The 133,568-nt window shown below is 45.7% G+C and overlaps 2 protein-coding genes, 2 long non-coding RNA genes and 2 other non-coding genes across 9 annotated transcripts; 4 read left to right on the top strand and 2 right to left on the bottom strand.

The window, feature by feature from the left end:
• Positions 1–5,644: 5,644 nt before the first annotated feature.
• On the bottom strand, positions 5,645–9,113 carry LOC140698845 (uncharacterized). Its single transcript, XR_012076839.1, has 3 exons — positions 8,674–9,113; positions 5,921–6,097; positions 5,645–5,754 (listed from the first exon to the last, which is right to left on the bottom strand). It is a non-coding gene; the product is annotated as an uncharacterized lncRNA (long non-coding RNA).
• A 15,535-nt stretch (positions 9,114–24,648) lies between these two features.
• Positions 24,649–33,838, top strand: C10H11orf24 (chromosome 10 C11orf24 homolog). The gene is made up of 4 exons (XM_006210767.4): positions 24,649–24,807; positions 27,822–28,019; positions 31,552–31,725; positions 32,448–33,838. The coding sequence occupies exons 3-4, from the start codon at positions 31,650–31,652 to the stop codon at positions 33,566–33,568; spliced, it is 1,197 nt and encodes a 398-aa protein (XP_006210829.2). The 5' UTR covers positions 24,649–24,807; positions 27,822–28,019; positions 31,552–31,649; the 3' UTR covers positions 33,569–33,838.
• Positions 33,826–41,607, bottom strand: LOC140698843 (uncharacterized). Its single transcript, XR_012076837.1, has 3 exons — positions 41,462–41,607; positions 36,408–36,524; positions 33,826–34,707 (listed from the first exon to the last, which is right to left on the bottom strand). It is a non-coding gene; the product is annotated as an uncharacterized lncRNA (long non-coding RNA).
• A 3,108-nt stretch (positions 41,608–44,715) lies between these two features.
• Positions 44,716–44,819, top strand: LOC116285543 (U6 spliceosomal RNA). The gene has a single exon (XR_004195253.2). It is a non-coding gene; the product is annotated as a U6 spliceosomal RNA (small nuclear RNA).
• A 22,453-nt stretch (positions 44,820–67,272) lies between these two features.
• Positions 67,273–117,350, top strand: KMT5B (lysine methyltransferase 5B). 4 transcript variants are annotated; one of them, XM_072970459.1, is made up of 11 exons: positions 67,274–67,684; positions 85,081–85,316; positions 91,381–91,528; positions 95,169–95,237; positions 99,709–99,874; positions 100,265–100,374; positions 101,740–101,906; positions 102,181–102,200; positions 102,282–102,418; positions 107,889–108,085; positions 114,905–117,350. In XM_072970459.1, the coding sequence occupies exons 2-11, from the start codon at positions 85,157–85,159 to the stop codon at positions 116,380–116,382; spliced, it is 2,652 nt and encodes an 883-aa protein (XP_072826560.1). In that variant the 5' UTR covers positions 67,274–67,684; positions 85,081–85,156; the 3' UTR covers positions 116,383–117,350. The 4 variants fall into 4 exon arrangements, with proteins under 4 accessions (XP_072826561.1, XP_072826560.1, XP_072826559.1 ...); XM_072970458.1 differs by lacking the exon at positions 67,274–67,684 and adding an exon at positions 67,761–67,962; XM_072970460.1 differs by lacking the exon at positions 85,081–85,316 and having other exon boundaries at positions 67,273–67,684.
• LOC116285538 (small nucleolar RNA SNORA76) lies at positions 71,967–72,099 on the top strand. The gene has a single exon (XR_004195251.2). It is a non-coding gene; the product is annotated as a small nucleolar RNA SNORA76 (small nucleolar RNA).
• Positions 117,351–133,568: the final 16,218 nt, after the last annotated feature.

The raw sequence follows: 133,568 nt of genomic DNA, 5'->3' as shown, positions 1-133,568 counted from the left end.
AATGTGGATTAGTATATCCACATCCAAATCTTGGGAACCTATGAATATTACCTGATTTGGGAAAAGAGTCTTGGCAGGTATAATCAAGGATCTTGAGCTGACGAGTTCATCCTGGACTATCCAGGTGGTCCCTACATCCAATGACAAGTGTCCTGATGATAGGAGAGGAGGAGAAAGAAGTGGAGATGGAAGCAAAGATCAGAGAGATGCGGCCACAAGCCAAGGAACACCTGGAGTGCCCAGAAGCTGGAAGCAATGAGGAAGGCTTCTCCCCGAGAGCGTTTGGAGGGAACGAGGCTCTGCTGACACCTCGATTTCAGACTTCTGGCCTCCAGACTGTAGGAGCATACGTTTCTGCTGTTTTAAGCCATCCAGTTCATGATGATTTGTCACGGCAGCCACAGTAATCTAATATAGTCCTTAATCTTCACAAACCCATTTTACAGGGAAGGAAACTGAGGTCAGAGAAGTGACGATCTGTCCAGGGTATCATCTCCAACTTACTTTATACCCCAGTGGCAAAGGTGAAGAGGCCCAACAGAGGCCATGTGGCCTGCAGAGCCTTAAAGATTTACCTCCTGGCCCTTTGCAGAAGTGTTTGCCCACCTGCTATAGGGGGCCTGATGGTGACACCTGTTCCAGAACAAATAAAGCAGGGCAAGAGGGTCAAGAGGGGAGGCAGGCCTCACTAGAAAGGTGATGCTTGTGCAGGGACCTGGAAGAAGGGAAGGCCAGTGCAAAGACCCTGAGGTACAGTGAGGGGGCCGGAGGAGCTGATACAGAGACAGCCAAGGTCAGAGGGGAGCAGAGACCTGGAGACCACCTCCTCTGAGTGAGATGGGGGATCATCAGAAGGCCAGGAGCAAGGGAGCATGGGCTTTGATTTCCATTTTATAGACTCCGCCTGCTCCTGTGTGGGAAAGAGGCTGAGGGGGCAGACTTGCCCACTGGACCTCGCAGGCAGCCAGTCGTCTGTGACCTTGAGGAGCTGTTTGGATTCACGTGGTGGCTTGCATGCACCTGGCTTTGGCTGAGGGCCGGGGGCACCACACACACTTAGTTGAACAGCAGGACTCCACAGACCGAGTCAGGGAGCATCCTTCCCTGCACCCAGCTGGAAACCTCAGGTGGCCGCCACACCTCCCTGTGGTCACTCTCAGGTGCAATGAAGCCCTTGGGTCACTTCTAGTCCCAGGAATAGCGTCAGCTCAGGAAATGCCATTCCAGTTCTGGTTTCATGATCAAAATGAAGGTTTATTCAAAGTCACAGTTTCTCCCCTCCTCCAGCTCAGCTGCAGTGGGGAGGGCCAGCCCCATCTCTGGTCTCCTCCGTGAGCCTGGAGCTGGCCATGGAGGAAGGATCGGGACCCTGTAGCTTTGGGGGATTCCCAATGTTGATCCTTCTCTTTTGGGCTCTTTGTGAAACCTTAGATATTTCTCAGATGGTGCCTGACCTCCGCGACACATGCCTTTGCCCAGTCATCCAGGAAGCACAGCCTCCATGCAGTTCCTCAGTGGCCGGGCAGCTACGGTGATGGCCTTGGCCTTAAATGTATCAGGCTCAGAGCGCATAGCAGAGCCACGTGTTGTCCTCCAGCCAGACAACGGCTTCAGGCGACACACGTCCACTTGGTTCCTTGAAGCCCCTCTTGCTAGTCTCAGGATGAAGGGGACTCTTCCATACTCTCAAGGTGGACGGTGGACTAATTAGGGTGACCAACCATCTCAGTTTGCCTAGAACTGAGGGGTTTGCAGGACACAGGACGTTCAGGGCTAAAACTGGAAGTTCCAGGCAAACGGGGGTGAGCGGTCGCCCTCCAGCTGGTGGAATCAGGCTCCCGTCTGCAGGACCCTCACCCCAAGCACGTGGGGGCTGGGACAGAAGTCTAGGCCTGCCCCTTAAAATTATCAATCACTCTCAACATATCAATGCTATTTTTAAAAAAAGGTAGAGGGATTTTTCTGAATGAAAAGAGACAAAAGAAATAGCCTGACTGATTAAATCCTGTTTAAAAAATAACTGATGATATTAAAAATATTTGTTTGTATTTTTTTGTTTTTTGGGGGTTCTTTTTTTTTTTTTGGTTAAGGGAGGTACTGGGGATTGGACCCAGGACATCGTACATGCTAAGCATGCACTCTACCACTGAGCTATACTCCCCACCCCCGTGAGGTTTTTTTTTTAAGATGTTAGAAAACTATTTTGTTAATGTCGGAGAATGTTCTTAGAAGATCTCTCCCAAACTATTTAATGGAGACACATCATACTGTCTGTGACATACTTTAAATATTTCACCTTTTGGAAAATGTGGCAAAACCCTTAACCAATTTTGAACCTCAGTCATAAAATTATGGGTGGTGGCTGTAAAAAACAAAAAAAGTGATAAATCAGACCATAGACCATGGAGCAAAAAGAATGTTCTTCCTCACTGGCTGGACAAATACACAGTCGTAACACCAGGAAGTTAGCGCTATGTAGAACTTTTCGGACTCCTCTGTGTTGGAGCGAGGTGACCAGAGACCTAGCCCAGGACCTCCCTGGACTTTCGCCCCAGGGGAGGTCTGTGGTGGGACTACAGGTCTGGGGGGGGGCACCCACACAGCCTGGACTTGGGTTCTGTGCTGTTTGGGCAGGGACTTGGGGGTCCCAGTGCCTGGGGCGAGGTGAGGGGTGGTGGGCACCAGGGAGCTTGTCTCCTGTGAGTGATGGGTAGGCTGGAGGGGCAGAGCGGGGGCCCCCTAAAGCTTGGAACCCCCAGCAAAATGACACTTATTATTTTGTTTTAGGCCTTCAGTCTCAGATGAAGTGGAGCCAGAAAGTCCCATCTCTATCTACCCTAAAAGAGAGATAGACCAGGCTCAGAACAGGCGTGGCACCTGCCCAAGGTCAGGCAGGTGGAAAGTGGCCAGGCTGGAATTTGAACTCAGTCTCCTAGCTCCTCCATGGCCCTCCTCCGCGGGGCTAATCCCCTCCCTTGCACTGACCGCCTCTCCTTTCCCAGGTCCTGGCCCCCCTGCAGGGCCCCTCCTGCCTGGCCAGTGGCCAGCTAATGCCCCCTCTTTGGGCTCCACCCGCTCAGCTTGTATACAAGAGCAAGATTCTCTTTTCTTAACGTACAACAAAAACTCACCCTTCCCCTTCATGCTCCCCTCTCTGTCCCCTCAGCCGCCAAGCCCCTACAACCCACCGTCTGCACTCACTGCCTCCTGGCCTCACCACCTGCTCATCCAGTCCTGCCCCTGTGATGACCTCCCCACTACCGGCTCCAAAGGCCATTCCTGGTGCATCTCACGTCTAGATTCTGCTCCTCCTCCACCCACGCCTCCCTCCCCGTCGGTCCCAGCCTTTGTCCCTCCTGCTCACACACTCTCCCCTGCTTCAGGCATGGCCCTCCTAGGGGCTACTTTTCTCCATCTCCACAGCTAGCTTCAGGCCCCCTCAGCCCTCCCCACTGTGGTCTGTCCCTCCGCACAGCCAGCATGATGGTCCTAAAATGCCCATCTGACAGTGGCCCTACCTTCACACAAATCCTCTATGGGTCCCCAGTGCCCCATGGCCCCTACTCCTGCCAGGTTCCAGGATCAGAGCCTCCTCTTCCGCTGGCATCTCCTCCCTCGCCTAGGCTGGGCACAGTTCCTCTGGGCCCCTGGGTCTCTGGGTCTAGCTGTCAAGCCTCTGCTGCAGTTATTAGGGTCACCTTTCACCCAGTGAGGTGGGGGCGGAGGAGAGAGAGGAGCTGCTGCAGAAACTCACGGGGAGGGGGTCCCTTCTAGCCAATGTGGGGGGCTGAGTAGGTGAACTGGGCCTTCACAGAGGGTCCTACTGTACAGCACAGGGAACTATATTCAATATCTTGCAATAGCCTCTAATGGAAAAGAATAGGAAAAGGAATATATGTATGTGTGTATAACTGAATCACTATGCTGTACACCAGAAACTAACACAAAGTCGTAAATTGAATATACTTCAATTTTTTTTAATTTAAAAATTAAAAAATTGGAAAAACACAGCATCAGCTTGAATAGGCAGCCACAGAGGTGCTGGGCACTCCCCATGGGAGGCAGGCGTGTGTGTGGAACAGTGACTCCCAAGACCGGGGCCACGAGCAGCTAGATTGTGGGGTGTGGGAAGGGAAGGGGACCAGTAGGTGGACAGGCTGTAGGGGCAAGACGGTGGGTGCCCCAAATGAGGGCTCCACCCTGGTGGAACTTCGTGCAGTTTCCTCTTAGGGATATGCCTGGAACTGAGTCTGGGGGGATCTGACCATCCCCAGTAGCTGTGATTCTAAATTCTAGGTTCTAGAAAGAAGTCATCGGAGGCCCCCAGGACAGGAGGCTTTGCCTGAAGGTGACAAAGGAGGGTGCAGGTCTCAGGGCTGTGGCTGAGGTTACCTGGCAGTCTTGGCTCCCTGCTAGTCCCACAAAGGGCCCTTCTCCCTGCTGGGATCTTAGAAGCAGCAGCTGCCCTCAGGCCCTGTTGGGAGTGAGGGGGCTTCTCCGGCCTCGTAGGTCCAGCAGGACAGCTGGGGCTGGCGTTGAGTCTGAGGATGCTCACGCTGGGGCATCGGGCAGCAAGGACATGAACCTTCACAAAGCAGGGAGCAGAGCCTGGGCCTCTCAGGGCTTCGTCCATCCGCCCCCGCCAGGTTCAGCAGGCAAGGCTGAGAGCTGGTGCTGGGGGTACCTGGCAGTGGGGGACGTGCCTCCTGCCAGGGCCCCTCCCAGACCAGGATCACATGTCCTTCCCTGCTTGTCAGTAATTCTCTGACCAAAGGTCACAGCGGGCCGGGCATGCGGCGCCTTTGATGTGCAGCCCCCACCTCCCAGCCAACAGAGCTCTGCAGACTTTGTACCAAGACTGTGTCCTCCCTGCAAGGAATGGGCATGCCCTGGGTTTCCCGCTGCTCTCGCTGGGCTGGAGGCTGCAGGAAGAGTCCTCCAGGCCCTGTTTCTATTTCCCCAGGAGCATCACTGGGCCCCTGCTCACTCACAGGATCGGGATCCTCCTAAGAGCTCTTCGGGGAAGATCTCACTTATGCTCATTCTACAGAGGGGAAAACTGAGGCCAGGGCAGGTTGGGTGACTTGACTGAATACCCTCAGGGACTTCAGGAATGGAGCTGCAGACCTTGTTATTTCTCGTCCCCACCGCGCCCTGGGAGCCGGAGGAGGTGGGGGAGCCGGAAAGAGGAATGAGGCCCTGGGCAGCCAGGGTGTCTCAGGCACTTTCTGGGCCCGGTGTTCCTGGCTCGGGCCTGCAGTGATTCATATGGCCACGAGGGGGCAGCAGCACCCCGCCCTGTCCGGCTCTTCCTGGCGCTCCAGGAATCAGCAAAGAAACCTCGTCAGAAGGGAGGGTACAGCTCAAGTGACAGAGTGCGTGCTTAGCGAGCACGACGTCCTGGGTTCAATCCCCAGTCCTTCCTCCAAATATAAATGAATAAAGGTAATTACCTCCCCCTCATAAAACAAACAAGGGAAGGGCACCGGCAACAACAGGGAGGGACCTAGAGATTCTCACACTAAGTGAAGTCAAGTCAGACAAAGACAAATAGCATACGATGTCACTTACATGTGGGATCACAAAATAATACAAATGAACTTCTTTACACAGACATAGAAAGCAAATTTATGGTTACTATAGGGGAAAGGGCAGGAGGAATAAGCTGGGAGTTTGGAATTAGCAGATACAAACTACACAAAACAGATGAAGAACAAGGTCCCACCGTAGAGCACAGGGAACATATTCCATAACCTATAATGAAAAAGAATATATGCGTACAACAGGATCACCACACTGTGCACCAGAAACTAACACAACACTGTGAATCACCTACACTTCTATACAACTAATTTTTCAAAACGCACAAAACCCGAAAACAAAAGCAGAAAGGGAGGAGTGCCAGGAAACAGGACCTCACCTGAGACACAGCTGCACACACCTGATACTGTCAAGATGAAAGGAGAGAATTCGGCTCCCAGAAGAGGGGGCAGGGTCAAGGCCCCGCTGCAGGAGTCTGGGCAAGTTGTGGGATCCCCGGGGACCTCTGTTTCCTAGTCTGCGCCAGTGGAGAAAGCCGTTGTCTGGTTGGGCTGTCCTGGGGATTAAGAACACCAGGCAGCCATCATGAAATGCTGCTACAGGGCACAGAGGCTTCCCGGCATGTGCCTGGGGGAGGGGGCCTAGGCACTGAAGCTCAAACCTCGTAACATCTGGGCAGGCCCCCCTCAAGGGAGCTGCCCTGAGCCTCCCTGGTCTGCCCACGACTTTCACACCCAGGCCTTTCAGGTCTACAGACCCGGGACTGGCACTCGTGATGCCCCAGCGGGGAGGCTCTAGTATCATCCCCATTTTGTGGCAAGGAAACTGAGGCTCAGAGAGCCTGAGAACCTGGCCTAAGGCCACGACCTGGGCCAGTCTCAGAGCTGTGATTTGCACCCAGGGCTCTGCCCTCTCCATCCCACCCAAACCTGCACAAACTACTGCCTGAGTCATTTGTGCAGGGTCAGAGGTGTTGACTTCTTCCTAGATGCCCTTCATCAAGGTGGGGGCTGCTGTGAACATTTTGACAGCTGTCTCCCCCACCTCTTCCCCTGCCATGTTTGCCAGATCACATGGGAAGAAAAGCTCTAGGCAGATTTCCACTGCCAGCCTGTCCTGACCCTCCCCAGAGGCTCAGGACCCTCAGCGGTGGGCAAGCCGATCGGCAGGCAGAGGGGATGAAGTCAGGATTCTCGCCTACTCGCCCCTTGCCAACCCCAATAGTCTGGTGAAGAGTCCAGGGAATGTGCAAGTGGCCTGGGGCAGCCCTATGCTAGAGGAAGTTTGATGTCAGTGAGGCTGAAAGTTGGAGAAGGGCTGGGATTAGGTGGCAGTGCTTATGGCTTTCATTAGATTCCCTGGCTTTATTTCATATTTGATATTCTTATTATAAAATTAATTTATGGTCATTGCAGAAAAGTTGGAAAATATAGGAAAGGGTAAAGAAGGGAACAAAAATCAAATCTCATTTCATGGTTGAGATCTGACTACTGTACGCATTTTTATGTATTCCCTCGCAGTCTTTTTTTTTCTAGGCACATACTCAAAAGCCAAGTCATGGTGAGGAGCTTGTTTCTGGCAAAATAACCGACTAGATACCCAGAGGATGCCACCTGGTACAAAACACATAAAAATACCACAAGCAATCTTATTTAAAACATTTTTTAATGTGTGGTAGAGTTGGCGGGAAAGTAGGGGGCATCATTAAGACCAAAAATAGTAAGAAAATAAGAAAAATAAGGAAGCGATCTCATATTTGTGAGGCAATTGAGGATTTGAACACTGATTACAGCAGAAAACTGAACACTGATGATATTAGGAAATTATTATTTAAAATCTTAGGTGTGAGTACAGATATTGTGGCTATGTTTTTAAGACAGTTCTCATCTCTGGGAAACGCACACTGAAGTATTTTCAGATAAAATAGTATGATGTCTGGAATTTGCTTCAGAAGTGTAATTCTGGGTGGTGGGCTTTGAGATTGGCCATGGGCTGATGGTTTTTAACAATGTGTGATGAGTCTGTTGGTGTCCTTGTACTATTCTTGGCACGTTTATAGATATTTGAAATTTGAAATTCTCCTTTTATAAACAAAAATATAAAATTTATAAATATAAAACATAAAATTTATATTTATTTGTATTTATATATTATGTTTATATATAAATATAAATTTATACTCATTTTTATTTATATCTGTGTATAAAATATATTTATTTATATATTATACATTTATATATATAATATCTTTATATTTATATATCAGTCAGGGCAGACTGCAGCTGGCCTTCCTCTGGGGGTGCATCTCTGCTCCCAGGAACCTCAGAGCTGGGTTTAACAGCACATTGGAGGCAGGAACAGAGGTCAGGTCCTGAGCAAGGTGGAAGGTCAGATCAGAAACCGCCCAAAATCTGAGAATCTTCTGAAAAAGGACATTTCCAGTGAGTGAACAACAAGAAAAACCTGCCCCACGGGGTGTCTTGGGGATGGGAGGGAGGAAGAAGATGTCCCTGTGTTGGCCTTCGTTCTGAGCAGAACAGAAAAAGTGAAAAGGAGGGAAAAAAATCTCCGTGAGTGTCTCAGCATAGTGCTGTTGTCCCAGGGCTTCAGAGCCAGAAGCCACCTCAAGACCCACCCTGAGGATGGGAGCTAAAGTGGTCCCTCTTGGTAGAGTGCCCTGGAGCCTGGCAAAGCAGAGGCAACTCTGGAGCAAATGCACTTCAGATCCAGTCCTCAAAGAGTTCCCACTAATAAAGCTACAAAACTCACTGAGCCCAGCAGGAAAGAACCACCATGAGCAAAAGTCAGCAGGAAAAGCAAACTGTAGCCTCAAAGCCATAAAAACTGCAGACTCTTGAACTGTCGGTTTGAAATCTTCTTCAAACATTTAAAGAGAGAAAAGGGGAAACTCGAAGTATGACAAAGAGGCAAGGAATCACCAGATTTGCAGGCATGTTGGAGAAAAGGGCTAAAGACCAATTCCAAAAATAAAAATTATAATTGAAACTAGGCTCGGCACGACAAGGTTAGACACCTGGCGAGACGTGAGAGTGCGCTGGAGAGGGGCGGCCGCACCGCGCCGCACCGAGGGAAGCACGGAGAGAGGAACAAATCTAAAGGAAGCGGACTTACCCGTTCCTGGGGAACGTGAAATGGTGCAGCCGCTCTGGAAACAGCCTGGAAGCTCCTTGGAAGAGTTCAGCACAGAGTTCCCTTGTGACTCAGCAGTTCCACTCCAAGGAGGCCACTCAAGAGAAACAGGCATAAACTCACACAAAAACTTGAATGCTGATAGCAGCGTTACTCGTAGTAACCAAAAGGTGGAAATAATCCAACGGTCCATCAACAGATGAACAAAATGTGATATGCCCATACAATGGACTATTATTCATCCAAAAAAGGAATGAAGTTCCAATAATACATGACGAATCTTGAAAACATCATGCTAAGTGAAAGAAGCCAGGCATTTTAATTATTATGATTCCATTTCCTTGAAATGTCCAGAACAGGCAAATCCGTAGAGACAGACAGTAGGTGAGTGGTTGCCAGAGGCAGAGGGCTGGGGAGGGGAGGCTGGGAAGTGACTGCTAATGGGTGTGGGTTTTTTTTTTTTTTTCTGGTGGGGGAGTGATGAAAATGTCCTAACATTGTGGTGATGGTTGCACAACTCGGTGAATATACTAAAAACTATTGTGTTGTTCACTTTAAGTTGTGCAGCATGCTCAATGAAGTTTTCTTTAGGGAGATGAGGACCTCTGGAAGATGGAGAGAGAAGATCTAACAGACAAAATCAATGCTCTAGAGGGAAAAATCAAAGAGGGGGATAGAGGCAACATTCAACGTTATAGTGGCTGAAAGTTTTACAGAAGTGATAGTTACCAAGACTTCAGACTCGGAAAGCCCGGTGAATTCCAAGCAGGAGTTTAAAACGAAAAAGAAGAAAGAAATCCACACCTGGACACGTCGTATGTGTATCATTCAGGGTCTGATCAGGAGACAGGAACCACACAGTCGCTGGACAGGGAAAGTTTATTCTAAAGCGTTATTAACTATGGCAGGGGATGGAGTAATGGGGGGTTGGGTAGCAAGAGACAAAGACAAGTGTGAAGGATGCAGGAATAGTGGGTGTAAGAAGCACCCAGCCCCAAGGCTGAGACAGAGACCCGTGGGAGGAGGTCCCGGGCAGAGACCGGACCTCACTGAAGGTGGCAGGAGGGGGTTAGGAAGTCAACAGGTGTTGTGCCTGCAGCACCCACTGGAAACCCAGCCCCAGGGGGACCACGGAGCCCTTTCACAGTGACGCCACTCGCTGGTGACCCTCTGCTAGGAAGCAGCCAGTGCCCGAGGGGAGGAGCACATGGAAACAGGGTGACAGCCCCTCCACCTCTGCTGTCCCCCCAGCATCTTTCAGCCCCGTGAGAGGTGGGCTTGGGGCTGAGAGGCAGTAAATTAATAGCAAGTGCAGCAGGAAGGCAGCAGAACACCAAAGAGGAAGTTCTTAAAATCAGCCAGAGAAAATGGCCGAGTGCCGAGGAAGAAATGCCAGTTAGACCAACAGTGCCCAGCAGGGAATGAGAAGTCTCAACCTGGCGTCCTAAACCCAGAAAAAGTGCCTCAGAGAATGAGGGGCAAGTAAAGACTTTTTTCCAGGCAAACAAAACTAAGAGAGTTTACAGACAAACCCTCAGTGGAGAAGCAGCTTGAGAATGTCCTTCAGTGGGAAACCAGGTCTGAGTTACACCAGGGAAGGATGAGTAAAGAAAATTATAATTGGGCTAAACGGAAATGAATTGCTGTACAAAATAATAGAAACATCCGATTGGTGGGAGGGAGGGAACGACGTGGGCCCAAGAATCTAAGTAACAGCTTCCTCCCCATTGATTCACTTTTCCAGTTACTTACACGAACATGGACTCACGGGTGCTGGTTTTACTCTCTGGGTTATAACTGCACACGATTGTCATTTATTTTGTTATTTCAGTTGCGCATTTTATATGTAATTTTTATCTTGCCTTTTTTCACCTAATGCTACGTCCTGAGCATTTCCCAATATTATTAATGATTCTTTAAAAGCACTATTTTAATAGCTGTTTTAAAATTCCTCTCACGGGCATACTGCACTCTATTTAAGCATGCCAAATAGTTTTTAGCCAGCGTCCAGCCGTTTAGTGTCAGACCTCATGCTGTAATGAACACCCCTGCCCGCACACCTTTGGGTCCCTCCGGTTACAGCCTCGTATGTATGGGAGTCACCCTGGGTCAGACTTTATTCAGACTCCAGTTTCCGCAGCTGTGGCATCGAGCTGGAAGTTGAAAAAGGTTCAGGGATGAGGGCTCCAATCAGTTCCAAGGCAAAGGGTGGGACGTAACATTGCAGCTCCTGTGTGCTCTGTGGGCGCAGATTTGGATGAATGTTTCTCCTTTTATATCAACCTGACATTTATTCATCATTTATTCACTCCACCAATATTTATTGAACACCTACTATGGTCTGGGCCAGTGCCTTGGATACCAAACAAAGACCCCTGCTGTCTTGGGGCTTACACTTCAGAGGCAGGGGAGGCAGAATAACTAACAAGTGTAATTGTGCAATATGTTAGAAGTACTATAAAAACTAAAATGTGGAACAGGGGTGGGGGATCGGGAGAACACAGGATGGTCAGGAAAGAGCTCATGGAGAAGCCAGACCAAGAAGCAAAGACGAGAAGGAAGGGAGGATGGGTCAAGAGGACATCTGGAAGAAGAACATTCCAGATGGAGGGTACAGCCAATGCCAAGTTCTCGGGCTGAGAATGTGCCTGCTGTTTTGTTTTTTTTTTTTTTCCCCAAGAGCCTTTAATTACAAGAACATTTTTCCATCTCATTAAATGTTACAAAACTGTTTTCTGATCTCCATGAAGAACAAGTAAGCCTCACGTTCTCCCTGCCGGCCCAGATAATGAGGGAGTAACTCTCTCTCGCCCACAACACTCTCTGTGTGCCCTGGGCGGTGTGGCAGGTCCTGTGAGGGCTACGAGGTGTCCGTGCCAATCCCGGCACTGGTGGCCAGATGCCAAATAAACAAAAGTCAATTCTTGGCTTTTGAGTTTCAAAACAGACCCTTGAAACTCACAGCAGAGGCAATAGATGTGGGGAAGTCAGGGGCGAGGGTGAGCTTGACCACAGAGGAGGGTCAGACCCTGAGGAACAGGAGCGTTTACAGGAGCGCTGGGTCCCACACGTCGTGGTCTCAGGACCCCTTTACACTCATGGTTTTTTGAGGGTCCTGAAGAGCTCTATAAGGGTTCGATCTGCTCTTTACCACAAGAGAAATTAAAACTGAGAAATCTGTAAATTATCTGTTCATTTAAAACAACAAGCACCCTTGCATGCTGACACAAATACCTCTTTTTAATGAAAAATGGTTATATTTACCAAATCAGAAACTAGTGAGAAGACGGCATCGTTTAAACTTTTGCAGATCTCTTTCCTGTCTGGCTCCTCGTATCAGTTTCCACATTCGGTTTATTGCAAAATGTTACTCGGGTTCAAGCATATGAAGAAAATGTGACCTCATGCAGTTATGTGGTCGGAAAGGACAGCGCCTCCCGGTACTTGCCACACAATTGTGGACAGTGTCCTTGTCGCCTCGCCAGAGCCTACCTAGTGTCAGGGTGGACTAAACTTTTGGAACTCTGCAACATTAAAGTCCAATTGGATTAAGGTACTGTCCTAATATCAAAATCAGGATTAGAAGTGGGGTACTGCAGTTTGGTGCAGCCATTATGGAAATTCCCCAAAAGACTAAAACTAGATTTACCCTATGATCCAGCAATCCCACTCCTGGACATACACAGGGAGGAAACTCTAATTCAGAAAGACACCTGCCCCAATGTTCACAGCAGCACTACTGACAACAGCCAAGACATGGAAGCCACCTAAAGGTCCACTGATAGATGACTGGACAAAGAGGTTGTGACGTATGCATACACGACGGAATGCTCCTTAGCCATACCAAAAAGAATAAAATAATGCCATTTGCAGCAACATGGGTGGACCTGGAGATTGTCATTCTAAGTGAACTAAGCCAGAAAGAAAAAGAAAAATACCATATGATGTCACATATATGTGGAATCTAAAAAAAGACAGAAATGAACTTTTTTACAAAAAAAAAGACTTTCAGACAGAAAACAAAATTATAGTTACCAGGGAGGAAAGCGGGCATGGGGAAGGATAAATTGAGAGTTCAGGATCTGCAGATACACACTACTACATATAAAACAGATAAACAACAAGGTCCTGCTGTAGAGCACAGGGAACTACACTCAGTATCTTGTAATAAGCTGTAATGAAAAGAATATGAAAAGGATATATATATGTATGTATGTATAACCGAATCACTATGCTGTACACCAGAAAATACACAACATTGTAAATCGACTATACTTCAATTAAGAAAAAAAGAAGTGGGGTGCTACTGTTGCAAAAATAAAACGGAAGCAAACATTAAAATGTGTGGCAATGTGGAAGGTACTATCAGACAGACTTCTGTGATGCAGAGGCAAAACATCAGGTTCAATGTCTCCTGTGATGACCGGGGAGCTCACCCACCTTCCTCCGGTGCTTGCAGACTTTGGGGAAGACGGCAGACGGGAAACTAACACCAGTTACATTTGGCCAAGTGTTAGGAGAAATAGACAGGCTCCAGCAAACTGGACCCATTTTCAAGCAAAGTGAAAAGGAACATAAGAGTACAGAAATTTGAGACCTTATGGATTAAGAAAATCCAAGTGCTCGTAGACACCAGGTAACAGGAAGCCAGACCATCCAACGTGGTGACCGGCAAAGACCCTTCAACTCTCAGCTGGGTAACGCGGGGAGGGGAGGGCGGTGGTGGTGAGAAGGCAAAGAAATCAAAGCAAGGTCGAGACCTGTGCTTAGGAAAGGATGGGGGTGTGGTACTCGCACATGCAGACAGGCTGGAAACCTCTGAAGTCTGATCATTCCTTGAGGGAACTGCATGGCCAGAGAAGTCAGGAAGCCAGACTTTTAAATGCTATGCTGTTCGGGCGTTGAAACCAAAGCAACCTGCAGGCCCCCGAGCTTGCACAGCCTGGAAGCAGGCTCCTGACGCTGGACGTCCCCCAAGGAGAACATGATGGCCGACACACACCTCAGACGTGGCGCAGGGGACAGCGGGCAGGGAAGGACCTCCTGGAGGTGGGAACAGCGCTTTGCTGTTTCTTCAGTTACTCCCCCTGCTGCTCTCCCCTTCTTCTTCTGGAAGATCCATCGTTCAAGTCTCGAGTCCTCTGGGTCTGACTCCCAGATCTCTTACCTCGCGTCTTGGTTTCCATTTTCATGGTCATTTTGCGCCATGTTGTCAGTTTTGCCATCTGATCTTTCAGAAGGTTCTCAGCAGGGACCACCATTTTTCTCACTTCCTCTTTTGAACTTTTAATTTTGCAAGTGATGTCTTTTTCTTTTCAGAAGGCTGCCTGTCGCCTGTCTGTATCTCCTTTGGGTTCCCGTTATTCTCTCTCAGAGGCTCCTGTGTGAGTCCTGGTCTCACCCATCGAGGCTGTCACTGTTTTCTCTGCTGATGCAGAAGTGCGGTAACTTCCTTTGGCTTCTGAGTAGGTTGCACTTTGGGGTTTTCTGTGGTGGACACCGATGGGTTGGTCAGACCCCACACCCCTCCTCTGGGACTGAAGCACAGGGACAGTGAAAGCTGCCTCTTCAAGATCGTGGCCCTAGGAGGAGGGAGGGTGTAGCTAGCGGTAGAGTGCGTGCCTAGCATGCACATCCTGGCATGCACAAGGTCCTAGGTTCAATCCTCAGCACCTCCACTAAAAAATAAATAAATAAAACCCTAAATACCTCCCCCACAAAAAAAAAATTTGTTTTTAATGATCATGGCCCCTTCTTGGAGCAGCCGCATTCAATACCTGGTCCACGTGGGTGGATAAAGGCCCAGGTCCCTCGTCCCAGCTCCAGAGTTCCCTGTAAGATACGCGGAGGCCTTGCTGTGACCACGTCTCATCTCAACGCCTTCCTTCATCCAGTTTTGCTTCCTCCACTTCTCCGCAGGTGCTGACCCCTGGAACCCCTCCCTGGGCGACCACCTGCACGTGAACCCCAGCGTCTCAGAGGCTGACACCAGAGAGCCCGACCTGCAGACATGTCCCTTGGCCAGTGGAGAACCCGCAGGCGGCGGAAGACAAGGAGTCTTCGTTCTCAGGCCTGTGAGGAGGCGCCCGGCAAGCTGGGGCAGCCGCACAGGCGTGCGGGCGGGGCCGTCTTCTCTCGGGCGCCAGCAGAGACAAGCATGCAGTGGACAGGAAGGCTCTGCAGCCCCCAAAGGGGGTCGCTTCTGTTGTAGGCAAAGAGGTGATGGAAAGTGAGGAAATAAACCAAGATCATCCAAATGAGAACAAGCAAAGGTTACCGACTCAGAGCTGGCTGTGGCAAGGGGGTCGGCCACCGTCACGTGCATCTGGCAGAGACTCAAGAGCAGGTAGAGGAGAGAAAACACTTCATGGGGTGGGGGAACCCTCCGGTGTGCCCTGATTGGAGGCTATTGGCCTGGGGAGCTGGAAGTGGGCTGACTAGAAGTGGGGTGTCCTGTGTGATTGGTTAGGGGGGCATATTTGGCTTTCTCTTGTTGGTCCTAAATCAGAAACAGGGACAAAAGGGAAGCTGGCCATTCATAAACAAATCCTGGCCACACTGGACTGACTGTTACCGAAGTTATCACTTCTCTTCCTGCATTGTTACTAGAGATGTCAACGTGGTTTCCTGCAAGTCGGAGAGCAGGCTGGCCTCCTGGGCTGTTCATCATGGATGAGGGGGTTGGTTTCCTGGGCAGATTGTGGGTTAGAGTTCTGTTTTCATATATGGTCTGGCCATTGTCCATTTGTACGTTCAGTCTCTCAGAAAAGATCCCGGACAAGGGGCTCCTCCTTTGGAGGAAATGAAGTTCTCACCAATGGCAAAGGGAGCTCACACTGCCTGCCCAGCAGGCTTTCATCACTGCGATGGACCACCAACTCCTGCGTATCTTTCATCATTCCCTTTTGGAACAGAACTCTTCATTGCAATGTACTTTTCCTGCTACACCGTTGTGAATTAGAGGAAGCAGGCCAGGGAGGAGCAGAAAAAAGAAAAAGAAGTTCACTCTGAGATACAGCATAGTACAAAGACAATGAGAACATTCCTAAAAGCTGCAAGAAGTAGCAGCATCTGAAGTCAGATGGAGAAAGACAAATGTCGTATGGTATCACTTATATGTGGAATCTAAGAAAGTGATACAAATGAACTTACTTACAAAACAGAAAGAGACTCGCAGACATAGAAAACAAACGTATGGTTACCAAAGGGGAAAGGGAGGGGGAAGAATAAACTGGGAGTTTTGGATTAGCAGATACTAACTATTGTATACAGAACAGATAAACAACGAAGTCCTACTGTACAGCACAGGGAACTATATCCAATAACTTGTAATAATCTACAATGAAAAAGAATATACATGCATAATGAATCACTATGCTGTACACCAGAAACTAACACAACATTGTAAATCAACTATACTTCAATTTAAAAAAAATAGTGCAGGAGAAATCTAGACATTTTCAGGCAAAAAACCCGAAAGAATTCACAAACAGCAGCTCCTTACTAAGTAAAGTTGTTTAGGCAGAAAGAGAGTGACCTTGGATGGGAAACTGGGGAAACGGGAAGGAATTAAAAGAAAAGAAAGCAGTAAACATGTGGGTAAATGGAAATAAACACTGTCTGACAGAATATTTTTAAAACATCAAATTAAAATATATGACAATGATAATATAAATCAGGAGTGGAATAAATGGAGTTATAAGTTCTGAGAGTCTCAGATCGACTGGGATTAGGAGTAAAGGTACTAAGTGTAAATATTGATATGAAGGTTACTAATGTTTTAATTTAGGTTAATCACTGACAGAATAGCAACAGTGCATAACTTATAAATTAGCAGAGGGGAGAAGTAGAATAATTTTTTTAAACTATTAAATTAAAATTTTTTAAATTTTTTAAATTAATGTCTGACAAGGTAGACTCTGAGCTAATCCTTAATCAATCCAAAAGAAATCATGAAAGGAGACAAAAAAACACACAAGTGGGACACATAGAAAGTACAAAATAAAGTAGTACATATAAATCCATAGTTGCTTTAAACATAACATAATTACATTACATGCAAATCCATAATTATATTAAATGTTTGAATATTCCAGTTAAAAGACAAATATTGTCAGACTGAATTTTTTAAAAATCTAATTGCATTTTTTTTTAAAAGAGACATATCTAGAACATGGTAGTGAAATTTTGAAAGTAAATAGGTAGGAAAAGATATATACAGATATAGATATACACAAAAACATTAAACAAATGAAAGATGGTTTATATATTAATGTCTGACAAGGTAGACCCTGAGCTAATCCTTAAAAATAAAGATTACCTCATAAAGAAAAATATTAAGTTCCAGAGAAAAAAATACTAGTTCAAAACTGATATGCACCTAATAACATGACCTCAAAACAAGTAAAGCAAAAATTGATAGAACATCAAGGAGAAAGAGACAATCTACATTCAACAGAAAGTTTTAACACTTCTCTCTCAATAACTGATGGAACAAGTAGACAAAAACTCAGTAAGGATATAGAAGATTTGGACAATGTAATAAACAAAAGACTTGATTTACACATATACGACACTGCAGAACACACATTCTTTTCAAACGCATTCCAAACATTTACACAAAGTGACTCTACACTGATTGATTAAGCAATTTCAACAAACTTCAGAGTACTAAAATAGTACAGAACATATTTTCCAAAGACAGTGCAATTAATCTAGAAATTGAGAACAAACAAAAAACTGGAAAATTCCTATTTATTTGGAAATTAAGAAACATACATTTAAATAACAAACAGATCAAGGAATAATTCAGATGAGACTTCAGAAATATTTTGAACTGACAAATAATGAGAGTACTATATCCTTAAACCATGGGGTACAGCTAAAGCAGTACAGAGAAGAAATTTATAGTCTTATATGCATATCTTAGGAAAAAAGAAAAAGTTGAAAGTTAATGGGATAAACTTTCATCTCAAGAAGTTAGAAAAGTGCCTGAGAGTGTTTCACTGTTGAAGGGATGATGCCAGCGGAAGCGGGGTGGGAGCACACACAGGAGGGGAGCACTCAACCAGTGGGACGAGGGTCTTAGTGAGACAGTGGGGGACTGAATCCCCCCACCCAGGTGAGGAGATAATCCTTTATGAGACAGAAAAAGATGGATGCAGATTCAGGTCCGACGCAGCCAGAGACCTGGGAGTTGAGAGGGTTCCCATCACTATCTCTTTGAAGAAAGAGGCAAGACCTTCTGCTGAAAGTGAGAGGGGGTGTGGTGGAAGGGGTGGCAGTGAGCCCTAACCAGGAAGTCACTGGGTTTCTGGCAGTACACAGGGCCTGCTTAAGGCAGGAGACCATGCAACTTCCTCAGTGCCCAGAGGCAGGTGTGAAAAAGGTGGACAGCTGATTCATGCAGGGAAGTGTCACCAAGTGGGTGCACTGGGAGGACAAGGGAGAAGAGGATACTCCACTGGCAAGAGAGAGAAACTTACTTATTGGATGACAGAATCCAAGCTGGAGGAGGAAGGAAGGAACAGCAGGGCAAAGCGCGAAAAGCAGAGTGGGGAGGAGGCTGAAGGAATTATCTCTGAGATGGAGCCTCTCCGCCTCAACAAGGCGGGGTCCTGAGTGTGGCTTGGGGGTGGGAGGCTGAAGTAGAGAAGGCATGAAGATCACTGGGACCAGGACAAAGAGTGTCAGAGCACACAAAGGACGGAGTCCCCTTGGAGGATATCAGACTGGGGGTGGGGAGACACAGGTCTGGTGCCATCGGAGGTGGGATGTAGGCGTTGGCAGAAGGCAGCGCCCAGGAGCGGTGGAGGGTGGCCTGGGCTCCCTGAATTCGAGAAACAGAAGCACCTCTGTGTGTATTTTTCAAGGCATGGAAAGGTTTCCCCAGCACTATCTCCCGGGCTGCCTTTCTGGAAACATGAGGTGGAAATTCTAAAGCGGCTTTTAGGACAGTCAGACGTCTCCAAAATGTGTGAAATCCACAGAAGACAAAATCTTGAGGATAGGAATATCTGTGTGTGTGCGTGCGTGCGGGATCGGTGAAACCGTAAGCGCCACAGGGAAACTAGAAATTTAAAGGAGAGGAAGTGTGGTATTTCCCCCGGGGGTCCTGGTTAGGGTTCACTGGGGTGCCCCTTTGGACTTGGGTTATAACTGGAAACAGTGAGCGAGGTTTAGTGTTCCGAAACCATCAAATGCACCTGGGCCTTCCGACCCCTTTGGCCGGAAATAGACGAATGACTGCACAGAACACAGATGACACGCTAGAGCTTATGGCAGTGAAAATCTCAAGGACAGAAAGCAGCCTTTCTTCATCTCCCAAGTGCACTATCAAACCAGTGACACTTACTGCTTGTTTGCTCAGTCACACAGACAGCTGATCAACATCATTCCTGGAAAAATCGTTCAGGTTCTGCAAGACTGTAACTGGGTGGTTTCTTTGTTGTTTTTTTCCTCTAAGCAAAACAGCATCAGATCATGTCACGTCACATCAAATCTTCTTCTCAAAGAATTCTTTTTCCATTCCTTTGTCAGTCTTTTTAAGTGGAGTGACTTGAACTCTAACCATAATCTAATAAGGGCTGGAGAGACCCAGAGACTCGAGAGAGCTCTGTGTCTCCGCGGTTACACGCTGTACTGTTCTTAAATGTGTATTGGGCTTAACTGTCTTTTGTTGTTGCTACAGAACATTTTCCCTTAAAAAATGTTTTTATAATGGAAAGCTTTTTTTTAACTATGAAAATAATACACATTTTATAGGAATTTTGAGAAATACAGACAGGCAAGATAGTTTCTTTGTTATTTTTATCATTAACTCTTAAAGATGAATGTTAATTATTTTCTCAAGCTCCAAAAGAATACAAAATGAGTTTTTGATTAGAATTGTATTAAATCCATAAATTAATTTGAGGAAATTTACAGGATTTTATTTTCTCATCCAGAAGCACGCTATACCTCTTCATGTATTCAAGTTTATTTTTAAGTCCTCCAGACAAAGAGCATTCTAAAACTTGACTAAGTCCTGAATGTTTCTCAATAATATATCCCTAGGTATTTTATATTTTTGTTATCAGAGTAACTGACATTTTTAAAGCTGTTTTTTATTGTTGGATACAAGAAATCTACTGACATGTACTCATTTTGCATGGACAGATTACTAACTTATAAATATTAGTTGATTTTAAGGCAATTCTCTGAGACATTCTAGGTAATTGATCATATCTTATATAAATAATGAAAAGTTGTCTTTAAAATATGTACTCTATTTGTTGTTCATCTCTCATTCCTTTGACTAGAACAAAGTTCATCAGGATCTTGTTTCTGATCTTTCTAGGGATGCCTCTAATTTTTTTTTAATCACTAAGTATGAAGTAGGATAATAGTTTGAAATAATTATTATTTATCATATTGAGTATATATTCCTCTATTCCTAGTTTACCGTGAGCTTTAATCCAGCTACATTGGCCCTTTCCCACTAAATTTGCATTAGAGATTCCTATCACTTCTTTTCCACCCATGTCGTATACAGTGAATAGCAGGGACCATACAGAACTCCTGACCAAGATTTTTTTAATGATAACCTCTTCAAAACTTTGGTAATCATGATATACAAGACATGTCATTTGCATAAGGAGGAAATAAACATTTACAACCAATTTTTTTAAACAACAATTTCTGACAAGAGTCCCTGCTTGGCCTCAAAGTCCCTCCACCAATTTTCCATTTCTGGGACCCTGAGCCATGTTCCTTGGACTCCTGGAATACAAACACCTCCAGCAGCACCACTACCCTTGTCCACGAAGGCAGCAGCGGTTTCTGCAGCTGATGCTGAAAGAGACGCCACGTGACAGCCCCTCAGATTCGTTCAGAGCTGTATTTGCTGCCAGGGCCCCCAGGTTTGCCATCAGACATTTCTCTGCTTAGCCACTCTCCACAGAACCCTGGACAAGGGGGCTCAGTGGGGTCAACCCAAGGGCTGAAGGGGAGCCAAGTCACACAGGTTGTAGTGTTATCTTCAAATTTGATATGCATATTCTTAATCCTTTTCCCCAGGACATCCAATGAAGCTATTGACTATTCAGTTATTAGCTGGAATGATCTATGTATGTCCACGAGGCCAGGGTTTGTTAGTTATGTCATTCAAGGCTTTAATAATATTACTGTTTTTTTTTTTCGGTTGATTTATTCTATACATCACTAAAAGCAGCATATTAAAATCTCTGCCTATGTTGGGGGTTTTTTTCCATTTCTTCTCTGCCAATTTTGCTTCACATATTTTAAGGTCTTATTATTTATTGGGTGTATTCCAATTCAGAATATTTAGAATTTTTCATCTTCTTGGTGTGTTGAATTTTGTATCATTGTATCATTTCATTGTATCATGAAATGAATCTCTTTATTCCTAGTAAAACTTTTCAAAAAAATCAATTTTATTGGGGTATATTTTATATACAAAATGCATTCATTTTAAGTGGCTCTACACACACACACACACACACACACACACACACACTTATGTAACTACCATCACGGGCCTTTCTTTACAGCACTGTTTGTTTTTTAGTTAAATGTACTGAAGTATAATTTACATTCAGTAAAATTCACTTTCCATGAGTTGTGATAAATGTATACAGTTGTATAACCATCACCACAAGCAAGATAGAGAATACCTCCAGCAAAATGTTCCCTCATGCCCCTTTGCTGGGGTGGCCAGATTTAGCTGAGCAACCTGTATTTTATCTGGCAACCCTAAGACAATTCCTCTTCCCACAACCCATTCCCTGGTGGCCTCTGATTTGTCTCTACACTATTGTCTTTTCATGAGCATCATATAAATGAAATTATACTGTACAAAGCCTGTCTGCTTTCTTTCTCTTAGCATAGCGCTTTTGTGACTCATCAGTGTTGGTGAATGTACCAGTAACTCATGCTTTTCTACGGCCGAGTAGCAGTCCGTCGTATAGATACACCACAATTTGTATTCCATCCACTCACCGATTCATTTGTGTGTTTCCAGCCTTTGGCAACTATGAACAAAGTTGCTATAGACATTTTCACACGGGCCTTTGTGTGGACTGGTGTTCAATTCCCTGGGGCAAATACCTAGCAGCGGGATTGCTGGGTGGTACAGCTGGCGTGTGTATGTTTAATTTTATAAGAGACGGCCAAACTGCCAAAGCAGCTGTACCATTTTGCATTCCCATCAGCAATGTGTAAGAGTTCAGGCTTCTCTGGTTCTTTGCAGATACTTGGTATTTCTGTTCGGGGCCTGGAAGGAGGACACGGGGGTCCCCAGGGTGCTGGTATGCCCTTGCTTGTCTGAGTGCTGATTACACAGGGGGGTTCTGTTGCTGAAAATTCATCAAGCTACAAACTTATATGTACACTTCTCTTTATGTATACTAATTCCTCAATAAAAAGGGTTTTAAACCATACCAAAAAACCTTTGAATAATTCCACTAAATTAACTAAAAATGTGTTGAAATGAAGAACATACTTTTTAAAAAACTGAAAAACCTCTGTGTAAATCCATAGCAGCCTGCTTTCATAATCTCTTAAGAATTTTTTCCCAACTATTCATAGCAAATATCTGAAAGGCAAATTAATATTTCTGAGCGTTACAAGTGACAGGTCAGGAGGATCAACCCAATAATGCATATATAATTATATGCCTGTCCTCATCAATTATCCATTTTTATTCTAAAGATTCTCTAATTTTAATGTCCTTAGTTTTGTGTTCAGAGTGGAAAGATGAATCTTCGATTAATAAAGACCAGAAAAGGTAGAGCGCGAGGGAAGTACTGGTCTCGTTTTCTTCCCTGGGTTCAGTACTCACTACGTCGGCGTTCACAGAGACTTTGTTAAACAAAACTACCTACCAGGAGTCTTGGGAATCGACTGTAGGATGAACTGAGGAACAGAGTTCATCCTTTGTGTCTAAGCCTCTTGCCTGCTGTCACTCAGCTCAAAAGTGAAGGAGCCAGGATTTGAAGCCTGGCAGTGTTCCTCCTGAGCTCTAACTTCCACGCGTGGCACCTAGCATGGCCTTACATTCAAATAACATTGTAACTCGACAACTAAGAGGCCCAAGCTGAGTTTGTTATTTAGTTCCTTCTGCATAGGAAGCATGAGAGGATCTGTGCCCTGAGACATAGCTTGAGGATTTAAGCGGATCCTCCTCTGTCTTCAGTTCATCCACTGCCATCAGAGCAGCTCACCTGGCCTGCTTTACTCTTCACAACATTCTGCAGAGAAGCAGCTACGTAGTTCCCAGAGCTGTGCTCAATGGACGTCAGGTGTCACATGACCCCCATCCACCACAGGTTGCTAGATTCCCCTAGGAGAGAATGAGTTTCCCTGTATTCTGGATCATCTCAGCAAGATATCTCCACTGTTGTCCAAAACCCATTTTCCAGCAACACCCTAGACTGGGGGTTTGCAAGCATTTTCTGTAAAGGACCAGGCAGTAAATATTTTAAGTTTTGTGAGCCATACAGTCTCTGCTCCAACTATTCGACTCTGCCCTCGCAATGCAAAAGTAGCCAGATAATATCTAACAAAGAGGCGTAACTGCATTCCAATAAAACTTCATTACAAAAGCAGATAGAGGGACAGCAGACACCTCCTATGAGCTCCTTGAGAAGGAGAGCTATGTCTTATCTTTGTAATTTCAGCCCAAGCAGCAAAAACTGTCCTGATTTTACCAAAGAGGAAATAAAAACACAGGATCACATAAAGTGATTTTGGGGAGGGCAAGCACAGAATTAAAACTGGCCGTTTGAGGGGAGGCTATAGCTCAGTGATAGAACGCGTGCTTAGCATGTGCGAGGTCCTGGGTTCAATTCCCAGTACCTCCATTAAAAAAAAAAAACTAAACCTAATTATGTCCCCCCAAAACAAAACAAGTTTAAAAAATTGGCTTTTGGGGTGTATTTTCACTTGCGAATTGAACACAGATACTGCACTTCTCATGCTAGACCTGAGCTAGTTGGGGAAGTTAAAGCAAACACAAAAGGATCTTGTCTTCACAAACCCTTCCAATCTGCCTGTCTCAGCAAATCTGTCTTTGCACGGTAAGTTTTACACAACGTGAAACCACGAGATTGAACTGGATGGTGACATTCAGGTGCTCCCAGAGCTCAGAGCTAGCGAGCTGATCCTGTCTTTGCCCACCCTCAGTTTTCTGTGTCTGGTTTAGTTTCCTAGCCCAGGGCCCCAAGTCAGGTTATAAAACTGAAACTAAAGCCTTCTGGCTTATTCCCATGGAGATCGTCTTTCACATACAGGCTTTGGTTTGGACTTGGGGGGACTTCAGGGCTTACACAGATTAGGATACAGTCACAAAACCAGTAACTTACAAAGTCTATTTCTAACGAAGGTCAAGTCCCACACGCTTTCCTCTGCACTCCGTTTTGCCCCACTGTATAATTACAAAACGTTTTATGAATCTCAGTTTCAGTGTCTGTAAGACGGGGGCGAAGCGCCTCGCAGTACTACTGCAGTGAAACTACAGGTAAATCACTGAACCAAGCACAGGGCTTGGCCCGTAGTAAGCGCTCAAAACACGCTGGCTGCCACCCTGACTATTGCTTCCTCCCAGGATCCCCCAGGTCCGGCCCCCAGGGGCTCGGTAAAGTCTGAGGGAGAAGGGCGAGTAGGTGGCAGAGTCGGGGTAGGTCTCAGCTCACCCTGCCCCAGCCGCGGAACCTGGGTCGCTACAGGCGGTGCACACAGCCCGACAGTCGAACCACAGGAACCACCACTTCCGCCAGACACAAGTCCGAAATAGCCGCTTCCGGCCGCGCGCGAGACACAGCCGGAGCCCCCCGCGGTGGGCGGGCCCCGGCTGTAGCCACGCCCCCACTTCCGGCTCTCTCCCCACAGCGCCCGGCGTTGCCGGGCCGCTCCCAGCTCCGGCCGAGGCTGCCCCGCCCTCCGGGGCCCCGCCCCGTGACGTCATCTCCGGGGCGGCCCGGGCGGGGCCCGAGCTGGGGCGGCTGCCCTGAGCAGTCCCGGCTGGCATCCGCGCGCCTCCACTGCCCGCCACGTCCCCACGCCGGACCGCGGGCGCGCCCGAGGGCCACTGGCCCGCCGCCGGCCTGCCGCGCCCGGGTAAGGGGCCCGAACTACGGTCCGGGGAGCTGTTGTCACGGCTGCCTGAACTGGCTTGGGGCTGAGAGAGGGAAGTGGGGGACAGGAGGAGGGGTGCATGGGGGCGCGAGAGGCAGAGGAAGGTCCATGGGGGCACGAGGGGTGGAGGAGGGTTCATGGGGGCGCGAGAGGCAGAGGAAGGGGCAAGAGGAAAGATGAATGGGGACACAAGTGCAAGATGATGAGAATTGGAGGTGAGAGATAGGAGAGGAAGGAGTCAACTGGGGACCGAGACTTGGAAGGAGCATGATTGGGAGCCCAAGAGGCAGAAGGCAGGAGGAGGGCTTAAGAGGATCCTAAACCAGAGAAGAAGAGGCCCAGGTTGGTCCAGTTTGGGAGCGGAGGAGGGGAAAGTTGGGACACTCCCGTCTGGCTGGGGAGCTAAAAGGTCTTGCCGGGCCAAGGCTGGGCCCCAGGAAGTGTTACCCTCAAAGAAAGAGTTAGCCCTTTAGGCGGCCCAGGCCTCCCCCAGGCCCTCTCTCCCTGGGAGGGGGTTGTGCATTTCCACCTACCTGCCTACCTCCCCCATGTGAGTCTAGGTGGCTACTTAGTGTGTGCCATGAGGTGTTAGGCTAATATGAGGAGTCAGCACCCACACAGTGCCACGACATAAATATCTACTTAGAAATCTGCTTTTAATCACTTTTTTTTCTCCCTGAAAGAAGCGTCTCTAAAATCTCAACACAGATTTCCTGCTTATACGGCAGACTTGCTAATGGACAGAGGTATCACATTTACCCACATTGCCAGTAAGACCTAGCCTTTTAACCTGGTACAAAAACTTCCAGAAACCTGAAAGCAAGCAATTTAATTAAGATGCTATCTAGTGCTCCAGGTTCCCACCTGCCACAAAGACACATCCTTTGGACCACAGGACAATGTCTATATACACGGAACCACAAGCATGTGTTCCTTGGGTTCTGATATCAAAGTTCAGCCAGGTGACGTGTCAGAACAAGTATCTGTGGTTTGCCCTGTATTTGTTTCCGCAGTCCCTACTCCTTGGTATGTATAGTTCCTCCAGCTTGGGGTAAGGACTTACTGAGCACGTTGCTGCTGATCAATAAATGTTGCTAGTGTGATGAAATGTTGGGGCTAACCCTTGTGTTGGACCCAGGAACCTGTGTAATCCAGGAAAAAATAAGCAATTTGGAGTCTGATTTCATGTAACTTGCATACAGCACCCTGCATGTAACAATCAGTTTCATAAAAGAGTTAACAATCAAGCCAATGTTGGGGACACAAGAAATTGGAGACAGGGGTTGTTAAAAGGCATCACAAAGTCAAGGACCAGAAAAGGACCATGAAATTGGTGCCCAGAGTTACAATATGAGGGTGCCTTTCTAATAGAGTGTTGCCTGACTCATGGGGGTGCTGCCCCTTCCCTGGAGAACTTTTGGGGAGCTGACCCCTGACAAAGGGGAACTCCCAGCAGCAGTCTAACCTCCTGTTTTTCCATCTTCCCTCCCACTTGCTACTAACTTAATCCTTCTTGCTTATACCCTTTTGCCCCAAGGGTCCCTTTACTTTTCACCGACTATAGTCTGAGACTTTGATTTGCCCAGTCTCCCTGCACCAGATGAGAATAACTGGCCAGACCCTCATTTTAGGCTCATGAAAGTGTTTGCAAGGGAAACTATTACTCTAAGCCTTGTTAATGGTCTGTCCATTGTGAGCCAACTTAGAAAGATTAGCACAGGTCTCCACATGGATTCTTGACATATAGAAAATGCTGTTGGAAAGTGGAGGCAGGACCATACCAGAGTGATGATGTCACAGCGCAAGGGCCTGTTCTTGACTCTACACAGTGGCCAATTCCTGGTTCTATAGGAGTGATCACCGGCCGCACTGGCTGAGTGAATAAGTAATCATGGAATCCAGCAGACATCTCCTGAGATAGCTCTAGAGAGATGTTCCATGTGCACACTCATCTCATGTATGTAACTATGTGATTGTACACATACATGGCAGAGTGCATGCATGTGCAGCTGTGTGCATGCGTGTGTGCCTGTGCATGTATGTGTGTGTGGCTGTGTGTGCATGTGGGTGTCTGTGATAGGGAGTAGGCTGGTGGTGGTCCTCAGGCATCACCACCTGCTAATATCTGCCACTCTAGGAGGTGATGGGTTTCTTTAATCTTCTCCTGGGTTTACATTAGATATTCATCAATGAGAGAGTCATCTGTGCTGGTTAATATCTTTATATTACAACTGTATTCCTGAACTCCTCCAAAGTTTGCTTGGCTCCTAGAAAAATACATCTCCTGATATGTCAATCATGCAGCTTCTCTAAATTATTCATCCCTACGTGTAAAACTATCAAGTGAGATGCCTCTGTGCCTTTCTTCCTGCTAGTTCACAGTACTTAAACATCAGACATTGTTTTCTTTCATTGGAACCTTTGAGAAGCGTTTTCCAAAAGTGATACATGCTTGTTAAAAAAAAAAATGATACGAGGTAGAAAATGGAAATCATCAGTCAGTTCCTTCTCCTGGGATTACCATTATTCACGTTCTGATGTAAATCTTTCCAAACCTGTCGACGAATGTTTATAAATAAAACTAGGATCGTGGTGTGGATGCTGTTCTATGACCTAGTTTTTTCACTTAATGATGCATGCTGCACCTCTTCCCATGTCAATATGTGAACGTTGGTATATTTTTCAACAGCTGCCATAGCATTTTACATATGGATGAGACCATATTTTATGTAACCATTCCAACTTTCTACTGTTATGATGGTGATGAACCATTGTAGGTCTGCATCTTTGGGCATCCATCCAATTGGTTCCTTAGAAGAAATCCCAGCAGTAGAAAATGGGACATCAGAAGTCTTGACATTGAAAATCTTGATACACATTGTCATTTTCCCAGTATTATGATCTGGTGAATGCTGTCATTTCGTGCCTCCTCCTCACTGGATTTCCACCCCTCCACTGCTTTTCCTCAAGAGTGTTTACTCTTTTTCAAACCCTAGATGCATCTGTTAGCAGAGTGGAGCATCTGCCTGCGTCCCGTATGTGCCACAAAGCGTGCCATGGCCAGGGAGTGCCCCTCAAAGCTGCCCTCGCCTCCTGCAAAGCCATACCTCGCCCGGCAAGCACACGGTGCCAAGCCCACAGCTCTCCAAGGAAGATGGCCCAGCCTGGGGGTGCACCCTGAGCACCTGCCTCTGGTGAGTGTCCAAGGCCCTGCGGGCAAAGCCTCCTGCCCAGTGACAGGACAGTGAGCCTGGAGAGGGCCCAGAGGGGGCTTTGCATGGTCAGGGTGACAAAGGAAAGACAGTGGACATCAAAGGGCTGAGCCTTCCAGGGACCAGGAGAGCCTGGTCTGTGGCATTTCACTGTCAGAGGTTCTGCCTTCTCTGGTGGACTGGTGGCGGGGGGGAACCGTGTGGTCCTCCAGGCCCTCTTCTGTTTCTGTGAGGTTCTCTCTGGGCCTCTTGTCGTGACACTGTGAGAGCCCTTGCTGCACAGGCTGGGGTGCTGCATCTCACGGATGCAGGGGGTGGAGGGGGTGCCTCATAGCAGAAGGCGCCCCAGGGGGAGACTGACGAGAAGGTGTCCCAGGACTGGGAATGAGACGGTCTGTGTCTGCCCCAGGGAGAGGAAGAAGGAAACCCATTTGGTGCCTTGAATCAGTTCCTCCTGCCTTAGCTGGAGCATCAGCTCCGAGGTTCGCTAAAGCCCAGAGGAGGGGCTGACAGACTACGGCCTGTGGACCAAGTCCCGCCTGCTGCCCATCTCTGTAAATAAAGTTTTATCGGGACAGCCACACCCATCATGTGCCTGTGGTCCGGAGCTGTTTGTGCAGACTTGAGTAGCTGGGGCAGAGACCATCTGGCTCACAAACTCTAAAATATCTGCTATCTAGCTCTTTACAGAACAAAGTTTGCTGACCCTGCCCTAGGGGTTTTAGTGAGGGGGCAGCGGAAGGCCCTAAGGCCTGGGGTGCATTCAGGAAGCCCCATCCCATCCCCGACCCACTGCAGACCCCGGAACCAGAGCTCAAACTCAGGGAGCACGCTGGGCTCAGTGGTGGTGGCATTTTAAATGCGTTCAGTCAACGTGACTGGCCCGAGAGAGAACATGTAAATCCATGTATTGACTGAGCGCCCAGCTGCATGAGCCTCAGCTGATGTGGGGAGCGCTCGCTCTTGGTGCCAGAACCTCCTGTTTCAGTCCTTCCCTCTCATGAGATTGGTCTGTTTCTTCTCTGCCCACCCCACCCCCACTTGCTTCTGTCAGGACAAAGAATGCCTTTTGCACTCGAGAAAACAGACGCAAATCTGTGGTCTGTAGGGCTAAGGAACCTCTGTAAGCCTGAAAGACACCATGGGCCTTATGGGCAGCGTGGGAGGAAAGGGGAGCTGAGGCTGAACTAGAGTTAGTGACTCTCGGAGAAGGATCAGAGCACTGGGGAGGCTGCCAGCCTCCAGCAGAGCTTGTGCCCAAAGGGGTTTTCCAATCTTGGGGCCACTTTACAGCAGTCCCTGCTGCTCACAGGAGGCCAACAGCCACCCCTAGATGTCCCTTTAGGCTGTGCAGGGGCTTTGGGGTTGCTCCCAGCATGCCTGGAGGTGCTCCTGGTGGGGTGGGGGTGCTGAGGCTGAGCCGGGTGCCAGGCTGGGAGCTACTGGGATTTCACAGGTCCAGCGGAAAGGGGCTGGGAGCATCGGGGAGAGGCCAGTGGGGTCGGATTGTGAAAGCCGCCTCGGCCACGTTAAGGAGCTTTGGAGTCACCCTGGGACAGTGAGGGGTTTAAGCAGTGGAAGCAGGCTCAGCTTTGCAGGTTACAGAGACCTTTCTGGCAGCCGTGGGGTGGCAGATGGAGCAGGACCAGGATGGGAGTGCTTGAAGGTGACCCTCAGGGCTGGGAAGCCAGCAAGCCGGCCCTGGTCAGCGGGAGCCGGCCTGGTGGCAGGGCCGTGGAGGGCAGCGGTTAGTGTCCGTGCCGGGGAAGGAGCCGGTCAGGGCGGTTCATTCAGAGCCACTTGAAGGCTCCCTTCCAAGACGTCCAATGGAACTCAAGAGCTTCTCAACGAGGGCAGGTGGAAACACCGAGGGCCTCGGTGTCTTCAGGAAGGACTGATTCTGGAGGCACCTCGGAAGCCCCATCTTGTCGCCTGCCCTCAAGCTGCCAGTGTGCCTGGGGAGCTTGGTCACGGATCACGAGTGTTTAGGCTGGGTCGTTGTTCAGGGAGGGCCTGGGCCCCACAGGTGGGGCTGAGGACAGGATCAGGGCACACCCAGGACCAGCAGGGCATGAAGTGATGGGACACTTGAGGCCACCTGGCCCCACGGCTCCCCTGTGGCGAGGGCCCCCAGCCTGCCGGCATGTGGGAGACACCCAGGGTCAGTGTGGGGAGACCCCTGTGCACTTGGGAGGCCAGTTTTGGCTGGACCCAGGCCTCATCCTGGTGAGGCTCCGCTGTGGTGGCATCTCTGGAAGTTTCTGCAGTCACACTGTCACTCTCAGAGACAGCAGGGCTTCTGTGATCAGGTCCTCTCAGCTCGCCCTCTGTCTCACTGTGTGACCCCCTTTCTAAGTCTCTCAGCCTCCTGGGGCCTTGTCCCCTCCTGCCTGTGTCACCCCCCAGCTGCCTCCTCACTGGGCCCCTCATGCCGGCCCCCTCGCTGGAACACCTTCATGCACTTGTCACAGTTCTGCCTCGGGCCTGGAGGGGCTCCCATCCCCACCACCAAAATCCAGCTGCCCCTTGGCAGCCCGCCTCTCTCTGATTTAATCCCAGTTCTCTCTGCACTGGCTCCTGGCCCTGCTGCTGTCGTCTGCTGCTCTCTCCTGGCCTCCCCACCCCCTTCCCCACCAGGTAGACCCCATCCATCTGTCAGAATGCAGCCCAGGAACCATCCCTGGAACCCCACCTCCAACCGCCTGTCAGCTGAATTCAGTGCCTCCTCTGGGCCCCTGCAGCACCCTGTCATCTCCCACCCACCTTTGGGGCCTCCTCACAGAGGACCAGCCTCCAGCTTACCCTCAAGGCCTGCCCAGATGCCATCTCCCCCGGCTTCCCAGCACTGAGTCATGCCTCGGCTCAGCGCTTGCACTGGCTGCAGTGACCTCTTTTCTGCGTCTCCCGCTGGATGCAGGCTCCCTGGGGGAGGGAGCTGTGTAGCTTTCATCTTCTCGTCCTAAGCGCACTGCGTGGCACATGAGCAGGCACTCGGGGAGCACTGGATGAGTGGGTGGTGGCTGGGTGCTGGGTGCTGGGTGGATGGGGGTGGATCAGGGATGACGAGGCTGGTGGGCTTAGCGGCACCTCTCCACGTGGTGGCGGGCTCAGTGGCACCTCTCCACGTGGTCAGCCGTCACAGGGTGCAGAGAAGTGCACTGGGCCTGGTTGGGTCCTTCAGGCCCCGGGAGAAGTTAAGGAGGAAGACTTGGCAGATCTCAGTGATTGGAAGGCCGTGACCTCGTGAATGCGGCCAAGTCTTGGCCCTCCCTCTGCTTCTCTTTCAAACTCTGAATTCTGGGGTGGTATAGTGAGACGCGTGGTAAAATTGGGTCAGGCACTGGGCGGATCACAGGACACGTAGCTGAGATGTGTTGGGCTGTTCTTGAGCGCTGGGTCCCGGTGGAAACACTTGGCTTGGTTTGCACCCTGGGCCCTGCGAGAGCTCTCCACATCCGGTACAGTGCTCCAGGCGAGGCCGTGTGTTACTGACCAAACGCCTTCTTGATCACAGATCCCTCGGCCAAGTAGCAGGGAACCGTTAGCAGCCTGAGGACCGGCCGGCTGGGAGCCTCGGGGACTGCCCAGCCCTGCTCCGGGCTCACCTGCAAGATGTGGACAGCCCTCGTGCTCCTTTGGATTTCCTCCTGGCCCTTATCTGAAAGTCAGGTGGTGCCCCCGCAGCCCCGTAAGTAAGAAGGCTGTGTGACTGCTGGAAAGGCCTGCAGGAGCCCTGGCGCTCCCGGGTGCAGAGCTGGGAGGGGTTGTGAGGCCAAGCTCCTCCAGGGCCACCAGGGACTCGGCCTCTGAGCCCCAAGAGGGTACTTGTTTGGCCCTGCCAAGTTTCATTTCTCCCATGAACCTAATCTTCACTGTGGAGCTTGTCCATTCATACGTCAGATATTTAATTGCACTTCTACTCAGTGCCAGGCAGTGTCCATCTCCAGGAATCCTGCTGTGAGTCCCTTCCTAAAGCCAAGAATTCTTGTATGGTGTGAATATCTGGGCAATGATTTATCTGCTTTGTAAACCTGGGTGTGTGTTTGGTGGCTTCTTTTAATGGTGAATCACACCTGTAATGTGAGACTTTGTCTGATGTTTTGGGAATTGGATCAAAGAGTGAAGCTCTTAAGCCTTCAATGGGCTTGGGGTTCAGAAAGGGCAGAGGAGTTTTTAAATCAGAGTGCCAAGTGCCTCTCTGAGGGGCCGCAGACCAGACGTGTGCAGTGAGGAGATGAGAGGGGAGCGTGTTCTCCCATCACCCCCTTTATTCTCGCTGGGCTGAGAAGAACGGCCCCACACAGCTGCCCGGGCCAGCCCCACGGGCCGCAAAGTAAGACGATCTCTGAGTAATCCACCTGCACAGGATGGAAAGTGAGCGTTTCTTTTTCTCCCTTTTCTGACTCTAAGGGCACTCAGTCCCCAACGAGACCCGGAATAATTCAGTGAAAACTTCATCCGAGGAAATGATTACAAGAGTCTTTGATAAAACGACTGAAAGAATGACTTTGGTGACATCGTCTCCCATCACATTGACCAGAGGGACTTGGGTAGGTGACCCCACCTCTGCCGTGGTCACAGCAGGGAGAACACACAGGACAGACACGGCCACTTCAGCAGCAATGAGAAAGACCCCGGACGGAGCCTCCTCCAGGCCGCCCACGCCACCCGCCCCGGCGTCACAGACCCCGACCTCCAGTGACGCCCACAGCACACCCCACACTCGGGCTCCCGGCGGCAGCATGTTGCCAAGCACATCGCCAACTTCCACAACGCCCACACCGACCACGGGTGCTCAAACCACTGCTTCAGCCTTGGCAAGTGCAAGCACGCCTCCGAGCACAGAGAGGCCTGGGCACACACCCGGCCACTCCACAGCCAGCCCTGCACCCCCAAGTCCCCAAGCACTTAATGTGTCCACACAAGGGCCCACTGTCCAGACGCCCACGGCCCAGACTGGGGCTGACCCAGGAGGTAGGCCTGCACCCACCCTCCCAAATGCAACCCCAGAGCCCACCTCCCCTTCCTTGGCTTCTGGGTCCACGACAGCGGGGGCCACCACCAAGGCGCCCAAGCCAGCTGCCAGCACAGTGCCAGCACCTGCATCTCACACCAGCCTGGCCCCCGAGGTAGAGGCCACGACCCCCACGACACGGCCAAGCCCTGCTGGAACCACGCCGGGGCCCAGGGAGCCGGGCACGACTCAGACCCCGGAGCAGGTTGAGCCAGAAACCACACCTGGTACTGCTTCCCTGGGGCTGACCCCCGGGAGCTCAGGGGACTCCAAGGTGTCAGCCACCGATGTGGGCCCGCTCAGCACACAAGGCAGGTACCTGGTGGTCTCCACCGAGCCCCTGGCCCAGTCCTTGGTGAACAAAAGTTTTCTCCTGGCGGTGCTCTTGCTCGGGGTCACACTCTTCATCACGGTCCTGGTTCTCTTCGCCCTGCAAGCCTACGAGAGCTACAGGAAGAAGGACTACACGCAGGTGGACTATCTCATCAACGGCATGTACGCCGACTCGGAGATGTGAGGCCGGGGCCGAGCCCTTCCCCTCCTTCCATTTTGCCTCTGAGACCCAACCAAGTGCTTCCAGATTCTTTTGGTGCAATTTAGGAGACGTGCCAGATGCTTAAACACATTTAATTGCTGTCAGATTAATTCCACGATCCCTAAAGAGTTGCCGCTTTTTTCATATTTATTTTTGTAACGATCGTGTCGACGAGCAGGCAGGGATTCCGCCGTGGAGTGGAGAGGGGGTGTGGGTCCTGACCTGAATTAAAGCAATGACTCTTTCTGCTCAGCCTGTGTCTCCCCATTTGTGTGGGCACAACCCCCATCGCACCCAGGGGTGCCTTTTCGAGATGCATGTCCCAGGGTGTGTTTTCATAAACGTTTACTTTAACAGGAGGTCTGCCACTTCTCTGCCACTCTCCTGGGTTCTGCTCTTAGGCCCAAACCTGCTGGACACTGGGCAGGAGGAGCTCCAGCCTTTGAGGGGCTCTGGCGCCATGTGGAGAAGGGGCCCTTTCCTCTAAGCCTCCTTTTTCTGGACTAGTAGGTGGCTAACGCGGGAGCCTGGTTTGGACACGAGAGAGCGAACACAGCCTGTAAACCACTCACGTGGGCTGCACGGCGTAGCCAGGTCGCCGGGATCTGCCCGGACCAGGCTCATAGGGACCCCGCACACCTCACTTTGTGCACTGGCCTCGTGCGTGCGGTAGGACACTTATCACTAGCACCTTGCCCCAGGTCACCCTGGAACCCGGGGAAGCCCCAAGGCCGAGTGAGCCCAGGGACCCCTCCTCAGCAGGACGATTGCCCCACGTTCCAGGCCTCACATCCCCAGCAGCCCTCAAAGCTGACACCACGTGCTTGTCCTGTGCCAGGCGCTATCTTTGGCGCTTAATGCACATAACTCATTCAGCCCCCCAACCCCCGACCCCAGGAGATCAGTGGTGTGACCCAACTTTAAAAGCGGGGCTGAGACACATAGGAGACTCCCACTGAGGGCCAGTGTCAGGGTTAAACCCAGTTCTGGAGTTCAGCTCTTGCTTTAACCACTGTCTTTTACAACCACCCCGCCTGAGGCTGGGTTCTCAGGCCAGGTCTGCGGCGGCGAACTGTGGGGCCTGGAACAAGTGCGGACTGTTCTGGACTCAGACTCTTCACCTGTGGAATGGGGAGACAGAATCACATGTGTCGTGGCCCTGGGGGGTGCGGTGCCTGGCCTGATTAGGGGAGGGGAGCTGACTCTTACTTCTCAACTGCTCCGAACCCCAAGGAGGAGACCGTTGTTTTCTGGAGTCCCCAGTTTCCCCACTGCAGACGTCCAGGTTCTATTTAAATTCGGCCTCCAAAAAAGGATTTCAAATGGCTTGTAATAAAAAACAAAGTAAACTCCCAAACCGGTCGAAATAACATGAGTCAAGAGTGGAGAAACATACAGAGTAGGGAGCAGAGAACAGTCCTCACCCATCTTCCAGCTCCATTTGGGGTCCCCGGCCCATCTTTTCTCACTGGTCGGCCCAGTGGGCCCAGCAGCCCCCTTTGCCTGCCCGAAAACCTCCACCTGTCTCTGAGTTGTGCTGTGCATCCTGACAGCTGGGCTTCAACCAGCCTGTGCACCTGTGTTTCTCCCTTCCCTTGCGGACCCGTCACACACCTGAGCCCCTCTGTTGTGTGACCACAGGTGCTGGCGCTGACCGTGGCTGGGAAGGTGTCAGTCTCACTGATCTGAGCTCCAGGCCAGCCTGCAGCTCTGTCCTGGAGTCTGAGAAGCCACCTGCTGCCAGGCAGCTCTGCACATCAGGGCAGAGAATTTGGAGGCTTTAAGGAATGCCTTTCCTCTGCCTGCATCACCCCAACGACCTGTCAAAGACGGGCTCCCCAACAGAGGCAGAGCCCAGGCCCACGTGAGCTACAGCACACTGAGTGCCTTGTTCCTTTCCAGGGACATAGGACAAGGGGCAACCCACAGGGCTGGCTTTCATCCTTAGCCTGTGACCAGGGGCCTCTGCCTGGCACCCCTACCTCCAAGGAATGAGGGCAGGGTGTCACAGGGCCTGCCTGTCGCTCTGCGTCAGACAGGACTCCAAGTCCTTTCGTCCCTAGGATTGGTTGTGCCCTCCCTCCCTCCTTGAGGGTCCTGTTCCAACCATCCACTGTAATTTTGTCTCCATTGGGGGCCACAGATTTGTGACATGCAAGGCCAAGCTCAGCATGGGCCCCTGGGAATGTGTTTGGTCCTCGGGGTTCTTCCTAAAACCAAAGGCATCGCTGCTTATCTAAGCCAGAAATTGGTGCATCATCCTTGAGTCCAACTGACCATCCTAACTATTCCTATTAGTGGGCCTCCCCCCAGCGTGGACCCCCTTCCCCGCCACCCTGCCTGGGGTCCTGCCACCAACTGCCCAGCTGTGCTCCACCCTGCAGCCAGGGCCCCTCTGAATTCAAACATGACCACAGCTTTCCCTGCCAACGGCCAGTCCGAGGATAAAGAACAAACTGCTCCTCCCAGTGTTCTAGGCCAGGGCAAACCTTTTAGAGGATCCTGGCTGAGCAGAGCTGGAGGGAAGGAGCCAGTCTCAAGAAACTCGCAGGAGTTGGAGACCACGGAGGGCCCCTCCCAGCAGGCCTGGGCGAGTCTAGGAGGGCGACATGTCTGAGCCCCAGGCCCTCCCGGCCTTGGAGGCCACCAGGCCACAGGGGGCCAGGCGGGTGGGCCCCAGCTCAGCAGGCCCATTCAGCGCCCACTGACTGTCAACCAACTGGGGATTCAGAGATGAAGCTGCCCCCCAACAGCTCACTGGGTGTGGGTGAGAGCAAGAAGCAATGAGGAAGTGAGAGGGTGCACAGGGGAAGAACCTGACCTGCTGGGATGCTCAGGCGAGGCTGCGGCAGAGGGGACTCAGCCTCCTTCTCCAGCGGCAGGGGCTGTGGCAGGTTCAGTGCCCAGAGCGACACCAGCACGCAGGAGGGGCAGGTCCCTGTTGTAAGGAGGAGAGTCTGAGGGGAAAGTGCCAGAGGCCAAGGTGAACAGGGAGCCACATTCTGGGCTTGGCTCCAAAAGAGGCTTTCTTCCCTTCACAGTGAGGAACCCAAGGCACCGGAAGTCCAAGTCATTTGCCCAAGGTCACTGTCCAAGCAAGTTTTTCTCCTGGGGCAGCCCTGCATCCTCAGACTGGCAAAGTCCAAGGGCTCCCCCTGGTGGCCAAGTCTTCCTCCTTCGCCCTGGGTACTGGCCCTGGCCAGAGACATTGGATGCCTTCCTCCCTTCACCAGCCCCCCAACTTTTGCTCCGGGGCGAGGGGACCCCCCCCCAGCCCAGCAACCCTAGCACCGGGACGCCTTTCAGACCACCGCACACCAGAGGAATTCGCCCACTTACTGCGCCTAGACCGGTCTCCTCTACTGTGGGAAGGAATGCTCTCCCTGGAATTATGTCATTTGTGCCTGTAACCGTCCCCCCAACAAAGGGAAGCCAGGAGTTCAGGGAGCAAGCAGTAAACGCCCATATGCGCCCGTGGGCTTCCATCCCGGAACCCCTCCAGCTGGGTTGCCTGGGGCAAGCGTGCTTACACTCAACATTTTTATGCTGACAACTTTGCTTAAAAAAAGGGACCAAGATTTTTCCAGCACAGGGACTGATAATAGCTAATATTTTTTGAGCATTTACTCACTTATCAGTTATCACTTACTCACTTATCAGGTCTAAGTGCCTTGTAACTCTCATCTTATTTAACTGTCCTGCCGCCACCCAACTCATCCCCCTACAGAAGCCAGGCCATGACACGCCCCAGCCTGGATCCCCTCCACTGGCTTCTCACCGTTATTAGGGAAAAAATCCAAACAGGTGAACTGAGAACATACGTGGCCAGTGGGAGGCATTCATGAAAAGTCAGGGAAATGGGGGACCCAGGCAGACAGAGAGCAGAGCCCCAGGACAAGGAACAGAAAGCAGGCAAGGGGAGGTGGAGCGGGAGGGGACCGGTCAGGGTCAGGCCGAGGAGGTAGAGGCCTAGGAAGGTTTCTTAACAGAGGAATAATGTCATCTGAATGGGCTTAAAAATTACTCTGTTGACTGGAGTATTTGGACATGAGGTGATGTGCTGTGTGGGGTGCACGGGGGAGTGGGGGGCAGACACACTACAGTATTGCTGAAAATGGAAGATGGTTGCTGGGTTCATCACCTGTCATTCTCCTCTCTGTGTGTGCCTGGCAGTTTCCATAATAAAAAGTTAGAAGGAGAGAAAGGAAAGGAGAGGTAGAGTTTGATTTAAGTCTCTCAAGCGAAAGATCGCTCTGGTTGGAGAGTGAATTGGGGGCAGTGCACATGGGAGGCTGGGGGGCTGCTCCGCTGCCCCAGGGAGCCAAGACGCGGCTGGACCAGGGTGTGTTCACAGATGGAGAGACAGATGCCCATGAACCTGGGGACATGTTTTGGAAGCTGAGTCAGTGGGACTGCCACTGTTTCCTTACACACACCCCACATGCACAAAGTGGAAGCCAGGGTGACCCCTGAGTTTGTGTCTTGATGACCTGGGATGGCGATGATGTCATTTCCTGACTCTCAGTGCCTTACTCCTTGATTCATTTTATCCTTTCATCCATGACCCTGTGAGACAATGCCCTCCTTATCACCATCCCCCAGATCACAGAGGGGCAACTGAGGCTGGGGGCTTTAGTGAACCTGCCCAGTGTCACACAGCCAGTGGGGGGCAGAGCCCGATTTACCCCCAGGGATGTCACCCTGGTTTCCACGCTCTTGTATGAGGCTCAAGGACACGGGAGGACCGGGGCGGTGGGTGGTGGGCAGGAAATCAGGAGTCCTTCTGTGGATGTGTAAAGGCCGAGATGTCTGTTAGGCGTCAGGAGGATGTGGGATGCCAGTCTGAAGTTCAGAGAGGTCCCCATGGGGGAGGGAAATCAGGAGCCACCAGCGCAGAGATGGTCAGGGGCAGGAGAGGAGACCAGGCTGGCGCGGGAGCCCCCAGCTCTCAGAGGTCTCGCAGGGGAGAGAGAGAAAGCACATCTTCTTCCACCAAAAGAGGCTGAGAAAAGAGGCTGTTTCAAGAGGGAGCAGGGGACAACTGAGTCAGTCAGGAAGGAAAGGGACAGAGGAGGGACCGCTCGTCCCAGGATGTCCCAGGTTGCCTCATGAGGGTGGCCCCAGCCAAGTCCGGTGGCGGAGGGCTGAGGAAGGCAGGCAGGTGAGCACGTGGGCAGTGACCAAGGCAACCATCTCAACAGATTTTTGGGGGGATGAGGTGGAGCCCAGCAGTGGGTGGAGGTGGACGAGGGACCAAGAAGAATTCTTATAAACTAGCATCTCGGGCATGTTGAGCTGTTGATGAGAATGAGCCAGTGGAGAGAGAGAGACTGTTGATGAGGGGAGGAAGGAGGGTTAGCAGGAGCTGAGTCAAAGGGGGCACAGGGGAGGGACTCAGCACACAGACCAGTGCTTCGCTGCCTCCCCACGTGGTGGGAACCCCTATTATGCCCATTTGCAGGTGGGGAGACTGAGGGCACGGGGAGGTTAGGTTCCTTGCCCAAGGCCACACACAGGTAAGGGTTGAGCCAGGCCTTTTGTCCAGTTCACCTGGCTCCAAAGCCCACACCCTCACCACTGGAGTGACCTAAAGCACCAGCTCTGCTGGTGAATCTTTGACTCTTTGTGCCCCAGAGCTCAGCCCAGGGCCTGAACATGGACTAGATGACTGGGGCATCCTTTCTTCTCAGTGAACAAGCTCTCTGTGCCCCGTGAGCAGAGCATGCGGCAGGGGCTTCGTCCCACCTCGCTGACTGCAGACGGAGGTACCCGGTATGCCAGGGCCCCGCGCGAGGGAAGGAGGCCGAGGATGGAGGTGAGCTGAGAGGAGCCGTCAGGGTGGCTCCAGGGGGGCAGGCCCAAGGCACGAGGCCCGGGTCCCTGAACCTGGAAGTGCCTGGCACAGGAAGATCCCGCCCACCTCTGGCCTTCCTCTGGAATCTCTGGGAGACCCCTAGCCTGGCTTCTCTGAGAACCCCTGAGAACAATCCACTTTATCCTATCAGCCCCAGGCAGCACTTTGACTCAGGCAACCTTTGATGGCAAGGAACGGAAACCTCGGGATCTTCTGCAAAGACAGATGAGCCGGAACTCAGGGCAGCTGCGCCCTCACGCCTTTCCTGCTTCCTCCTCACAGCCAAGTCTCTGCAGGGCCCCCGCCTCTCCCAGACTTCGGGTCTGCTTTCTCCGGGGGCTCTGGCTTGTAACCTTGGCACCAGCTGTGGCCTGCGTAAGCTGCAGTGTCCAACTCCCAGGGTCTCCTGGGGTCCAAGCCAGGGAGCTGTCCCCGGTGGGCTGTGGGTGCCGCCCAGCTGTTCAGAAAAGGGTTCAGAGCAGGGAGAGGGTATAGCTCAAGTGGTAGAGTGTGTGCTTAGCATACACAAGGTCCTGGGTTCAATCCCCAGTCCCTCTAAAAATAAATAAGCAAACCTAATTACCTCCCCTGCCAAAAAGAATTTCTTTAATGTAAAAAGAATAAATAAATAAAAACAAAAGAAAGGGGTTTGGACAGACAAGAGAGCCCTTCGTGCCAGGCTAGTCCACATGCCAGGCTCTGGGCTGAGCTCTGGGGCACAAAGAGTCAAAGGATGTGCTTCCTGCCCTCAAGGAGTTGTAGGCTGGAGGGGAATTCAGATGGAGGACAGTGACAGGCAATCTAGGGTAAGGGAGAAGTGGATGCCCCAGGCCCTGCTTCAGAGCCTTTGCAGGGCAATTAACAGAGGTATTAAAACTATAGCTCAGTGATAGAATGCATGCTCAGCATGCACGAGGTCCTGGGTTAAATTCCCCAGAACCTCCACTAAGAAAAAAAAATTTTTTTTAAATGTTAAAAAAACTATAGACGCAGTCACACGTCTCAGTGTCTGCCCTACAGGAGCACACACGAGACACGCATCAGAGCATCTTTCGCAGTGTCCTTTGTAATGGTGGAAACTGCAAATGCTCTAGACAGTCTTTAAAAAGAAGAAGCTAGAGTTATCCGTAACAGAATCAAAAGTTACCCAAGGCCGAGCAAAACAAGGAACAGTCGCCGGTGGTGCAGCACCATTCTGCTGCGTTGTGGGATGGCCTGTTTCTCCAGCACATATCGCTGCGGTTAGAAATCACACAGGTTTGTAATCGCAGTGCCTGCGAGTCAGGAATCTGGGCATGGCTCAGCTGGGCCTTCTGCTTCAGGGTCTCAGGGCTTTAATCAAGTGTCGGCCAGGGGTGCGTGCTCATCAGAGGCTCACCTGGGGAGGGAGCTGCATGCTTGCTGGCAAGTTCAATGTCTAGGCTTCCTCAGGGATGTAATCAATTTTATTTCCTATGAATGGGCCATACTTTCCTGTTTATTTATTTTGTAATTTTAGTTGCGAACTGGACATTATGAAAATTATAATGTAGTAACTCTACACATCTGATTCTCATAACTCCTCAGGGATTGCAGGATTTTGTTTGGTGAGGGCTAGAACAGTCCATTTGTGACTTTTCCAAATATTCTTGCAAAGTGTGTGTTCCTTGTGCATGGTCATGGAAGCTTCTGTTCCATTAAATTGGTGGTTAGCCAGTGACCTGGCAAAGCTTTCCTTCAATGTCTGGCTCCCCAAAAAATAAATAAAAGTTCTGACTCTTTAAATCTCCCCTAGATCCTAGATCCTACCAGGGGAGGCTGCTGCAGCTGAGAAGGCTGGGACCAAGGTAAGCGTCATTACTGGCCCCTCGAAGCACTGCCAGGCCAACCAAAATGAACAACCCTCGATTTCTAGAGAACAAGAACCCTACTACCCAGCCTGCCACCAGCAGCCACTCTAGGAACACGGGCCACTGTCCCCGCAGCTGTGGCAGAGCTGGGGGGCGGGAGGTGGTAGCTGGTTAGCACGTGCTCTTTCCTACCAAAGATCAGTAGCTTTTCTCCTCGTTAGGCATTTTTCCTCTGAGTTGATCCACTGGTCAATCAGTTTCAGTCAGGCTCCAGAGTTCCAGAACGGTTGGTTCCAGTCACTATCTCGTGCTCCATCTTTGCTTCAGTGGAAGGTCAACTCGCGGAGCTTCCTCTTCTGCCATTTTGTGTGACATCACAATTGTACGTTGCATAACAACTTAGATGTGATCACGTGCACCCCTGTCACCTCGGCTGCATTCTGCTGCTTAGAGGAGGCAAGTCACAGGTCCTGCCCATCCTCGGGGTGGGGGGCGGGGAATACACGAGGTTATGAATACAGGGGGCTGGGGCCACAGGGGTCACCTTAGTCTGTCCAGCATACTGCTTACATTATATGTTATTTCTAAATAAAGAAACATACACATATAAGTGAAAGAATAGGGAAAGTTCTGGAAGAAGATGCACCACACTCTTAATAATAGAAGGAGAGGGACAAGAATTATTTGCAGGGGATGGGGAGAAGTAAGGAAGTAAAGTTTTATTTTTTTGGAGAGAAAATGTATTCCAGGATTAACAAAAAATGACTAAAGAATTGTAAGCATCTCCTCCAGAGAGGAGATAAATATTAATATTTGAGCGAAGTCTAGAGTTCTTCAGGAAGAAAGAAACATCTGTGAGCTTAAGGATTTCTGGTGGTTCCCTTTGCCCCCAGCATTTGTAGGGCCCAGCCTGAGAATACAGATGCAAGCACAGAAAACATGCGGCTAAATACTTAGATGTTAGAAATTTCTTCCACTTTACTGTTTTTTTCCCTTCTTGTTACGAACAATTTGGTCCAAAAACTATTAGGAAAGGCAGAAAGTAGAAGGTGTTCCTGTAGGTAGTGGAAGAGCTGTGATGCCCTCCGGAGTGAAGATGCCCGGCCAGGACTAGGGTGAGGCAGGGGAGGCACCACCTTGGGGGACAACTTAGAGAGGGTTCCCCAAAACTAGTCATTAATATAACATTTTAATACATTGTTTTAAAAAGTCAAAATGAATGCAAGATATCTATAATGAGCAAAATAGGAAAACAGTAAACTCAAGATCAATATTAGTGATTTTTTCTTTTGCCTCAAGCTCTATATGGCTCAGCCTGGACTTCACTTATCCTTCAAGAGGGCGTTCGTGTCGGGGTGCAGCCCCGTGCAGGGTGTCAGAGTCTGACTAGGGTCCATGAGGTGCTCGGCATGGGATTTCAGAGCCTGAGTGAGAGGGTGTCCACACAGAGGCATCTGGTGAGGTGTCAGAGTGCTGGCAAGGTACAGAGGACACCCACATGGTAGTGGCCAGAATGGTAAGGAGGGTGCCCGTGAGGGAAGGAAGACCAACACAGATGGCTAGAGCCCAGAGGGATTGAGAAGAGCTTCCAGGTGGCTGTGTACACCCCAGCGTAAGGCGTGAGAGTCTGAGGATGGTCAGGAGGGCGTTTGTGGTGGGGAGCAGCCATGACAGAGTTGGTCACGTTGAAGGGAACTGATCAACTGAGTAAATAGGCTGAGGATGTAGGGGTTTTTCACAGTTGGAGAAGGGAGGTACCAATCTGAAAAGGGAGAAAACTGAAACGATACCTCTAGTGTTGGTTGGGAATTAGGGCCATTGGTAAGACATCACAATTTTCAATTGATACCTAATTTCTCCAGCTCATTCTTTGTGATGTATTTTTGTCACACAGATTACATTTACATATGCTATAAATTACATGCTGTTAGTATTTTTGCTTTAGATAATTATCTTTTAGGGAGATTGGAAATAATTTTTAAATATACCTTCAATTTAACTATTTCCAGAGTTCATTTTTGTGTGTAGATCAAAGTTTCTGCTTGGAATCATATAACTCCTTCCTGAAGAACTTCCTTTAACATTTCTTGTAACACAGGTCTACTAGCATCAAATCCTCTCAGTTTTTAAGTTTTTCTTTAGAAGCCTTAATTTCACTTTCATTTAAAAGGTATTTTCCCTGTCTAGAGAATTCTGGATTGACAGATTTTTCTTTCAGGATTTTAAGGATAACGTCACTCTATTGTCTTCTGGTTTGTTTTCTGATGAGAAGGTGGTTGTAGGTCTTACCAGTGTTCTTTTGTAGGTAATGTATTTTCGCCCATGGCTGTCCTCAGTATTTTCTCTCTATGTTGGCTTTTGAGTAGTTTGAATATGATGTGTGTGTGTGTGTGTGTGTGTGTGTGCGCGCACGTGCGTGCTTGTGTTTTGTATTTATCCTGGTTGGAATTCTCCAAGATTCTTGGATGTATAGTTTGTTAGCTTTCATTGCTTTTGTAAAATTCTTGGAGACACTTTAAAAATATTTGTTCTGCCCTATTCTTTCTCTCTCTCTTTTTTTTTTTTGTGACTCCAATAACACATGTTTAAAACTTTTTAACAAGTTTATACTGTATAGCACAGGGAACTATATTCAATATCTTGTAGTATCTTATGGTGAAAGAGAAAATGAAAATGAATATATGTGTGTTCCTATATGACTCAAGTATTGTGCTGTACATCAGAATTTGACACATTGTAAACTGACTATACTTCAATAAAAATATATTAAAAAAACTTTTTGATATTATCCCTACGAATCTTGATACATACAACAACATCTCTTGTAGATGCTCTGTTTAATTTTTCCCAGTCTTTTTTCACTTTGTATTTCAGGCTGGGCAATTTCTGTAGACGTGTGTTCAAGTTCACGGATTCGTTCCTTGGCTATATCAAGTCTTAGGATGAACCAGTGGAAGGAAATCTTCATATCTGAGACTTTTAAACAATTTAATGCATTTCCATTTGACTCTCATAGTTTCCATTCCTCTTCTGGAATTTCCCATCCACTTCCTGTAACTATTGATAAGTTTGCATTTTCTAAAGCTTTTTATAAATGAAGTGATACACACAGTTTAAGCGTGCTTTTTGTCTGACTTCTTTCACTTAGTATGTTGTTCTATGTATCAATGATTCCTTCCTTTTTAATTCTGAGTAATATTATACTGTATGAATATACCACAATTGCTCTGTCCTTTCAGCTGTTGATAGACATTGGGTTGTTTTCAATGTTTGAGCTGTGAAGTTGCTGTCAATATTTGTGCACAGATCTTCTTCTGGGCATTTCCTTTTGCTTCTCTGGGGTGCATAGCTACGAGTGGAATGGCTGGATCATATGGTAGGTAGGTTTAACTTTTTAATAAACTGCCAAACTATGTTCCCAAGTACTTGTACCATTTAAAATTCCTGTGCTTGCTTCTGCAGCACATATACTAAAATTGGAACAATACAGAGATTAGCATGCCCCTTGCACAAGGATGACATGCAAATTCGTGAGATGTTCCATACTTTTTTCTTAATAAATAAAGTTTGTTTTTACTGTACAAAAATAAATAAATAAAATAAAATAAAATAAAATTCCTACCATTAGTGTTTAGGAGTTCTAGTTGCTCCACATCCTCACCAACAGTTGATACTATCAATCTTTTTAATGTTAGCCATTCTGGTAAGTGTGTTGTGGTATCTCATTATGGTTTTGATTTGATTGCTATCTAATGTATAACGCTTTCAGCATATTTTCCTGTGTGTATTTGTTATGCATGTATCTTCTTTGGTGAATTGTCTATTCAAATATTTTGACTATTTTTAATTGGCTTATTTTCTTATCATCAAGTCTCCAGAGTCCTATATACATACTCTCAGTACAAGTCCTTTATAAGATATAATGAGCAAAGATTTCCTCCCAGTCTATGACTTACCTTTTCATTCCCCTAATGATGTCTTTTAAATAGCCACAAAATTTTAATTTTGGTGAAGTTAAATTTATAAATTATGGATGATGTTTTTGGTGTTGTATCTAAGAAAGTTTTGCTTAATCCAAGGTCACAAAGATTTTTCTCCTATTTTCTTCTAGAATGTTCATATTTTTATATTTTACGTTTTGAGCTAATTTTTGTATATGTTGAAAAGTATGGATTGAAATTTGTTTCTGCATGCAGATGTGCAGTTGTCCCAAATCCATGTGTTGAAAACACTACTGATTTGCTTCTGCACTTTTGTCAAAAAATCAGTTGGACATATATTTGTGAATTTCTGAAATCTCCATTTGGTTTCATGGCTCTATTTGTATGTCTTTATGCTGATACCGCACTGTTTTGATTGGCTTTATATTAAGACTTGAAATCAGCAAATGTTAGTCTTTCAGCTTCGCTGTACTTTATGAAAGTTATTTTAGCTATTTCAGGACTTTTGAATTGCCATGTGAATTTTAGAATTAGCTTGTCAATTCCTTACAAATGAGTCTAAGATTTTGATTGAGGTTGTGTTGACTCTATAGATCAATTTGGGGGAAACTGACATCTGAACAGTATTAAAACTTCCAACCCACAAACAAAGGATGCCTGTCCATTTAGTTAGGTATTCTTTCATTTCTCTCAGTAATATTTTGTAGTTTTTGATGTCGTTTTTTTCACTTTCACTGCATTTTTCTTACCTGTTTCAGTGTTGATATTATCATACATAGTATTATTTGTTGCCAGGAGGTAGAAATACAATTGATTTCTGCATATTCTTGTATCTTGCAAGCTTGTTACACTCACTTATTAATAGTTTTTTGGTAGATGCTGTTGGATCTTCAATACAGACAATCATGTCATCTGTGAATAAGGAAGTTTTACCACTTCCTTTCCAATCTAAATGCTATTAATTTCCTTTTCTTGCCTGATTACACTTGCCTGAAACCCCAGCACAATGTTGAACAGATACAATGAGAGTGGACCGTTAAGTACAATGTTTGCTGTAGGATTTTCCCAGGTGCACCTATCAGGTTGAGGTAGTTCCCCTTTATTCCTGGTTTGCTTAGTGTTTTTATTGGGAGTAGATACTGGATTTTTGCCAAAGGCTTTATGCATCTATTGTGATGATAATATAGTTTTTCTTATTTAGTTTATTCATATGGTGAATTATATTAATCTTTTTTATGTTGAACCAATCCTGCATTCCTGGAGAAATACACTTGGTCATGATATGTTATCCTTTGAATATATCATTTGGTTTGATTTGCTGAAAATGTGTTAAGAATGTTTGCATCTATATTCAGTGAAGACATTGGTCTGCAGGGGTTTTTTTCCCCTGTAATGTCTTTTTTGGTTTCAATATCAGAGAAATTTTTGTCTCAAAAATGAGTTGGAAAATATCCTCATCTCTTCAATTTTCTGGAAGATTTTGTGTAGAATTGATTTTTCTACTTCTTTCTTAAATGTTTGATAGAGTTCACTAGTGAAACCATCTGCTCTTAGAGTTTAATTGGTGGGAAAAATTTAAATTACAAATGCAATTTATTTAATAGACATATGGCTACTTAGGCTGTCTATTTCTTCCTGAGTGAGCTTTAGTCATTTGTGTCTTTCAAGGAATTTGTCCACTTCATCTAAGTTGTTGTTGAATTTATTGGCAAGTTGTTCATAACTCTCGCTTGTCACTTTTTCAGTATCTGTAGATCCTGTAGTGTCACCTCTTTCATGCTTGATATTGATAATTTGTATCTTCTCTCCTTTAATCTTGACCAGTATGGCTAGGGATTTATGAATTTTACTGATCTCAAAGAACCACTTTTAGATTAGTTGATATTTCTCTATTGTTTCTGTTTTTATTTAATTTATTTCCAATTTGATCTTCATTATTTCCTTTCTTCTACCCTCTTTGGGTTTGATTTAATCTTCTTTTAGTGATTTATTTTTTTTCAAATAGACTTTATTCTTTTAGAGCAGTTTCAAGTTCACAACAGAATTGAGCAGAAAATACAGAGTTCACACATAGCCCTCCCCACCCACACATATATACTCCCTGACCCTCAACATCCCCCATCAGTGTGGCATATTTGGTACAATCGATGAACCAACACGGTCACATTATTATCAACCAAAGTCCATAGTTTACATTAGGGTTCACTCTTGATGTTGTACATTCTATGGGTTTTGACAAATGCATAATGACATGTAGCCACCACTATAGTATCACACAGAATAATTTCATTGCCCTAAAAATCCCTTGTGCTCCATTTATTCATTCCTCCCCCCTTCCCTCTCCCCAAACCCCTGGAAACCACAATCTTTTTATTGTTTCTGTAGTTTTGAATGTCATTTGGTTGGAATCGTACATTTTGTAGCCTTTTCAGACGGGCTTCTTTCATTTAGTAAGATGTCTTCTAAGTTTCTTCCATGTCTTTCATGGCTTGATAGATCTTTTATTTTTTTACTGCACATATATTTTTAAATTTACATATATGTACCGTTCATTGTTTCTAAGAATGTTTTAAGCTTTGGCTTTTTAAACTTATACAGTTATCAAAGGAATAAAACCAACCACAAAATAAGAATTAACTCAAAAAGATACATACACCTTGCTATTAACAGCAACATTATTTATAATTGCCAAGATATGGAAACACCCTAAGTGCACATCAATAGTTGAATAGACAATGAAGATGCAGCATACATGTATGTAATGGAATACAACTAACCCATAAGAAGGAAAGATTTTGCAATTTGCAGCCCTTCATTCACTTTTTTTTTCACTTTGAAAACCAGGATTCTATAACTGGCAGAGACATTTCCATTACATCAAAAACAATAAAATACCTAGAAATAAACTTAACCAAGGAGGTTACGTATACTCTGAAAACTGAAATGACACAAAGAAATGGAAAAATCTCTTGTGCTCTTAGATTAGAAGACTCAACATTGTCAAAATGGCCATGCTACCCAAAGCAATCCACAGATTCAACACAACCCCCATCAAAATACTTGTAATAGTCCTCACAGAACTAGAACAAACAATTCCAAAATTTATAAGGAACCATGAAAGAGCCTGAACAGCCAAAGCAATCTTTTGTAGGTCTCTTTTTCTTTTTCTTTTTTCTCTTTCTTCTTTTTGTTTTCTTTTCTATGGTTTGATGGCTAGAGAAGGTCCTTTAGCATTTGTTGTAAAGCCGGTTTGGTGGTGCTGAAATCTTTTAGCTTTTGTTTATCTGTGAAGCTTGTGATTTCTCCATCAAGTCTGAATGGGAGCTTTGCTGGATAGAGTATTCTTGGTTGCAAGTTTCCCCCTTGCATCACTTTAAATATATCGTGCCACTCCCTTCTGGCCTGTAGAGTTTCTGCTGAAAAATCAGCTGATAACTGTATGGGAGTTCCCTTGTATGTTACTCATTGCTTTTCTCTTGCTAATTGTAATATTTTCTCCTTATCCTTAATTGTTGTCCATTTGATGACTGTGTGCCTTGGTGTGTTCCTCTTTGGGCTGATCCTGTGAGGAACTCTCTGTGCTTCCAAGACTTGGGTGACTGTTTCCTTTCCCATGTTGGGGAAGTTTTTGGTTATTACCTCTCCAAAAATTTTCTCAGGTCCTTTCTCTCTCTCTTCTCTTTCTGGGACCCCTGTAATGTGAATATTAGTGCGCTTCATGTTGTCCCAGAGTTCTCTTAAACTACCCTCATTCCTTTTTATTCTTTTACCTTTTTCTTTTCTGAAGTAGTGACTTCCACTAGTCTGTCTTCTAGCTCACTGATCCGCTCTTCTGCCTCATTTAGTCTGTTCTTGATTCCTTCTAGTGTGTTGTTCATTCCAGTGATTTTATTCTTCAACTGTGTTTGGGTATTCTTTATATTTTCCAACTCTTTGCTAAAAACTTCACTCTGTGCCTCTATACTCCTCTTGAGTTCTCTGAACATCTTTGCCATCATTACTTTAAACTCTTTCTGAGATAAGTTACCTACCTCCTCATTACTTATTTCTTCTTCTGGGATTTTACCCTGTGCCGTGGCCTGGGAGATATTCCTTTGCTGCCTCATATCATCTATCTTTCTATGTGTTTGTGGACTCCTTCCACAGGCTTTGGGATTATTGTTTGCTTATTTCTAGTATCTGCCCCTGGTGGATGAGGCTGGACTAGAGGCTTATGCAGGTTTCCTGGCAGGAGGAGCTGGTGCCTGCCCACTGCTGGGGGCAGCTTGGTCCTGGACCTCTGGGGGGCAGGGCTGTGCCTAAAGGCCTCTGTGGCTCAGGAGGTCTGCTGTTGGGTGGGGCTGTGTTCTACGAATGTCAATTAAGTCAAGCTGTTTGATAGTGTCCCTCAAGTGTTCTATATCCTTTGTGATTTTCCATTTACTTGTTCTACCAGTTGTTGAGAACGGGGTGTTAAATCTGCAGCTAAGGTTGTGGATTTGTGCTTTCCTTCTTTTGGTTCTTTCACTTGTTGCTTCATGTATTTTGAAGGTCTAATATTAGAAGCATAAACATTTAGTGTTGTCATGTCCCCTCAATGAACTGACCTAATTTTCATTATGAAATACTCTTCTTGATATCCAGGAATATGCCTTATCTGAAGACCTACTTTGATATGGATGTAACCTCCCAACATTTCTTCCTGCTAATGTTAGCAGGGCATCTTTCCCATCTTTTTGCCTATAAAACTAGTTGCGTCTTTGTATTTAAAGTTGATTTCTTGTAGGTAGCATACAGTTCAGTCATTTTTAAAAATGCAGTTTAACTATCTCTGCCTTTTAATTGAGAGGTTTAGACAATTTAAATTTAATGTGATTATTGATATGGTAGGTTTAAATCTATCATCTTGCTGTTATGTTCGATGTGTCCCGTCTGTTCTTTGTTTCCTTTTTACTTTTTTCTGCTTTCTTTTGTATTAATTGAGAATGTTTAGGATTCCATTTTATTTCCTCTGTTGGCTTTTTAGCTAAAACTCTTTGATTCTGTATTTTATTGGTTGCTTTGTAGTGCACATCTTTACCTTACTATGGCCTACCTTCCAGTGCTATTTTACTAGTGCACACAGAATATAAGAAACTTACAACAATGTGTTTCCAAATTTTAAATATTTTTGTTCAAACAGTTAAGTACCTTATAATGAATTTTAAGTGATAAGAAAAATCTTATATATTGACCCACCTAGTTACCATTTCCTTGCTCTTCATTCTTTTGTACAGCTAGCTCGTTTCTCTCTGATACCAACTGCCTTCTCCCTGGAGGACTTCCTTTGACTTGTGAGCCTCTGATCTTTTCTTCTGCGTGTCTAATCTGCTGTTATCCAGTACATGTCTATCCAGTACATGTCTCATCTTAGACATTGTAGTTTTAATATCTTGAAGTTCAATTTGGATATTTTAACAAATATTGTCTCTACTTAACATTCTTAATCTCCCTTTTAGTTTCCTTAGCATGTGGGATACAGTTATGGTAACTATTTTAATGTTTTTGTCTCCTGATACCTATGTTGCTTCTGCTTCAGTTTCAGCCGATTGAATTTTCACCGCATTCTGGCTTATAGTTCATTACTTCTTTGCATACCTGGCAACTTCTTCTGGCTGCCATATACCGTTTTTGCTACTTTTTAAAATAATTTTACTTTGTTTGGTTCTGTTTTTGCATTTACACACATATTCTTGAACTCTGTTCTGGGACACAGTTACATTCCTTGGAAATCGCTTGATTCTTTCTAGTCTTGCTCTGTTAGGCAAGACCTAAGCCGTGTTAACCCAGGGCTCATTTTCCCCACACTGAGGTGGGAACCTTCTGAGTACTTTACCCGAAGATGTATAAGGTTTCCACGCTGGCTGGTGGAAGCAGGGAATGTACTCCTGGCCCTATTTGAGCTATTGTGACTGTTCCCTCCAATCCTTTCGGGTGTTTCTTTCCCTGGTCGCAGCATTTTCTTCACACGTGTGCACTGATTGGTACTCAGCTTAATTACATCGCAAGGGCTTGCCGATCTCCAGAGCGCAGTCAGCCTTTCTCTCTCTGTCTCTGTCTCTGTCTCTCTCTCCTTTCCTGTACTGTGCCCTGTGAACTCTAGCCAGCTCCATCTCCACAACTCAGGGAGGCTGCCAGACTGTGCCCCGCTTCCCCTCCTTCCACCACACACTGGAAATTCTCTCCAGACAATAAGATGGGACAGTTACTAGGGCTCACCACGTTTGTTTCTTCTCCCTCAGGCATCACTAGTAACTAACAAGAATAATAAAACTAATACCACTTAAAATCGCTCCCAAAAGTTTTATTGTTTGTTGTTGTTGTAGTTGCTGCTGCTGCTGCTTTGGTGGTGGGGATGGGGAGGTAATCAGGTTTAATTTATTCTTAATGGAGCTACTGGGGATTGAACCCAGGACCTCGTATATGCTAGGCACACACTCTACCACTGAACTATATCCGCCCCCTTCAAAAGTTTTAAATATTTAAATTGAAATCTAACAAAGTATGTATAGAATCTATAAGCTGAAAACTACACAATGCTGATGGAAGAAATCAAGTAAGATTTAAATAACAGAGAGATATACTATGTTCAGGATTTGGTAGACTTGATATACGTATGTAGTTAAGATGGCAATTCCCTACAAATTGATATATAGATTTCATTCAATCACAATCAAAGCCTGATTTTAAAATTTACATGGAAAGACAACAGAAGTAGAATGGTCAAAACAAATAGTCAGGACAAAGTTGCAAAACTCACACATATTCCCTGGATTTTAACAAAAATGAAGAGGCAAGTCAGTGAGGAAAGAATAGTCTTTCAATAAATGGTACTGGAACAACTGGACATCCATATGCAAAAAGAAAAAAAGAGGGGAGAGAAAAAAGGAAAGATCTTCAACCTTTATATGTATCAAACCTTATATAAAAGTTAACCTAATATGGAGCACAGAGTTCAGCGAAAAACATAAAACTACAAAGCTCTTAGAAGAAAACTAGCAGACAATCTTCATGATCTTGAGTTAGGCAAAAATTTCTTATGTATGACACCAAAATCATAATCCTTAAAAGAAAAAAATGATAAATTGGACTTCGTCAAAATAAAAGAGTACTCTGCAAAAGACACTGTTAAAAGAGCGAGGTACAAGACATAGACTGGACAAAAATTTACAAATAATCTATCCAAAAATGGACCTGTGTTCAGAACATGTAAAGAACCTTCAAAACTAAACAATAAGAAAGCAAACAATTCAATTTGAGAATGGGCAAAAGATTTCAGCAGACACTTTAACAAAGAAGAAATAAAAATAGCAAACAAGCCCATGAAAAAAAGAAAGGTCAGCATCATTAGTTGTCAGGCAAGTGCAAACAAAAACTCCTGGACACACCATTCCAGACCTATTAAATGGCTAAAAAAAAAACTGACCAAACCAAGTGTGGATGAAGATGTGGAAACGCAAAATGGTACAGCATCTGGAAAACGGTTTGACAGTTTCTTATAAAAGTAAACATCCATTATTTGGCCTGGCACTCTCACTTCTAGTTACATATCCAAGGGAAATGAAAACTTAACATTCACACTAAAACCTGTACATAAATGTTAACAACAGCATTATTTATGGTAGTGAAAAACTGGAAAGCACCCAAATGGCTTTCAATGGGAGAACGGACAAACAGAAGTACGGCTTCCAATGGAATACTGCTCAGCAGCCTTAGGAAACCAACTGTTGATACAGCAACAACGTGCAAAGCATTGTGCTGAGTGAAAGAAGCCAGCCTCAGAGGGTTACTTACTGAAGAATTCCATTACACGACACTCCAGCAGAGGATGGGGAACAGATCAGCCGTGGCCAGGGGTTAGGGGCTGGTTTGACCACCAAGAGGCAGCATGAGGGAATTTGGGGGATGGTGGGACAGTTCTATCTTCTCACTGTGGTGGTGGTTACCCAGATCCATGCAATGTGAAACCTCATAGAAGTGTACACCAAAACAAAACAAGACTGCGTCTAATAGAAAAACACTCAGCTATACATTAGTTATGATTTTTGATACATTTTATTCCAGCATTTCCTGGTGCTTGTAAGCAGAGGGTTTTTCAGGTTATCTTACTGCACCTTCTTGCCAGAGCTGGGCAACTTGCTGAACCTTTGAACTCTTTATCTCCTGGGCCCGCTTCCTCCTTCCAGTCCAACCGTCCAAACCCACGTCCAAGCCCTGGATCTTACTGCCACCAGGAACCACCCTACCTCCGAAATGCGCTGTAACTCAGACAAACCACTCTCTAAGCCAGGAGTTCTTCAAAAGATGTATCTGGCAACATCTGGAGACATTTTTGTTTGTCATGACTGGGGATGGATGGGTAGGATGCTGCTAAACATCCTACAATATGTAGGACAGTCCCCATGACTGACAACTGTCAGGCTGCAGATGTCAAGAGAGCCAAGACAGAGACCCTGTCCTTCCTCCTTTGGGCACCTTCCCTGCAGCCTACCCAGACCACTCACCTCTGGTCTTCAGTTCAGTCGTAGTCTGCAACCCGTGGCCCATCCCCTCAGCCACTCCTGGCGAAGATTCTCATCTTAGTCAAGACTTTTCATTATAAGAAAATAAGACAAATTAAAACAGGGAGGGCCAAGAGGGGACTTTACTGAACAACTCAAAGGGAGAACAATGATGGTTGGGTAAGAGCTGACAGTCCCCACGCACCTCCCTGGATATCCCGACTACTCACAGTCACGCTGTCGGGTAGGTCCCATGCGCTCCCATTTTACAGACGTCATGTGGAACCCACAGGCAGGAAGAGATGCTAGGCTGTCCCAGAGTTTGGAACAGGAAACCAGAAAGACACAGCAACCAAAGTGGCTCTTCTCCCAAGCTCTGTCTGGGGTCCCCTGGCCTTGACCTCCTGTCTTCCTCTGAAAAACTGCTCTCTCCTCCCTGTAGACCAGCTTGTTTGCCCTTGAACAGGTCATCGGGCGGACAGCTGGGGGCTGCTGAGCTTATATGACCCTAATTCAGGAGACTAGCGGGGTGCAAAGAGCATTTCCAATTGGCAAATTCAAATCCTCTGCTCAGGAGGAGGGTCTAGCTCAGCGGTAGAGTGCGTGCCTAGCGTGCATGAGGTCCTAGGCTCAATCCCCAGTACCTCCATTGAAAAAAAAAAAAGGAAATAAGCCTAATTACCTTTCCCCCTAAAAATAAATTCAAGAAAAACTTTAAAAAGTCCTCTGCTTAGTTGTGTTTTTTAAATTAATTAGAACAGATTTAGATCTACAGAAAAATTGAGCAGATAGTACAGAGTTCCTATATAAACCCTCTACCTGCCCCCCCCAGTTTTCCCTATTATTAACATTTTGTATTAATGTTGTATATTTGTTACATTTAATGAATCAGTATCAATACATTGTTTATTAACTGAAGTCCATCGTTTGCATCAGGGCTGACTCTGTGTTGTACAGTTCGGTGAATATGGTATTGTTCCTAACAGTTTCACCGCCCTGGAAGTCCCCTGTGTTCCAACTAGTCATCCTTCCCCACTCCCTCCAACCCCTGGCAACCACTGATCTTTATTTTAATGGTTTATTACAGGATATTGAAGGTAGTTCCCTGTGCTATACAGTAGGACCTTTTGTTTATCCACTGATCTTTTTACTGTGGCTATAATTTTATCTTTTCCAGAATGTCGTATAGTTGGAATCATACAGTGTGTAGCCTTTTCTCATTGGCTTTTTTCTCTTAGTAATACATATTTAAGGTTCTTCCATATCTTTTTGTGGCTTGATAGCTCATCTTTTTAAAATCACTGAATATTCCATCATATGAGGTACCACATTTTCTTTATCCTTTTATCTACTGAGGGATATCTTGGTTACTTCTGTTTAAGGCGATTATGGATAAAGCTGCTATAAACATTTATGTGCAGGTTTTTATGTGGACATACGTTTTCAGCTCCGTTCTGTAAATACCAAGGAGTGCAACTGCTGGATCTTGTGGTAAGGCTGTGCTGAGTTTTGTAAGAAACCACCAAACTGTCTTCCAAAGTGTCTGTACCACACTGCATTCCCACCAGCAGTGACTGAGTTCCAGCTGCTTCACATCCTCCCCAGCTTTTTGTATCATCGGTGTTTTGGATTTTAGCCATCCTGGTAGGTGTATAGTGACATCTCGTTGTTGTTTTAGTTTGCAATTCCCTAATGGCACATGATGTTGGGAAACAGTCCTTTCTCTGCTATTTTCTGAGACAGATATGTAGGATTCACATGATTTCTTCTTAAAATGTATACTAGAATTGACCAGTGAAGCCACCTAGGGCTTGAGTTTTACGTGTGTGTGTGTGTGTGAAGGTTTTTCGTAATGAATTCATTAATTCTGATGAATATTGAGCTATCAAATTTTTATTTCTTCTTTGATAAGTTGCAGTATTTTTTTTGTCTTTCAATAATATGCCCATTTTACATAACTTGTCAAATGTATTAACATAGAGTTGTTTATAATATATACGTATATGGCTTGTATTCTAAATACATTTAAAATGTTTATCCTCCAAAAATAGGACAAAAATCAATTAAAAATTGGCAAAAGATTTGAAACAACACTTTGCCAAAGGACCATACACAAGTGGACAATAAACATGTAAGAAAATGCTCAACATCATTAGTCAGCAGAGAAATGAAAATTACCACCACAGTGACATAGCAGTACACACCCCTCGGAATGGCTGAACTTAAAAAGACTGATGGGATGAATGTCGGTGAGAATATGGAACAGAGCTCTCACGCTTTGATGCTGGGAATGTAAAATGGCACAGCAACTTTGGAAAAGATCTAGTAGTTTCTTATAGTTAAACACACACCTACCCTTGCCCTGCCATTCTGCTCCTACATGCATAGTCAAGAGAAATGAAAACACTTGTCCACAAAAAGACTTGTCCACAAATGTTCATATTAGCTTTGTTCATAATAACCAAACTACCCATTTATTCTCTACCTATGAGTCTGTTTTCATTTTGTTTTATTTGTTTTGTTTTTTAGATTCCACATATAAGTGAGATCATACGGTGTTTGCCTATCTCTTTCTGACGTATTTCATTTAGCGTAATACCCCCAGATTCATCCATGTTGTCACAAATGGCAAAATATCCTTTTTCATGGCTGAGTGATATTCCATTGCATATATCTACCACTTCTTCTTTATCCAGCCATCTATCAGCGGACACTTACGTTGCTTCCATATCTTGGCTATTGCAAATACTGCTGCAGTGAACACTGTTGTTCATATATCTTTTGAATTAGTGTTTTTGTTTTCTTCAGAAAAACACCCAGAAGTGAAATTGTTGGCTCATATTGCTATATTTTAAGAGAAGTCGGACAGAGAAAGACAAATATCATTTAATATCACTTATATGTGGAATCTAAAAAAAGATACAAATGAACTTATTTACAAAACAGAAAGAGATTCGCAGACCTAGAAAACAAATTTAAGGTTACCAAAGGGGAAAGAGAGGAGGGATAAATTAGGAATTTGAGATTAACAGATACACACTACCATATATAAAATAGATAAACAAAAAGATAAACAATACTGTACAGCACAGGGAGCTACATTCAATGTCTTGTATTAGCTTATAATGGAAAAGAATCTGAAAAAGAATAGTTATGTGTATATATGTGTAACTGAATCACTTTGCTGTACACCTGAAATATTGTAAATCAACTGTACTTCATTCAAAAAATAAAAAATAAAAGGAGGCCCACTGAACCATAAGCTACAGGTCCCACTTGGGCACTCTGGGCTCCCTTGTCCAGGGACCAGCACACAAGAAAAGGAGCCTCACCCGGCGGGGCGGCCGTCCTGAGCACCAGGAGACAGAGCCGCCGTTTCGCGAAGGGCAGGGGGGACGCATTTGCTGTCCAGGTCATCTGCGTGGGCACATTTGTGCTCTCTTGCCCATACTTCTGTGGTCAACAGACAAGTGCAGAACCTTGGCCTGAGCAGGACACAGAGACCAGCGGTGAGGGTCCAGGCGGCGCAGAGACTGGCCCAGCAGGAGTGTTACCTGTGGGGACAGTAAGTATCACTGTGTCCCAGGAGCAGAAACAGCCCCTGGTTCACTGGCCTCTGCCCTTCCCTGTCACACCTGTCCCCGCTGGTGCTTTGAGACCACCTCCCAGATAAACTACATGCTCTCAAATCTTCCCTCGGAGGCTGTTTCTATGGGACTGAACCTGAGGCGGTTGGTACGAGACAGCATCCTAGAAAGCAGCCTCTCTGCATGGAATCGTCTGCCGACCAGAGGGCCACCAGGGGCCCACTGCCGAGGGGAAGGGCGTCGCTGACGCCACAGGCTGACCCATGCGGTAGGGGTGGGACAGGGCCCAGCTGGAAGGTGTGCCGGCCTAGGCAGCTGCTTCAGCACCTGAGTGATCTGAAGGCCACAGTAACTTCCAGGACAGCAGAGGTGACAGGTAGGGGTGGACCGAGGGCAGAGCCCTGGAACCAACAATGGACGACAGAGGACATGTGGGCCAGGAGGCCCCGGAACCCGTAAAGGGCCCCGTCTTCTACAGCCAGAGGGCAGAACGTGCTAACAACCAAGGCCCCAGATCTGATGGTGAGAGTCCTTGTCACAGAGCAGGATGAATTCACGGCCTGGCATTCAGTGCAGTGCCATGCCCCCCTCGGCACACTTCGACCGCACAACCCAGGGACAGCGCTCTGGCCCCAGATCGGGGTCTACCTGGGGTTGGAGCCAGGCTCTGCCACTGAGACTGTGTGACCTCGGGCAAGTTACTCTGAGCCTCAGTCTCCCCATCTGTAAGCTCTGGTCACTGTGTTCCCGATCAGAGCCTTGCCCAGCACCTAGAACAAAATGGAAACTCAGTTACTGAGGGATGGTGTTTCTTTAATCGCAGTAGAATACCCAGAACAAAATTTACCGTCTTAACCATTTTTAACTGCTCAGTTCAGCAGCATTAAGTACGTCCCCATTGCTGTGCACCCCTCACCTCCATGCTTCTCCAGAACCCTTATCCCCCAAGCTGGAACTCTGTCCCCGTTAAACACTAACTGCCCATTCCCCTTCCTCAGCCCCTGGGAACCACCATTTGACTTTCTGTCTTTATGATTTTTACTACTCTAGGTACCTCTTATAAGTGGAATCATACAGTGTTTGTCCTCTTGTGACGGCTTATTTCATTTAGCATCATGTCCTCAAGGTTCATCTGCATGGTAGCCTGCATCACAATTCCCTTCCTTTCTCAGGCTGAATATATTCTACTGTACAGATGGACCACATTTTGCTTGTCCATCCGTCCATCAGTGGACAGCTGGGTTGCTTCCACTTTGGGGCTATTGTGAATAATGCTGTTATGAACATGGATGTATCGTATTATTATTTTAATTAAATTAGCAAGTTGTTTTTGCAGAATGCAGACCCGAACCAAATACTGGTACCACTCCTGATGGATAATGTTTGCCCTTAAGTTATATTTCATCATAGGAAACTGTTCCCAGAAGGAATGAAGAGGAAACACAGGAATCAGAAGGCCTGGTGGGGGCCAGGGAGTCCTGCCTCACCCAACACCGGTGGTGACTGGTTCCCCTGGGAAGAGCCTGGGTCCCAAGAGTTGGATAACCCCAGAGGGGACGGTAGCAACTGCCGCTTCTCCCGGACTAGCCCTGAGCCTGCTGCTTCATCTGCCTCGTGCCTCGGGGGTGGGGGGGAATAATAACTTAGAAACAATTCTGTCTTTCTTTTCTTTGTGGCAATTACTTTTTCTCACTTCCAGGAAGGGTTTAAAGATTCAGCTGTCTTCTTCCTCTCTCTCTTCCATTCAGTTCCAGTCTAAAAGCCGTTAGGTGAGTTAAGGTGGGAGCCCACGAGCGGAGGGTGTCTGCATAGGACAGGGGGTAAGGAGGATGCCCACGTTGGGAGAGGTCCCATGTCGGGTGCTGGGGCCTGAGCAGAGTGAGGAGGGCACCTGTGCAGGGGGGAAGGAGAGGAGGGGGGCCTAGCCCAAAAGGTCAGAGATAAGTGATGTGGGCGTCCACGTAGAGGGGTGGTCCAGCATGGCATGGGGGGCCTGAGCAGGCAGAGGAAGTCATTCATGTGGGCGGCATCTGGCAGTGGCAACACAAGGTCATTACACACAGGGGAGTGATCATATAGTCAATTTATTAACTGTCATGGGGAATGTCAGTACATACAGAAAGATTGACCAAACAGGTAAGTTTATTAACTCTAATGGGAGCCAAGTTTTCAACTATTGGTGAAAGGAGCTGCAGAGGGAAAGGAAGAAAACTAAAATGAATCCGTGATGTTGGGTTGGAACTGGACTGCACTCTGTGTTTACAAAGAAGTATAGATGTAAACGTGTGTATACGTATGCATACATGCATGTGTGTATATTATGTATATTTATACATGCACACACACATGGGCACTGACTTGGTCCACTGAGAGGGGTGGGAAGACCAACATCACAGGGGTCCTGAGCATGCCTGGCATCCAGAGAGTGGCTGCCCTGAAAGGAACCAGAGCTCCTTGGAGAAATGATTGATCCCAGGGCTGGGGCTCAAGTGGAGACCTATAAAAAGAGACAGAAGCCAGTTTGCAGAGATTCTCACTGGGGTGATCCAGGGCAATTTGGGTGAAGTGGCTTGAATAGTGTCCCCCAGAAAGATATGTCCACACCTTAATCCCTGGAACCTGTGAATGTGACCATATATTTGGAAATGTAATTCCAAATTTCCATACATTTGCAGATATAATTTTTTTTAATGACTTTTTGTTGTCAGTGGAAGGACTGGGGATTGAACCCAGAACCTCACGCATGCTAAGCATGCACTCTACCACTGAGCAATGCCCTCCCGCTGTGGATGTAATTTTAAGTTAAGGATCTCTAGATGAGATCATTCTAGATTATCTGAGTGGACCCTAAATCCAACGAAAAGTGTCAGAAGAGAAAGGAGAGGGGGATCTGACACAGAGACACAGAGGGAAGGCCATGTGAAGATGGAGGCAGAGGCTGGAGGGATGTGGCCACAAGCCGAGGAACGCCTGGAGACCCCAGAAGCTGGAAGAGGCAGGAGGGACCCTCCCCCAGAGCCTCTGGAGGGAGCTCAGCCCTGCCGCACCGTGATTCTGGACTTCTGGCCTCCAGACTGTGAGAGAGTGACCTCCTGTTGCTTTAAGCCACAGGAAACTAACGCAAGTGAGGAGACAGTCCCCTCCCTCCGGGCCAAGCCCTTTCTGGGCGGAGTGACTTCTTTGCTTGGTTTAAAGCCCTGTGTAAAGTGACATGTCCTGGGAAGAGTGCGCTGGGATTAGGCTGGAACCTACAGCTGGGTCTGCTTACAAAGGCTCGGACGGAAGATGCCGGAGGCCAGGACCTGCGTGGGGCTGGGGCCGCCTGTGGTGCTCGTTGTGTGGGAGGGACCGCTGCGGCCCTGCCTGCCCTCTCCACCCTCCAGGTGCATCTGCGTGTCCACCAGCCCCCTCCCTGGAGACCTCAACCTCTCCAGCAAGTTCCCACTGGGCCCCACAGCTGACTCAGGGCAACTGGCTGCCCCACACTGGGCTCTGGGGTAGGCTGCGGTTGCCAGGATGACCAGTCTCCCGAAGGTCCCTGCAGAGGCCTGGGCAGTGCAGTGGGTGAGGCCTGGGGGCTGGGGAGGAAAAGGGTGAAGATTCTGAACCCTGGTTGCTCACCCTTCCAGCTGGCTCATGGGGAGCTTATCACATTTTTCTACTCTGTTTTTTTTTTTTTAATTTTTTTTGGGGTGGAGGTAATTAAGTTTATTAATTAATTTATTTTTTAATGGAGGTACTGAGGATTGAACCCAGGACTTTGTGCATGCTAAGCACACACTCTGCCACTGAGCTATCCCCTCCCCTGCTACTCTTTGATTAAAGAGCAGGAATGACCCCATGGAGAGAGCGTGGAAGCCCCTTCTTCCCCGCCGTGGTACACTAGCTCCCCCCTCCACCCTAAGGCCTTCTAGAACCTCTAGGGGCTGCCAACTCTGGAGCCAGGGCTTCCACTCCAAACGCCAGGGCAGAGGCCCCCATCACCTTCTTGCCCTCGCCACCCCCAATGCTCCAGCCAGAAATCATGTCTACTTTTGACTCAGGAAACACCATCCCTAGGAATATACCAGGGGACAAGTCAATAGCCCAGAGTGTATCTGTGAGCTCTGAGAAGGGACCTGAGGATGGGGTAACAGAGCAGAAAGCTGACTCCACAGGTAGCACACAGATTCAGGCCAGAGACTGAGGGCAACTTCACGCTGGCTGGAGGCTTCAGTCCAGTGCAGGCAGCTAGCATCCCAGAGGTGGCCCGAGGGCCTGCTGCAGGGAAGTTCAGCTGATGGTGGAAGGTTCCAGCAAGTCTGTTAGAAGCAAGAGCAGCCCTCCTCCCCCGCCACTTAAATATCACTCAGCAGAAGCCACACTGACAGTGCCAGAGGGCAGAGCAAGCATCTTCAGTCCCTCACCTGCACCTTGACCCTGGAACCTGCCCTTTGAACCTAGGCCATTCCCACAGCAGTGTCTGGGGAACAGCCAAGGAAAACTATTTTGCAAAATTGCCTCATGCACAAGTCATGGAAAAACTGGAGAGGTTTTCATGGAGCAGCAGCCCCGTTCAGTTCACTTTTTCCCACACTGTATCTCTCTTTTTTGCGTAATGTATCATTTACATTCAGTAATTTTTACAGAACGTAGACTTTATACATACCCAGGTAACAAGTCCTGGATATAGGGTGCTTCCATCACACCAGAAGGTTCTCCTGTCCCTTCCTCATCAATCACACCTGCCTGGAGGCAAATAAGGCTTCAGATTTCTGTCCCCACAGATTCGTTTTTTTGCTGTTCTAGGACATCGCATGTTTGGAATCAAACAATTTTACTCTAAGGTTTCTGGCTTCTTTTACCTCGGCATGTTTTTGAAATGCATCCATGTTGTAGCTCATTCATTATTATTTCTTAGCAGGATTTCATCGCATGGATAGACCACACTTTGTCTATCCGTTCTTTTGTTGGGTAGCATTTGCATTGTTTCCAGTTTGGGGCTATTGTAAATAAAGCTGCCATAAATATCTTGGGCAGGGGAGGGGGGAGAGGAAGCAACACAGATTATAACTATTTAACAAAATAGAAACCCCTAAGTCCATACTGATATAAATATATGAATACATTGAAAGTGTGATGAGAAGTGGGATGTTTACATCCTCTCAAAGTCCCTCTCCAGAGAATACTTCCTTATTACAAAGGGAAAACTAGTAACTTTTCAGTGGAGAAGGCTGGCACACATCCTTTGATCCAATGACCCAAGTAAATGTCATCGGCCATGGGTCAAATTGAAATCGTTTGCCACTGGAAAGGATGCATTGAGAAACACACAGACTCACTTCTGTGACATTCCTGCCCAAGATACCTGACCTTATTCTAATCATGGGGAACTGTCAGAAAAACCTAAATTGTGGAACATACTACAAAGTAACTGTCAGGTCACCTTCAGGATTGCCAAAGTCATGCAATTAAAGGGAAGGGTGAGGAACTGCTCCAGAGAGAAGGAAGCTGAAGACCCAACAACCAAGGTAACTTGGGGCTCTGGACAAGCTCCCTTGCTATAAAGGACACTACTAGAGTCATAGGGAAACCTTGAATATGGTGCGAAGATGAGACAGCATCGACCCACCAATGTTAATTTCTCGATGTCCATTGTCATCTGTATTTGCCAGACGATAGCTCAGCTGCAGGGAAACACACCGTGATGTGCTCCGAAGTCTTGGAGCATCTCGGTAGCAACTCACAGTCAGTTCCAGGGAAAAAAAAGTTATTTGTGCTATACTTCCTGTAAGCTTGAAATTATTGAAAAATAGTAAGAGTAGGCTTTCCCTGCCCTTGAGGAAACCAATTCTAGGGGGCTGCCACTGGTCCTCTCTGTGTTTACTTCCAGGTGTGTGTGTGAGAGGAAGGGGTGGCTACAGCTGGGCTCCTTTTTGGTGGTGGTGGGAACCCAAAAGAGCACAACCCCTCAGGGGCACAGGGCTGTCCCTGGGTCCCATGTGATTGCTCCAGGCAGACACAAAGCCCAGGATACCCCTTAGCTTTAAAGGCAGGGAAGAGACAGTGCGCTTTGTGGGGGTGGGTGGTGGAAAAGCCCCCGTAACTTGAGTCGGAGCCAGGAGAGTGCTTAGAGACCCGCTTACAGCTCCTTTCACCCCTGTAGCATTCCTGGCAGGCTAGCGTTATCCTTCGTGGATTAAGTCTCTACACCAGCGTCCCAGGCCCTGTTCTGGATACTGAGGACAGAGTGGTGAACAAGGGAGACAAAGCCCCCTGCCCTCAAGGAACTTAGAGCCTGGAAGAGGGAGGCGGCCAGTAGATGCAGTGAACAAAAGATACAGGATGCTAGATGATGACGTGTGCCATGAAGAAAACAAAACAAACAACACAGAAAGGCCATTAGGGAGAATAATAGCTTGGTATTGGGCCTGAGCAGCGGGGAGAATCTCTCTCTGGGATGTGTAAGTTTTCATGAGTGCATTTTCAATTTTAGCCATGTTATATTTGAAATGCCTATTAAACACCTAATGGCGGTGTCAGAAGTTCAGAGAAGTGCAGCCTGGAGGTAGGAATTTGGGCATCTTTTGGGGGGGATGGTAATTAGGCTTATTTATTTTTAGAGGAGGTACTGAGGATTGAACCCAGGACCTTGTGTATGCTAAGCATGTGCTCTACCACTTGAGCTATACCGTTCCCCCAAATTTGGGCATCCTAAGTACATAAAGCTGCGAATAAGATTACTTAGGCAGATCCAAGGACCTGCACTTTCCACAGTTGTAGGGATGGTGTGTAGACAGGCTGCATCATATATCCAAAATCACACGGCTGGTAAGTTGTGGATCTGAGATTCAAACCCAGGTCAGACTCATACCAAGCCCCTATTCACAGCCGTCATAAAATTTTACTGCTGTTGACTTGGCCTTGGGCAAGTCACTTGACCATTCCTCATCTAGGAAACGAGGGGTGGACAGTGGAGGTATGAGGACAGTGCAGGGGACCTAGAGGTGCTCAGGCAGGTGGCCAGGGACAGGTCACCAGAATCCTCCTGAGTATGTCCCCCGCCCTTTTCCTGCCTCCTTCTCAGGCGCCTGCTCTCATCAGAACAGCCCTGTCTTCCGGGCAGAGGTGGGGGACGGGGGAGACACATGTGCAGAGTCCACAAGCCAACATATCACTTTACAGTGGGAAGCTACTCGCCATCCAGCATGGAATTCTGGGCTCAGCATGACCTGGGGGCCCTCCCTGTGGGCACAGGATCGCAGCAGGCAAACCCCTGCCAGCCAGTCGCTGGGTGAACCTAGAGTCTGAAGAAAGGGAGCTGGAGAGTGATGGAAGGTTGGCGGGACCAGGCTGGGTCTCTGGAGTGCCTCCGGGCCCTGCTGGGGGGGACTGGAATAGACTCTGTGGCCTCAGCCAGAGCCCTGGCAAGGGTGGGGCTCCCAGGTCAGCTCCAGGCTGGGCTGGCACCCCTGGTGCTTCCGGGGCTGGCCTGGGCCCCTTCCGCCAACTCAGTCTTTCTTTAGAGTTGTTAATATCTTTCCGTCTGTCCGGGATTGGTGGGGCCCCACTGGCTCCGTGGCTTAGCACTTCCACTTGGGGCAACCAGCAGCTTCACAGTGTAAATGCCAATGGTGCCTGTCACATGGGGGCTGGGCAGGTGCCTGACCACAATGCTTCCTGTCCACCACCCTGCTCCCCTGCCAGCTGGCAGAGGGAGGCCTCCAGCTGGCCACAAGCTCTGTGGGGAAGTCGAATTTCCAGTCTCCCCCAGGAGGGCTGCTCCAGGCTGTGCCCTCTGCCCAGCTCAGCCTGTCTTCCCTTAAGTACCACCCCATCAAGATCCTGAGCTTCAACTCAGCTCTGCAGAGAGATGCAGCCCACCCTGGGCTTCTGAGCTGAGGATGGAAGAGCAGCCTGCAATGCAGGGGGGACAGGGAAGGGCAGATCCAGAACTGGGAAGCCAGAGGAATCCGTGCTGGGGTTCACCCATCTGTCTCCCCTGCCAGGCTGTGGGCCTGGCCTAGTTCCTTGCAAGTCACTGCCCAGAACACTTAGCCTGGCACTGGGCAGTGACTGAATGGAGGTGCCAGCATCTTGGGAGTCTGGGGGTTTTACAGGGTGAGGGTTTGGGTGTCAGCCCCAGGGGTCAGTGTCGGGGTTCACTCTGGAAAGCTTGGAGTGGGAGGACATTGACTTGTGGTACCCAGGCATGGGTGGACTTGTGGTCCAGGTGCTAAGACCCAGGAGGATTCACCCATGTCTGTGGTACCCACTGTGCTTGCCTCCCTTGGGCACCCAGTGAGGAAACTGGGAGGCAAAGACAGTCTCAATGGGATGCAATCTGAGTATCTGGAGCCAAGCACTATGAAAATCCTGGAAAGACAGCTCAGTGATAAGTCAGAAACTTAATAAAAACCGAAGCCATCATTCGTTAGTTGTGCTCGTAAAGAGGAACATGGCAAGGCAACTTCTGATGTCACAGATGACCCTGAGGCTCTTAGAGTGAAAGATCAGAAGGTGCGAGGCAAAGTGCCTGGATGTGCTTTACCTGAAGGGTGGTGAGGCTCTGCACACAACCCACCCCCCACCACCAAGTGGGCTTCCCCAGGATGGAAGGTGACGGCAGTGGGAGAAGCCCTGGTTTTTAAAATCTAGACCCGCATCCACCTGTTAAGATACATGCCCTCAGCAAATCACTGTTTCAGTTTCCCATCTGTGGAAGCAGATAATAAGCATCATGCCTGCCACCCAAGATCAAGGAGGAGGGAACATGAAGTAAGCACCTGTGTTGGTGTTCCCTGGACCACAGTCCGTATGGACATCCACAGTCTCCACTGAGTCTCCTACTCTCTGCCAGGCCCTGGGGATGCAGCGGAATCCAGGGCAGACGTGGGGCTCTTCCAGGAACAGGTGTACCTGCCTGCCCTCTCTCTGCAGGACCCACACTGGGCTCCCCTAAAGCCGCAGCCTCTTTACCTCCCCCATCCCTGCTCCAGGGCCTTTGCATTATTGGTCTCAATTTTTCCTAACCACTCCCTTTTTCTTACATAATTCACCCTTCGGGTCAGGGAAGACCTTCAGGCACTACCTCCGGGCATCTCCCACCTGTGGCAACTTCAACTTCTTGATGATTCAACACTATTCACCAGAGTACTGGATAAAGGATCTGGTCAAGCTCTCATCAGCTGTCTTAGAGGTCACCCAAACTCTCTGTGCCTCAGTTTACCTATGTATGAACTCCACCTGGGGGTCGTTGTAAGGAATCAATGAGATAGGGCACCAAAGCTTCAGAACGGCACCGGGTACCCAGTAAAAGCTGCATACACGTTACTCCCGTTGTTATTTTGTAGTCAGTATTATCAATAGTAGGACCCAAACGGCGGGGCTTCGCACCACCCTCCCTGCAGCGCCGCACCTGGCGCGTCTAAGTCTCCCAGCAACTTCCCAACCATCCTAAGCTCCTTAAGGAGCTGCATCCTTGGTGCCGACACGGCCCAACTAGGAAAACCCGGCACACAGTAGGTGCTCAAGAAATGGCCAGTTGACACCAGGAAGCCAGTGGCCCAATTAATGCACGCTCACTCCCTCCTCCCTCCCACACCAGGCGGTGGAACGCTCAGGCTGCCCACATGGTCTTTAAGGGTGTATCTGCCTCCAACGACACCCATTCCCACAACAAAGAGGCTCGCCTCCGTGGAGCCGCCTCCCCTCGGCGCAACTGGGAGGCGCAGTGGGCGAGGAGCCTGCCCACTCCCCACGGCTGCCCCCTTCCCGACTCGGGAGCTGTTCTGGGTGGGTGCAGTTGCTTCAAAGACTCAGGGTGGAGAGCAAGCGCGCGGGGCCCCGGGGTGCGCGATAAGCCCCAACCAGGGTGGCGCCCGAGGGGCGCACAGCGACGCCGCCTCCAGCCGCGATTTAAAGGGCAGCGAGGGGCGGAGGGATCCCTGCCGACTGCTCAACAAGGATCCCTCCGCCGCGAGCGAAGGCAAGCGAAGCAACGAGCTCACTCGTTCTTTTAAAATTCGCTTTTTGTTCCTCCGCCGCGGAGCACCCGGCGAGGGACTCATTTCTTTCTCGGGTTTCTCCGCCTCCCCCACACCCCCAGTCCCGTAAAAGCAACAGAGGAGACCGGGGCGGCGCGAGCCAGCGTGGTGTCCCTCCGCCCGGCCGAGGGCACTCCTTTTCGTGTCCTTCCACCGTTCCCGGACGGCGTCCGAGCGGCTCACCGGGGGCGGCGACGCGTCTGCGGCGCGGGCGGCGAGGCTCCGGGGCTATGAGGTGAGGGCGCTCAGGCACCGGAGGCGGCACGCGGGGCGCCAGGACCCAGGACGCGGAGCCCGCAGGCCAGCGGCTGCCTTTGGAACCCCGAGGCCGCGCGAGAGGGAGGTGAGGCCCGGGGCGCGGGGGCGCGGGGGCGCGGCGCGGTGGGGGCTGGGGGCTCCGGCCACGGCTGGGACTCATTTCCCGACAGCGGATGGAGCGGGCGGTGCTGCGGCGGGGGCCGCCATCTTGGATTTTACTCTCCATTTTTCTGTGGAATTATTTTTGGTGATTAATTTTCTTGGGGGACGGGGAAGTGTCACCGGGCAGCGCGGGCCCCCCAGCGCAGCGGCCGGCCAGCGGGGCCCCGACGCGCCCCAAGGAGGAGCGGGCAGCGCCCGGCGGTGAGCGGGGCCGGGCGCCGGCGCGGGCGTGCGGGGGGAGCCGGGGCGGCGGGCGCGGGCGGCGGGCGGCGGGCGGCGGGCTGGGGGCGGGTCGGCGGGAGTGGGGGCGCCGGCCCGGGCCGGGGCCCGGGCCGCGGCCGCGGGGGGGCGGCGGCCGGGTGAGGGGAGCGGCGGGAGCGGCGGTGGCGGCGGCGGCGGCGGCGGCCGCGGGGCGCCGGCCCTGCAGTGGGCGCCGCCGCCGGAAGGGAGCGGTAGCGGCCGCCGGGCAGCTCCGGCCCGGCCCGCGGCCGCACGAGGGGAGCAGCCCTGCCGCTCGCGATTGGGGGACTCTGTTTTCCCTCTGCTCCAATGGGCAGCCGTGAACGGTCTCGCCCAATCTGCTACCTCTGCCGCGCTCAACTTTGGGTTGTTTTTGTTTGGGCTCGAGACTCTTTTCAGATCTTCTCCCGGGCCGGTCCTCCACCCCACTTCGCCCTGCTTGTAGCGCGCTCCGGCGTCTGTCCGGGGCTTGCCTCCCTTGCCCCCGTGCCCTCTGCGCTTCAGCCCGTTCCCCCTCAGTCTGCCGGCGCCTCGGGTCCCGAGAAAACGCGTTGGTCCTCCCAGAGTGACTCGGTTCCTTTCACACATCCAAAGATGATGTACCAGCGTCACTCCTACTTACATGAGAGGGGGAAATGCAAGTTTCCAAGATGACAGCTCGACCCAACTTGCTGGCATGGCATAGAAGCACGTTGGACCCAGAGAAATCCCCTCCCTATTTGGGTTCATTTGACCCCGTTTGGGAACTTTTTCCTCCGAGCCATTGAGTGGGGGAAACTTTTGAGAATGCTGTGGAGGTGAACGTGTATTTGTTGAAGTTAATTTTTAAGAGCTTGCCAAATGAAATTCACTCTGGGGGAAAAATCTTACTTAGAATAATAGGCAGAAGAATTGATTGGCTGTGATTCTTTTCTTCAGAATTTAAACTATTTTGATATAAAGTATAATTAAACATGGCTTTATGGGCCTTGAAGACTGCTATGGGATCATCAGAGGAAGCAGTTGCCAACTTGAAGGTTCTTCAGTCTTTCATACCAAGAACACGCCTTAACTTTTGATGTAGTGGTAAAAGCATAAGTATTTTGAAAAGGAAGGGTGAAACCATTTTTGCCTGAGATTATCACAGGTTATTTGTACCTACTGAGAAACTTAGAGTTACAAGTTGTTGGATACAAGTTTACTTTGTAGTCGAATGTTTAGCACCTTCAGCCAGAGGTGTGGCCCTGTCTCTGTGGGGCTCCCTCCATTCCAAGATTAAAGTCCACAAACGCTTTAATCCCAGCATGTGTGGAACCTCTTACACACACGAGTGCAGAGGCTGACCCATTCAGGAGAATGCACACTTCCTCTGTGTTCCCTGAGCAATGGTTACGTGTACTATATTTGGTCGTTTACCTGCCCACCCCCTCAGCTTTCTTCTGAGTTTGTGGATTATGTACCTCCTCTGCTCAGAGCAGGACCGTGTAGGTGCGCAGCAGACATTTGATGAAAACTGTTAATTTATTGATCTGTAAATTATGGAGCTTAATGATTTATATTTAGTTTTTCAGAACATGTTTGATCTGTTGTTATTAAAAAAAAATTGTTGTCGTTAACAAAACAACTTAGAGAGTGAAAGGAATAATATGGATGCTTATTTTTCAAGAGGCCTAATTTTTTACTCATAAACTTTGAAACCAGACTCAAAGTCACTTCCAGGTGATCTCTTGCCTGTGTTTTCATTTGTCTTCTGGTACACACTGAAGTGCTCATGCTTTGAACTCTGTGCCTAAATGAAATCCCAGTGGGCAGCATTGGGGTGGGGGCTCTGGGGTGGCGAATATGCCTGTGACGGAAATGGTAGCAGGTTGTTTGTGGGTCTTTGAGCTTAGAATTTTGTGGTGGGGCATGTTGGTTTATAAATTTTCCCTTGGGTCATTTATATTGGATTGACTCTGACTTCTCTTTACATGAGTATTAATTTGTGGGTTTATAGGAAATGAGTGTAGGGCCTGGTTATGTTGCATAGTCATTTGTGTAGCATCTAAACAGCTCCCTGTCCACAGGAATGCCCTTCCCATGGCTTCTGAGAGCACATTCTTTCAGATAAATGTGTCGATTCCATTATTTTGTATTCTGGCCTGCCATACGTGAGCTTTATTTTCTCTCCACTCACAGAATCCTCCTCTTTTACAGCCAAGAGTTACAGGGCTGTGTCAGCCCTAGAATATTCTAATTGTTGAGTTTTCCACACAGTATTAAAGACAGGGACCTTGTGTCTTTGCTCCAACATGACACACTGTTGGTTCCATAGATACACTAAGTAAATGCAGGTAGAGAGCACGGGCAGTTGTATCTCAGACACAGCTGTATTCAGTAGAAGTAAGTGTTTTGTGTAAGACATAACTAATTTTTTTTTAGTCTGTTGTGGTTAACTTTTTATGTTAGACAGCAAACAAGCAAAACCCCAAAATGTATTTTACTGACATGTTTTGGTGTAGGAAGTGGTTTTAATTGTAATAAAAAGGACAAGTTTAAATTTATTACAGGAGAAAACTAGCCAATGCACTTTAGAGTGCAAGCATTAGGGAATTCTAACCATTAGAACAGTGATTTAAAAAGTACTTTCTTTCTTGGATAAACTGTCAACTTTGAAATCATAGAACATACTCTGTTTGAAGCTCTCAAGTGTGAAATGTGAATTGAACTCTGCAGTTTTAATGACTTAAACTCCATTGAGTGAGGTGTACAAGGAACAGTCCTGGTGAACAAATGGAGGACCCTGGGCTTAGGAAGCTTCACAGCTTTCTTTAAATTCTGTCCGCTCTGTGTTCTGCCCCCAACCCATAAGTCTGTTTTTCACTTTAATGCTTACTATAATCCCTTTTCTTCCCCATAATTTGGTGTTTCCTGGAAAATTGCAAGTGTTGGCTGAGAGAAGAGGTCGTACCTAACCAGTATCTGGCCCTGTGTTATCAGCACTGTGTCCTAGTCGGGTTTTCACTTACAGATGTATCTGGTTTTGTTCAGTAGACATGTCCCCAGACTTTAGTCATGCACATTGCATTTTACATGCACTAGAGGATTTTAACTACTTTAAAGGTGTGGTGTAGAGAATTCATCTGTACGAGAGACACTCATCACTTTATTTTTGTAAATCCACATTAATGTCTAGCTTAAAAAAAAAATTTTCTTTTTATTCCCATGTCCCAATAACTTAAAGTGGACATATTATCTTTATATAGTTGGTGGTGGAACCAGAAACATTTGCATTAATGCTAAAATATTCTGACAAAAGGAAAAAAAAGTCACTGATTTCCACAGTCATTGATGCTCTACATTATGTTTTGCTTCATGATTTTCCTTCCATCCAGCTAAAGGATTCCTAGGACACTGGACCACTTTGGTCACTCACTGCCTCTGGCTGTCACATCTGCCAGTCAGAGCTGGGGCTGGCTGGTATCTATGTGAGACAGACTCAAACACTGCACAGTCTAGCAGGGTTGTATATAATTATGGTTGCATGCACATGTAATTCTGGGGCTGGGTGAAGGATCGTTGGAGTAAGAATCAATACCTGTGTTCGTCTGCTCCATCTTATGTAACACATCAATGGGGCCAAGCCTCAGTTTCTTCATCTGTAAAATAACACTGAGATTACTTCCAATTCAAGTTATACTTTATCTTCTACACTTAATTGCAACACTATTTTCTCACTTCTAAGAGCTAATTTAAGCATTTTGACATCTCCAGCTGGTTTACGTAGTTCCTGTGTATATTCTGTGTAGTTGTGCCTCCTCTTTTTTTTCTTGAGATGTTCTTAAATTGATGTGTAGCTTACAATCAGTTGGGTTTTAGAATTTGGAGGCTGGGGTCCCAAAAGCTTGATTCTTAAGGTCTGTGTGGTTCCTATGTCACTGTGGCTCCTTGCTTTTCAGTTGTGTTTTTGCAAGATGTCTTATTTTCTGTATTATAAAGGTACACATGCGCTGCCTTTGAGCCCTCGCTGCGCCTGCGCGTGGTGCCGGGGGTCAGGCTGCAGCGCCAGAGCACGCGCTCGCGCATAACTGGGGCCGTCTGCCCCCGCAGCGGCGGCCCTTTTAACCGCGAGCCACACGGCGGCACCGAAATAAATAAATAAATAAATAAAGGTACACAGAGGAAAGAGTAAATAGAGCTAGGGAGCATTCCCTAGTTAGTGATAAACCTCTTTGTTTCTGGGTGTTGCATATGTGGCTCAAGTATTGGAGTAAACCCCAGACTTCGATCTTAACGCTAGTTTTAGGCCCAGCGTTGCTACTTGAAGCAGTTTGACTTCAGGAAGGCAACTTCATTTCTGAGCTTTAGCCGTCTCATTTGTAGTGACAATACCTGTCTCACCTGTCTCACCTGCCTCATAGGATTGCCAAGCCGGTGAATCCTCAGTCATGTGTGTTAGGGTGAATCAAACACGTGTACTCTAACTTGCACATCTTTATAGGAACACCGGGTCAGCAGGCCTCTGATGGCACTAGGATTGCCTCTCAGGTCTTAGGCAAGAGATGCCTTCGGTGAAGGTCATTCTGCTTCCTGTTCTGTACCCTTTTGCTCTGTTCATCAGATATCTGGTTTTCTCATGTGTCCCTTTGGTTTTTCAAGGTCCTCCACTCCTTAGTAGCCCTGTGTAGATTTCCCTGAAAGCTGAAGCTCTCATGCTCCCTCTAGTGTTCCCTGGACACAACCGATATTCCAGCACCATGAACAGTGCTCGGTGGCCCCCAGTAGGTTCTTGGTAAATGTTGATTGAGTTGATTCTAGGTCTGCAGATTCATTTTGTCTGTCTGATCTTTATAACAAGGTTGAAATACCTGATACAGTTGAATGATCTCTGAGGAGTATCTTTATTTTCAAGGAAGTCCTTATGTTGCATGATGTGGAGGGATGTATATTTTTGGCGAAAAAACCAACCTACTGTTAGGAAGATGGATCCCACCCAGCTGAGAAGTAAAGGGGCCCTGATCCTTCAGTCAGTGAGTCAGTAGAACCTGGGGCTAGAGAGGCCCTAAGACACCAGCTTCACCCTCCACCTTAAAAAAGAAAGAAAAGCAGACCTAACTTAGAGGAGGATTTAGACAAAGCCAGTTGCCTTAGTAGAAAATATTTGTTTGTTGGATGTAAATAGGTACCAGGAGTGTTTTTGACCCGCCCCCCCAAAGCGATTGTTTCTATATTCATGCTTTTGATTTATTTTCCTTGATCATTCAGTCGAAAGTTTGTTCATTATTCCCTCTCCTAACATCTTATTTTCTCTGTAGCTCTTACCAGAATTTACTGTTTCATACTTACTGGGTTGTCTCTCTTCCCATACTATATACTCTGAGCTCCTTGAAATCAGAAACCATGTCTATTTTGGGTCTTACTCTTCAAGTATGGGAGAAAGTATGTTTTAAAATGTGTTTGAGTCAAGATTGTATTGCTTTCTCGTATGGTGTCAAGCTTGTACAGTCTTTCACCCTGGCCTTGGCTAATTTTTTTTCTAATTCTCTAAGGCTTCCTCTCATTTGTAAAAAGGGGAGTGGTAATAATAGTATTGTATATGTTATTGTATATATTTAATGTCTTTATTATATAAGTTATATGTTGTATAATTTTTCATTATATGTTAATGAATATTTTAATAAATTGTATACATTAAAGGACTGTGATGTCGGTGACTGGTATGGTCTATGTGAAGTTATCAGCACAGTTCTTGGATCATAATAAGTGCAATAGTGTGAAATGGTGCCCAGAAAACTAGCCCTAAGAGGTGTCCCTCTGTCAAGCCCAGGACTGCATATCACCCCTGCAGCACTCAGTTCTTCACCCACATCTCAAGCAGACATTTATTTAGCTGAGTGTTGGACACTGCTAGGCACTGAACAGCTTGTATCCCCAACACGTAAGTTGGGGTGCTCTTTTGCAAGACCTGTCTCTCAGAGGCCCAGTGTGTCTCTTGCCTATTTTTTTCTGTCTCCCCCCCTTTTTTTTCATTTAACTGCCCATGATAAAGCTCAAAAAAAGTTTTTTAGTTTCATTTATCGGTTGCATATGATCTTGTCAGAAGAAGTGAATTACTGTTGGCAAGTAATACGTCTCCCTGAGCCTGTTTCTTTTAATCTGAGACTTTTTGCGCCACAGTTCTGTGATTCTTTGAATTAAGATACTGTTGAAATGCTTGGTGAACTCTGAAGACCTCTGTTCATGTTTCTCTCTTCACAGTCCCCACTTCTCTCCTGAGTTTGAAGTCTTAGGACAGCTTCCCCTGGGTAGTGCTGTTCTCCTCAGATGTAGCACACCAAACTCCTGTCATCTTTCCTGCAAACGTGTTCCTTCTGTAGTCTCTGACTCAGTTAGTGGCAATCTTCTAGTCTCCACAACTGAAACTTCTGTCCCAACTAGAGATTTCTGGCTCATCTTGAAGTCCTTCCTGTCTCTCACCTGTATCTGATTTGTTACTAAGTCTTGCCAAGCTTGTATTTGAAATATCACACTTTTCCTCTCTCTCCTCATCTGCTGCTACTGTTTGTCAAATTTTACTTTCTAACCAGTCTCTCTGCCTCGAATCACATGCTTTTCCATTAGTGGAATCCTTTTTAGAGTACAGTTGAGCAAATTTTCCAATCTTTCATCTGTATAAGTAGGGGGGAAAGTGCCTACTTTACAGGGCGTGAGAATTAAATGATAAAGTGAATATAGGAAGCACTAAATGAATGGAGGGGCTATTATTGTTCTTAAAAATGGAGTTACAATAAGAAAAAAGAATGTTTTATGAGATACCCAACAAAGTATATTCCACTGTAACAAAATCTGTAGTCCCTCTGAGTATTGACATGTGAGGTGTAGTTTGCTATGGTTGTCAATTATACATTGTTGCCAGAAGTCACATCCTTTTCTTCAGGAGCAGTAGGAAAAGCCAAGCTGATCTCAATTCTAGCATAAATTAGCACCCCTGGTCCTTTTTTATTCTCTTGAAAAATTGTACTCTTGTAATGGAAGAGGTGATGGGATTTTTTTCTTGCGGAAGTTATGGGTAGGATGAGGAATGAGGGGAAACTTCTGCTTGATTGTTTATAAAGTTTTGCGAGTAATGCATCAACATGTCTGGCCTTTGTTTCTGCCTAAGCTACATGAAAAGAGGAGGTACTTGGAGACCTTTATTGTATTAGCAGTTTCTGCTCATTTATCCTTGTGCTGAACCTTTTTTCATTTTACTCATGAGGCATTAGCGGGGTTAAATGACTTGTCCACAGTCACACTGCTGGAGAGCAGTGAATGGAGCCAGAGTGGCACCAGAACACTGACTATCCCGTGCCTCACCCCGAACTATGGTGTGCGCTGCCCCCTGCAGTTTATCACCTGGCAGACCCAGGCTGGGCTGCCTAAGACCCAGCCCAAGAATCACCTTTTGAAAGTTGTTTATCACACTTGTCTTTTTGCCCGGTGAGAATTGATGTTTCTTTGTTCTACTTACCTCACAGCTTCTGAGGAACCATGGGCTGAACTTACAGACCCTTGACACTAGGTGGCATCTGTTTATAGAAAAGTAAGATGCTGTTTGGGTCTCAGAGAAAATGGTAACAAAGGAAGCATTCTTGATTTTGTTTATAGGCACTGCTGGGTAAGCAGATGAGTCACGTACGGAGAGATGGGGAAGCATGTTTTTTGGGGGGACTGTGGGAGGCAGAATTTCTCTCATCAGTTAAAGCCTTTATTTAGAAATACCTACTGAGACGATTGGAGACACGATTCTTTCTTATATAAAACCCTTTGTTGTGATATATATTGTCATACATACGGTGTACATAAATAAAGAACTATAAAGCAGTATTTTCTGTAGTGGGGAGTTCATTACATGCCCAGCTGAAGATCAGGGGCTGAATAATTGTAAGTGTTGTAAACATCTGATCGTAGACTGAGCAGTGGTGGATATTTTACTGTTTAAAATGGTCTGCTAAGTGAAAATTTTTCATCTTTTATTGTACATTTTTATATACAAATGTTCAATGTAGTAATTCTAAAGAAGGCCTTGGTTAACTGGGCTTAAGCTCAGTGTGTGAGTAATTAGGGTATGTAACTGAGACTCCAGCTTTATCTTCAAAATCCTTATAGCTCTCTATGCAGCCATGTTTCCTACGTGCAGATGAAGAGGGAATGACTTTAAAAGTGTATGTGAAACAGCTTAAAATCTTTTCTCCTGTGACACGTTGGAATTTTATGTATTTCTGGAGTCAATCTAGAAAGCACTGTCACTTGGTTTACTTTTCATGGTCTCTGTGTTAGTTTCCTGTGAGTACCATTAAAGTCATCACAAACTTGGTGGCTTAAGACAACAGACGTGTATTTTATCACAGTTCTAGAGGCCAGAAGAAACAGAAACTCAACAAGAGTTTCACCGGGCCGAAGTCAAGGTATGGGCGGGCTCCCTCTGGAGGCTGTAGGAGAAAAATCTCTGCCTCTTCCAGCTTCTGGTGACTGTGACATTCCTTTGCTTGTGGCCGCATCACTACAGTCTTTTACTCTCCTTCTCAAGTGTGTATGGTGTCAAATCTCCCTCTTTTAAAAGAACACTTTAATGACAGGGCCCACCTGGATAATCTCTTTCATCTCAAAATCCATAATTTAACCACATCTCCAAAGACCTTTTTCCTTATAAACTAACATTCACAGGTTCCAGATGAAGACCCGCTATCTCTGGGGGCCATTTTGCAGCCTCCCACAGCCTCCTTTAGAGAAGTTACCGCAGCCAGTTTAGCATGATTAGTGATGCTGTGTCTCCCATCATTTTATCCTGAAAGGGATTGAGTGGAGCATTGTTACGATTGGCCGGAAACTGCTTGCATCAGGCTCCAGTCTCTTGCTAGTAGCCTTGCCACCTGATGCTGCTTGAAAAAACTGTTAAATTAGCTGAAGCAAAATGCAGGAGTTTGACTCTGCGAACGCTGGAAAAGGAAAGCAGAAATGATACTTTTAATAGCATGTCATTAGTAATTATTTTACAAGTGTAAATACTTATTCTTTGCTCTGGAGTTTGGCGCTATATAACAGATTATCATCGAACTTGCAAGACAACGTCAGTCTTAAAGCAATAGTTCTGCCTTGGGTAAAGGCTTAATGGTGAATCCAGACAAACAGAAAACCCCAAGACTTCCCTTTCATAGCACCAGCTCTGACAGGTCATCTAAATTCTCAAAAGAGATTTATTTCCGACAGTATTTATAGGAGCCATGTTTAAGGTTACAGGTGTATCATAAGTTCATGGTAATTTTCGAACAAATTGGCAACTGAGCAGTTACCCTGTCAGACTGTTAAGAGTATTACAGGTGCTCCCAATAGCTTTGCCGGCTTCTTCATTTGGCCTGATTGTGTGATTATCACTGTAGGTTCCACGGAACCTTGGGTGTATATTGGTTGCAGATGAATTTGGAATAGCCATTGATAAAGACTGACATGAAATTCTTTGGTACATATACTTTAGAGTCCTTTTGTAATGTTAGGTTTGAATGGAAGAACTAATAACCACTTGGGCTTATATGTAGCAGTTAGATTTGAGACTAGAAAAGGGGATGCGATGTGAATGGACCTGTAGTATGTTCGACTTTGTGCTAGGTTCCCGTGATATGAAAGTGCACCTTAGCTAGTTGATTCTGCAGTGGGGAGGGCAAGAGCCATCAAGTAATTACATGAAGAAGTGAACGCAGTTGTAATAAGCACCATGAAGAAGAAACAGTAAAGCATATGTCAAGGCAGTCTACAGAATGGAGGACTGGAAGGTAGGGGACTGGTGGGCAGATTGGCAGTATTCTAAGTGCAAAGGCCCAGTAGTGGGAAGATGCCAAGCACACCGGAGGGATGTAAGCTAGGCTGTGTCTGGGTGTTAGCTGGAGCAAGTGGGGACACAGGCAGGGCTGGATCATGCAGAGCCTGGCATGGTGAGGTAAACTCTGGTAATCGAAGTTCTTAATAGTTCCAAAATACTTGTATTTTTGCTATTGCATGTACTTTTCACATGTGAGATAGGCTGCACAAATGAGGCCCTAGAATGGGAAATTGGCTTTTCACTTAATTAGTGGGATGTTGGAACTGACAGCAGTCCCAGTAGTCTCACTGCTGGCCTGCCTCGGGCTCTTTTGTCCTTTTGGGATGTGTGTGTTTGCTGTTTCCTCTTTGGACAGTACTTTCTCCATTTCTATGCTTTCTCTTTGTGTTTGTCTTCCTTGCACTTATTTAAAATATAAAGCTCCTGGGAGTCTGAAATTGTGACACTTGAGTATCACAGAGTCCACCGCTGAAGGCATAGAGAACTTGTGGAAGTTTTCAGTGACATTTTTCACTTCCCATCACCTTAGAAATCTGATTTGTGAATTGCTGTGCTTAGTTTTAGAAGTTGACTTTAACTTACATACGTATGGGTGAGTCAGGGTTTTTGTGAAATGTTTTCTTTTTTTCTATTTATCTTTGAAGTTTCTTAATTACAAAAGTAATATATGCTCATTTTGAAAAGTTGAACCTTTCGAAGACTATTATCATGTAATGGTGTAAACATTGCTTGTAACCTCTTTCTCCAGAGAAGATAGTTAACCGTTTGGTGTGTTGAATTGTTTTATTAGCGAATTGTAGCTGAATCACTTGAAAAATGTTTGTTCTGCTTTTTCTCCATAAAGATTTTCAAAAGTTGTCTAGCAAGCTAGAGCTTGCTTTTTTAAAATGTGTTAACCTTTTCCTTTTCAACCACTTGGGGATTGTTTCCTTGCCACTGGATAATTTCTCTGAGATAAACTATCTGTGGACAAGTTCAATTTATGAACTGATTAGAAACTTCTTGGTAATATCACAGGAATTATGTTAAAATTCTTGATAGTCTTTCAGAATCAATATTTTCATTTTTCTGACAGATTTTTTAAAATCCTGGTTTGGTTTAGGGTATTCAACAAAAACTCCTATCCAAAAGCTTCAAGTAAAAAAGGATTGAAACCAGAGTTCTCAAATAAGCAGCTGAACTCAAAAGCCGCTAAGCAGTTTATGATCCACATGTGTGCCCATAAAGGGACAGTGAGAGGCTGGAAGGGTGTTGACACTTGTTGAGGGTCCATCACTGGGAATAGAATGGGCACTTTACATAAACCAATCACCTTTTCTATGACACATCTCTGTGCTTTCTTTAGAAAATTTTTCAAGTATGGAAGGTTTTTGTTTTCCAATGATAAATAAATAGGTTCACTGTAAACATTTTGGAAAAGGACTTTTTACGATGTTAATCCCACTCCCCCAAAGATAGCCATTGCTGTTGGTGATTTGGAATGTATAGTGGTGTGTGTGTGCTTTACCTTAGGTGTTAAAATGTGATTAGAAGTTTCCTCTTTAAATACAACTCTGAAGAATTCTTCAAACACTTTCCTCTTTAAGTGCAACTCTTATTTTGGCAGTTGTATCAGTATTATCATAAATTATGCATCCTTTTATTTACCTTTGATACTAGAAACTGAAGTACATGCTTCCTTCCCCACTTGTTGGTCCAGTGAAACCTTTCCTGTTGATTTCAGTGTCAGGTAAACTGCGGGGTGTGGGTGGGGCGGGGCTCCCATCTCAGAGCATAGTCACAGTTGCATTTCCTTAGAGCCTGGTTGCCTCATTTTGTGAACACTCATAAAACTAGAGGGAGCAAAGCCTTACATAGAGCCCTCGGGAATTCCGTCGGTCACCATACTCAGGTGATCTTTATTACTCTAGTCTAGAGAACTGATTAATCTGTATGAAGCCTTTTTTTTAAAACAAAGATTCCTATAAACTCTCTCTAGGCACACTGTTCTCAAATTAACTTATTCCCACCATCTCCCGCCCTCTGAATTTAATTTTTCATATATCTTTTCTGGAACATGAAATTTCAACTCTTCTCTTGAAACAAATAACAAGAATTTAGGACTGTTTATTTGTTATTCTTATAGTCCCTTCTGCCATCTAATTCTCTCTCCCCAAACCCATGTTTTGAGACATTATGTCCATTTCTGAAGTTCTCTGTTGTTTCTGAGGGAGACTTGCGGATGGACATTGGCTCATCTGTCCCTGAGTTTTGACTCACAGATTGGCCTTATGAGTACTGTAGCCGATGCCCAGGTTGGTCATGCCTTCCTCTTTTTTTTTTTCTTCTTTAATTTAAGTATAGTTGGTTTACAGTGTTGTGTTAATTTCTGGTGTAGCATAGTGATTCATTTTAATATATACATTCATTTTCATATTCTTTTTCATTATAGGCTATTACAAGGTATTGCATATAGTTCTCTGTGCTGTATAGTAGGACCTCTGTTTATCCTTTTTTTTTTGTCACTTCTTCCTGAAGCGCTCATCCCTGGTTTGCTCTTGCTTCGCCTCCTTCCTCACTAGTTGCTCCTTTCAGTATCCTTAGCTGCTGTTCCCTCATCTTGATGTCTAAATATTTGGGTGTCCCTTCAATCCTTAGATTTCCTTCAGCTATACTCACTCCCTAGGTAACTTCATCTTGTCCCATGGCTTGAAATCCATGGAGTTAGTACCCTGACTCCAGATTTATATATCCAGCCTGGACCTATGCCCCAGGCCCTTGTATCCAGCACCTGAACATCTCTGCTTGGTCTCTATTGGGCACCTCAGACATGAGCAAAACCAAACTCCTGCACTGGGATTTCTGCCAAAACCTGACCTTCCTGTAGTCTTTGTCACCTGCATAACTAAACAAAAATTCCATTTTCCATTTGGAAGCATATTTGAGTCCTCTTCCTTTCACACAGTCTGTTAGCAAATCCCGTCTATCAGCAAAACCTTTGGAAAGGATCCCCAAACCAACCACTTCTGCCCACCTCTGCTGCTGCAGGCCCCCAGCATCTCTCCTCTTATTGCTGTGGTCTCTTTTTTTTAATGGAGGTACTGGGGGTTGAACCCAGGACCTCGTGCATGCTAAGCACATGCTCTACCACCTAGCTGTTACACACCTACCCACCCCCGCCATGGTCTCTTACCTGTGCTTTTTCTCTCATCCCCCCCAAATTGTTAGTCACTTTACTAGGACTGCTTTTTCAAAAAAGCATTCACTTGTGAACTCTCCTCACATAGCAAGCAGCTGGCCAGATCTTTAACGTTGTATAACTTGAATCTGTCATTTCTGAGCTTTCCATCTCACTGAGAGTCAGCAGGGGCTTGGAGGCCCTCTATTAATGTTGTTTCTTCTAGCAGCCTCTCTGGCCCCTCTTACCCTCTTACTCTGTCTGCTCCAGCCACACGGGGCTCTGTACTGGTCCTCAGACACACCGCCTGCTCCTCTCCCTCAGCTTTGGCCCTTTGCCTGGTGCACTGTCCCCAGTGCTGCCTGGCTTTTCCCCATCATGCCCCCCTCCTCCACCTGAAACACTCCTTGCCACTAGAAACTGCTTTATTTTCTCCAGGGTGCTGGCATTTATTTAATTTGGTTTTTCCCCCAGAGCTCTTCACTAGAATATAAGCACACATGAGGGCAGAAGCTTTGTTTTTTGCTGTATCCTCAGTGCCTGGAAGAGTGTCTGGAATATAGTAATTGTCTAATGATTTTTGTATTTTTACACTGGGAAATAAGAAAAGAGACAGATTTCTAGTTACCGTGCCATTTAAGGAGTAGCCAGCACATCTTTCTTGAAATTTTTTTCTACCAATTTTGGGACAAATTTGAGGTAATTTTAACCTCTAAATATAGTCAGTGGCCAGTTAGCTCTGATACTGTCAGCCAAGTCAAACCATGGTGTATGTCCACGTGAGCCAGCTGGGTTCCAGGCCAGAGAGACTGCACCCAGCTCAGTTGGGAGGAGGACCTCTGTGGGAGTCATCCAATGTCTTCAACTCCTGTTTCTCCACAGCCTACTAAATATCCACTTTGGTTAGGTTTTGAAATTCCATCTCTACCTTTAATATGTAAATATTCTTCCAGCTCATAGTCTTATGGGAATGATCATGCTAACAAGACAGATTCTGCACTTAAGAAGGTAGAACAAATGATGACCTGATAATTAGCAGTTTATATTGATTTTGAGCTAAAAATTTATAAACAGCCCCCAAATTTCTGATAGCTTTATTAGAACTGCTTCTGCAAAATATTCATTTGTGAGCTTAAGTCTTTTGCCTTAATGATAGCTGCTGTTATCTGGACAAGTGGGGAGTATTGGAGCCTCTGCTAGTATGTTCATGCAAGTGAAATTCAGCCAGTCTGTGACTGACAGGGTGCTTATTGCACTAAGGTACCTTAAGTACAAACAAAATAATATCACTAACTGCAATATATCTGAGACCCGTGGTTATGAATTTGTTCCAACTTGGGTCATTAACCCACATTTAATTGAAATTATGTATAAGAGTGGATCTCAGTCTGTGTTCCATGAATTGAGCTGAAGTGTACTACTAAAGTGTTTATTGGTGAACTTTTCCTAATTCTCAGAAAAAAATAGGTTGATAGGTATAATTTCCTCAAATTAAAAAGTTTTAGTCTGTAATTTTCCCTAGAATTTTGACATCTGTGTTCTTTGCCCTAATAGGTGATCAAATGAATGATCATTCTTATACTTACTCATTCATTTGATCATCTTTTAGGGCAAGGAACTTACAACAATGGTTCTGACACTGGGGCTTGCATCGGAATCACCTGGAGGGCTTATTAAAACAGGTTGCTGGGCTTCATCCCAGGTTTTCTGCTTTTTATCTCTGAGTGGGAAGCTTGGTTGGGACTTAAGGATTCTCTGTGCAGCGATGACTTGCTCTTTCTTTTGTCTCTTAATTCTGTCTAAAGCCATATTGCTCTTTTCTATTCCGTGTAGTTACATTTTATGTCTTATCATTGAGGAAAATTAGGACTCTTAAGAGTCTTAAAAACACATTTTCTTTGATCATTTTCTGTGAGTTGTGTGTTATATGTGGGCATTCTTGAGATGGATTTCCTAAAGGACCCAGAGCACTTTACCACCTTCTTGTTCTCTTTCTCTAGAGGTGCAGAGTTAAGGGGTGAAACAGAAAGCATACGGCAGGTGGGAGGGAAGTTTGCTGGCGGTGGTGACTGTTGATTCCCACCATGTCTGTTGCCTGCGCCAGAGCTGCCCCTGCCGCCTGTAACAGCACAGGCATCTTGAAAAGGGAGAGAATTTGAAGAGATCAAATTATAATTTATAGTTGTAAAAAAATACATAAGTGGCAGTTTCTGTTAGGTGGTTAAGGCCACAACCTAATTTGTTTATTCTTTCTTCAATTGAATGCCTTTGATCTACTTTGTGCTGTGCTAGAGAAAAGAAAAATAAACTCTTGACCTCAGGAACTCTCAGTCAGTTAAGAAGGCAGACAAGCCATCACTATATGGTGACATAAGTGCCTTCACCCAGTTTTTTAGTAGGAATGTCTACCTGGATTTGTTAGTAGGGGCAAGGAAGACTTCCTGGAACACGAAGGAATCACGTAGACAGAAAGAGTCGTCATGTTCTAGGCAGCAGAGAAAGTGAGCATGGGCATGGCCTTTTTCTCAAGCTTTCTTTGCCTTTGTGCTTCAGAAGTATACTGCTCTTGAGTTCCGTGCTGTTTCCTCTGAGTTTAAATATAAGATAATTGATCATCAGTAAGAGTTCTTCTGTTTAATTTGATATAATGTATTCATTGAAAAATTAGCTTATAACTGATGTATGTATAGTTTTACTTGCCCTTTCCTATTATTTGAGCAGCAGCATTTTTCTGGTTTTAGTGAGGCCTGTAAGAATCAAAAGAAAAGCGTAATAAAAGTTGAATACTAATTGAATTTAAATAGTGAAGGAGCCAGGAGAAAAATATATGTTAGAGAACAATTGTAAAAGTATCCCTAATGTGGATCAGTTGTTTTCACCTTTTTCCCTAAGCCTGTTGCTCACACACATTTTCCTGCACTGTGAATTCACACAAAATTCTGTAACATGAAAGAAACCGGAGGTCAAATAAAAATAAATATTTTGTATCTATGTTCGTTATCATTAAAGGCATCGCCAGGTATACATTTCTGGGAATGCTTTGAAGTAATTTGTCATTTGTATTTTCTGTGTGTTTGGAAAAAGTAAGGGAATTGACCATTGTCTGGTGCAGTGAGAGCCCCTTGGGCAGCAGTGCTAGGATCTCCTCATGCTGCTGCTGCAGGCTGACTGTGGCATTGGGCATGCTCCCTCAGTCTCTCTGGCCTCAGTTCCATCTGCAAATTGAAGGAGTTGTATTAGGATCTTAAAGTCTCTTTAGCTCTAAAGTCCTCTTTTGCACTTTTAGTCCTAGAGCCTTTTTAGACTGACTTACACCAAAGCATAATTCCATAATGAGTTGATGTCACAGACATCCTTTTTCTCATTCCATGATTAACAAATGTAATCTATCATACCTTCACTTCCAAAGATCCTTATAAATTACAAGCAACCCTCACCTATCCAAGTCATTTCATCCCCAAATTCAGCTAATTAAAATTCAGCTAGTGAGGGATACTGCTGTATTAGCAACTGTAATAATCTCTATTTTTGTTGCCATTGTGAAGGAATGCTAAGGCAGGTATTTTATGATGGGCAATACTTTGATATTTGAATGTTGGTCCCGTAAATACCTTGAATGCTGATTTCGAACAAACAGCAACAAAAAAATGTGACAAAGCTGTTGTGGACCAAGCTTAACTTAGTTGCCTTTCTTCAGCTCCTCAGAACAGAAGCAGAGCTTCCTTATAGTTTACTCACAGAGTAAACAGAATGTTACTAAAACGTGTAATTTGAGCAGGTTATTGAGCTGTGCCTAGACAGCAGGTTAGTAAGCAGCAAAGATGATTCTTACTGGCAACTGAAAGATAAGTATCTATTGAGCACTTACTAGTTACCAGTTGCTGTTTGAAACACAAACAATGAGCAAGACAGAATGAGTGAGTCCCTCTTCAGTCTGGGGGCACTGTAGACCTCAGCATGACTCTGGGATGGCGGGGGAGCCGAGATTGTCATTAAAGAGTGGAAACAAACATTCATTGCTGAATCTTTCTAAAGGGTCTGTGTGGCATAGTCTTTTATGTATTGACCTCCCCGTTTTGTTTTGTTTTTCATATTTTGTTTCTGTTAGGAGAGAACATTGACATTATTCTCTAAGCTATTTGAAGAGAGTGACTAAATGCACCTGGGTCAGGCTGTCTGTGGGTATGAAGTGGTTGGGAGAATCCAAGAACATGGTGGTGAATGGCAGGAGAAATGGAGGCAAGTTGTCTAATGACCATCAGCAGAATCAATCAAAATTACAGCACACGGGAAAGGACACCGTGAAGGCTGGCAAAAACGCAGGCGAGAGGAGGTCAAGCAGATGTATGTACCCACTTCAACTGTCACTCTTTTGATTGTGATATGGGGCAGTAATTCTTTCCAGTTTGTAATGTGTGTTCTGTCTGTTTTCAAAATTTGTTTATGTTCTCATAGTTAACAATATAGTTTTTTTACTTTTTCAAAATGATACCAATTTTTATTCTCATCAAACATTGTATACAACTCAAATTTAATTTTTAATATAATGCTTTTATACCCATGGCTTTATATTTTATAGGGTTTATACCTGAATGGCTAATTTGTTTTATTAAAAAAATTTTAAGTACTGCTACTGAATTTCTTACAAGTTCAAACTGTATTTTTTTGTATTTGATGTAAGTATAAGTATGTATTTCTTTGAAAACTTTAAATAGAGCAATGTGAATAATAAAGTGTACTCTAGTTTACATGATAAGTGAAAGAGCAGATTTTCAAATTGTTGCCATTTCTTCTGTTCAATTTATTTAGGGTGAACAGTTTATCCTGACAGAAGCACTATTGACATTGAGTTACATTTTAACTCTATACCTTTTGGTGATAATGAGGCTACTTGTTGAGAGTTCAAGAAAGGGTAGATTTGATACATGTTTTATAGTTCTTTTAAAAGTAGTAAAATGCCCTGGGATTAGTATAAACCTAAGTCTGCAGCTATATGAATATTGTCCAAAAGTGTATGGCCATGTTAAGGACAACTTTTTCCGTTTCTTGCTTTTCCTAAGGTTAATGTAGCCACATTTGAATAGTCTTGGTTTGTGTTGGAATTGGCCTACTCCCAGTAGATTTGGATTGATTAGCCTGAGTTTTGCTAAAGTTTCAGATAGATTGCTCCAGTTCTGATTTCATTTCCTTCTCACCTTTTACGGGTTTATGCTATTCATTGGATCCAGACTGCCATTAACTTTTCCATATCAAATGACATCACTGTTTCTGTACCAAAAAAAAAGAAAAAACCCAAAGCAGAAATCCTTGCTTGGGATAGGAGTAGGTAGAGAATCTAAGACTACATGGATTCTCCTCTGCATGGACACCTCCTCACCCACTTAACACATAATGGGAACCTTAAGGAATTGAGAAACCGTAGCAACTGTAGCAGTGGTGTTTGGCTCTCATCAGTAAATTAGGCACCTCTTAAAAATTTGTTTTTCAGATTGCTGTTGGCCTCCTTTTGTGCATCAGTACAAAAAGGTCTTAATTACTTAATTAGTTTAGTTGATTGACATAAGAGTTTAGAAAATGATGATTATATGGGCTCCACTTTGCCAAGTATAGACAGATTTGGAGGGAAAAACCCAGAGAGTATGAAGGTGAACAACATCACATTGAATGTTACTGGGCAAGAATAGAGTCAGTGATGAAGAGAAGCAAAGCAATGCACCATCTTAGATAAACTGCAGTGACTTCACCTAACATCAGAGCCACAAAATACATGAAGCAAAGAAATAGACAATTCAGCAATAACTTGGAGACTTCAGTTACCCACTTTCAGTAATGAATAGAAGAGCTAAGAAGAAGATCAACAAGGAACAAAGACTTAAATAATACTCTAAATCAACTCTTCCCTACAGACATCTATAGAACACTCTACCCAACAGCAGCAGAATACACATTCTTTTCAAGTGCACATAGGACATTCTTTAAAACAGACCAAAGACTTGGCCATACTCCAAGACTCAATACATTTAAAAGGATTGAAATCATACAATATGTGTTCTCTGACCACAGTGGGGTAAAATTAGAAAGAACAGGAATTTGGGGAATTCACAAATAATGTGGAAATTAGCTCCTAAATAAAACACAAAACCAAAAGGGAAATGAGAAAATACTTTGAGATGATTGAAAATGAAGATACAGCCTACCAAAACTTTGGGGATGCAGCTAAAGTAGTGCCTGGAAGGAAATTTATAGTTGTGGTGTTAAAAAAGAAGAATCTCAATCAGTAACCTAACCTTTGACCTTAAAACACCAGAAGAAAAAAAGAGAAAAATTAAACCCAAAACAAGCAGAAAGAAGGAAATAACAGAGCAGAAATTAACAAAATATAGAGTAGAAAGAGAATAGAGAAAATCAACAAAGCTAAAAAGTTGGTTCTTTGAAAAGATTGACAAGATTGGCAAATCTTTAAACAAGACTGATTAAGAAAGAGAGAAGACTCGAGTTAGCAACAAAAGAGGGGGCATTACTACTGCCTTACAGAAACAAACAGGATTCTGGCAATACTATAAACAACTATATACCAAGAAATTAAATAGATTAAGTGAACAGATTCCTAGAAAGTCACAAATTACTGAAACTGATTTAAGAAGAAATACAAAATGTGAATAAACTATAGCGAGCAAAGAAGATTGAATCAGTAATTTTAAAAACAAAATGAAAACAAAAACACTACCTCCAAAGAAAAGACCAGTATTATCCTGCTACCAAAACAAAAGACATTATAAGAAAAGAAGACTACAGACCAGTGTCAGTAATAAATATGGATGTAGAAACTCTCAATAAAATACCAGCCAATCAAATCCAGCAACAGATGAAAAAGATTCTACAGCATGACCAAGTGGGATTTATCCCAGGAATGCAAGGTTGGTTTAACATGTGAGGATCGGTTGATGTAATACACCATATCAATAGAATGAAGGACAAAAACCATACTATCATCCCAATAGATGCAGAAAAAGCATTTGACAAAATCCAGCACCCTTTCAGGATAAAAACACTCAGCAAACTAGGAATAGAATAGAATTCTTCAGCCTGATAAAGACATATTAAAAAAAAAACAAAACCCACAGCTAATGTCATATTTAATGGTGACTGGTTCTCCCTAAGATCAGGAACAAGACAAATACATCTCTTCTCACCACTTCTATCCAGCATTGTGCTAGAAGTTCTAACTACAGCAGTAGAGACGAAAGTGAACTAAAAGGCATACAGATTGGAAAGGAAGAAGTAAAACAGTCTCTCTTTGCAGATGACATGATTGTGAATATAGAAAATCCTAAGGAATCCACTGAAAAGTTATTAGAACTAATAAATGAGTTCAGTAAGGTTGCAGGATACAAGATAAGTCTACAAAAATCAATTGTATTTCTCTACACTCTCAATAAGCAATCCAAAAATAAAGTTAAAAATTTCATTTACGGGGTCGGGGGGTATAGATCAAGTGTAGAGTGCATGCTTAGCATGCATGAGGTCCTGAGTTTAATCCCCAGTACTTCCTCTAACAATAAGTAAATGAGTAAACCTAATTACCTCCCCCCACCAAAAAAAAAAAAAAAAAGAAATTTCATTTACAGTGGCATCCAAAAGAAAAGATAGTTAGCAGTAAATTTAACAATAAAGTGTAAAACTTATACTCTGAAAACTACAAAACATTGTTGAAAGAAATTAAAGAAGATCTAAATAAATGGAAAGGCATCCATCCCATGTTAATTGATTACATGACTTAATATTGTTAAGATGGCAGTACTCCCCCAAATGATTGACTGAATGCAGTCCCTATCAAAATCTCAACTGACTTCTTTGTGGAAACTGACAGGCTGATCCTGAAATTCAGGGGATCCAAAATAGCTAAAACAGTCTTGAACAAAGTTGAACGATTCATACTTCTTGGTTTCAAAACTCACTATCAAACTACAAATAATATCATATTATACTGGCATGTGGATAGACATGGAATAGAATTGAAAATCCAGAAATAAACCCTCATGTTTACAGTCAATTGATTCTTGAGAAAAGTGCCAATAAAATTAAATTAGGAAGGAATTGTCTTTTCAACAAATGGTGCTGGCAAGCTGTATATACATATGCAGAAGAATGAAGTTGGATCTGGCCTCACACTCTATGTGAAAAATTTAAGTAGATCAAAGATCTAAATTAAAAGCTTTAACTATAAAACTTCGAGGAGAAAACAGGCATAAATTTTCATGACTTTAATTAGGCAGTGGTTTCTTAGATCTGATACTGAAAGCACAGGGGACAAAAGAAAAAAGGTTACGTGAAATCCATGAAAGTTGCAAGCAGTGCTTTAAGGGATACCATAGATACCATCAAGAACATGCAAAGAGCTCTCAGAATGGGAGAAAACATTTTCAAGTCACATATCCGATAAATGACTAGTACTCAGAGTAAATAAAGAACTCTTAACAAGTCAATGATAAAAGACACACTCTGATTTTCAAACAGGCAGGGGATCTGAATAGACAGACATTTCTCCAAAGATATACAAATGGCCAATACATGAAAAGATAAAGGTGCTAAAAGTCATTAGGCGTCAGGGGAATGCAAATCAAAACCACAAGATACCATTTCACAATCACTCGTATTTCTGAAATCAAAAGGACAATTAGTAACAGGTGTTGGCGATGATATGGAGAATTTAGATCCCTCATACACCGTTTTTTTGGGAACATGAAATGGTGCACCCACTTCAGAAAAAAGTCTGGCAGTTTCCCAAAATGTTAAACATCAAGTTTCCACACGACCCAGCAGTTCCACTCCTAGGTATGTGCCTAAGAAGTTGAAACATGAACACACGAAAATTTTTTCTTGAATGTTCATAGAAACATTCATAATAGCCAAAAAATGGAAACAGCCCAAGTATCCATAGACTGATGAATGAATAAACAAAATGTGGTATATCCATACAATGGAATATTATTTGGTCATAATAAGGAATGAAGTACTGTTGCATGTTACAACATGAGTGAACCTTGAAAACATTACGCTGATTAAAAAAGCCAGTCACAAAAGACCACATATTGTGTAATTCCATCTATATGAAATTTTCAGACTAGGCGGATCCATAGAGACAGAAAAAGTAGATAGCGGTTGCCAGGGGCTGTGTGGGAGGGAGAAATGGATAATAACGGCTAGTAGGTATTGGTGTTTCTTTTGGGGGTGCTGAAAATGTTCCCAAATTGATTGTGATGATGGTTACACAATTTTGTGACTGTGTTTAAAGCCACTGAATTGTACACTTTATAAATGGGTGAATTGAATGGTATGTGAATTAAATTTTAATAAAGCTGTTAGAGAAAATGTAACAACTTTGATAGCTGGTCACATACCTACATGCAAATAATTTGATTGCAAAACATATACGGACTGACCCTTTGGCAGGGACGTAACATGTAAGTGTTTACTTATTTATTTTTGGAAAAAGTGGATGAAAAGAAGTTTACACCTCTCTGTCTCTCATTCTTCCACCTCTTAATTTTGAGAGGCTTAAAATTACACTGCTGGTATCCTCTGTGTTGCATGTGCTGACTCCATGAAGACTGTCAGTGACATGTGCATAGAACTTAAATCAGCACTGATGGAACTTCATCCATACACATTTGTCCTTCCTTTCCTCTCTTTACATTGTTTTTCTTCCACAGTTAAACCCAGTTACTTCAGTTATATGTTTCAGTCATGTCCCTATTTTTATCCATTTGTTAAAATCTATTTCAAATAGGTCAGTTAGAAATAAGCCTGTCAGTCTGTCTGTACTTCTTTCCCGTCCTCTACTGCCTAGCTCTGCACTCACAGGCAAGTTTCTTAACCTCTGGGCCTCAGCTTCCAGCGAAGTGGGGGGAGTAGTCACTCATCTGCCCAAAAGCAGGAAGCAGAAGTTAATGCCTTGGGATTCCTTTGGTACTTGAGATTCACCCTTGTGGCACTTAGCACAGAGGGTATCTTGTGTTCCTATATTTCCTTCTCACCCCAGCCCTGTCTGTAGGGGCCCTTTATGCTGTCTTGCTGCAGTAGTGAACATCTGCCCACCCCGTTTCTCAGCTCTTCCTTGTTAAGGGCAAATGAGGCATCTGAGCCAAAGAGTCTCACAATCATCCAGACCCTGTTCTTGGGAAAGCTGATAATAGTATCTGCTAACCAAAATATTCTCAATAGTTGGGTTAGTTTGCTGCAGTTCGTCTTCTGTTTATACAAACGGTACTCAATTAGTAAAACTGATTGAAATAAGTAATTTCAGTTCTTAATTTCTAGCTTGAGTGAGCAGTGAAGCTCAAGGTTTTTAAGGTAGCTTTAAGTGGTGTTAAGTGGGAGTTACTTTACTTTCTTTTTCTTTTCACAGGTAACGGCAATTCTGGATTTGAAGGACAGAGTCGATATGTACCATCTTCTGGAATGTCTGCCAAGGAACTCTGCGAGAACGATGACCTAGCAACCAGTTTGGTTCTTGATCCCTATTTAGGTTTTCAGACACACAAAATGAATACTAGGTAATTTTAAGTCTTTATCCTGAGTGGAACAGATGATGTAACTGAATTTAAGAAAATAGGTAGCTAATATTAGTTTCAGTTGAAATGTAGAATGACATTAAAGGAATGTTTTCACTACAGAAGGATTTTCCATGTGTGAGCCAAGAAAAGATTCCAAGAGTTGTCAGTTTTAATTTTGTGTTCTTATTTTATCTCAGGGTATTTCTATTAAAATATAAAGCTGGAGGAACATCTTCATATTCTATTTTAAATGTTGAGAATTAGATAGAAGAAAAATCTTACACATCCTGTAAAACCTTGAAAATGTATATGGTTTTTCTGTACTTAGGTTGCAGCAGTTTTTTTTTTTTTATGATTTTACTACAAAGTTTTCTTCTATTAAATAATTACCTGTGTATGTGAGGAATTTTACCATTATATTCAATCTTTAAGAGTCAGCTAATAATTATAAGTTAGAGTGAATATTTTAAAGACATGCTTATATTCAGTGTGCAGATAAGAAAATACCTGTATAACTGATTTTTGAGTATCAGATGCCATCTGTATAAATTATTACATAGCTCTTGAAATCTGTCATCCTTTAAGTTTTTTATTCCCATTCTCTTGAACATCATATCTCCCCTCAGGCCATTAGATAACTTCCTAATCAACTACTGCCAAATGCTAAGTCAGAGCTTTACAACTTCATCTTTTTTTTTTTAATTTTTATTTATTTATTTATTTATTTATATTATTGGGGGGGTAGTAATTAGGTTTATGTTTAGAGGTGGTACTGGGGACCAAACCCAACACCTCATGCATGCTACTGTGCTCTACCACTTGAGCTGTACCCTTCCCCCCTACAACTTTCTCTCTTAATTTCCATGACATAGAGTTTCCAAGTCTGGTGGAGAAGTCTAAGAGCAGGAATTTAGAATGTAGACAAGTTCTGGGCCACTGTTCACTCCACCTCCCTCGCACTAGCACTGGTGTTTTATAGCTCCAATGTCAGTGACTCCCCCAGAGGGACTTAATCACCAGATGGACAGTCACTAGTAATTGTTTGAGGGGAGGTGATTAGAGGAAAATCTTGTGTCCGTTTTTTTCCTCATTTAATTCTGTCTCTTGCTAGAATTAAAACAAGATACTGTATAGTTCATTTATCAATTATATTCTGTTCCCAAAAGAAGAAATTCAGGTTAAAATGTGCTTTTGGCATTTTTATGTAATTTCCTGTCATCATATGTCTTTACTTACTAACGTGAAGTGGAAGTTGGAATGAACTTGAGAGATGATTTAAATAGTTCCTACTGTCAGAGGGGCACATCCTTCAGTTTTCTCCATGGGTAAATGGATGGCTGTTCTCTGGGAAATCAGGATTGGATGCCCTAAGTGTCCAACTAAAATCTAGTTTGCATCATTTTAAGCTTATATCATTTTTTCCAGTGAACATAATTCTCCTTCTAGAAGGTCCTAATGATATCGATTAGCCTCCTCCCCACACCCTCCCCCCCAAGTTAAGAGCTGTGAATCACTGTTCCACAAAACAGTCTAGTGGCATTCAGGGTATCACCACAAAGGCCCATAATTATGACCTGGAGTCATCAAGAAAGAGTTAGATTGTGTCCATTATGCCTCATATATTGAAATACGGAACCATGTAAACCATTTTAGAAAGTTTTCCATAAAAATTACAACAAAAATTACAATGGCTTAGGCAAGAACTCCATGTATTCAGAAGCCCCTGTATTTTGACTGTTCCAGAGGATGAAGAGTTATGTGTTACTGGGTTCTGCAGTAGGAAATAACTCATGTTTTCTATAGAAGTCGTCCTTGACAGCTGCTTGTCATAATTGTTTACATATTACTGGCTTGAGGAATCTTATTAAGATGCAGGTTCCGATTCAGTAGCTATAGGTGGAGCCTGAGAGTCTCCAATTCTAATAGTCTTCAAGTACACTTGGAAAGCAAGGTCCTAAACCATCTGGCCCACTGAGCCTTGTTGTAATGTGATAAATGGATAGAAAACTCCTTATCAGTAGTTTTCTAGGGCTCCCTTCTACATGTTTCTAAAATGTAAAAGTTTAGGGTTACCACACAAGTATTATTAAAACTTAAGACCCTTACTATATCCAGGTAGCCTTAAATTAAAGTGCATTCAGTACATAACATTTTTTATGAATAGAAACTGAAGGATCTAAAATTAAAACTGGTTAAACCAAGTTAAACATGCAAACGAAATACTCATATTTTAAGTTTTACTCAAACAGTTCCTAAAGTAGCCTTTGATGGTGTAGACTATACTGCTCGCTGTTCCCTGGTTAGACCGTGTTGATTTGTAGCAGTGTGGGCACTTTGGGCCAGTTTGGTTAAGCAGTTGACGTCACTATGTCATAGCAAGGCATGCTCTCCATCTCTCCTCAGAGGCATTTATTTTAAAGGTATTTTAACAGACTCTTTAAGCTGGCATTTGAAGAATATGCAGAATTTTTATTAACGAAGCTTGTTAATCTTAGTAAAAGGTATATACATTTTCATTTAATCTTAGTGGACTTGTTTGAAAATAAACTAATCATTCTAGTTCTTTATCTTTTGAGGAAGAACTTATCAGAATGTCACCTACACCATTTTCAAAGGTATTTTATAGAAAAGAAGAAAAATCTGTAGTGCTTTATTTGAGTGACCATAAATATTTCTTAAATTATTAGCTTCTCTTTCTTTGTGGTGCAAAAAAAGTGACTGGAAGATGTGATTGGGGCTTGGATTTTAATTTTCCAAGCTGTTGGTTTCTTTTTTTATGCCCTTTTCCTCCCTTCTACTCATTTCAGTTGTGCCATCAGGAACACTGTTCAGAAACAGTAGCTGTTTAATGATCTGAGAATTTCCCAAACTGGCTATAGTATGAATTACTTATGTTTTAATCTTAATATATCCCTGTATTTACTAACGAGCGATCAGAGTTGTGGCATGAATGCCTAGAAATAGCATAAACAAAACAGTAATTTCAGTTTATTGGGAAATATTTAGATTTAGTTGACTTCTGTCAGTTGTAAAACTTACATTCTTCCTTTGAACCAGAGAATAGAGTTGTTAGTAATACTTTCAGTTTTTTTAGAAAGTAGTGGGGAGATGAGTATAGTGAAGCAGGAATGGATGCTTTCAGCAGTGCCCCCTTGTTTAGGCTGGGCTACCAGGGGACTCACAGCATCCTGAGGAGCCGGGGGAACATCACCTTGTAAAGAAATGACAAGAGTCGTCTCAGCACAGACTTCAGCCTGCACGTCCTTGCTCATCCTCCCACTACTGCAGCCGTCTAATTTTTATTTTACTTATTTATACATTTGATTATTCATATCCATTGTTGAATATGAGTGTATCAATCACTTTAAATGTCACTTTAAATTATGTGCTTGATTAGAAAGCATAAAGAAATTTTTCTGCCTTCTAACTTAATATAATCAAGGTGAAATGATGTTAAATGGGAATTTCACATCCTGGCCTTTGTTATCATGCTGAGTCTACCCATGACTTCATAAAGGTCTTAAATATCACAGCGTTTTAGGGATTTCTGCTACAATTAGTATTGTAAGTCTGTTTAGAAATTACAATTATAAGTTATACAAATAGTTTTTCATTGTTGTTTGTTTTTGCATTTATATAGCGCCTTTCCTTCGAGGAGCTCAAGGCATTTTTCAAAATCTGACAGTTTTCCTCACAACAACCCTGTGAGGTAGGTAGAGAGCATTACAAACAATAAGATACCGACTAACCTGTTTCAGCCTTTATAATGTTCTTTTATGTTACTTAATTGGAGGTGTCAGCGTAAACACAATTTTAGAACATTTTGCAAACCTTTTTGAAATAGTTTGGTCTTAGTAATAGCTGTATTTAAAAAAACCGCTTGTACTCCATAACAGGGTAATTTTAAGAGAAATCATTCATCCAAAGATCAGGAGTCACTCCATGGAATTAGCTGAGCACTGATTGCAGGACTCAGCCAGGTATGTTTCTGGTTGTTTATTTTCAGGTCAAAAAGGAATGAAGAGCTGTGGCTCTAGCATGACTCCTCTCAGCACCTACGAACTGTCAGTTTGCAGTTAAACTTTCTTCAAAGGGGGAAATGTATTCACGGTGTTGCCTCGTGGTTTTATATCTTAAATATTTGAGCATTTTTCTCTCTCTTCCTCTCTCCTTCCCTTGATCCCTTTTTTCTGTCCCCTCCTTTTTCCCCTGCCTCCAGTCAGCTCTTGGTTGTACATGCTGATGGAAGGGCACGTAGCACAGCTAATACAAAGCTACAGCTTCATTGCCACAGTGGTCTCTTGGGTTTGGAAACAGAAAAACCAAATAGCAAGAAAACCTGGGAAGTCAGTCTCTGGAAAGAGTGGGGAACAGGTGTGTGGGAGTGTGAATTCATATGTTTTTTCCCTGCCCTTTTTAATGATAAACAATTGTAAATGACATATTTTTAAATTTATTATACCGGCCATTGATCAGAGAGGTGTAGGAAGAGAAAAATAAATGTTTGGTTTATTTAAAGTTGCAAATTTTGTATTAAGAAGAGGGAGGAGGAGGGGCATATTGGTTTGGAAATGCCAAATATCTGTTTCTCTTGCCTCCCTGGCCACCTCATCCCCAAGTACTCAGTTTTAAAGTATATGTTTGTGTCCCCCTTTCACAGTGTTGTTAGTGTACCAGCCAGCACTGTCTCCTGCTGGGCTCAGTGCTGGTACTCAGTGGGAAACAAGTCAAATCCTGTTCTGGTCATGAAGAGACACAAGAGGGCCCTCACAGTCCAGATAAGAGAGCAGGGCTGAGGAGGCCTATGTGGCAGTCCCAGGCCTTCCATTAGTTAGCCCTTGTGAGGCCTTAACTTTCCTTATTTATGGAACAAGAGGGTTGTTTAAGATAATCTAAATTTTCTTCTAGCTTTAAGAGCCATGGTGTAAGGATAGCTTTGTGCAGTTTGTAAGGGAGAAGAGCGATTGTGGTTAAGGGGAGAGGACAGAGTGTACTTTTCTATTTAATAATAGAAAATAAATCTTTATGAGGTCCTCAGTGCCTTTTGCTCTGGCCCTAATAGTTATAACAATTTCATGTTATCAAATAATTTCTGTTTTCCCTAAGTTTTTGTTATAATGGGATTTGACTTGAACTGTCAGCCAGGTGGTTTTGATGTTCTGTGGGGTTATGGAAGACAGCTGTCTCTTCCCCTTCCTTTCTGCACCAAGAACCATTTTCTTCCTCCTTTTTCTCACTATTGTTTCACACCTATGGCAGCCATCTGTGACAGTTAAGTTTTGACAGTAAATTACATTTTAAGTGAAGTGGAGATTCTTGCTAGCGGGTGGCAAGGGGCAGTTTCGGGGGCTTTGTGTTTGAGGCAGTAGTAGTCAGGAAAGCAGAAACAATTCCCAGGAAATTTGGAAGGCATAATATTGTTAAATCAAGAGTTGACTATTTTGTGTTCGTTTTAGCATATAAATTGTTCGGCGTTATGAACAGAGACTAAACAAAAAGATAGCTGAAAGCCATTTTAGATAGGAACAAGTTTCAGGAAGCAGAGAACACACATAAAACCTATCAAGACTAGCCAGTGTCTAGGGAGAAGAAATCTGACTCCACACTAGATCTGTTCCTTTTTTAAAAAAAAAGAAGAAGAAGAAAAGAATGGCCAATGTCCATTCCAGGTCTGTGACTTATTTTCTATCATGTTCTCAAGATCTTCAGGTGAATTTAATGCTGACTCTTGCTTTCTAATGTGTCAAGCTCTGTAGTTATTTTAGAAGAGTGCCACCATTGGTCGGTCCCACACTGCACATGTGAAGATTGCTTGGTCTTTCTGTCGTTTGTAGCCCTGCCACTTAACATCATGGATTATCCATCATATTTACTCAAAGTGAGCTATTGCTTTTCTGTTTATTGTGTGAAACACAAAACAGATCTGTTTCCCGTCATTTCACATTGCCTGGAGTGGTGTGCCTTTGCCAGCAGCTGCTTTGGTTGTCCTGTCTGTCCTTCATCCGCATGTAACCCCATAGTACAGAGTTGTAGCAGGAGGCTTTAGACTGGGCTTCTTAGAGAAATCCAAAACCCAGTCTTCACAGAATCACTTACGGTGGCTACAAATAAGTAGTTTAATACTATGACTGATGGAAGCTTGGATACTTTCACAATTCTACAAGTGTGGATTATTTTGGGGGTAATTCTCTGATACCACATTCTGACAGCCTAGTTAAAGACATTCTGAATTGTTAAGAAGAATTTCTCGCAATAGAGTGGGAGAAGTAAATCCCAAATTACAGTAATTTATTTCCAAAGATTTTTTAACCAAAAATCAAAATTAAAAAAAAATAAAATTATAAGCTTGCTCAAAGGAAAAAAACGACTTTCCCTCATCTGTCTGGGAGGGCCAGTGTGCTAACTGATTGGAATGGAAAATAAAATAGAGCATTTTCCATTTCTTCATATGGCGTCTCTAGGGTGTGTTTGAACTCCATTACGTTGTTCTGCTTAGCAGTCATGAGAGCTTCCTGACACTAGCGCCTGTAGCTAGTGAGGGCTCTGGAGATCCTGTACAGTGAACAGTGTCGTGCCTGTTCTGTTCCTCACATCTTTCCCCTTCCTTGTTTCAGTGCTTTCCTTTACCTGTTGCTAGCCAGCCGACTCCCTCAGCCTCTACTAAGAATTTCTCTCACTTTGCTTGCCTTTCTTCTTTTGAGTCTTTCCTGCCTATAATAATAATGTTTTTCCTTTAGAAATCTGAATTCACTACTTTCATCATTGCCCGTATCAATGTCAAATCCTAACCCTCCCTTCCCAAACGAATCTTACACCTTAGTTATAATTTCCATACTTTAAAGTACTGTACCAGTGTTGTTTGTACCATATTAACGTGTATTTGCATATTGTTGCCTTGTTTATCTGTTTGATGCACATATTTGTCTCTCAGTCCCAACAAAATTTTCCATCCAAGAATAGTAGCCATATCTTCTATCTTGTATTTTTCATCATAGCACCTGTGTACACAGCACCTAATAAATAATCCTTGGCGAAATATTGTGGCTTACAAATCTTACTGAAATATTATGAGTACATTTTGTGATAGCTTATCTAGAAAAAAAAATACTGCTTGAATGTTTCCTTTGTTGGAGTTTATGCTGAATCTTCTCAGTTTTAGCGTTTTCAGATTTCTGAGGTTTGTATTTTTAAATGTTAAAGTAAGATGCATAGTTCAAATATTTTTTCTCCTGAGACACTAACATTTTTTCTTAATGTATTTTTATTTGAATAGCAGTCCATAATTCCTTTTTTTGTTGGATGTTAATTTTTTTTAAAAAGCACTTTATTTTGGAAATTAACCTAATGAAATTGACATGAGAAAAAATTTTGAAATTAAGATCCAAGTACCTTTAATTATAGTACACATTTTTTTGAGAACACAGGTTTAAAATGAGGGGCTTACAAACTGAAGTTTTACTTGGACTATGATTGTATCACGTGTTAAATGTGCATAGCAGTGTAATATTCTGAAGTCATTATAGCTGATTTTACAGTAGAAGCCTTTTAAAATTCTACCCTGATGGTTTTTCCATCCATCGCCAACACAGTATCACTGTTGGAGTTGTACTTCTGCACTCTTTTTGTTCTTTGAATGCAGTTGTCAAAGATTAATTTGACATGAATATTGGAACACCAAGGTGTGTTTCAGGACCTATTGGGATATTTAGTTTGGGGTTTTTCCAACTGTGTACATAGAGAGTGTTTTTGTTCATGGCATGATTTTGTTTGCTTCATCATTTCTTCTGAAGCTCATTGCCTTGCACAATTCTGGCTTGATTCTGCATGTTTTTAAAAATTCTTGTCTTTCTGACTCAATTAGGCAAGCTCTGTTCTAGGTCTGTCATTTTGTACCTCCCCAAGCAAATGACCAGTTATAAGCCTGAATCAGACAGCTTTCATTTGAATCACCTGGTCACCTCTCAGTTATCAAGATAACAGTGAGATAAGAATATTAAAATACAGTTTGAAGAAAGAGAAGTTGTATTTCCTGGTGATCAGTATTACTTTAGTAATAACTATCAAAATTAATCATTGTTCTCTTTTGTTAGGTCTGTTGTTTTTAGGTTATTTTTTTCTCAAGCTCTCATAGTGGCCCAAGGATGACGAAAGATAACTAAAGTTATTTTAATTTCTTTCAGATTTCGGCCTATTAAAGGAAGGCAGGAAGAACTAAAGGAAGTAATTGAACGTTTTAAGAAAGATGAGCACTTGGAGAAAGCTTTCAAATGTTTGACTTCAGGCGAATGGGCTCGGCACTATTTTCTCAACAAGAACAAAATGCAGGAGAAATTATTCAAGGAGCATGTAGGTTTATTAATAAAATTAATACTGTTTATCTGTTTGGATAAGAGTAAAAGAAACTAAAACCTAAATTTTAGTGAACACTGTAACTTTAAATCAAAAATTTTCATAAAATTAATATGAATAAAGCTCTAATAACACATAAGATCGTTTGTATGATTATCCAAAGAGGAAATTCTGTCACCTGGAAGTGAAATTTATTGTGAACTTTTAGAGTACCATAGTGAAGAAACCAGGTACACAAATACATCAAATTTTGAAATAACCACAAAATTTGTTACTTAATGATCTTAAATTTTTTACATTGTTGGTGATTTGTTTTTATAATTCTGAGAAAGTCTAGCAGAATAAATAACTCAATATAAAGTTACTATCAATTTTTTTTTGTTTTAGGTATTTATTTACTTGCGAATGTTTGCAACTGACAGTGGATTTGAAATATTGCCTTGTAATAGATACTCATCAGAACAAAATGGAGCCAAAATAGTTGCAACAAAAGAGTGGTAACTATTATACTAGTATAAACCCATGAAGTAATTTTATTAAAGTTCTCTCTTAAATTACGATTCACGTGCTGAGAAAGCCATGGGGAGGAATGAAGCCAGAGTTTACCCAAAGGAGCCAGTGCCGTGCCAGTGCCTCAACCCAGTGACAATGAAATCAGAAGTCCTGAGTTGAACCAGATCCTGTCTCTAAGTCAAAGTGCTTTGTGCTTTCCCTTGTTTGGGGTCTGGATGCTGCTCAAGGACTGCAGTTAGATTCGGGATGCTGGGTTTGGATAACCTGGCTTCCAGGGTCACTCTTTTCCTGGCATATAAGAAAGGTTGAGTATGAAGTTTTAATGATCCTAGGAATTTGATGGGTGGAAATTTCCTAGCACATTGCCTGCTGAAAAATACATATATAATGTGCAAGCTTAAGTTAAAGTAGTAAAGTTGAGACCAGCTAGGAGGGATAAAAGCCATACATGAAAGAATATTTTTTATAGTAGAGATTTTAGGGTCAGGTACCTGAAAATGGACTGTGCAGGGGCAGTGCTTCCAGACCTTGGGTGTGGGTGTGTACGTGAGTGTGTGGTGTTCGCCTTGGGATGGTATCCAGCCTGCTGACTGGCTCCTGTGGCTCCTTGTATCGGAGATGGGTGTGGAGGTGTGAGATCTTGGATTCTAGGGCTGCACTGTCCAGTGCAGTAGCCACCAGCTGTGTGTGGCAGTTGAGCCCTTGGAATATGGTTAGTCTGAATTAAGAAGTGCTGTAAATGTGATATACGTGCCAGATTTTAAATTAAAATATATTTATCCTTAATATTTTATAATGATTACCAGCTTAATTAGTATTTGGGTTATATTGGGTTAAAATATATTGCTAAAAGTACTTTCAACTGTTTTCTCTTTACTTTCTTAATGTGGCTACTAGAACACTGAAGATTCCATGTTTGGCTTGCATTATGTTACTGTTGGATGGTGCTACCCTGGAGTGGCATCCCAGTTCTGGGTTCTCCTAACCCTTTACTGCTGCTTTTTCTCTGTCTCCTTCCAGTGTCCACAAGTTGAATTCAGTGCAGCGGGTATTCGAGTCCTTTCTGCCTGCAAAACACTGCTGGGCGCTGCTGGGGATTCAGAGACATAGGTAGCACACCTCCTGTCCTGGAGGCCTTCCCAGGCTCTTGTAGGATAAGGCTGCTACACAGGGCTGTGGGGCTTCCAGGAGGGAGACATGATATGCAGGTGGGGATCCAAGTGAGTCCGCTAAGATGCACACAGCGAGGCCTCTTAATTCCTGGTATCTATTGGACAGGCTTATTTTATTAAAAGAAGCCTTACTATTTATAATTACTAGTAATTTTTAACATCACATATTTTAAATAGGAAACGAAATGACAAAATAGAATTACTGGTGGGTTGTATTGCCGAACTTTCAGAAATTGAGGAGAACATGCTACTTAGACATGGAGAAAACGACTTCAGTGTCATGTATTCCACAAGGAAAAACTGTGCTCAGCTCTGGCTTGGTCCTGCTGCGTTTATAAACCATGGTAAGCTCTATTTCTAAGGTGTTAGCACTAGTGTTGGGTAGCACTACTAAAACTTAGAATAACCTTATCTTCCTTTAAAGGAGGACTGGAAATAGAAAATTTTTTTTGCACACACTTATTAAAATAAATATTCCTGTAGTTAATAGCTTGAGACCTAGAACTTCTGTCAAAAGCTGGTAAAATTATGTGAAAAGCTTATTTCAGATTTCTGTAATTGTTCGTGTTTCAGATCTTATCTACAGTTAATTGACTTTATCTTTTGGACATTTTTCAGATTGCAGACCTAACTGTAAGGTAAGCATTAAAATTTTTTTATCTCAAGTATTTTGTTTCTGCTTCAGGTATGAGTTTCTTAATGAGTTAATTTTATTTCAGTTTGTGTCAACTGGTCGAGATACAGCATGTGTGAAGGCTCTAAGAGATATTGAACCTGGAGAAGAAATCTCTTGTTATTATGGAGATGGGTTTTTTGGAGAAAATAATGAGTTCTGCGAGTGTTACACTTGTGAAAGGTAAAGTATTAAGTAAGATGTTTGGCCTTTATGTTCTTTTAACCACCTGATAATTTTGGGCATGAAGTCACATTATCTTCTCATCATTTGGATGATAGGGGATAGTCTTTTATGTTCTATAGCAGTACACTCAGTGCAGCATACATAAACAAAGTCAAAGAATAGGGATGGGGGTATAGCTCAGGGGTAGAGTGTGTGCTTAGCATGCACAAGTTCCTGGGTTCAGTCCTCAGTACCTCCATTAAAATAAATAAACCTAACCCTCCCCCCGCAAAAAAAGACAACTATTAAGGGACACCAGCACTTGGCCCTACAAAATCTTATTACCAGATGCACCTTACATACACACGTGTGCACGCGCGCGCACACGCACACACACACAGTGCCAGGATGGAGTTGCTCCAGAAGTGGCAAGTGAAGTTCATCACTGATAATCATGGGAAAACCCTGAGGTGGTTTTGTGTATTACCAAGCTGTGTCTTCTGGAAGTTTTGTTTTGATGCACATGCTCTTAGTAATTCCTAAATTCTGTTACTTGGTGAGGAACTTCTTTCTGTGACCTATCAAGATTCTCGGGTCCTTGTAGGAATCCCCAGTCTGACTCAGCAGGCCTCCTTGTCCACACTGCTCATGGTGGTAGCTTCTGCATACAAGAACTCATAGAGGCAGCGTCACCAGCTTGGCTGGCCAGTGCTGCAGGAAGGCCCTGTGATGAGGTGGTGCAAACTTGTATAGGCCACACAGGGAGCAGCCTGGGGTTCGCTGAGCCTGTTTTATGGGCTTTGTACTGTACTGGGTGATTTGCTCACCTTGACTTACTCGGTCCTCACAGCCATCCAGGAGCGAGAACTGGCAGTGTGGCCACACTGAAAGTGCAGAAGCCCAGGCCAGCTTGACCACAGAGCCCTGTTCTTCCCACTTCATAGGCTTTTTCACACAGAAGCAAGGATATATGGTAGTGCTACTTCTCCCACTGAGAACACCCAGCCAGCAGCCCGCCAGCCAGCCTCGGGAGAAATGGTGATGCCCCAGAGCCCTCCTTTCCCTTCTCTCTGGGTAGTCAGACATTTCCCCTGTGTCATGAGTGAGCAGAGGCATGGAGTTGTGGTACTGCCTGAGCTGTTTTCCAGCACTGGGGCCTGCCAGGAAGGGGCCACACAAAACTTGTTCCTGATGCTGCTGAATTTTTGCACCTTTTTTGGGGGTAGGGCAATGTAGGGGTTAAAATTTATCTTTTTCTACGTAAAATAGCAGTTCAAGCATTGGTTAAATCTTAGACCAGTCCACAAAAAGACCCTTTAATCCATGAAGTAGTTTAATTATAGGTGAATAATGCTTTAAAACCACTTTATAGAAACAACATAGTGTAGCAGTTACATGCCTGAGATCTGGGGTCAGACTGCCTGAGTTGGAATCCTGGCTACATTTTATTAGCTATGCAGTCTTGGGCAACTTAACTGCTTTTGTACCTTAATTGCCCCCATCTGTAAAATGAGGATAGCATTAAAAGCTCTCTCATAGGGTTGCTGTGAGGATTAAATTTATCTCACAAAAAGCATGTAAAACAGCACACAGTTAATACTCAGATGTTAGGTATAAACTTACTGTGTGATTTCTGGTTATTTTCCCATTAGAAAATAAGCTCCATGAAGGCAGAAATTTTTATCTTTTTAATTTACTGCTATATTCCCAGCATCTGGAACAGTGTCTGACACAGAGTAGGTGCTTGATTTATTGAATGGGTGAATGAATGAAGCAAATGATACACTAAATAAGTTTATGGAGGCTATCCGGAAAAACATAACCACGTGCACAGGATTCCAGACAAACCCTGAAACAGCTCTTTTTCTAGGTTAGGACTGCACATAGTCTCATTGCTTGGGCACATTAGTCTCTTCCATGAGACTCAGTTTTCTCACTGGTCAGATGGGGTAATCCCTGTATACTCCGCAGGGTTAGTGTGAGGAATAAATAGAAACGTGCAAGTCCTTTTTAAATAGGCCGAATACAGAACAGTAGGCATGGCTATTGTCAGACTATTTGAGGAGTTAAATTTGAAGGTTGGCTGGGAATTTTCTTAAAATTCTCAGGAACACCAGATTGTTTCTGCCTTTCCAGAAATTAGGTTAGAGGATGAGGCTAGTCAAAGAAATTCATTTGATTCCTCATCATATACTAACTGAATAGTTAGTTCTTTTATGTTAGGCCCGGTACAGGCAGGGTCAACAGAACTTGCACAGTGCCAGCTGTGAGGGCAGTGCCGTGAAAAGGACACACACAGTGTGCAGTGTGCTAGCTGCCGAGGGCTGAGGAGAGGTGGCCCAGTGAAGGATGAGTGTTTCCAGAGGTGCTGACGTCGTGGGGGCAGTATCCAGGATACATTTGATGTGTGTTTCTGGGCAGTAACCATCCTGACACAATAGTAGTTTTAATACTTTTGTGAGTAAGTGCTGCAGATTTCACTTCAGAAAATCTGAGAAATAAAATCTAAAAAAGGGCCAAAGAGTATGAAGGACTAAATTATTGTAAAGCTTATATGAAAGTCTTATGATAGCCAAGAAAAAAACTTCTCAAATATAGTTAGGGAAGATTTGCCTTAACAGATATTAAAAATTCCTGTGAAACAGTTGTGATCAAGACTTGTTGGTATTGGCCCAGATATGGACAGATAGGTAAGAGGATATGAACAGTCCTGAAATGGAGCCAAGTGTGTGTGAGATCTTAATACCATGAATGGGGAAGAGGTGATTTCTTTAATGCATGAGGTTCATTGTGCATCTGGAAGAAACTAAGCTAAACCCCCATCTCACACCTTTTACAAGATGAATTCCAGATGGATTAAAAATTTAAATTAAAAAATATAATGTGAAACTATTAGAAAAAAATTTAGGAGACTACATATGCCTATCCTCGGAGTAGTGGAAATCTTCTGAAAGTAAGACAAGCGATGATAAATACAGAAAATTTTGAGTAGTCGAAAGTGACGTTCAGACAAATGATAAACTGAAGGGGAAAAAAGTACACATTTCCCAAAAAGGACAAAAGGCTCCTGTAAGCTTATAAATAAGACAGGCTTCCAGTAGAGAAAAGAAAGGTGAGGAAGAAGCTGCACAGAAAATGATGGCCATAAACAAAGAAAATTGAATGGTAATTCGGTATTCATTTTCACTATCAAATTGACAAAATTTAGAGGTGTACTCTGTGCTGCCGATGAGGATGTAGAGAAACAGGCACTTATATAGCGTTAGTATGGCTGTAAATTGCTAAAACCTTTGGGAAAGTAATCTGGCAATATTTGTTCAAAATAATCGCACCCTTTATCTGGCATTCAGTCCCATATGGCAGAATCTATCCTATGGAAATAGGAGCACTAGTTAGTAAGGCTTTCGTTTCCAGAGCAATAGAGCAGCAGTGTCCGTGGTGCAAGCAGAAACAGACTTATGAGTTTCAGTAGTCACCAGTGGAGTGCTTGAATAAATTATGAAATGTTTAGTCCATTAAAATATACACCTTTCAAAACGTACGTTCAGTTCAGGTTTATTTGTGCATGATGTAATTATAAGGAAAGCTGGTTACTGAGTAAAACGTATGATATTATCCTATTTTGGTTTTGTTCGCTAAAAAGAAGCAGCAGTAGGTGTAACCAGGTGTATGTGTAGCCCGTGGCAAAGGAGTGGAAAATGAGGTGCTGGCACTGGCGCCTGGGGGCTTTGGTGGGGAGTGTGCTTGGGAAGCACTGTTAACTTTCGCTTTAGGGATACGTATCCTAAGGTGGTTTCATTTGTTGCGGCAAACAAGCATGTATTACTTTCATAAGTTAAACAAAAAAGATGTGGGAAGTAAAGAAGCAGATGGTAGTTTTACTTTTGAAAACTGGTTTCCAGATAAAATAATTCCACTGTGATCATTTATTTTATATTTAAATATGATTCATCTTTCCAGAAACAAACCAAAAGTTATGGTGAAAGGGCATAGAAGATCTGAAAATAATTTATGAACTTCTTAATTCATATGAAATGTAACAGCCTGCAGGATTAATGCATTTACCTTCTGAATACACTTGAGGGTGGAGTGGACTATAACTGTGAAGATTACCTAGAGGTTTTTACAGTAATTTCTAATGCAACTTTTGAAAAAAGAATTGAGGCAGTCCCACAATAAGTTTGTTGTTTTATAAAAGCATTCATAAAAAATAGAATCATATCCATTCTAGGGAGATGACAAAAGCAAGAATGCTCACCTTACTAACCAAAAGTAGTCTGTATCAGGAGTAGGTCTGTGTGCCCTAGCATTAAGTGGTTTAGGAGGATAGGGAGAGAAAATGAATTTTTTCTTCTCTCTTAGCAAAAGGTGAACACTCAGATTCCTTGAGGGAGAAAATTATTTTCTCTTCATCTAAATCCTGGAGCGAATAAATCACTTGGGATCTTACAGAGAGCAATATTGCTTGCATAATGGAGGGTGTTCACAATTTTGCCACAAGTTCAGAGGCTGTCTGTCATATGGTTCTTCAGTAAGCTAAGGCCAAAAAAGGGCAAGTCAGTGAAGAAGGCACTTTTAGCCAAAGAGATTTCTCATTTTTTAAATGCAGTATGTAGTGCTTTATTTTTTTAACCTCATTAATTTATACTTTACTTATTCTTTTGAATAGAGCCAAGTAGAAATTTACCTTTATCCATTGAATAAAGCAAAGATTTGCAAAGCTAAATTGATTAAGGAAGCTTCAGAGGACTTATTAGGCACCCATTTCAGAATCATTTATACAAATAATTAAAGCAGGTCGCAAATCATTATTAGCCAGTGGTAAAAGCACGTCTTTTAATGTCTTTTATTTAGTAGCATTTGTTAATTGTGTTCATTCATATTTATTTCAGTGAGGGTTTAAAGGTTGAATTTAACGGTTTCTGTTGTTTCAGAAGGCAGATTGTCACTCACATAGTCTAGTCTTACACAGAATGTCAGTTAGGGTTTGTTTGTATCTAACATTAAATTCTAAGTAATGACTTTATTTAGGGAAATTCTCTGATTTCTTTTTTAATTCATTAATTCTTGATGTTCAGTAACATAGTGTTAAATAGTGCAGAACAAAGCTGGGATATATTTAACAGGTGGGTTATTTACACTACAGGTTTAGACCTAAGTATTATACCATCTAGTTTTGAAATTGAAAAATTAATTATTTTTACCTACACTTGATAGTCTATGGAGTCCAGTAATTTCTCATTTGCAATTAATAACTGATTAACAAGAGTCATAACAAATTGTTTTTAAGCCTGCATCTTTTTTTGCATTAATTTTATATACATATTTAATTTATTTTAAGAGTTCTACACTTGGCAGATTTCTAGTAATGATTCAGGCCTCATCAGTTCAAGACATCTGTTGACCTAATGTGGCCCAGTGCTCTCAGCATCCAGGCTTATTGTCAGTAAGTATGCTGTTTGTTTAACCTGTGCTGTTTCTCTTTCAGACGGGGAACTGGTGCTTTTAAATCCAGAGTGGGACTGCCTGCGCCTGCTCCTCTTATCAATAGCAAATATGGACTCAGAGAAACAGATAAACGTTTAAATAGGCTTAAAAAGTTAGGTGACAGCAGCAAAAATTCAGACAGTCAATCTGTCAGCTCTAACACTGATGCAGATACCACTCAGGAAAAAAACAATGCAAGTAAGTAAGGGAGATTTGATAAGCATATCTTTTTTTTTTTTAAGTATTTTTACACAGTTTGCTTTCTAAAGCATGCTTTAATAGTTTTGATCTTTTAAATATTGAGAGAAACTCTGGGATTCATGCGCTTCATCAGCACTGCAAGGTTCCAAAAGCAGTCTGTATCCTGCTTCCAGATTTAATGTGGTACTCTAGACTGTCTGCTTTCTTGACTACTTGGTAACTGGACATTAAATTCTTCATCATGTGTTCCAGGGTCATCATATGTTTGAGAGAAGCCTTTTCAAAGTGTTAGTCTCTCTGTAATGATCTTGTTAGGTCCTACAAGAAGACAGAGGACGGGGTGGAATCACCCAGGCACATACGTGGTCTGAGTCTAGCCAGTCTGTTAGGATGGATGATGGACTTGGGGGGTTTCATAGCTTCTGGCCTCAAGGCTTCCACCTTTTCACTACTTGCTTGCCTTTTTCAAAATGAACTGACCCCATTCACCAAACCACCAGTTACCAGACTCAGAATTGTGAGAGAGGAGCTGTTTGAATGTCGCTATACCGTGATGTGTTGTAATAGCCACTCCTGAGAGTAGCAAGAGAGACGAAAAGGAGAAAGAAGCAAGCTTTAAGATACCAGTTGTGTGGGGGCAAAACCTGCTGGAAACTGGAAAAAGAGAACGAAGAATAAAGAGAAAAGAGAGAGAAGAAAGCCTAAATGAGCCCAGGAAAACTCGTCACGTTGGTGGAGCTTTGAAGTCCTGGAACCACTCTGATCACTGCTGTTCTTCATCTGGGTAACACCCATTTTCTCTGGTTGCCACGAAGCAGTAGGCTCTTTAGTCTGACCTGTCTCCAATAGGAATAAAGTTTAAAAGTTTTAACTTGGTGATCCCACAGTAGGCCTGTTTTGGCAGGATAAATGTCCATAAATATTTCCCAGCGCTTAAGTTCCCTCTGAGATCTGATTATTCTAGGCTCTTCTCCCTGTCTTCATGTGTTTTCAGCCCAACACCAGGTGCTCCTCTCCCCTACAAAAAATTCCAAAGGGAAGGGAAAATACCTCCCACGATGGTGAATGTCACTGCTATGAATTCCTGAATCTACCTGCTGCTGGGAGTCAGAGGCCAGGGGTAGCCTCTGTAGTACAGAAGCAATACTGTGTTCCTATTCTAGTCTTTAATGTCCAAGGTGAACGAAAAAGAGCAGTTAGTTCGTCATTCACTGTTGACTGTTGGTTTGAATAATAAATGCAGCATATAATCAACATTTTGTTTTCTGAGTCTGGTTCCTTGGTGAAACTGGAGACCTGTGAAACCCATTTTATGAATGTATCCATGAAGACACTTAGCTGCTGCCATCTGTACCTGGAGATGGCCCCCACACTGTCCACACGGCTCTGCGATATTCGTGGGGGGTTGTGCTTTTGTGTGCTAACTATATTACTAATGTATAGATACTGAGCTCAGTACACCACTTAGTTTAAAAGATCAAAATACAAATATTTTGGAAGGTGTTGAGTAGTCTACTCTGTGACCATCCAGGGAATATTTATTAATAAACCAAATACGTGTTCAAAGCCTGCTAGTTGTTGAAGGGATACAAAAAGGTGTGAGACTTGAGCCCCTCCCTCAAGGAGTTTATGCCTTAGCTCCCGGACAGGACAAGTGCACAAGTAACTGTGTGCAGAGCAGACAATAAATGCCACTTCTTAAAGGTTAGAGGAGACAGGTTAATTCCTCTGAGCTGTCACCTCCGCGTTACAGAAAAGAAATACAGCACTTTACAGTAACTGCTTACATGAGGGTGCTTGCTTTATTCAAATTACCTTTCTGCAGAATGATTGTTTTAGGTAGTTCGAGAGTTGGTATAACTAACTGTGTGGGTCGTGTGGCTGTTGCTAGATGTGCTCGGTTTTCTGAAGGAGCTAGAGGCTTTCCCCAGTCATCTCGGAGAGCAGGGTGCACTAAACGATATTCCCGGCAGTATTTTCTCAGGTTCTTACATGTATTCTTTTAGGCTGTGTTTCTTTTTGTGTTTGTGTTTCCACCATACCCTTATATCTGTTTGAAAGACTTTTTGAGACTACAGCTGGTAGCAAAGCCAGAGCTGCCCAAGCCCCTCCCCCAAGGGGAGTGGGCACGCATCACGTGTGCAGACTGAGTACCCATCCTACCCTGCGGTTGGTTTAGAATTTAGCAACTGATGAAAAAAGAGGAACTGCTTTCTTTGAACAGCATGTATGGTCTTTTTAAAGAAACATTTCTGCCTGGTTGGAAGAAAAATTATTTCTTCCTTCCACACAGAGCCTTTTTTGAAAGGGGACTCAAGAACCACAACTTGGCTGTTTGCATTCACACCCAGGGAGAAGACAAGAACTCCATTTTCATAAATTGAGTCCGCAAACCTGACTGATAATGCCATTACCGGAGGATTCTGGGTTTTAGGCCTCTTATGCCTCAGTGCCTAGGCCACCCACCTAGTGCTCATGTTGTGGATGCAAGTCACTGAAAGTGCACAGTTTGGTGTGAGACCCAGAAGACCTGGCCAGTGGAATGAGCTTATCTCACATAAGGACCGCCTCTTCTAGAGACAGCGGGCTGAGTCACCCCCCTCACTCTCGCCTACCGCAGGCATCACTGACTGATCTGAACACTTCTGCTAAGCCTGCAGGCTGCTTCAGAGTCCTTGCCAGCACCTGCTACAGGCAGTTGTTGCCTGTGTTAGTTGCAAAAGGTGGAGGCTACCTGTTACGCCTGATAAACTCCCTGAAGTCTTTACAGTCCTGATGAGAGTTTTTCAGATCCTCATGTTCTGAAGGTGCCAGGCTGTGAGTGGCCCCTGTATTACCTTGGTTCACGCTGACTGCATTTCTGGGGCTTGTCCAGCACAGAGCGTGGATGCAGCCTAAGCACTCGGGAGCTTTGACGTCGTTCTGCTGCTCTTGTATCTGGCTGTGATTCTTGACGCCCACACAGAGCTGCCTTACGATTTTGAGGACACCCTGAAGTAACTGGTAGCCATGCCAGGGGCCCTTTACCCGTGAGCTGGGACTGGCCCCCTGTTAACTCTGTGGTATGCCTTTGAGGCTGTGTAACAGTGCTGAGAACCTTGAGATCTGGAGCCACAGACCTCAGTTTAGATCCCATCTCTGCCACGTACCAGATGGACAAGCTCAGGCTCGCTAGTCCACAGGAACTTGGTTTTCACATATGTGTAGTAGCTCTTACTTCAAAGAATGCTTGTTAGGACTGAGATCATACTAATTTGACCATTTTGCACAGTATCTAGTATATGCTAATTGCTAAGCACGTGTATTTGCACCTAAAATTACTGTCTAGGTTTATGCATTTGGGATTTGCCTCAGCCACAGGGGAAGAGCGCCACACGTGGTGTATTAGTGACGAAGCAGGGTGGCCGCAGACATCTTATTACCTCCCCTGTGTCAGGATCTCCGTCTGTTGATAGGCTTTTATTAGTTTGCCGTTGTGACACTGTCTTCCTCCTTGAGCCTACTGTCACTGGCACTCCCAAACCCCCGGGGTACTGGGGTGACCCCACCTTCGTGGGACAGTGAAGAGCCCTAGGCAGCTACTCAACTCTCCTCTTGGTGACATCGCTCACGTTTCTGTTACCCAGCCTGTCTGCGTCTTTTCTGCCCTTTGACATGATGAGCACACCTTTTATCTGGGCTTTTGATGAGATAATGAGAAAATGAGAATTCACTGGTAAATACATAAATATGTAAGTGAAATCTCTTTTGAAATAATACGTAACATCAAATACAGTCTCTTGTGCTTTTGAGGACACAAACACACTGAAGTGCTTTGTCAGTGGTTCACTGCAGCCAGCTAACAATGAATGTCTTGGAAGGGGCAGAGCCCAGATTGAGTTACTGTAAAGTAAGATCCATCTAATGGATTTTGAATAAGTGCCAGAGTGAGGAGAATCTCAGGTGCTATGAGAATTCATGGGGAGGGTGACAGCACGTGTAGAAAGTCTGAAAGGCTCCCTGAGAGAAGTGTCTCCTAAGCTGAGTCTTAAAAGGGGATGAGAAGTTGGCCAAGTGAAACATCCGCAAAGCAGAGGGAATTTCACAAATGAAGATGGGAACAGGTGTAGGGTCTGAGTAAGTTCATCAAGGCTGGAGTAGATGGTGGAAGGAGGGATGTGACCGTAATTTTCAATTTTGGGCTCTAAGAGTATTAGATCATTGGAAAGTTCAAAGCCCAGAAGGGACGTGGTGTACTAGGAAAGTTGTCCAGGCTGCGCGGTGGAAGACGGGACGTTGGGGGAGCTATGCCATCGTTAAGGCAGGAGGTTGTGGCATCGGGAACTGGGAGAAGCGGATGGTTCCAGGGGCGTTGCAGGAGTGGACTCTGCAAGACATGGTGGCTAATTAGTTGGAGCAGTCGGGGAGCACGTGTCAGGGATGAGGATGACCTGGTTTCTGCTTGGGCAGCTGCGTGGATGGTGTTACTGACCAAGACAGAGAACTTAGGAAAAGATGTAGCCGTGAGGCTTGATGCTGAGCTGACCTTGGGCATGTTGACTTGTGAGGGCCTCAGAGGAGATCAAGATCCCAATGGACATTGGGTGATACAGACCTGTAATTTAGGAGAGAATCAGGCCAGAGAAAGTGGTTTGGGACCTGCTAGATGTCGATGTTGACCGCCAGGGTGGGGTGGATGCTTATCACCCAGAGGCCCTGAGTGGAGTTTCCAGAGGGCCTAGGACAGCAGAGGCCTGAGCATCGCAGTCCATGGGGCAGACAGAGGAAGAGTGCTGGGACATGGAGGGAAAGCGGAGTGTGGTCATGAACAGCCAAGGGCAGAGGGTTTTCACAAAAAATAATGGTTAGCAGTGTCACATTCTGCAGAGAAAAAAAGTTAAAGGGCCGAAAAGTGTTCACTGGATTTCATGATGAGGTTGTCAGAGGGATTGGCAAAGGCTATCTCTTTAGAGGGACAGGTTGGATCCAACTTGGGGGGGGCGGGTGCTGTCAAGGATACAAGATATAAATGACCAATTACAGAAGGGTGATTGCAGGTATGAAATGAAGATGGGCAAGAAAAAGGAAAAACAAGGTTGAGAAGCACTAAGCCTGGTCATAGAACTGTCCTTGAAGAGCCGCAGACTGAGCAAAGGATCAGCATAGCCCCGTTTGAGAAAGCCAGGCACCCTTGTGTCTGCATCAGTCTGCACCTCTGCTCAGTCACCTTGTGGAAAGCCTTGTAAGCGTAAAGAAATCCTTTAGCAAAAGGATTCTCTGAATATCCTTATATATTAAAAATAACTTCTGGCAAGTTCTGTATATTCCAGCTCATAATACGTCAGTTGTTCTCAAATTGAGTGACACCCCAACTTTACTATACTCCTACTGCTCTAAAAATAAGTTGCCTCCTTGGTAGCAGCCCACACGGATAAGCATGTTCTTGGTTCAGTCAGTGGATCTCGTTCCTGGGAATTCTGGTTTGGATATCCCAAAGCTGTTTACGAGCCAGTCTTCCTGAGTACAGAGACTTCTGTCCTTGGTGGTTTGATATTTTTGGAATGCTTGTTACGCATTCTTGCTCCTCTGTCTCAGTAAAAACTAACTAATGGTAACTTGCTCAGCCATGCGGAAAGAAGAGCAGTTGCCCTGGCGACCCTGGGTCTTTGTCGGGCAGCGTGCTGGGCTTACCCTCGTTCGTTGGTCTCTTATTTTCCCTGGTTTCCGGTGAGAGGTGGTGATTATTAGTTTGATCATCTCAATTTCCCTAGTGAATAAAGGGGTATTTTGATGGGAAGAGGTTTTCAGGTTGGGAATGGGGGAACTAAGTAATCAAGAAATTGACTCTTGCAAAACACTGAAAATATAGGTCCAAAATGTGAAATGTGGAGAAAAACAGAAAAATGGTGGAAAGTCAATGGCAAGGTCGGAGGTTCACCATAGGGTCAGCGTACACTTGAGTCACGTATGAGCCTTTTGAGAAGCCATTCAGCTGTCACGTCAGCTCTCAGGTTGTCATTGCCAGTGGGATCATCGCAGGCTTTCTGCATCCTTGCCTGGAGGAAGGGAGTTGGGTCCGCCTTTGTCCCCAGAGTTGTAATTCTAGCAGAGTGCCTCTCCCCTCTCTCAGTTTGGTTGTTGGCAGCAGACGGTCACTTGGAGGGATTGGGCCAAGTAAGTCCCGCAGCCCTTCAGAGTCTCTGCTGGTCCTCACGGCACTGAAGGGAACAGCTCAGATGGTGTGCTTCTTCGGGGATAATTGTCTGTTGGGAGTGATAATAATACACAGTTCTCAGGATCTTTTGTCTTATTTGAAAGCACTGTGGTACAATTTGTCTCCTGGAGCCCATTAGTAATATATTTCTGGTCTATATTACTGGGCAAGTAATATACTTTGAGTCACTGAATAATGGATTTTAGAAACATTTAAAATAGTGATTTTAAGAAGAATTTATGAAAGGAAACATACTTCAAATATTTTATGTGGTAAAAATACTAAATCAGGAAAAGAAATTCTGTGTGGACCAGTGTTGTGATGCATTAAGGACAAGCTTAGAGCGAAATCTGGGTCCTTGCTGTGCTGAGAGCTCTTTAACCCTATAATTACTTACCTGGAAAGTGAATAGATGCTCCTTAAATTAGGGGCAGAAATTAGAGAACAAAGGAAACCTGTAGGGAGTGCTTATGTGCTGGCGGAAACTGAGCTGGGTCTGTCTGCCACGTATTTGTGTAGTCTAAGCATTTCACAGCTAATAGTCTGGGTGTTGGCATTGTTTTGTTTAACATTACTGTGTTACCAAGACTGTTTTTATCCTCTTTTATTTTTTTCTTCTGCAGCTTCTAACCGAAAATCTTCAGTTGGTGTGAAAAAGAACAGCAAGAGCAGAACTGTAACAAGGCAGTCTGTGTCAAGAATTCCAGCTTCTTCCAACTCTACCTCATCTCAGCTAACTCCTATAAATAATTCCAGGGTACCAAAGAAACTGAAAAAGCCTGCAAAGCCTTTACTTTCAAAGATAAAATTAAGAAATCATTGCAAACGGCTGGAGCAAAAGAGTGCTTCGAGAAAACTCGAAATGGGAAACTTAGTGCTTAAAGAGCCTAAGGTAGTTCTGTACAAAAATTTGCCCCTTAAAAAAGATAAGGAGCCAGAGGGACCAGTCCCAGCCGCAGTGGCTGGTGGGTGCTTAACTAGACACGCAGCAAGAGAGCACAGACAGAACTCGGGGCGAGGCGCTGCCCCGCACGTGGAGGGCACTGCCTGCACGTACACCACCAGGCGGTCGGTGAGGGCGAGGACGAACGTGAAGGAGCCCCCCGACATCAAGCTGGAACCAGATTCGCTGGAGGGCTGTAGAGGCGTCTTGACGGACCCCTGCGCAGACGGCGGGGAGCAGCCAACCCCTGCGGCACAGGAAGAAGACCTGGTTCGTGAAGCTGCACTAAAGGGGGATGCCAAGTGTCCTAAGAGTGACAGCAGCATGTCAAAGAAGAAGTCACGGCAAGGAAAACTGGTGAGACAGCTGGCCAAAGCAGAGGAGGCTACTCCGGGGCACGAGTCCCCCGGGAGAGCAGGCGCGGGGCTGGACGCGGTGGGGTGCCCCCCGGGCCAAGGCGAGCACAGCGGCGCAGAGGGCGTCCCCGGGAGCTACACGGACTGGGCCCCCTCGCCTGTTGGTGGTTCAGTGGTGACGTCAGACAGCTTAAAAACAAAAGACGGCTTCCGAACTGCAAAAAGTAAAAAGAAGAGGCGGATCACAAGGTATGATGCACAGTTAATCCTGGAGAATAACTCCGGGATTCCCAAATTGACACTTCGTAGGCGTCACGACAGCAGCAGCAAGACAAATGACCAAGAGAATGATGGGATGAACTCTTCGAAAATAAGCATCAAGTTAAGTAAAGACCATGAAAATGACAATAATCTCTATGTAGCAAAGCTTAACAATGGATTTAACTCAGGATCAGGCAGTAGTTCTACAAAATTAAAAATCCAGCTAAAACGGGACGAGGAGAGTCGGGGCTCATACACAGAGGGGCTTCATGAAAACGGCGTGTGCTGTGGCGATCCTCTTTCTCTCCTGGAGTCTCGAATGGAGGTGGATGACTACAGTCAGTACGAGGAGGAAAGTACAGATGCTTCCTCCTCTTCAGAGGGAGACGAAGAGGAGGACGACTATGACGATGACTTTGAAGATGATTTTATTCCTCTTCCTCCGGCTAAGCGGCTGAGGCTCATCGTTGGGAAAGACTCTATAGATATTGACATTTCTTCCAGGAGAAGAGAAGATCAGTCTCTGAGGCTCAACGCATAATAAGCTCTTGGTCTTAATTTGACCCGGGATAACTACTTTAAAGAAATAAAAATTCCAGTCAATTATTCCTCAGCTGAAGACGTTTTAGTGGCAGCACTTACGTTGTCTCTTACTTATCAGCATAATACTGTAGAAAGTGTACAGCGTGCTGACTCTTCTTAAAAGTCTGATTTGTGCACATTTTTATTGTACTTTTTAAATAGCCTTCTTATGTGCAATTCTGAGTTAGAGGTAAAGCCCTGTTGTAAAATAAAGGCTCAAACAAAATCATACAGTGATAGCAACTTTCCACACAGGACGCTGGAAACAATAATGTGGCTACACAATTTTCTTTTTTTAACTTTAAGAGCATCAACTGGCTCTTTAATATATGACTAAACAATAATTTAAAACAAATCATAGTAGCAGCATATTAAGGTTTTCTAGTATGTGCTAATATCACCAGCAATGACCTTTGGCTTTTTGATTTATTTGCTAGATGTTTCCTCCCTTGGAGTTTTGTCAGTTTCACACTGTTTGCTAGCCCAGGTGTACTGTTTGTGGCCTTGGCTAAATAGCAGACCATCAGGTGGGAGTCAAATTGGTTTCTTTAAAAAAAAAAAAAAAAGTACAGTTACATGCGTGTCAGCTGACTTTTCAGTACATTATATGTACGAGGGTAGCAGTGTGCAGGATGAGTTTCGATACAGCGTATTTATTGCTTGTCGTGTAAATTAAAGACCTTGTATTTAACACTTTTCAATCCTTTTAGATAAAACTGTTCTTTGCAAGAATGATTGGTGCTTATTTTTTCAAAAATTTGCTGTGAACAATGTGATGACAACAAGCAACATTTATCTAATGAACTACAGCTATCTTAATTTGGGTCTTCAAGTTTTCTGTTGCACTTGTAAAATGCTACAAGGAATATTAAAAAACTCTATTCACTTTAACTTATAATAGTTTATGAAATAAAAACATGAGTCACAGCTTTTGTTCTGTGGTAACCTATGAAAATGTTTGTCTTTGAAATTCAATGTAAAGAACTGAAAACAATGTATATGTTGTAAATATTTGTGTGTTGTGAGAAATTTTTGTCATAAGAAATTAAAAGAACTTACCAGGAAGGTTTTTAAGTTTAGAAATATTCATGCCAATAAAATAGGAAATTATAAATATATAGTTTTAAGCACTGCATCAGTGGGAGTTCTTGGCTTATGTTAGTTTATGTATGAAAATATCAAAGATTTTTTTGACTATATTATCAGTTAAACAAAAAGAGGAGTCAGATTTAATTTGTTTTTGAAGCACTTTGAGAAGAGAAATTAATTTTAAGTAACTTAATGAGCATAATTTTGATTACTACTTTATGTTCGATACCGATCTTTCATTTCTCTGGACTATTTTCATTGGACAGAGAATTGGGGAATATAAATCTGTAGCAGGTGTTTGACACCAGTGGGTCTTTTTATTTCTGGGCAATGTGTACATGTACTTTCAGATATACAGTGTTCCTGAGTAAAATCAACTTGGGGGATTTGTATTGTGTCTGTAGAGAAGTAGCCCATGTCTTAAAGCTAAAAGGAATCTGCAGGTAAATGAGAAGTCCGGGGGAGAAAACCTCAGCGCTCGCTGTTACAACTTACTGATTCCTACCGGTTTCCAGGTTCTGGGGACATTATTCAAATTAAGTTCTTTAGAACGATGGCTAGCAGGTTCCAAATAGAAATTAACAATATTCATAAAAGTTGTTTGAACTTAGTTTTTCTCCTGTGTTCTTCAAGGAATCACTTCTGTAGTCCCCTGTCGTCTGGTTGTCGTTTGTTGTGGTGCCGTGTCACCCCTCAGGAATTCATGTGGGAGCAGGTGGCAGCCATCCTTGCTCGCGCGCTCACACCCTCCTCCTTGGCTCGCGCCGTCTAGAATCCTTCACCTGGTGGAGCAGGGCAGCCCCTCCAGCTCCGTCCCGAGGCACTCGGAGCACTTTGCCACCACACCCAGGCCGCCCGGTGTCTGTGTGGAAATGTGACACTCATGCCACTAAGGAAGGCCACTCTTAGACCCCATGTCTGGAAAGTACCAGAGAGCAATGGGGCACCTTTTTCATTCCCACCTTAGTTTGGAGTGTTTCAAAGAGGTTCAGAGACTAAATTTTGAACTGTTTCTTGGAATACCAACAATAGCCATCGCAAGAATTTCCATCTTAAGGAAAAAGTAACAATACCACATTTCCCACTTTTCTCCATTTTTAAGCTTAATTCTAGTAACTTATTTATGATGTTTGCTTTAACTTTATTGCGGCCTCGTCTTTCGTGGCTAACCTTCCCGTGGGTCTGAGTGGTGACGTTGGGTGGCGGTCACTGCTTCGGGAGTCGGGGCGCACCAGCGCTCGGCTGCCACTGCTGACGCCGTCCAGGGAAAGCCGATCTCTGTCTTCACGGTCCAGGGCCTCGGAGCTGGTCCAGCTCTGCTGTAGGGCTGCACTGTGTGATGGCAGGGTCCGCACACTGGTGACCACTCGGAAGAGGTTGCATTCAGTAAAACTTTTAGCTTGAGCTTATGCAATGATTGGTAAAGATTTTGGCATTGTAAGAATTAGGAAATGATCGTAGAAATATATGTAAAGTATTCAATTTTCAATCATTTTTCAAATTACTGTTTTAAATTGTTTCACTGAGTTGTAATACTTTTGAGATACAATGTATTCCTTGTACTGAAAGAATGAAAAAAAGGACTTTTTCAGCATTTGAGGTAAGTTCTTTAACGTTTCATTAAAAACATTTTTTACAAATATTTTGTACATGCACTTGCAGTATTGAGGTTAATCATTTTAATAAATTCGGAAATTAAAACAATCTGGCCGGTGTTCACTGTATCTGAGAAGGAATGATCAAAGTTGTGGCTTCGTCCACAAGGTTTCACTTAAAGTCATATTTGTAAAATCAAACTTTCTAAAGCTTTTCAGTATCCTGAGTGTCGAGTTCTCCAAGCCCTGGTCTCCTTTTGCTTCTAGTGCCATTGGCATAAGTTGTTAGGAGCACTCAGTCGTCTCTCAGGAGAAGACTACTTTTAAACTACACACCCTCCCAGCCTTTGAACCCAAGAAGGTTTTTGCAACCCGGTTATTAATGGTTTCTGATCACTTGGACTTCTTCCCTCCTTGAATTGCGCAGAACTGGCATATTCAGAACAGGCAAGGGTCCTTTTTCTCCCAGTTACTACAGCAAAACCTAGGTGAGAGGAAACAACTGGCTTCGGAGTCAGGAAAGCAGAGTTTGTCCAGCGCCGCAACGTCTGAGTGACCCCGAGCAAGCCGTCATCCCTGGTCTTGCTAGCACCTGTAAGTCAGCGTGGTCACCTGGTCCGTCAATGGTTAAGCCTCGGGAGCTGTGTCCACTCTCATAAGGGCAGTTGGGGTGAGCGGTGCCGGCCGGACTGGACAGACTTGCTGCTAATTGAAATAGCCTTGCAAACTTGGGTTCCCCATGTGAGAAAAGGCTAAAAGGTGGCGCGCATGGTCAACACGCAGACCTCTTTAAGTGGCTCAGACTTGCTCTCTTCTCTGATGTGAGCTACTCCTTTCCCACACTCAGCTTGTAGGGCGCTGCCCAGAGCCCCTGTGGTTTCTGTTTCTCAAATACCGACCCTGTCGTTAATGTGGGCCCCATGATGTTTGCTGCAGAACCCAGTGGCACTGGGCAAGGTGCAAGCAAGCTGCTGACCTCAGGGGCACATCAGTAGCCAGGATTATGGTAAGTGTGACCCTATCTTGCAAGGGAGGGTGCAGAGGCCACCAGCCTTCTCCCTCCCCCATGTCCTAAGAGCTTGGGCATTGCTTGTGTTTGCTAGTGATGGGCCCAGAGGAAAAGTAGATTTTGATTGTTCAGGAAGGGACAGGGTATGCGAACTGGTGGGATTGGGAAGAGGGTCTCCCAGAAGTCAGACTCCCTCCACCCCTCTTCCTGCACCCCTGCCACTCGCACTCCCCCAGGGCGTTAAGCAGTTGGAAAAACACTAGTCCCGAGGACAGGAGGTGGCCTGCCGTCTCACAGTGATGCCTTTGGTAACGTTCTTCTAAAAAAAGTGTGTTACCAGATCCTGTATTCTTGTCAGATTTGTGAGTTTTTCTGCTAAGTTGCAGTAGACAATGGCTTCTATCTTTTGAGGGGAACCCACCCTGTAGGGCCTGCCCTGAGGAGGGGACGCAGAGCTTCCTGGGGCTGCTCAGGTGCCCCAGAGTTCGCAGGTGGTTTCCCCAGTCTGAGACCCTGGGCAGGCAGTATGCAGATTGGCAGCAGTAAAGTTGCATTTCTTTAATATTTGTTGAGCAACTATTATGTTAGGTGCTGCTGGGAGTGAGGAGGCAAGATTTGTGCTCTTCAGTGCAGGGTGTAATTAAAGCCCCGGGAGCAGGTGAGATCACTGAGGGAGAGGACAGACAGCCCAAAGGCCCTCCGACACAGGGATGGGCAGATGCCCGTCCTTTGGATCCCCTGACCTGGGGGAGTGCAGTCTGGGGCAGCCCTTCCAGGAGGAGCCAGATCACTTGAGAGAGCAGGCGAAGAGGAAGTTTGCGTGTGAAAGTGGAAATGATGAAGCTGGAAGGGGAGGTGGGGTTGAGGAGGTGGTCCTTGTTAATAACAAAGCACAAGCAGGTCTAACCTTGAGATGGAAAGCTCCCATGGGGCGGGGAGGGGTGGTCTTGGGATTATAGGTCGGTCTTTGGTAGCAAGAGGAAAAGAGGTGGTGGGTGTGGCCGGGATCCAGTTCCAGCATGATGGTTACTATTTTGTTTAAAGTAGGAGGTGAGGTCATCTGTGAGATGAGGGGCCCAAAGCTTGCGGAGCATGAAGGAGATTTGAAATCCAGAAAGGGAAAGCAGGCTGACTCTGGAAACCTCATGCGATTCATGGCAGAAATCCTCTGGGTAGCAGTCTGTGTCCTCGGCACCCGTGGGAGCCAAGGCTGGCGCTGCACTTTTCAGCGGTGTGAGGCTCTCAGCCAGGCGGGACCGCAGAAGAAGGGCCAGGGGCTATCAGGTTCAGGTGGGCAGGAAAGGGCTTGAAAGAGAGGCCTGGAATGCTCGTGGAGAGCATTAGGAGAGAGAAGATGAGCCCCTGACTAGAGTGTAGAGGTGCCCGAGGCCCAGAGGTGCTGCTGTGGTCAGAACAGCCAAGCAGCAGTCAGACAAGCACGCAGGGAGCACAGGGGGTTGAGATCAGAAGGCCGCTCTCGAAACTTTGAAACAGTTGCATTTTCATTGATGACAAGATGCCAGGAGGGGTTTCGGGGAGAGTGTCCTGGTTCCAAGACACCAGGACATTGGACAGAACTGAGATCACACAAGATGACAGCAGACAGCCTTCACTGTGAGCCCTGAGAACCAAGCATGCACAGCCATAGCCAGACAGACACCAAGTCTGTAGGGGACAAACATGGGGAGACACCCTATTCAGGTGGTGGGAGCACCCTGTGGAGCCCCCCACCCTGGGAGGAGGGCAGTAAATGCCTGGTAACTACATTTCAGTGAAAAAGTGCGTCAGCCTGCCTTGGGCCCCGTGGCTGGTGGCTGGTGGCTGGTGGCAGAGCCGAGCATCAGCCCCAGCTCTGGCCCCAGGGCCCCTTTTGGAGTCGTACCTGGAGTGGGCTGTGAGGATCACAGAGCCGTCCTTCCGGAGGGTCACTCCAGTCCGAGTCATGAGGCCCACCTTCCCCAGGGTTAGTCCTTGAAGTCTCTCTTTTGGAAGAATTCCCTGGGGTGACAAATAGCAATCACTGCTTTTACCCTCATTTCTGAGCAGTTATGTGGGGCCAGGAGAACTTTGTCCCAAGCTTATCCTGCTGACACGCAGGCGGCCCACTCCCGCTTGTCAGAGGTGGGCGAGGTGCCACGTGCCTGCTGCGCCCCAGAGGGGTGCGGACTTGTCTTGAACCGAAAAAGCGAGTCAAACACAAGGGTGCCTCAAGACAGCAAAGGCAGAAGTTCCAGGTTTCCTCCAGCCTGGCGAGCTGCTGTTGCGAGAGTGACTTCACACAAATGTCCAGGTGCAAAGGAGGGACCGAAGCTGGCCAGGAGGTTTCTTGAGTTATCCCCTGAAATACCTCAAATATGCCTGTCTTACCCTTGGGACGACTGTCCTCTCACAGGACAGACTTTGGAGCTGTAATGAGAGGCCTGGGAAGCAGGGTTCTGTCCCAGCACAGAAAGCTGGCTTCCATCTCGGAAGCACACCTATGAGGCAAGGTAGCCAGTTAGCCTGTGTTTGGCTCCTGGCGGGTCAGGCTCTGATTTCTGTCTACCTCCTTCTCGGGGGTGGGAGCTGGAGGCTGGCGGGAAGTGACCAGGATCAAGCCCGCAGCTCTTACCTTCCCTCCCAGCTTCCAGCAGGTGGGAGGAAGCCCTTCACAGGGCAACCCTCCTGCAAGCCAAACAGAACGGCATTTATTTCCTCCTCTTGCCAGTTAAACCACATTTCTCTTCTTGGAGTAAGAAAGTGAGGGAAGGACTGAGCCTGGCCGGCCTCCAAGCGGACCAGAGCTGGCCCTGGAAACTGCTCAGGCTGGTGTCCCAGCTGGCGGTTGGTGCCTGGCCCCAGGCTGCCCAGGGCTGGGCCCTGCCACCCCCACCTTCGGTCACTCTACCCTCTCCTGGCTATGTGGGCGTGGACAGGACACTTCCCCTCTCTAGTCTCAGTGTTTTCCCCCTAAAACAAGGTAAAACCAGCACTTAACTTTAGGATGGTTGGGGATGAGGGCGAGCACCGGCTGGGCCTTCCTGTGGGGCCTGGCACCCAAGTCCGTGGTTGGTGTCACCTGGCATCAGTATGTGCCACGGTCTGGATGGCACCCTGACCCTCATGGGTCTTTCCTCCCTGCCTCTGCCCTCTGCCCTCTGCCCTCGCCAGCTGACCCCTGCTCAAACGGCCTTAATCACAACCTCCTCCACCCCAACCTCAGGATGTGGCTGCCAGCGCTGGTCTCCACCATTAACATGGCTGCAGAGTGATTCCAGTTCTTTCTTCCTCTGGCCAGCGCCTCCTCTGTTCACTGTTGCATCCCTGTTCCTCAGCTGCATCCACAGGGGTCCCTCTGAATTCATCTGCTCACTTGACAACCGTCCCTACTTGAGCACCGAATAGGTGATGGACATTCAAAAAGCACCTGGGCTACAGGAGTGATTCCAACCACCCCTTTCCCTCACAAATAGCAGATACACGAATAACAAAGAAGTGTGATAAATGCTTGACTAGATGTGTGTGTGAAGCACTGACGGATCACAGGGGAGGGTGCCCTCATTTCTGCTGGGGAATAAGGCAGGCTTCAAGGAGGACATGAGATTAAAAAGGGCCCTGAAGGATGAATAGGAGTTTATAAACACAAAGAGCAGAAAGGCCTAGGACCCTGCCCAGTTCTGGAGAGAAGAAAGGGCAGGATGTCCTCCAGGAAGGCGGTGAGAAGTTCCATGTGGCCCATCAAGAAGGTTTAGAAGGAAATAGGTGCGCCCAGCCTGCAGACCTGAGGAGACTGGGTGGGGGTGAGAGGGAGACAGAGCACCTCTGAGGTAGGGGCACCGGCTCTGGTCAGGCACCCTCAGGGTAAATTCTGACTCCTCCACTTCCTAATTTTGTAGCCTTTGTTTCCTGATCTGTAAAATGGAGATAATAGTCCTGTCCATCTCTCTGAGGACTAAATAAAATAGCAGAAAGATGCATAATGAGTGATCAGTAACTGTTAGTTGCTTTTATTTCCTGGAGTCTCAACTCCAAAAGCTGTGCTTTTTCTCTGATTTCACCCAATCAGACCCAGGCCCAGCCCACACTTCCCCTCCTCCGAGAGCCCCAGCCCCAACTGTGGCCACACAGCCCAGGAGGCCAGAGAAGAGAGAGAAAGGGCCACTCATTGTACAAAGAGGAAAACTGACCCTCCAGGAGGGACAGTGCTTTGCCTGGGGTCACACAGCCGGTGGGAGGCAGGGGAGGCCAGGACTTGAACCCAGGGCAGTACTGGCGGCCTGAGCCCCCACACAGTGCCCAGGTGGGGCTGCTCTGCGCTCTGAGTCAGCGGGGCAGCCCGGCTGGCGAGACAGCTGCTGTTGACATGTGATAACATGTGTTTGTTCAGTTGAAGCCACTGGCCAAAGGGATTAATGTTCAACTCCCTCCAACCCTGGAGCTGCAGCAGGGAGCCAGGTAGTGAGACCCCGGCCAGGACCACAGCCTGTCTGCCCTTCCTCCCTCAGACATGAGTCAGCTGTGCCTTGGAGAGTGCCTGGTGAAGCCTCACAGGGTCTCTCTTGGGTCTTTGGGAAAGATCCACAGAGGCGGCAGGTGGGAGTCCTCACTGCCGCTCTTGGGAGGCGGGGCCTGACTCTCCGAGAGGGACAGTTTCACAAGACCCCCAGGGCTCCACGACACTGGGCTGGGCTGGGGCCTGAGGACCCTGGGAGGCCCTGGTGGGTTTTGGCTTGCAGTAGGGATGCGCTGGGCCATCAGTGCCTGGGGGCTCCCTTGGGTCAGGAGGTCTTTGTTTGCTTTTCCTCGGCCAGGAGCCCCTCGCTGCCCTCCCCTTACCCGAGCAGCTGCTTCTCACCTCTCAGGCCTCCATGCAGATGTCACATCCCAAATCCTCTCTGACCCCCACTCCCACCCCCATCCTCTCTGATCGGCCCTGATCCCTGGTGCCCTATGTGGTCCCTGTGGCCCAACAGGTCTTGGCCTCAGGGAGGCCTGGGTGAGCCCGACACAGGCTGATGGAGAAAGAAGGCCTCAGGTCTCCTGCCTCCTGTCCTCATAGGCTGGCCGGACAGGGTTCACATTGTCCCTCAAAAGCTAAATCCTCAGGCTGCCACCAGCCATGGGACCCCCTGAACCCCACTCCCCTCCTCCCTCCCAGTGAAGCTGGAAACTGAGGGGCCACACTGGGCAAAGGGGCCAGACCAGACCTGTGCCCCACTTCACCCCACCCAGCAAGTCCCGAAGAGAGGGCCAGAGGTGGGAGCTGAGCTCTGGCTCTGTGCTGGGCCGGGGGCTGGCCTAATCGGGGATGCGGAGGGCTGATGGCCAAGAGGGGCGTGGGTGGGGCTGCCTCTCTTGCTTCTACCTGTTGCTGCCACAGCCTGTGAGCTGGGGGAGTGCGGGGGACGCGCAGGGAATGCACTGTCCTCTGGCCGGCCCTCTGGCTCACCTCTGGGCACAGAAACTGCGGCTTCTCAGAAATTCCCACGCAGCCCTGAGGGCTGGGCCCCACGAGCCCTGAACTCAAACCCTGAACGCAAACCCAGCCTCATCCAGCTTCAAGGAACCTTCCAGATCTGCCTCTGGACAGCCAGGACACACCAAGAGGGAAACAGGCCCCATGCTGGGCCCTGAGCACGTGCCGGGCAGGGGCAGAGCCAGCCCAAAGATCTAACCCCTCTCCTCCGGGCCGAGCGCCCTCCCTGTGGGAGAAGGGAGGCGAGTTCTGATGAGGGAGAAGACAGGACACGGCAGCTGCCACTGAGAGAAGGAATCAGATGGGGTGATGTTGTGGGGTGCCCCATGGGAGACGATGGGGTGCTCGAGCCCAGCACCACCCAGCACGTCCTGGACAGTGGGCACAGTGGGGCAGCTGGGCTGGCCTCTGGCCCTCGGTCAGTGAAGAAGCAGGCTGGGCTGCCCCGCGATGAGCCAGAGTGTGAGGCACCCCCCAGGCCAGGTGCATTCCCGACACTGGGTCAGACAGGCGGTGGCAGTGAGCCATCAGCCACGTAGCTTCCAAAGGCCTCAGTGTCAGCAGGGTTGAGAAGGGCCTGTTAATGTGGGCGCTGACCTTGGACTCCAGCCATCAGGCACTGTAGAGAACCCAGCTTTGGCCACCCACGGATGGAGGTACAGGAGGGCCCAGCTCCCAGGGGCCATCTGCAGGGCCCCACACCCCATGATTCAATCTACTCCCTCCCTCCCTCATTCATTCACTCATGGGGTATTTGCTGAGCACCTGCTCTATACTGTGACTACCCTGAGCACACTGTGGGCACCAGAGGATCCTCTGTTCCTGCCTCTCCCAGTGCACTCCTTGTCCACACTCTGACAGACAGACAGACACACACACACACACACACACACACACACACTGCGGTTGGGGCTCTAATGAGGGCGGCCCAGGGAACAAGGTACACAAAGGAGGTGGTAAACAGAGCTGGAAGTCTTCTCAGAGAAAGTATCCTTGGAGCTGCATTTGGAGGAAGGAGCCAGGCTGGGAGGTGGGGATGAGCCTCAGCTGCCCCCTCAGAAGCCAAGGCCCCGCCCGCCTCTCACTGCACCCCTCACAACAGCCTCAGCCCAGGGTGAGAGCTGAGCCTCCCATACAGCCCTTGACCTGACACCACCTTGTTCCACAAGGACAGCAGCCTTAAGGACATATCGATGATCTTTCAAAAAGAAGACAAAGGGGTGGCCTGGTGGAATCGTGGAATCGTAGAACCAGGCTCTGGAGTCGAATCGACCTGGGTCAGAGCCTGGACTCAGCCATGTGCAGGCTGCAGTCTTCGGCTGTCTGAGCCCCAGTTTCCTCATCTGTCAAATGGGTGCTTGTGGAGCTCAGGTGAGGGTACATGAGATGCCTGGCTTAGTGGGCTCAGCATGGTGATCATGGGCTTAGCATTTGATCTGCTCTTGACAAGGCCCAGATCTCAGCTATTGGAGGAGGCCCCCTGAGAGGGAGGTCCCCTACCTCCCACCCTCCCCACCCCCAGCAATGAAGGCTAGCCCCAGGCACTCAGTGTTTGTGGGGGAGGAGAACAGAAAACTCCCCTCCCCCCAGAGAACATGCCTTCTCTCTTGGACCTGCACTGAGGGTCAGCTGCTCTAGCACGTCTCTGCCGTCTCCTCCAAAGTCCACCAGCCCTGCTGCCAGGGGGTAAAGAAACCAAGGCGGCCGCTGTCAGCAGGATGGGGACAGGACAGGTGTCAGCCCACAGGTCCCTTGTTGTGGTCGTCTGACACCCCCACCTCCTGGAGGCCAGTTCCCTTCTTTGGAAAATGTCACTTCCCCATTCCTAGACAATGGGACCCACAGAATGGACAGAGCTGAGTATTGAACCCTGGTTTTTCTGTTCTAAAGCCAGTGTCCTCAACGATTTCCTTTTTCTTTTCTTTTTCTTTTTAATTGAAGTATAGTGGATTTACAATATTGTGTTAGTTTCACCCAACTACTTCCTTTAACTCCCTCCTTACCAGGTCCTGTCTCAGGCAGGATTCAGCCAGGGAAACAAGATTTCAGTGGAGAGGGACTGAACCCAGGCCCTGAGGGGCTGCAAAACCATTGGAATGAAGGCTGGGAAGTACCCCCATCCCGGTGTTTGGAAGTCGGGAAGTGTGGGAATTGTACCACAAGGGGGTGAGCCCCAGGAAGACCCCAGAAGTCACTGGCCAAGTGTCACATCTGGCAAAGCTCATACCTCCACCACTGCTGCTTCCCTCCAGCCTCTCAGATCTCTGTGACGGTCAGACTCTAACCCAGAACCCTGCTGCTGGGGACTCTGGGACCCACCACATGGTCCTGGGCATGCCTGCCTCTGCATCAACCAGCCCACTGGGCTAACATGAGGAGGCTGTGCAGTAACTTGTGTAGAAGCCTTAGCACAGAGAGTGGGGGCCTGGAACTCAGGAAGCTCTCAACAAGCACCAGCTGCTGTTAGATTACATGATATTTACTTGGGTAGGAGTCACTGACTGCTTGGTTTAGCTGCCCCACTTCCGCTGCGCCTTCTGCCCTTCTCCACTGTGGGGGTCTTGGGCTCTAGGCTCAGGCCTGTGCATCCCTCTGCAAAAAAATCAGGGACCTCAGGAGTCCTCCCAGAGGCTGTGGCTGCAGAATCCCACTGTGACAGTGCCCCTGGTGGCATCAGGCGTCCGTGGTATCCATGACAGGCACAGTGGCCCCTAGAGCAGCCTGTTCCTGAGAACCCAGGCCGTGGGCTCCCAAGAGCCTCCCAATAAATTCTTTTACTTCTAAAGTTAACCTGAATAGCCCTTTGTTGTCTCTGCCTGGAGCTGTTGTGGCTGAGGCTCTCACATCAGTGCTGGGAGAGGATGGGAGGACCAGTGAGAGTGAACTGGAGGCATCCATGGACGGGAAAATGTGTAGCCACTGAAGGTAGTATCTTCAAAGAACAGGGAAAGTGCTCATGATCAGTGTTTCAGTAGAAGTATGATTTACATAAAGTCTACAGCTTTTAATATACAATGCAATTATTTTGGACAAGACATATACCTGTGTGACTATCACTCAGCTCAGGACATAGGACATTTCCAGCCCCCAGAAGGCTCCCAAGTGCCCCCTCCCAAACAGTATCCCCCGAAAGGAAACCATGATCCTGACTTCTATGGTGGACTAGTTCTGCTGTTCCAGAACCTCCTATAAATGGGATCAAACAGTGTGTAACTCTTTGGGTGTCTTCTCACACTCCACAAGCCACATTCTACTGTAACTGCCTTGTGGTCTCTGTCCATCTGCCCATCCCTCTGCCCATCCATTACCGTATTTACTTTTATTGATGCAACAACATAATCTTAACCAAAAAAAGGCAGGGTCCAAAATTATCCAAAAGCCATAGACCCAGAGAGGCTGGGAGGAAGTGCAGCAAAGCCTTGGTGGCCACAGCAATCTCTGTTTATACGATATAAAAAAATTTTCTTTTTAGTATTTCCCAAATTTTCTGCAATAAACTTCTAGTAATTTTTTTTTTTGATCAAGAAAAAACATTTTAAACTAAAACGGACCTTTGTCTTTTATAGGATTGGAATTTCTTTCTTTGGGGGAAGGAAGCAAGGGAGAGATGGGAGGGGGTGAGGATGGGAGAAGGGAGGGGTGGCTGCACCCGTTCAAACAAAGGAAGAGCCCGGGGAGGAACCAGGTGCCAGCTGGAGAAAGGAGAGGAGGAGGCTGGGGGAGGACCATCAGTCCGGGGCAAAGCCCTCGCCTGCCTCTCCCTAAGACAGAGGTGTGGTTACCAGGGACCCGCAGGGGCAGAAAAAATGGCTCCCAAGCTGAAGCTGCAGCCCCAGAGGATCTGGGCAGTTGGTGGTTTCTGGGTCCAGCAGGCGGTTTCAGAATGTGGGGATCAGAGCTCAGTCCTGGAAACGTGGCCCAAGACCCAGAAAGGACAAATGAGGGGCCTGAAGGAAGTGAGTGACACAGAGGCACAACGCCCCCAAGCCTCCTGACCCTGAGAAGTGTGAAGGAAGGGCTCTGGGGGCTCTGCCCTGAGCTGAAAAGGTGACCAGTAAGAGCGGGAGAATCTCACCACAAGCAGCAGCTGAGATGAGGTTTGGGTGAAGGGAACAGAGGAAGAGACAGGGCACCAAGTTATGCATGGGTGTTTATTTCTATGAAAAGCTTTAATAGGTATGCAAATGGCCAATGAGTTTGTGGAAAGATGCTCAACACCAGTGTTCCTAGAAGCATTATTCGCAATAGCTAGAAAGTGGTAACAACCAGTTTCCATTGACAGATGAGTGGATCTTTAAAATGAGGTCTATCTAAAAAGGACCAGAATTCTGATATATGTTATAACCTGGATGACCTCAGAGACATTGTGCTAAATGAAATAGGCCAGACACGAAAGGACACACATTGCACAACTTCACTATACAAGGTCCCTAGACTGGATGGACAGTAGGTGGTCACCGGGGCCAGATGGAGGGCGGGACGGGGAGCAGTTGTTTAACGGGTACAGAATTTCTGTTCTGCAAGATGAAAAGAGTCCTAGAGCCTGGTTGCACAGCAGTGTGAATTCACTTAACAATACTAAACCGTACACTTAAACAATTTGTAAATGGTAAGACTGGTCACCTGAGATGAGAAAGACCAACTTCTTAGGACAGACAGTAGGAGAGGGTGAGGACCCCACTGGGCTCATGGTCATGAGTTTAAAGGAAAACCAGTTGAACCAGTCATGGAATGTTCCTCCAGATCATTCAGCTTTTCAGGGGCAGGTGAAAAGGAGCCAGCTGGGTTTACCTGCGGTGGGGGTTTGCCAGGCAGACATAGCAGAGGAAGGGAGTGATGAGTTAGAATAGGTCAACTGCTATAACAAAGAGCCCCCACACCGCTCTGGCTGAATCTGCAAAGCTTTGCTTCTGGTTCACTGAAAATCCTTCATGTGCTCCTGGTCAGGCATCTCTCCTCCACGGGGCGACTCTGGGGTCCAGGTTCCTTCCTTCTTGTGACGCTGCTGTTCTTCACTTTGCAGCCACCCCCCCACCCCCACTGGTCACCATGGAAGGGGAAGAAGGTGTGAGGAAGGCGCATCAAATATTATATCAAATATTTAACCTCCTTGGCTCTGAAGGGACGACTTTAACCTCTGTGCTTGTCCTGCTCCGTTCACATGGCGGGCAAGCAGCCTTCTTTCCATGAGGGGATCCAGGGACCCAGGCACTTTGGAATCCAGGGATGCCTTGGATTCATGGAAGCAGGAGGGCAAAGAGGCTTTCCCAAGGAGGGAGAAGTGACAAGTGACCGACTCTAGGAGTCACATTGTCTTAACCCATTGCAAGGGGTGGGGGACCGGGAAATGTGATCTTCCTGTGTTTCCAGAAAGGAGGAGGGCACCCAGGGAGTGGGAGGACTCACGGAGTCTCTGCCAGGAGGGGCCAGCTTGTTTATGCAGGGGTGGAATCTACACTGGGGATGGAGAGAAGTGAAGGCTGAAGGGGAGAAAGTGGTCAATACAGCTGTGAATGGAGGGTTGAAAGGGTGAGAAATGGGAGCCAGGGAGGGTCCCAGTGGAAAGCCCTAAGCTCAAAAGATAGGAGCTGGCATATCCAAAGCAGGGTGCTGGTAACACATTTCAGGATGGGACTATTTCTGGTGGTGAGAAAGCACAGAGTGAGGGCAGCATCCCTGGAGGAAGAGAGGGTCCAGGTGAGAGGTCAAGGGCACAGAGGCTGTGAGGGTGGTCATGCAGGTGGACGAAGCCTGGAGCACACTGTGTTTCTCTTTCCACACTCCAGCGGCCAGCCACACTCTGTTCTAAACGTTCTGTAACGATTCACTCATTTAATCCTTCTAACAACCATAGAAGGTGGGTACTCAATGGTTCCCGTTGTGCAGGCAAGGACTGAGACACAGAGAGAATAATCACCTGTCCAGCGCCAAATATCAAATAAGTGACAGAGGTGAGATTAGAATTGGGGCTACCCTACACCACCACCTCAGGAATCCCAATCTATTCATTCATTTATTTACACATTCATTGCACACGTGCAACGTGCAGGCACTGAAGGAGGAAGAGGGACTGAGGGTTCTGCAGATGCAGGTGGCCAGGACAGGAGAGGGTGGGGGTGGGGTCTCATGGTATAAGCGCCAGGGCCACGGGTCCTTGTTCCTGCCTTCGGGCACAGGAACCTTTGCTCCATCACCAGGTGCAAGCTGCTGATGGCCCAGCGCCCTTCTCCCCACCCGCCCCCCTCCAGGCTGGCGCAGCCGCCTCGGGCATTTCCTTGTTGCTATCATTGTAAACATAAGCTCTAATTGCCAAATGCCGCTTCATCAAGCCGGTCAGAGGAAACCGGAAAAGCCTTTTGCTGCTCCTGGCCCAATGGTGGGGAAGCTCGAACCAGGTCCCAAGCCAGGAAGGGAAGGGACGTGTAGAGCTGAGAGGCAGGGGGTGGGGGTGGGGGGGGTCGGTCCAGAGGCGCAGCTGCAGAGGCACGTCTGGGGCCCCGCGCAGGCCCCACCCATGTCCGCCCTTCGCCCCCAGCAGCCCCCCACCTGCCCCCCACCTGCCCCTCCGCCCAGTGCCCTAGAGAGAGAAAAGAAGGGCTCAGGAATCCAGTCCCGCCAGATTCCTTTCCTCCAGGACAGCCCCTGGCCTTGGAATTTGGCCTGGCAGCAGGGCTGGGAGTGGAGAGTAAGGCCACTGCTTCCCGGGACCAAGTGGATTCCAAGGCCACCTTCCTCCTTCGTCTTTCCCATTTCCCCCTCTCTGCCACCAAGCCTCCCTCTGCCCTGTTAGATAGCCTTCTGAGCAGCTCTGCTACTGGCCAAGGTCACACAGAGGGTCAGGGGCATCCCGGCTGGGGACAGCAAGTTCTCCTGGGAGGGGATATCCTTTAGGAGGCACGAACCAGATCCTGAGTTGGGAGAATGGGGAAGGGGATGGCCCAGTGCTGCCAAGGCATCTTGGGTAAGCAGAACCGCTGCTTCCTGCCTGCGCCTCTGGGCGTCAGCTTACACATCTGTTTAAGGGGTCCTTGGGTCCTGCTGGTTCTTCTCCATAGAAAGGAGAGCCATCCCAAGGCCACCTGGCACAAGTCCAGCCTGCAGGGCCCAGGGCTGACAGAGAGGAGGACAGTGGTGTGCAGTGCCTGAACCAAGATTTCCCCACTCCTAGCCCAGAAGTCTGGTCCCTGCATTATGACTTCCATCATAACTGGGATCTTTTCGAAAAACTGCATTTATTGTATTACAAAAGTAATGCATGTAGGGCACAGAACCACAAGACAAGTTTTCACCAAATTCGAAAGATGAGTTTGAAAGGCCTGGCTTAAAACAGGCTGTGGGGACACGGGGAAGACACACTGGGGGCCCCAGGGACCAATTCTAGTAGATGGACAGTCATTGCCAAGGCCTACCACTGGGCCCTTCATGTGTCCAAAGGCCTCAGATTTGGGTGTTTGGTGTCATTTCTAAGCAAGGAGCGTTAGATTGTCACAGAGAGATCTGCTCAGGCTTGAAAGATGTCCTTCACACCACACCACTGAAGTGCTCTATGAACTGTAATTATTTTAAATTAATCCTATTAGCTTGTGAAGAGTAAAATCATCTTGCATGGGATCTTTTGCATGTGTGTTAAAGGCATTGATTTGCTCAGCTAAAGTGTTTCAAAGTTTTGATAATCTTGTTGAGGTACAAGCGTGCCAAGGAGATACTACGGGTTCAGTTCCAGACCACCTCAATAAAGTGAATATCGCAATAAAGGGAATCACATGAATGTTTTGGTTTCCTAGTGCATATAAATGTTATGTTTATACTGTACTGTAGTCTACTAAGTGTGCAATAGTATGTCTAAAAAAACAATGTGCATACCGTAAAAATTAAATATTAAAAAACACTTTATTGCCAAAAAATACTAACTATCATCTGAGCCTTCAGCAAGTGGTAATCTTTTTGTAATATAAGGTCAACTGAAAAAAACACACAGCTGAAAAGTTGAGGGTTAG

The sequence above is a fragment of the Vicugna pacos genome, chromosome 10 (genome assembly GCF_048564905.1).
Source record: "Vicugna pacos chromosome 10, VicPac4, whole genome shotgun sequence".
Lineage (NCBI taxonomy): Eukaryota > Metazoa > Chordata > Mammalia > Artiodactyla > Camelidae > Vicugna > Vicugna pacos.
Note: the sequence above shows the minus strand (reverse complement) of the source record. Positions and strands in the feature narration are given on the sequence as shown.

Excerpts from the sequence above, each read along its gene's own strand:
- KMT5B (XM_072970459.1), top strand. The coding sequence starts at position 85,157 with ATGAAGTGGTTGGGAGAATCCAAGAACATGGTGGTGAATGGCAGGAGA. Across the intron at positions 99,875-100,264 it reads AGAAATTATTCAAGGAGCAT|GTATTTATTTACTTGCGAAT; the intron begins GTAGGTTTATTA and ends TTTTTGTTTTAG. Across the intron at positions 102,419-107,888 it reads GAGTGTTACACTTGTGAAAG|ACGGGGAACTGGTGCTTTTA; the intron begins GTAAAGTATTAA and ends TTTCTCTTTCAG.
- C10H11orf24 (XM_006210767.4), top strand. The coding sequence starts at position 31,650 with ATGTGGACAGCCCTCGTGCTCCTTTGGATTTCCTCCTGGCCCTTATCT. Across the intron at positions 31,726-32,447 it reads GGTGGTGCCCCCGCAGCCCC|GGCACTCAGTCCCCAACGAG; the intron begins GTAAGTAAGAAG and ends TCTGACTCTAAG.